Source organism: Anser brachyrhynchus (genome assembly GCF_964034855.1).
Source record: "Anser brachyrhynchus genome assembly, chromosome: Z".
NCBI classification, from domain to species: domain Eukaryota; kingdom Metazoa; phylum Chordata; class Aves; order Anseriformes; family Anatidae; genus Anser; species Anser brachyrhynchus.
Window position 1 is genome coordinate 30,026,443 of NC_137697.1, and position 127,840 is coordinate 30,154,282.

Consider the following 127,840-nt stretch of genomic DNA (forward strand, 5'->3'; position numbering starts at 1 on the left):
AAATGTTTTGCGAGCATATACAGAGATTTCCCATGGTAGAATGTTGGTTCATTTCCAGAAAGATTTGCTATTTACTCATCTAAACTGAAGATAGAGCCCAATGAGATGGAAGTGCTGTAAAACTGAATTTTTTATAACTTTTGACAAAAGAGAATCTTTTCCTCTGCAGAAGTCAGAATATGGAACTTTTACTTCCTAGCAGTTTAATCCATCATCACTTGTAGCAACATCGTTGGATATTTACGTAGACTTCCAAAATTGAAAAAGACATTTTGTCAAATAACTTTTTTTTCTTTTTAAGAGAGAGAAAGAGAGTTTTAATTTCATAAAGGTTTAGGCAGCACTTGAGGTTGCTTGGGAACAGCAGGAATTTAAATGTCACCATGTAAAGCATATCCAACTCCTCTTCACTAATGCTCAAACCTTGAACAAGGCAAGCCAACAGCCTCACCAGTGGAATTTGCTGAATTATTTTGTCTTCCAGCCAGTACATTTATTAAAGCAAACAATGCAAACAACAACAAAAACCCTAGTAAGGGTCTAGCAAAAAGTTGTCGTTTGATCCTTTTAAATCACAGACTCATGTCACGTATGTAATTACATGGAAGGGAATTACATGGAAGGTCTCTTACCTGTGGTGATGGATATGATCTTGGCTCGCAGTCTTTATAGCATACTGAGTTTCACTGCTTCAAGGCTCTTGTATTCTGCTAACTGCTCTTTTATCCTAATAGAAGGTAGAAAGAATAGTTTCTAAAAAAGTAATTAAGTAATTAAAGTAAATGAGAATGAAAGCATAACCTGAGAGGTTTGCCTTTTTCTTTTTTCTTTTTTTTTTTTTTTTTAACTGTTCTCTGTGCTCTGTATTTCCATGCTTACAATATGAGAGATTGGAGCCTGGCTGCTGTGTCAGGCGGGGAGGTGATATGTTCATAAATGAGATTTCCCCAGTTGCAGCCATTTAGATGGGGAGAAAGCTCACAGGCAAAGCTGTTATCCAAATGTGGCCTGGGCACCCTAGTCTTACTGACTGCTTGAACCAAATGCACGCATCCACAGCTCACTTGCCCCCAGCACCAACTTCAGAAGAAAGTGCCACCATTGTGTGCCATTGTCAGAAGACACCTCATGCCCTGGACGTACCCTGTTGACGGGCAGATCGCTGCTGCCAGCACAGCACTCATCTCCTGTGAACCAGCGCCGGTGACAGGCTGGCAGTCCCCACGGACGCCGTGCTGGCCATACCATGCAACAGCCGGAGGATCCTGACCGGGACTTGGCAGCACCGGCCTCGCTGCGTTACGCCCATAGTTGTGGCTGGGGTGGGGGCATGGATGAGAAAGCAGCTGGAAGCGCATTTTTCTTTTCTTCTGCCAGGCTCTTCTGCCCTCATCACTCACAACACTGCCTCAGTGCTTTTACAGGGAGTTACAGTGGCAGTTTACAGGGAGTTACAGGCAGTTACCTGGCCCTTCCAGCACTTAGGCCCTTGCGGCCCACGCACAGCCAAGCCTCATCTAAAGTTTAAGGGCAAGTTTTTAACCATGCCTTAGCGTTCAATGTAAACTAAATGCTGACTTCAGTACTTAACATGAACTGGGGCTGGCCAGAAAATCCCCCTCACTTATCGCACCTGCCTCCCACTTCGTTCTCCAGCACTATGTGGTCCACTGACAAGGCCAGACAAGAGACATTGTCCATCTGAGTGAAAATGCTAATTTTCATGTTTCTAATATGGTGCCTTTATTTCCAAGGCTGGCCTGGGTTATGTAGACGACAGCTTACACACTTAACAGGATATGTTATAGACAGGGATATAGGCAAGCTACAAAAATGCAGACCTTCTGTTCTGGTGAGGTTTTTGGGTGAGAGCCCCTCTCCACTAAATCCAGTCAGAGCTGTGACAATGGCATTAGAGATTTTACCCTTGAGGATCGGGCTTTATCCCCCCAGGATTCATAAATTTTGACTGAAACCCACTATTAAATATAGAGAAGGCAATCATATCAAATGGATCAAAGACACTATAGTGGTTTTTTAAACCATGTATAAACCAAAAGCTTCAGCCAAAACACATTTTAGATGCTTTTTCCAGAGTTTTAGTTTGAGCGGGCCAAACAGGTAGCACCAGTAACAGAAAGTCACTGTGTTTCTAGCAAACGAGTGGAAAGGTCTCATTGAAGTGTTTTTGTTTGTTTGTTTGTTCGTTTGTTTTAAATAATATCTTAACTCAAAATGATGTTCTGTCTCTTCCGTATTACCATATTCAGCTCAAGTTTTCTCATTCCTGATCTCCGTATGCATCACCAGTATAATCCTCTGGAGTCTCATTCCTGTCAATTCTGAACCCATCTCTTGCTAACTTTTAGCACCTTCCTCTTTGCAGCAGCTTCACACAGTGAATCTTCAGCTTTGTTAGCACCAGACAGGGCTATGGAACTCCCATGAGTATGAAAATTTGCAGTCCTGCATTTGGATGCCATCACAAGATACTCTGATTTGTGGAGGTGCAGAGTATCTGGCATCTCCAGTCTGCCGGTGTCAGGCATTTACGGATTTAGGTGACAATGTCATACCAACAGAGACTTGCCACCAGGACCACAGTCAGTATTTTACTTTTCTGTGCTTTTCAAGCCATTTACTGTTGCTGTGCATTATGTTTAGAAAACTTCAATTGCCTTCATTCTAAACAGTAGCCAAACAATTGCTTCTCCTGGACAGTTCATACCAAGTATCAGACCTGTAGGCCTACAATGAATTGACACTGCCTAAGTCGATCTGTGCATGGAGCCTCACTGAGGTAAATATGGCTCTCCACATTCAAAGTTTGTCGGGGGATCCAAGCCTCATTGTTTATCGACAACTCAACATAAATATTATCAACAATATCTAGTTTTGCAAACAAAGCAGAAATCCTACCAGTGCCACAAAACCTGCGAAATAAATTACTAATTGCATTAGAAAATTAGGTGCAACCACGGTGTACTGTCAAACAGAAACCTCTACTCCTGTTTTATACTGTGTGTTGAGGACCCCCCACACACAATACCCAGCATTCAGCTTGGGACCCAGCAACACTACAGTGTTTGCACTACTCACTCATTCTGCTACGCTGAGCTCAGGCAGACAGGAGCTGCAGCGTAGCTCTTTCTGAGCCTGTTTCACAACAGATGGTTACAATCAGCTTTTACCGGTAAGCAAAAATGAACAGTGATGTTTAAATTCTTAGCATCCTCTAGATAACATCTCATGTAAACAGGAGTAAATTGCATATAAGAAATGTCTTTAAATACCATTAAAGGGACCACATTCATTTCAGCACTCTTCTGCAACTGAGAGCATGACTTCTTGAATATATACAGTTCAAGGGGCCCCAAGTTTGCATCCTGCTGGATTAACCAAACAAGTTCTAGCTAAGAGCACTGCCAAATACTGGAGATGACAGGATGTGGAGCATGTATATCACCCTCCATAAACAAAGCAACTGCCAGAGCAACTATTCATGCTGGCTTTGCACAATGTATTTTGATTCTAAAATGAGAACAATCTTTCACTCCCTGTAGCAAACATAAGATTAGAGGCCTGTGTTACCATTCGTATGACTAATAAGCAAGCCAGTCTCAATCTTGCCAAAACCAGATGATATTATTCTGAAAAGTATATTTCTGAAAGTTGGGGAAAGGAGGAGGGAGGTGTTAGGATGGGCAGAGCAGGAAATTTCAGGAAACAGACTGCTAATCACTGCAAGTGTCAGCAGTGTTGACACCTGTTGCATCACTCATAATCTAACAGCAATTTTTAGGAAATCAAATTTACCTCTGCTTACTGCAAAGATACACATTTCTTTCCTAATACAGCTTCATAACTTTGCGATGTTTACACTGTTACAGCACTTGCTTACTTTGGAAAAAAAAATAGTCCATCCCCACATGAAAAGTCTTTTCCATAATTTCTGCCGTAAGCAGAAGGAGCTCTGGTCAAGAGCCAGCCTGGAATTTTTATAGAAATGCAAAAGTAATGCTTTGTTTGTTAGTTTGAGTCTTATTTTCTCTGCTTCTTTGTTCTCATCCTTCCACCCCCATTTGCTTTAGGCGGATGTGGAAAAAAAAATAGAACAGGAAGCTCAACTTTTTGGTTTTCCTTTAAAGTGATCTGCACAGATGCAAACATATAAGAGAAGCAAAAACTGGGGTTGAAGGAGAGTTTGTTGCAGCAGAAACTTCTCTTTGGTCAGAACATCAAGTCTTGGTTGCTACAAATTACTTTAAGATGTATAGGAAACTGGCAAAGTGGTTTTCTCATTAAAGTCAAGAAACAGAAAACAAGCAAAAAGGATGTTAAATTAGACTTTTGAGAATTTTTCAACTTCTTAAATTCTTTTTTTTTTTTTTTAGCAGCTTTTTATTGTGATTTGTAATAAAGGTTTGGCTAACACTTTAAAACATCTTCCTGTCAGTCAAAGAATATGAGCTGATTACATGTGTGGGTCTCCTCCTAGGCTAGGAGGTCCATCAACAAACACATAGCAGAGTAAATACTCTTGACGCGTCTTAAGAAAGAAAATGAAAGACACTCTTCTTAAAAACAGAGGGGTGGGTTGAGAAGGAGTCAACTCTTAAAAGCTCAGGAAGCTGGAAAGCAGATAAAAACATGATTTTAGGATGCCTTTATGGACTACACTTCAGTCCACCTTGAAGTAATATAATAATGATGTTATCAAAGCTTTTGTTTCATACAATTAAATGTTTACTACTCAAAGTTCACTGCATCATTTTTCTGCTCATGAATATACAACTCCTTTTATTAGAAGATAATTGTTTTGGAGCAAGAATGATGTAAGTAAGTTGATAAAGTGACATCTTGATTATGTGGCATGATAAAGTAAATGTTTATAGTTCTCCTTTGTTTTCCTGAATAGGGGATGGATCTCTCCTCCCACAAAATAGGGTGGATATGTCTGTTAATTTCATGCAGATGCACGGTTTCCTTAAGAAGAAAAAGCTCTTGTTAATACAACATTCAACTTAAGTTTCACATTAACCAAGTATCCCAACCATCCCTTATCTTTAAATATTCAACAGACTATCATCATGGTTTTGTCTCTTTTTTTCAAAATCAGTACTAGATTACATTCAGCATTGAAGAGTCACCAGATTTAATATATTATTTCTACAGTAGCCCTGGAGATTACAGCAAGGAAAGCAGGGGGACAAACCTAAATGTAGGCAAAGAAGTGTATACATTTCACTTGCAGCAACGCTATTAATCCCTGCATTTTTTCAATTGGTTTTCAGTGACCAGAACATTAGATTGCTGTTGTATGAAAGAGTCCTTCCATTATTCAAATCACACCCAGATGTTATAAAGGCCATAGGTGGTACTCTCCAGGATTGTGATCTCCACACATTGTACTGGTTGTAATATCCAGCTCCTGTCTTATTGGAAATGAAGTCTAAACATATTATATGACCTATGCTGCCACAAGTCTAAACCATGAAAAGTCACATTATCTGGTCTGAGCTAAAACACAGATCTTGGATAAGTGTAGCCAGAGACAGCCAGATTTATACGAACTGCACTAAGACCTTCTCTCATCACAGACAGCTGGTAGATTGTAACTATAGTCAGTCCCAGACTATTTCAAAGTCACAGATAACCATAAAATATCAGGTATGTCTCCCTTAGGTTGTATCTTAATATACTTCAATTGTTTTAGTAAAAGCTAACTGCTTTCTCAGGGCAACCAAACGTGCAGGTTCCCCACATATACAACTTCCCTCAGTCGTTTCTATCATGCTGCTCCTTTACCATGTTCTCCAGAGGTACGTGCAAAGGCCTGCATCAAGTGGCAGTGACAAAGAAGCAGTGTTAGGCCTTCTGGTGTGAGTCTTAGTGTACAGAGGCTTTGGAGAGGGAAAAAAAAAAAAAATTCTGTGTTTCCTCCAACAGATGCTTAAGCTCCCAAAATAGCCAGAAAAGCATTAAGAATAAAGGCCCCATTAATCATTTCCAGTGCACTGCATTTTTAATTAAAGTTCTGCCCTGGACAAGCACTTAAGTGCTTTGAATAATCCCATGTCCTGCAGGGCCTAATGGTATTTATTCTGAGCTTTGCGCACAGAATGAAGGTAAAATAAGGCCTGACAGGTACTAAAGTAAGCCACACTCCGTGCTCTTTGCAAGACATTAAGGAGGCATCTTTAATCCCATATTAATGAAATGCCAAAAGGAAAGACTACTAACACCAATTAAAATAAATAAAAGAAAATATCTGACAGATTACAGAATACACTTGGGGACACATATACATTAACACAGAACACACACCTTTGTAAACTTATCATTGAATCATAGACTGGCTTTGGTTGGAAGGGACCCTAAAGATCATTTCCCAAGTTCCAACACCCCCCTGCCATGGGCAGGGACACCTCCCACCAGACCAGGTTGCCCAAAGTCCCATCCAGCCTGGCCTTGAACACCTCCAGGGATGGGGCATCCACAACTTCTCTGGGCAACCCATGCCAGTGCCTCACCACCCCCATAGGAAAAAATTTCTTCCTTATATCTAATCTAAGTCCCCCCTCTTTTAGTTTTAAACCATTCCTCCTTGTCCTGTCAGTACAATCCATGACAACAAGTCCCTCCCCAGCTTTCCTGTAGGCCCCTGTTTAGGAACTGGAAGGCTGTTACAGGATGGGGCCCTGGGCAACCTGATCTAGTGGGTGGCATCCCTCCCCATGGCGGGGGGTTGGAACTAGATGATCTTTAAGGTTCCTTCCAAACGAAGTCATTCAGTGATACTGTCACCTTATGGAAGCCTTCCATTACCTAAATGAGTCCTGCAAGGAAGCTGGAGAGGGACTTTTTGCAAGGGCATATAACGATAAGACAAGGGGTAATGGTTTAAAACCAAAAGAGGGTAGATATAGATTAGATATAAGGAAGAAATTCTTCACTCAGAGGGTGGTGAGGCACTGGCACAGGTTGCCCAGAGAAGCTGTGGATGCCCCATCTCTGGAAATGTTAAAGGCCAGGCTGGATGGGGCTTTGGGCAGTCAGGTCTGGGGGGAGGTGTCCTGGGCCATGGCAGGGTGGTTGGAATTAAATGATCTTTAAGGTCTCTTCCAACCCAAACCTCTATGATTCTCTGATTCTATGATTTTGAAACATTACCATTTTTAGCATAAAGACATTCTGATTCTTAGGACTTTGTTTTCATGGAAATTGCAGACACACAGTGACAGGCCCAAGTCATGGGGTCCAGATTCTGAGCCAGAACTCCTGGAGAACATTTTTCCCCAGCATTCTCTACATTTCAGGCTCCTGCAAGATCATACACACATCAGAAAATGAATCAGGGGCTCTCCTCTCCTTCAGAGCTTTCTGTCAATTCCAGAGGCTATAGCTGCTTTCCAATGGAGAAGTCCATTCACATGCAAACAATTTACTTCTACCTCCACACATTGAATTTTTAGTCCACTAAAGCTTAAAAGACCTTCATGCCTTGAAGAGACCACCATTCAAGATCAAGCATAGGTGCTGTGTTGCTCCACTAGAAGCTGCTGAAGTAATCCATTCACATGGGGTCTCGTTGTCTTCAGTGGAGATCCGGTCCATGGGTTTTATGTAGTACTACAGGTAGTTTTTGTCAAATGGTTAGGGAAGGTGAGAATAACTGGCCTGTACAGAAATGTAATTCTTCTTGAACCAAACCAGTTCAATATTTTCAGGGAGTTTTTGTAACCCAGTTTACTCTGACCCAGACTTATGTTCTTCTAAAAAGGGCAATAACAAATGCAACTTATTTTAATGCTGAAACCCATCACCCTTAAAAAGCTTTGAAACGGGCTTCTCAGTAACAACAACAAAAAACAAACACCTAGCATCCTGTTACACATTCTGAAGATCATGAAGATCATTAAATAAATTTGCATTTCATTTCTCCTTTTCCCAAATTTAGAAGAAATGGAATCTTAACAAAACCACAGCATGCATCTGATCTAGTGGTGGTAAAATACCTTAAAGGGTTATCTTTTCTTCCCCATTCAGACAAATCTATATATGTACTCAAGAGATTTCATGAACTATGCAAGGGCATATCAGGTTCCCTTTGCTGCCCACTGCCTGTCCAGTACAATCATAAGGTAATTTGTTCTGTGTCAGTAACGGCATTCATGAGGCTGTGCTGATAAGGAGGCCCTGGATGTGATTTACTCCCAGAGCAGCTGAACATGAAATTCCAGCTGCATTATGTCCTCTTTGTGGAAACAGCTGTGAGTTATAGCCAGGTCCCTGCAAAAGGCAGGGAGATACAGAAAAGATTAAAAAGGAAAACATCTCCAGGGACACAGCACCTCAAAATCTCCAGGACATTTGGCTTGGCTAACAGTCCTCTGTGTGACAGGGAACATATGGCTTTCACAATTAAAAAAGTTCTTGGAAAAACTTATCATACAGGGAACATTAAAACTCAGGTAAATTCATCTGGTGAAGGGCAAAGGGCAGTATCTTAACTGGAAAGCACTAAAACAACCCCAGACATTCCTACTGGATCTGGGATCTGAAAAATACAGCTTATGAAAAAGATGTTCTAGTAATGAGCCATATATTCCCTTCCATGGAGATATTTTTCTAGATTCATGATTGTTCACAGAAAAAACAACAGCAACAACAAAAACAACAACAAGTCCTCCTTCAGGTTTCTCTTTATGCCTTTCCCTTTCAGAATATTTTGTATCATCACAGGGAAGAAAGACACGAGCATCACCTCAGAGCCAAAGAGATATGGAGTGCAACTACACAAATTCTGGAGCAATGGTGATTTTGTCATCCAAGGGACCAATCATCCTAACAATCTTTCCAAAATGCTCAAAAGCTGCCAAGCTGGGGTTAAACCTTCTTGCTCCTTTTTATACCCCCTGAGGGCATAGTGGAACGTTTTACTGTTAGTATGAGAAAGGGATGTTACTTTACAAAGTAAAGTACTTTACAAAGTAGCTCTCTAAGAAAGAGAGCTACTCCACGCAGGACGTGTTACCATTGAGCACCCTGTCCCGTCCCCATGTCCAGTGCCAGGACCAGGTATGGCCATGGCCCCTTTTCCATGGGGTCAACAAGGTGGCCCAGAGTGGAACTGGGAGAAGAGGAGGGTGGGACAGAGGCAGCTCACTACCTAAATGAAGGCCATTGCACAGGTGGAGAGGGGGAAGGAGGAAGCTCCAGAGATGTCTGTGATTTACCAGAGCATTTGTTTGACCAAGCAGAAAGCTCTACTGTCAGCACCACCCCAGCCTTTCAGTATGCCAATGGAAAGTGTCAGCCCTGAGGAGCTTGCAACCTGAAGATGAAGGATGGGACAAAAGAAGGCTGAAGTCCATATCTACAAGCACACACTTACTACCTACTATGAGATTTAGGTGAAACTGTATAAAATGCAAATTGCAGTCCAGAAGTTCCTGCCTAGCCCACTGAGGTTTATAAACCTTCATCAGCTTCTCCATGTTGGTAGATGTGGTAGCACATCCACACATCCTGGTTCATCCTGGTTTTCCCTTCTTCTTCCCTTCCCCTCACCACATGCAAACTCCATTGCAGAACCAGAGTCAGCTGGCTTCTCACTATCTGCTCATCCACCTCTCTCCACAGCCCTTCAGCACATTTGCATGCTTCCCCCGCCTGCTAAATCTGGGAAAATCTCTGGGCATACACTAGTCTGTTTAGCAAGCAGCACATAGCTGCAATGTGTTTGGGAGCTTCAATTCACAGTTGTTTTTAATTGTCCACTTATAGCCTGCAAACAGACTCAGGTAGGAACCAGTCTCCATCTCTTCTCTGATCTTAGAGAGAAGCAGTATAGGTAATAAGGATCTTTTATTTGAAACATAAGCATCAACCCCAAGAAAACCGACTACTGTAAAGTAACTCCATAACCAGAGATTGCACACACTAAAAATTCCCCTCTTCTATGTTTTTTTGCTCAAAGGACAGAGCAACCAGACCTTTGCAAAGCAAGATGCATTGTTAAAACAATTCACAGTGCGCTAAACTCAGACCTATTACATTTTTGCAATCTTTTGCAAACTATTTTTTTAAGGTGAAAATCAGAAGAAAAGGTAGCTCAATATAAAACCATGAACAAAAGGTTTTAGTTCCGTTTATATTAGTGCCAGTGTTTTCTTTAGAGTAGGAAAAAACAGCTTTCCCTGTCTTTTTGTTTGTTTGTTTGTTGAATAAATCTTTTCATTTTTACATAGACATTTTATATCTGGAGATAATATAAAATATATATATATATATATATCATTGTCCAGTTGCAGGAAGGCTCCACCACAGCAATCACAAGCCTTCTGTAATCTTTGGAATTAAATGGTTTAAAAAAAAAAAAAAAAGTAAAAATAAATAAATTGCATTTTGGATTAGAACAGAAAAAAAAGAAAAAAAAATCTGCCCTTAGCAATGTTCATCTGGTTGCCCCCATTTTCAAATTATGTTTAGAGAAAAACATTTTCTTTCCCCAGTTTTTCTTAATCTGCTTGCCTTCATACTCCAGCTCCTACTTAGTATCAAAAGATAGCTATCAAAGACAGCCATAAGCAAAAGCAAACTGACAGGTAAATATTGCAGATAAAATAGTTACAAAAAGCGTGCTTTTGCATACAACCCAGACAATCATATATTTTCTCTTTCCATCAGATGACATTTCTGAGGACATGTGTGTCTGGCAGAGCCATGGGCATTGTACCAACATTTGTCTAAAACATGAAAGATGCAGATGGCAAATGCTAGAGAAGATTCCTGGAACGTTAACTCCACACCACTGCTGTCCTTTGTTTTGCGGGCAGGTCCAAGCTTGGCTTTAAAAAGAACTCAGTACTAGTTAAGGATGATATTTTTCCCGTAATAGATCCAAACTACACCAACTTTTGAAATAAGAAGAAATGCCAATGCCTTAAATATTTCTGAGCTTTTCCAGATGGTCATCATAGTTCAAACTGTGAGTAAAAGGTAGTGCTAAAATACCTCTAAAAGTCCGAACTCATATTTGTTTAGAGACAAGTAAGAAATTATCACTGGAAATGCTTTTCTCCTGGAAGTTTCTGTGTAAAAACTCCCTTGTCATATTTTTTTCTTAAGTCATTAATGTGCAATATCTGTCATGGAACAGGCACCTATTCGTGACAGACTTTGAAACTGATGCATTTTACTTTGCTTACAAAAAGTATGAATTTTGACAGGCCCACAGACAATTTCTGTAAATATGACTGTGTTGGATGGCTAGGCTGCACTGCACAGAGTCCATCAGCTGAAGAGTGAATCCAAAGGAGATTACAGTGCAGCTGCAGTGAATCCTAGAAACATGCAACGAACAAAGTGAGAAATCCCACAGAGGGTGTAGCAATTCCCATCTAACACTGGAATTGGGAAAATGTGAGAGGGGATGTTAAACTAACATGCTCTAATGAAAGAACAACACTGATGTGACCTCCTCCTCCACTCTGCATGCCAGAAGGTATTTTATTAGCTAACCAGTAAGACCATCAGGCAGTGGGAGCAGAGGGAGTGAATGCTGCAAGATGATGTTTCCAGTCTTCCTGAAAGACTGAGCTATGACTGCTCAATAGAAAACACAATTCCGACAAGAAGAAACTGAAGACTGATGGACCAGACAAATCCTGGCTAAACACAGGCCTTGTGGCCTGTAAATTCTGGCTTTCATATCAGATCCCAGGAAGTGTCAAAGCAGTACGATGGATGGAGGTCACAAAACTATAAGCAATCAAGAATTACAAAGTCTTAATCCTGCATTTACTCTGTGATAACTGGGTGCATGTTTTTTCTCCATGGCAAGCACACAGTAAAATATGCTGGCCAAAATCAAGATGACGACTAGTATGAAACATTTTACATCACTAAGCTATGATGGTTAAAACCTTCAGCACAGACCTCATCTGACAAATGGTTATTTGTGAAACTGCAATTGTGATATTGTTTTCTGCAATAACTTTCTGGAGTTGAAAGTAAAGCTGGTTCAACAAATAAATACCATTTAATGCAGGCACCAACACAAGTTTTGCAATTTCTTTCAGCAAAAGGACCTGTACAGGCCTGATTTTTAAGTAGTGCCCTCCAAATGGCTCTGTTCCTCAGGTATTTCCACAAATAAGCATATATTTTTTGTAAAACCACTAATCATAAAATAATTATTTTGAGTGTTCTAAATAATCCTAAGGATGGATATAGAAATGGTAAACAGAAGCCCTGAAAAGATAAACACCAAAGAATGCAACACAGCAGTGAAAATCTGAGTTTCTTCATATAATCTGTGCTGAGCAAAGACAGTGCAGAGAAGCTGAAATCAACGGTTAGATCATGTCTTCTCATTGGAGAAACTACTGACATTTTATGGGAATATAAAGCCTTCTAAATCTCTGTAGGATTCCTTATCCAACATTCCTTCTAGATCTCTGTAGCATTCTTGATTCCACTACAGATTTTCTGGAAAGTAACTTCGCCTAGTCTCTGGAGGAAATAATTTAGTAAGTGAGTCCCTCAGGCAGTTAAAATGTTGTTCTCTAGCCTTCTAGCTTATAAATGACTGACCTTGCATATAGCTTCATTATCTGGTAATGAAAAATGAATCACAAATGGATGAAGAACTGCCAATCAGGCCGTGCATACTAACTATAAAACACAGGGAAATTTCAGCCAGACAAACAATAGGTTGCTGGCAGTTGTTCTCTCATGTTTTAAATTCCAGTGATGTGACCAGATCAGCTATCCAACTGAGAGGAAACAGAATTGTGAAGTCCCTAGAATGCCAAAGGAAAAGACAGAAGGCACACTAAATTTTCACAAGGAAAATTGACTATCTGCCAATTGCTACTCTGAATTTGTGGAGATTCCACCACTAATACATAAATTATGAGGATTATCCATTTAAAAAGCACAAGAAGCAAAACACAACGTATCAGAATGTGTGAAAGACATCTAAAATAATAATGATACTTTGGTAGATATTCACAACTAGATCCTGGTCCAACAGCACAGTTGGTAAAAAAAAAAAAGAGTTACAGATGAACGCTAATGAGAGCATTAACCTCAGCTGATCTGCTCAGACAGTAATAAATATTGCAGAAGAGACCAATACCTGCAATACCGCTATGACATACATGAAAAAAAAGCATGCACTCTCGGTATTTGCAGGCGTGCATCACAGACAATATTCAGACACCAGATGAGGGCACACCAGAACAGGTCACTGCAGCCACCATGCACGCGTTCTGTGTGGGTTTCTCATCCCACTGCTGCCCCATGCCTATCCTCCATGCCGTGACACACTCAGGTTGCTGTTACAAAAAGATCACAGCACGGCAGCAAGTTTTGCTCGTAAAGTTTCAGATTTCACATCCGCAAGCAGATGGGGAATGTAGGCCAGAGCTGAACTCTCCGGCAATTAAGGGCTCTCCAGACCTTCCTCCATCCAGCATTCATTCTGAGGTCGCATTAGTTTTTAGGGGGCCCCGATCACGGAGGGCTTGCCCTTTAAATTGCAGTGCTCAGCTCTTTGTGTGGTCTTCTGCTAGACTCTTGATTAAAAAAGTATGGCCAGCTTTAGTTGTTAAAGAGCACGTATTTATGGAGCAGTTTTTGGCTCACAAATACTGTGGAACATATAGAGGAACACACAAAGTAACACTTCCCAACTTTTTTGCATAAAATTTGAAGTGTTAAAGGCCAGACTTTTTCATATTTTTTTTAATGAATTTGCACTTACTTGATGCTGAAACAAAGCAACTTTCAGGCAGTGAAGAAGATTTGCTAAGGATTTTAACGAAGTATGTGTAATTGCTCTCTAGTTTAGGATAAGCACTCCATTCCCCTCTCCATAGCTGAGAGAAATTTTAACAGTGGTTGAGCTCTGACTGAAGCTGGCAAGTTGTTTCTTGGGCATGAATCTGAAGGGTTGCAGAGCATGTAAATAGTACATCGCATGAAGAAGCCAAAAATCCAGAGACAACTTAGGTTTGCTCAGCTGGTCCAGCCTGGGCTCCTGAACCTTACTTCTTTCTGCTGTGACTGCCCTGTGTTCCTCTGGGTGGTGCAGACATGACGAGAAAGTAGTCCTGTGAAGCTGGCTGGTCAGTCCTAGCCTGTTCACCTCCGTCCTTGTGCTACCTCAGTTTCTCCACCTGTGAAATGGGATGACTAATATTTTTAACTGTAATGCTTTGCCATCTACAAAAGAAAGAGGAAAGCACGAAATCTGTGACCTTGCTTTCAGCACATGCCGTTCGTCGAAAGCTTGGGTACTATATTTGCCACTGGTTGTCTATTTTCATTCTAAACTAACTGGAAGTTATTTATTGAAACTGAGGGCAGGGGTGAAAGGACACTAAATCAGTCAACACTACACTCTTATTTTGTAAGTAAGTACAAACTAAAGCTGTTGTTTGCCAATCTGTCAGTTTATGAGTGACTGGCCAGGTGCCTTGCAAACAGTTTCTGCAATCAGTGAGACACAGTAAATAAAAGCAAGGCTGTTAAGAGATTGCTTTTTAGAAAACAAGATTGCATCTTATTGCACCAGTCCTTTGAAGTGGCACATTCCTATCCCTATTGTCTTATTGTCTTCCCTTTTGGTTTAAACTACTTATTAGCGAAAAGAAAAAAAAAAAAAAAAAAAGAGAGAGAGAGAGAGAAAAAAAAAGGAAGAAAAAGAAAGAAAAAAAAAAAGTAAAGTTAGCCCTGCTCTTTGGGCTCCCATGCCAAGCTTTGAAAGAAGTAAGCTGAAATCACAGCTGTGATAATCACATTTCGAGACTCCAAAGACAATATTTCCAGATTTTTAGCACTCAGGAATGGCAGCAGAATCTGTGGAAGAAGTAAACCAGAATGTGTTTCAAGACAGCAGCATTTGGGTTTATTTTTGCATGGCCTTACTTACCTCCTTGAAAGGTTTGGAGATGAGTGGATATTAAAGCGATTTCCTTTATGAAAGGAAAATATCCATGTCTGAGAGTGGGTGGTACACATCTAGGATAACCATTCAGGAGCAAATGTCAACATCATGACAGTGGAACCAGGAATTAAAAACCCATGAAATAGGCAAACTGAGTACCCCAAAGTTAGGTTAAAATGACTGGTCCTCTCAGATCCAAGCCTTAAACACACTCTGAGTTCACTAGAGCTTTTAGTCAACATGGTTCATTCTACTGAATCAGTGCAAGGCTTTGATGAACACAAGGTAATTGCAAAGGTCTTTTTTTTTTTTCCTATTGAACTAGCATCAAGAATTTAAGATACATTAAAATACGGAAAATATGATACTGTATATAAAATCACATATTACAAAAATTAGGGAAAATCTGTTTCTATTAATTGAAAATTATTATTTCCACATACATAACAAAAGAATATTTAAAGGAAATTGAACCATCATGTAGTGCTGTAGCTCATTAACAATAAAAAGACAAAGTTATCCTCAAGCAGCAAGAGCATTTTAAAGAGGAGTCAGAGTAACTGGTACTTCATAGGACTGAAGTGCTAGGCAGTCTACAAGGAAAAAATCACAGTGATGAACCAAAAAGTATAGCAAAAGATTTAAAAATATCTGGAGCATGGGAGTTTTGCTCAGGCATTCTTGATAAAGTGTTCCACAAAAAGGCATCAGCCAGATTTTTACGAGCTCTGCAGAGAGGGTATCTGAGCTTTTTTCTTCTCTAGGGAATAGAGTCCTCTTACAAAGCAGACACATAGCCTTTGTTATCAGCTACTTTAAAGCCCACAAAAGCTGAAACAGAACGGTCAGGGGTCGAGGATGAGAAGAGGGTCAAGCAAAATCTGAAAAACTACACAGCAATTCAGTAGTGAACTGTCAAAGCAGAGGAAAGCCCCTGGGATTCCCTTAATGTTTTCACTCCATTTGAATTTCTTTGTTAACTAACGAAGACAATGATATATAATGGTATTTATCAATGAGCTTTTGGAAGATGAAATGATAACTAACAATTAAAATAAGGAGGTTTTGTCTGCATAAGACTGGCATTGCTAAACATGCAGACACAATTGTATAAAAAAAAAAAAAGACGTATGAAAGAGGTACGCAGGGAAGTCAACAGGCTCTGCTCAGGGGATGATGGCATGGAGAGAAAGCAGATAGCACTGCTGGAGAGCATTAAAACTGAGGGGCACAGTTAAATTTGATGCAGTGGAGAGGAAAACTAATGAAGAAAGGAGGTTAAAAGTACAGCAATGTGATTAGGGTGAGAGGGGGTAAGAAGGCAATGTTTGCAGATGCCAGCATGGCCAAAGACAAAGCTAAAATGATTGCAGTGGTGGTGAGAGTCATGAGTGATGTTTGAGATCCAGTTAGTAGTGTGATACTCTGTGGATCAAAAAAAAGAATGCAAAGGACAAAAGAAGACAAAATCAAAGTCCTCCCTAGCCTAGCAAGACAAAAGATGGAAAAGGAGGTAGATATTATTTTCTGGGAGCAAACCAGTTCCAGCAGAGCAAGAGATGCCTGTGATATCATGGTGTATTTACAGCTGTCACTTCACTGACCAAGAAGCTACAGGCACACCAAGGGGCATGGCATTGCAAAGGACAGAACAGATGAACAATCCTCCCACCTTTGAGCCACCATCTCCTTTTCATACCTACCAGCTTCAGGGGGAGCAGGGTAGAGCCGTGATTTCTACATATTAGCTCAGTTTTAGGATCAGAAACAGACACCAGAAGATCAAACAGAGCAGACAGTGGCTTCAGTGTAAGTTCTGAAAGGGAGTGATTAGATGGGAAGAATGGGCAGTTTTCGTGAAGTACAATTCAGGGTTTAGAGGGGAGTTCTCAGCAAAGTGTGAGTGTGCACTTTCTGCTTCATGGACGCCAGGAGTCAGAGTTGTCATAAGAACAGGTAAAACATCTGCTCATTACTGCAAGCACGGAAGATTTATGTGAGGGAAAGTCCAATACAACCAAGAATAATTTCAGGAATTTGAGGAGGCAGCTAAACACCTAGACAATTCAGGGCATTTTCCCATAGACTCCTTTTCTAGTGCATTGAAGCTGGAAAGAAGTCACTAGAAAAAGATTAATTCTGGAGCTGCAACAGGGGAAAAGATGTTAAGTGGTGGAAACTGGGTTCCTAGGATGATATATTGAATTAAGACTTTCTTAAGGAACTCATTCTTATTACTCTATTACTACAGAGTAAACTGGAAACTGGGTCATCTTAAGTTAATTGTTTCACAGGAGGAGGACTCATCTGCATTCTGTATGGTGAAATTATCCCCATTTGACACACAGAGGAATAAAAATGCAAGCACTGACTTGCCCAAGTTCAAACACTAAGTAGAGAGAGGTAGAAGACTTCCAGATTCTTTTGTATCTAGGGTTTTTATTCCAGTCCCTTGAGTCCCTCTGCACTTTACTAAACCTTAACCTTTGCTCCTGTAAAACAGCAAGAAGGAAAAATTCAGTAGGCAAGGGCTATGCATTGGACAGTGTCTAAAAATATCAGTGGGACATGCTTGATCTCTGGAAAAAAAGAAAAAAAAAAAAGGAAAAAAAAAAGGAAAAAAAAAAAAAGGCTTCTGTGGCTTATGCCAGAAGCTGATTTTTGTTGTGGGAATGAGATTGTATATTCTAGTCTTCTCTGCCTCATTTCTGAGAACTGACATAAAACTATGCAGATTATCCAGGGAAAGAACTACCACAGCTGCTGTTCTACTGATGCACCAGGATGACCAAGGGAAATAATCCAAAAATTGTCATGATGGTCTGAATCAGCCCATGGAATAACTCAATGGGGGACAGCAAAGATGCAATTATGAAAACAGACCTCATGGGAAAGCTTTTGTGATGGAATAATCCGACCTGATCTCTGTGTGTTCTCACTTTAGTCTTCTCTGCATTTCATACAAATCAGAACAATGCTCAATGCTCTTTTTTTCTTCTTTTCACTTGTTTTCACACGATTTGCTGTTCCTTCCATGCTTGCATATACTGATGAGAAGAACTAATGAGCTATCACAAGTTTGCCTTCATCTCACAGAAAGGCTCTCATTAGCAATAATATTCCCTGCCTACCACTGGGATTTCAGAGTCTTTAAGAATAAAACTTTTTGCAACTTCCACTCCATTTTGCATAGCAGAGTGAGAGGTGCCTCCCTTATGGGCACTGAAAACTCAGAAATTGTCTGGAGTCTTCAAATGCCTTCCTCAAATGCATCTCCTGGACAATTCACATTCTGCACAGAAAAGCAACAGAATGCTTTGGCTTCAGCTAAGTTTCAATCTCAGCTGCGCTGTACAGAAGAACTTCAGGGATCTGATCCATCTACCTACCAGGGCAGGCTGCTTTTGTCAAAAAGCACTAGCAAGATTGTCTTGAAACCTTGAAAACCTGATTTTTCTCCCTCATTTCTTTGTAAAACTGCAGGATGAATTAATGTTTTTCCTTCTATTTTCATCTTTTCCATTTCTTTCACTTCATGTTGCACATTAAGAAGAAGGCAATTGGATAGCTGGAATATCAACTGCTTCCAGAACAATGCAGTTTAAGAAGTCAACAACTGTATGCTTTCCTGACAGAAAACTAGAAGCACAAAATGTATTGTCCCTGGATAAGTAACCATCATTATTACTAGTCACGGCTTGACTCTATTCTTACTTATTCTGTAGTTCCCTACTGTAGTGACAGCTTAATTGCACCAAAATACCAGTTGGTATTAAACCTTAAAGTTTTTTTTTTGAAGTTGCCACAGTTGACGATGAGTAATCCTGGTATGATAAATGCTACATCTTTCCCGCTAGCACTGAACCTGAAATCACTGGCGATGTTCTCCACAGCAGAGCAGCTGCACCATGCAGGCAGTCACAAGAGAAGGTAATAGCTGAAACTCCTCCTCGCCTCTCTCCGGCCCGCGGCCCTGCGCTGTGTGCACAGCCTGGTGCAGCTGCACATGACGATGGTGGCTGAGCTCATGTAGCCCTCCATAACATGGGTCACCGTGCCCCTCAAAGGGACCCTGGGCTTGGGCTGCACCAGCAAAGGGTGGAGAGGTCACCATCTCTCATCCGGGGACACGGAGAGAAACCGAGCTCTTTGGGAAGGACATCAATGGCCAGGTAAGAATATTGGAGCTAAACCCTCAGGCAAATATTTTAAGCTGTGTTCAGCCTCGCTTTCTCTCACCATCTGCTTTCACCCAGTGACTCATACTAAACTTCCCAAGATGCTCACTGCTCAGCTTCACAAGGGACACGTTTCTCCTCAGCATGTGCCCCGCAATGGATGCGCATCCTGACCTGCTCTCTGCTCTCACTTGGGCACACGCACCTCACTCTTCTTCCACCCTTCCCTGTATTTCAACCCCAACAACATCTTGTTCAGCCCTCTGGCTTTGATGACCATCTTCCTCATGCCTTTAGGTAGCTTCATCTTTTCCCCTCATAACCTGTTTGCATTTGCCATGTCAGAGGGGGATGGTTCCCCTTCTTCAATCTTCTTCCACTGCAGGCTGCAAGGGGTCACCCCAAAGGACACACTTTCCTGTCTGGCTTAGTGTCCCAGACATTTCCAGACATGACAAAACATGACATGGAAGCACCTTCTTTGCTTTCTGCTTTTCCATCAGCTAGTCAGTTATAAAATCAAGCTTTTTCTGTCTTCTTACCAGGCCAGTCAGAGGCAGAACTGGAGGACCACCATTTCAAGACCTTTTTCCACTGATGGTCTTTGAGCCTCTTATTGTGAGCCTCTTATTGATTAGGAGAGGAATATTTTCCTCCAGTGCTACCCTGGACTTTTCTTCCCACACTCAGTAATGTTTCTCTAATCAGGGTCATGCCTTTTTCCTTGCTGAAAATCTCAGCCTTAGCCTGCCGTTTTAGCCTGGGGGTCATTATGACTGTGCCCACTCAGAAAGGCTACAAGCTCATCTTTTTTTTCCCTGCTTTGTAAGGAGCCAGTTTGCCCCCAGGAAAGATGGCTGTCACATCATAAATGGGAGGCATAGGTAAAAAATTGAGGGGGGGGGAATGCATGCAGAAAACACAAGGAGAAAAAGATAAGGAAGCAACAGGGTCAGCATATGGAGAGGAAGTTTCATCTTAAACCCTGGGGACTAACGCAATTAAGAGGAACACAAATTTGGACTGGCTGAACAGGTTCTATGGGGAGCACACAGAGCAAGGTGATATGGACAGCAGAGGTGAGAAGATAGGAAACAGGGTTTTGTATTGTGAAAATGATTGAACCAAGTGACTGCATTAACACATTTACAGGGGATGCAGATGTGAAGGTGAAGAAATCCAAGGAGGTGGGTGCAAAGGAGAGTAAAGACCTGGTCCAAGGATGAGGAAAGGATTAACAGAGTTCTCCATCAGCAAGCCCATATGCTTTCAGCAGTTTATATGAGTCCTGCAGGATTGGACCCTCCAGCTCAGAAAAGCAGATGTCAGATATTAAAACAACTCCTATTATTGTTTACAGATCTCGTGGTTGGTGGTGCAAATAAAGAGAGGCACAGCGTAATGAAACGACCTGTGCCTGGATGCACAGCTTGCCATCACAACCACTCAGGAGCAAATTCCAGTTAAACCACAGGACCTTACCAGTGCAACTGGTTTCAATCTTCCCCACCAGCACACTTCATTCCTGTTAAAGAGCATGCAATCTCTCCTTCACATACCCAGAAACATTCCCCCACAGGACTTGCTAGCTGTTCAATAGAAGGGCTTTGTTCTTTGTCTAAGTTCAGTATCTTTAAAAATAAACCAAACAGCTGCAGCAACTGTTACAGCTGAATTGTCATCCCAACTACTGAAGTTCCCAAGTTCTTTTCAGATCCTCTGTTAAAACTCCCTGGTGTTCCTCATGTTTGTTTCTCCAGTTTTCTTCACTCCCTCTTCTTACTGTGAGAAGCACTACAGACCAAGCATTCATATGAAATACTTTGAAAATTAAGTACACAATATCTAATACTGTAAATGTAATATCAGATATTTCTGGGGATTCTGATCAGTGTCAGACCAACCGCCCACAGCCCCTTATGTTTCAGACTCCTTTCTTAATGCTTTGGTCTATCAGACATCCAGTTTGTTCCCTTCCAAATGCCTTCTGAAATGTAAGTTCCCCTGCAAAGCTCACCAATGCTTAGTAGAAATGCCACTGGCCCAAGGAAGAAAAAAAAAATCTGTTGGGTTCCCAAAACCAGTCCTGCTCTCTGTACCACTCAGCTACTTTTTTTCTCTACTTGAAATTAAATTATATGGTTGCTAAAACACAGGAATCATTTTAGTTATATACTGGAGGGGACTCTTAGGTTTCTTGAAGGTCACCCCTTTCTCGATAATATGCAAAGAGCTATGCCCAGACTTAATAAGTATAATAAATAAATGGCAACACCAAAGCATATTAATTATAAAGAAATTGCAGTGTTTTTTCTTATTTAAGCCAATGGTTATGTTGGAGTATCAATAAACCAGGTCTGTGTTTTATGGATGGAGTTTATATGTGTTTTTGTTGTTGTTTTTTGCTTTCAATGGCAAAAGGGGGAAAAAAAGGGGGCATTTTCCCTGTTGTTTACTCAACAATCTCAAAGAGCACTACACATAGAAAGTAAATACTCCACTGCAGTGGCTATAGCCTTTTCACAGATCAGGCCGTAAAGGAAAATGATTGAATTAGGAGCAATAATGGCTCCTTTTTGCAAGTGAAAGAAAGCAAATTTTATTTGGATGAGGTCCAAGAAAAGCTTTCCCAGTGTACGCTATTTTAATTGCATTATATAGGAGTGCAAAAAATATCCAGCGAAGTATAGCTTGTGAAGTTTGCCACCTGCTGAAGAAAGCACAGCACAGCAATGGCAAGGAAAAAGAGAGAGAGAGAAAAGGGGAAAAAAAGAAATAAAACAAAAAAAAACCACTTGTTCTGGACTTCTATGATATTGCCATATTCACTCTTGGAAACAATGCCCATAAAGACTTTTGAACACCTCTAGACAGCTGCTGCCAATGGATTGATAAACAACAGAAATGCTTCTCTCTGCATTTACACCAAAAAAAATCCTTCCAAAGTAACCCATGCCTTAGAATCTGTGTTTTAACCCAAACCAGTTCTATATTTGAAATCTGATGTCTTGCAAACCTAGAAATTACTGGGAAAAAAAATAGACTGCCAGCTTCTTCAGGGAACATATAATTCTCTTAGAGATTTAAGGTGTTGAGATGTCCAAAGTCACAAAGTACTAAATAAGAGAAAGCCTTACTGCAGACATTTCTAAAATTGTATTGGTAATTTTTATTTACCTCCAAAGTCTATAAGAAATACTGCTAAGAAACTGAGAGTCTGTCTTTATGAGTGGCATACAAGAAAATACTACCTGTTAAAGTTTAGAAATACCTGTTAACGTTTAGAAAATCTCTCTTTAGTATGCTTTTCTGTGAGCAAGGTATAGAGTCATCATATAGAGTCATCACAGGTCATGGAGACTTTACTGGCTGTGACAGAGTTGCTTTCATTTCAAATTTACCTAGGTTAAATATGTATAAAACTGAAAATGTTGTTAATAACTTTAATGAAGCCACAAAATGTAATAATAATAAGAGTAATAATAATAATAATAATAATAATAATAATATGTCAGAAAGTAAAAGCTTCATAGTCCAATGAAATGCTCCTCCGCATCCGGTCACTGAGTTTTATAAAGCACCACTACAAAAAATCTCCCCTTCTGCAGATGAGATTGCTGCCTACCACAGCAGAGAACAACATCTTTACAGCAGAGCTCATCTCCCTCCCTTTGGAGCAGAGATACTCTGCCCTGGCAACCCCAGCTGGACATCTGTTTGAGTTTCGGAAGGCCCGTGGACCCTCAGAGCTACATTTCACATGGAAGCAAATTGCACTACATCAGTAGCAGATGAGTACCTCCACTGGAGCATGCAGTCATGACTCTGTTGCCATCCGAGGTGGGGGTGCTCAGACTTGAGTCCCCAGGTCAGCTGTAGTCCCCTCCTGCAGTAACAACCCACTCTCTGCTTTAGCATGGGTGCTGCAACCTCAGCACGAGCATGAGCACCTGTTTTATGTTCCTTTCTCATTTGGTGCACCTACCTCGGATCCCCCATCAACAGATTTTCAAGGGAATTTTGCTGCAGTTGCTTCCTCTCCTGTGGGTGGTGTGGGACATCACTGTAGTGGTCCCTTCAGCACAGTCCCGGCATCAGGCTTGGCATCTGCAGTCTCACTCACCCCCTTCTGATGTTATTCAGATATCTTGTTGCCCTTCATACCTCAAATGTTCACAGAGGTTCAGCCAGCCCCACGTGGCAGCTCTGTGCTTTGGACATGCCAGGTCCCATGTCTACAGGGCTGCAGACCTCCAGGTGAGCTTCTCCCGCTAAGCTGATTTTTCAAACCTGGAAATCTGCCACTGGTATTCCCTAAATTAATGAGCATTCCCTAAAGTAATAAGGATTTTTTGTGTGTGTATGAAGGATATACTAGAACAAAAGCATCTAAAAGCTGCGTTCAGTTACTGTGGTTGTTCACAATATCCATGGCATTTTGTCTCCCAGTACAAATGCAGCTGCTCCCCAGCTTCCCTCTGTGTGAATGTCGGGCTGGTTTTCAGCTGTCCTGACACCCCCTGCCCCTGGTCCCCCACCTTCTGACCCTGCATGTTCTTGCACATCCGCAGCCAACAAGACAATGACCAGTACCCGCAAACCCACAACACAAGTATTTAAAGATGTTTCATTTTGGTGATGGCAATAGGATTTTCATTACATCTTAAGTCTCCAGATCTCAGCTTCTGCTTCAGCCTTTGAGAACTCTGTATTGTCTGTGAATAACATTTCTCTGTAACCTGCCGTCTTCTGGATTCAGTTCTCCAGCTGCCTCTTCAATTATCAGAACATTTTCCTCAATAACACGGCACGCATTTCTCAACTTCTGTTAATCGTGCTATGGTTATGGGCATTTTGTTCATATCCTGGGAAATGACTCTTACAGCCTTTTGTACTCCTAATTCCAATTATCTCCGCTAAAGAGCAGCCCCTTTCTTCTTCTCTGCAATTTCAAAATCCTTCTTTGCTGTTTGTGGTGGTAAGGGCAGAGAGAGCTCTTAGCAGCTACCACTCTCCCTGAGGTGCAGAGTTTTTACCATCTGGGAAGTGCTGACTCAGTTTACCTAGGTCCATATTTTTTCCTTACTTACTTAACCTTATTTACTAGCAACTTAATGTTTAAACATATTTATTTTTTTCTTTTTCAGGAGCTGTGTCCTATAAATCACTCACCTGTTGGGTCTTTCAGGAAACCATAGATAGTATTTACAAATGCTTCCATTTTTTGTTCGAATGGGGTTCAGCTAGAACATCTGAAAATGCATTTGTAGTAAAGTACCCCTCAACAATGCAGGGAGGGAAACCTGCAAAAGTGCTGTGATCATCCCTGCATAAGAGGACTTCAACCCTCAACAGTCAAAGACATACGGAATTAGGGATACCCCACAAAACCTGCCATAACACCTCCAGGTGAAAGCCTTCATGGTCCCCATTCTCACACCTGGACCTTTCATCTCCTTCAGCCTAAAGAGAGCAAATCAAACCACATCACTACAACAAACCACCACAAGAAGGATTTGGTTTGTATTTAATTAAAATTAAGTAAACACAATTGTATCAACGTGTGTATTCCAGGCCAATATATTTCATATGCATTTTCCATCTGGTGCCCTTCTGAAGTTATCCATGCTATCTTTACATATGCAGTTGCTTCTAAATATACCCTGTGTCTATTACACACACTTTCAAGGCTTACACTTTGTCACTAGCAATCACAGCAAAAGGACAACTTTTTACTGAGCTATAGGTATTTGAAGAGAGGTTTAAACCCTGCAACTTTGGAAATACTTTGTTTTTTATTATTGTTTGTGACAAATAGCAGGCCTAGATCAAGATGCATGTATGACTTCTCTCACTTAAAAGTTCCTATTTCCCTCCAGTCATTCATTTAGCATGAGAGAAAATTTGGAACTTGCAGGTTTGTTTGGTTATTAAATACCAACATTTAGAAATGAACAGCGGCTTCCATGAGGGATCAAAGATTTTTCACCTGGAATTATATGTAGAGTTCAAAAATTTCAAAATATACATAAATTAACAACAGTAGCAGTGAGGCCAATTATCAGGAGTTGGGAAAAAATCTTTAAAATGTAATCCAATTATTTACTTATGTGTTCCATTCATTCTTTCCTTTCTCCTCTGTATGTGCCTTTCTGGAAAGATGAAGCTTCCAGTTACCATGGTTCCTACCAAGAAAAATCACAAAAGCTGCCAGTTTTCAGTCAATACTGCACAGTAGACATGAAAAGTGAAAGCTGAATGTGCAGATGTCAATATTTGCCCCAGGCATTTGACCACAATTTACGTTCCACTACATGCAGAAATTTATCATGCCAAATCAAAAGAGCTCAGAGCTGGATTTTAAGGCAATGGACATTTACCAAGAGATGTTTTAGTGACTCAGAGACCAAGAATCAATTCCAGAATTTATTAATTACATTCTTAAATTGATGCTTAAATGGTAACAATTATTTGGTGAATTAACCAAAAATTCGCACATATAGGGATAGAAAAAATAAAAGCACAAACAGAATCCCTGCTACTTTGAAGTGATATCTACAGACGTCTATGTTATTGCTGTTTAAAAACAAGAACACTACAGAGTGAAATGTAAATAATACATACTGAAGTCCATTTTTAGCTGAAATGTTAACAATGAAAAATGAGTACATGAGAAGTAACAAAGCACTTGTTATTGCATTTTGCTCCTATACTTAGCCTGAAAGAAAAGTTATGCTGTCCTGAAATGAAACCATTGATTGGCGTGGCTAGGAAATAAACCAAGGCCTTTACTTTTATAGAAAGAATTCAGCTGCCAAATGGACTGAGTGGTCTGAGCTTCTGACACTTCATGGGTACAATATACTTGTAAAAAGACTTGTAAAAATTGTTGAAGGTTTTAGGACAACTGGCAGCTTGCACGCTGTAAAGCCACAGAAAATAAAATAAACAACTGCTTCTGCGCCCAGCAGGGAGTGTCCTCCACCCAATTTAAATGGCAGCCCTGCACGCAGCATGCGAACACGTGTTATTGCTTGCTACCGGCAACACACGTAGCTCTTGCACCAGTCCGTGAGTCTATTCACCAATGTCAGCTTGGACTTTAGCTTCCTTAAAACCCAACTTTTTTACCCAAACAGAAAAAAACAATTCCCAATTTAAAAGAATGAAAAATAATCTATAGTCATTCTTCAAGTTGTGCTGAACGCCTTTGCTTCAACAGCAAACCTGGGCAAGAATAAGGGAGGAAATAATAGTGGATTGTATATGTTCATCCTCCATGACAAGTCCTTGGTGCTTTCTATACTTTGTCTGGAGCTAGGCCTGTTCCTGAGACCATGACAACCAATTTCATCAGTTTTTAGGGAACTCAAATGTATGTATCCGAGATGGAGATCCAGTCTTTTCACGGGGCTCAGACACAACATGAAAACTGTTAGCAAACAGCTGTTTTCATATCCACCCTTAAATCATACATGTAAATTCAAGAAAATGCAAACACTAAGGAACAGAAGAGGTGCAGGGAAAAGAAAAAAAAAAAAAAGTGAAACTCTAAGATCCTGAGGCCCTGGATGACAAACAGGTACCATCTTAAACAAAGCAGATATTAAACATGAGCAAATAGAGTCGGAAATGGGGATTAAAAAAAAATAAAAGCCAAATGTGAGATGACAGAAAAAGCTGCACCGTAAGGTACATTCAGAAGAAGACAGGATCAGTGAGTTTGTTAACAAGAAATACTTTTTCTAGCAATGCTAGCTATCATTAGGCTTAAAACCTTATGTGGGATTTCAAAGGTGTTTCTTGGGTAAACACGTAACATTGATGAATGCATGAATGAGTTCGTGAGTGAATGAATGAATGAATGAATAACATAAAAGAAAATAAATGTATTAGAAGAACGAATAGGATGCTTTTTTCATAATTTAGGAAAATATTCCCTAGTTCAAGCTGCATGACCTTTCTATGAATTTTGCAGAGCTGCTGATATACTCCTATTGCTTTGAACTAGTGAGATGGGAGAAACCAACAACCCACCTAGCGTAAGCCGAGCATGTCAGCTCTGTCATGGGGACAGGGCACACTGCCAAGTGTTAAGAGATTGAACATGCCTTTCAAAAAGCCTGAAGTATAAATTTGAGCTCAGATATCCAGAGTTTGTTTGTTTGTGTTGTGGTTTAACCCTGGCGGGCAGCTCAGCCCCACACAGCTGGTCACTCACTGCCCCCAGGTGGGATGGGGGAGAGAATCAGAGAGGTGCAAGTGCGAGAACTCGTGGGCTGAGATAAGGACAGTTCACCAGGCAAAGCAAATGCTGTGTGTATAAGCAAAACGAAACCATGAATCCATTCGCCACTTCCCACAGCAGGCAGGTGTTCAGCCACTTCCAGGAAAGCAGGGCTCAGCACGTGGAATGGCTTCTTGGGAAGACAAACGCCATCACTCTGAAATGCTATGCCTTCACCCAGCTTCACCACAGCAGAAACGTCCACAGACCCTTTGTGCCTTGCAGAAACATTAGAGGTAGCAGAGACTTGGGTGAGAAGATGCCTGCGCTTATTGAACCACTGGCAGCTGGTTAAGCCATAAAAATGTCAGCCTTTTCTGGATGAAACCGCCTCTGATGTCACAGGCTGCCGGCTTCCCTGACAGCACAGTTCTCCAGAAAATTCTCAGACATGGGTTGTGTGAGAAAAAACTAGCAACAAAACCCCACCTATCCCAAGAAACCCTGCTAAATGGCATAGCCTCCAGTAAGAAAGACTCTGTGTAATTCTTGACAGCGCCAGTGCAGCACTGGAAACTCCTGGCATCTTCACTAGATGGTGCAATATCCTTCCAAAGCCTTTTCAGCAATGTAAATCACGCAAGTTTTGCAGCACTGCAGTAGTAGCTGGCCACAGAAAACAAATTAGCAAGATGAGAGTCCCATCACACCAAGTACACTGGAATTGATATGGACATGTGGGGTAGCTACACCCAAATACATTATTTGGCATTTCAAGTAGGATTTACAATGCAGGCTACTGTCAAGTGGTTTGGGTAGCAGCTGCCAATATTTGGGTAGAACAGGACAAATTAAATGTCATTTAAATGTACTCCTAGAAATAGTTGGAATACAGAGCCTAAAGCCACATTTGCCCAAGTGGCTTATTTTCTGAGACACAATGTTTTAAATTATAAATGGGAATGCAATGGATACATGCCCACAAAATGCCTGCACATGCCTGCTGTAAATGGTCAGAGACATATCAGCCCAGTCCTTGCACTTTCCAGACAGCCAGTTGTGACTTTTACCTAGCCTAGCTGTACTGCAGCAGTAAAAGAGATTAACAAAGCCTAATACTAATCTCATTAACTTCTCACTCAAAAGTGCACTGGAACATAGGAGCAACTTCTGCTTCTTCATTGGTGTGTGTGTGTGTGTTTGTGTGTGTTTGTTCTTTGTATTTATGAAAACTCACTGAACATACAAGCATAGCCAGATGTGTTACTTGACCTGTCCACAGGCAAACTGTTTAGGCAACCTATTCAAACAAGGTGCCTGAACTGCACATTTATAACAACCTCAGGCAAGGACACAAGTTACTGAGTGCAGAATGTGTGTGTGACAGGGGGAGCAAGAGGAGTATGCTGGAAACAGGCTTGCTTTGCAGTTGAACACACTTCTCTCCTCAGGTAGCTCAGGCTTTCTGCCTGCACCACAGCACTGCTTGTGGCCCAGCAGAGGTAGCAGCCCCATGTACAGAAATTGTATAGAATTATATATTAAAAAAAAAAAAAAATCCTTCACTGGTGTCCCAGCAACACTTTCCAGCCAAAATCTTGCTCCTAATCTGATGTTTCATCATTATGATTTTAACTGAATGCTTTAAATTGATCAAAACGATGTTTTTCCATCCCAAAGAAAAACCAACTTCGGACTTTGCTGAAGGTCTACTCTGCATCGCCAGCAGTAATCTTCTATTAATGTACTGCTCTTATTCAGAGCTTGTGATGGCAAGTTGAGAAGATATGAGAGTTTAAAGTTGATCGTGTAATCAAATAGTTCAAAATTTGCACCTATTGGCACAGCTGTCAGATTCAAACACCAAAAACAATCTTGTAATATGTTTCTGGTGAAAGAGCTTGACTACTTATGAAAACACCACAAACTACCATTAAAACCTAGAATAGGGTGAGGTGAATTTGCATACAATATATTCTTCATGGAAACAAATTCACAAGGCAGTAAGTTACAGCAAGACATTCAGATTTCCTCTTGCGGCATTACTATTCAGTACTATGGCTCTCTCCAGGGGTACTTGTTCACAGGTACTTTTTTTTTACCACCACATTGTGTTTTAAAATATTTCTCAGGAGGGGGCATGAATCACATTCCAACCACCTCAGAGAGGATACCATGAAAAAAAAATAATATGAGTATGAGCTTATAGGTCACCTACCAAGTGACAATTACTTCCATTAACATTTTTAACTCTGTTCCTTAAAAGTGTTTTCTTTATGGTTTTTAGAAATCTTGCAATGTAAGGCTGCCACATGGCCATTGCACTGCCACATTGCATTTTTATAGTGACTGATGCTTCATAAAGTGATCCATGAGGCTCTGTTCCTTTGAACTTGTATGTACTTTATTAGTAGCTGATTGTTTGCTAGATTGGAAAATTTATTTCAGAAATTGAAATTCAGTTAAATTATTTCATGTTGCAGATTGACTAAAGATATATATGCTTTCTTTAAATGAGAAGCAGTAACAAAGTATTCCCAGTTATTTCTGAAATTGGGTAATATCTCTGCTCATTCTAGGGTTTCTGATGCAAAGTTACCACTGTTCTTCTGTGGGTTTTGTTTGTTTGTTTTATTTCGTTTGCTTGCTTTTAATGTACACAAAAGATAGGTAAAACAAATGATATATTTCCATCCGCTGTAACTGTATTACCCCCCACTCAACAAATGACTTTCCTTACTGAACAGACAGAACCAGAGTGGAAGACCCCCAACCAACTCCCACCTCTCCCAGCACACACACACTGGTCAAACGTAGGTTCATCAGGCAGAGTAGAAAATCAGTAGTCTGCTTTCCTCTCCATTCCCCAGTGCTCCATCTGGGGACACCAGGTGGGTCTCCCTCACGCTGCCTCTGTGGGCATACTCATTCCTTCCAGGGCTGTCTGAGCCCAGCAGCACAGGGTATTGGGAGAGTCTGAACACTGAAGAATGCTGATAGCTTTCTAGTTGGACACAGAGTCTAACAATTATGCCATCTGTAATACAATTTTTATGTCAGAAATGCTTACAGAAGTCTGTCCACCCCACTCACGTTTCATTGAGGGTTTACAATCAATAAACTCAGTTGGAAAATCATCCAGGACAGCAGTGTGTTAGCATGAGAGGCTGCTGTCATGTCAATCAACTGGTAAAACATAAACATCTTTATAAAAGGAATTTGAGCTCTTTCTCAGTGGCTTACGGAAGGCATCCCGGCCTCCCTAAACTTTGACCAAGTACCCAAGTCAGGATGCAACAAGGGCTAGAACTCCTGCTCAGACTGCAAAATAGATCTCTTTGGTTGGACTGGATTAATATACTGTCCCCCTCAAAGTCCCCAAAAATCACCTCCAGAGAGCACACATTTTTTCATAGAAATTATTTATTATACACCAAAAAAATACAAATACTGCAGTCATACTAGCCTCTAGGCCAAAAAAAAACCACCCACCCAAGCAAACAAACAAAAATGACCACAAGCCACAGAAGAACAGCTTCAAAATTAAGTTAAGCTTCAAAATAGTATAGATTTCACAGGGAATTCAACAGCAATGGCTTATAGAAACATTGATAGAACTGTAACTAAAACTGACAATCAAAAATTTGGAAAATATTATTTCATCGGTGTTCTGAAAAATAGTTGTACTCTAACTTCAGCTCATTTCTAGCTTTTTCTACTAGAATTATAGGCTCTGTCCTCTACTCAGGTTGTTGCTGCTATTAATTCACTACAAGTGTTTTTTTTTGTTTGTTTTGTTTTTTTTTTTTAATGCGTGCATTTATTTTGAGGGAATAAACTGCACTATAGTGGAGACAGTTGCTGTAAGTCTGCATAAGCCCTGTTTTACAAACACTGCTCTTGGGAAAGCTGTCTTTTCTAGGAAAAGTATACACTTGGCCCTGGCTACAGATGGTGTCCGTAACACAACTAGTGTCAGCTGAGCCATCTCACAGACCATAAAGAGCATCTGTAGCTGCCAGCCAGTCATTTATACTAGGATCCTTACTACTACCTAAATGTTACTGAAGCTACAGCATCTTAAAGAGGGGTGGACAGGTGACCCCCACATATGAACCTCTGGTTTTACACAGAAGATAACACAAGCAACAACTTAACACCAACTGTTTTCACATTAATCAATTCAATTTATTTAGCCATTGTCTAACCAGTATTGATCCTCATTTGAGACACCAGCCCTAAACTTTTCTTTCTGAAAGTCCACTGAGGAAACCTACAAAAGATGCCCGAATTTCAGATGGATATATGAATCCCACTTCAAGACTGCATGTGGATAACTGTCTAGTCCTAATGCAGAATGAACACAATGAACTATTAACAAACAAATCCTTGCCAATTAAGTCAACAATACATAAAAATAAAAGCAAACTTTCTCAATGTAACTAAAACTATCAAATGTTTAAGAGTTGTCATTACAAATTTCCATGTTTTTTCCAATATATAGTATGGTTTTTAGGCATCTGTCAACCTAAGAATTTGTCCTAAGGCACAGTCCTGCAAGATTTTCAGACAGGTACAGGCTGCACTAACGACAGAGATAAAGCCTTCATACTGGAACTCAAATACCCTCTTCCCTTAATCATCAACAGGTAATTCTCAAGCTACATGAAACCTGCCACTGTCTAGATTTCGGGAGCCAGAAGGATTTAAGGACTTTGAAGCAACTACTTAAGGTCAAATTTGGTTTGCCATTTGCACATTATTTCTTTGAATACATTCCTTGGAGGAGCAGAATTCATTGTCCGTAGTCCCTTCAGTAGCTTAGCTACTTGTGCCTGATATCGTTTGATGGGATGTCTATCCTCATCACGTCTTAAGCAGAAAAAAAAAATGTTTGGTTCCGTTGTTACCTCTGGATGATATTATCTACTCTTACCCATCAACTGATAACTCATCTCCATAATTTTTCTTACATAACACCTTTCTATCACAATCATATTTGCTTTATTCCCTCACCTTACTGTTTGTTTCCACAGTCTCATGTTTCCCTATTTAATTAATGGTTGAGGTGCTATGGAAATCCCTATTGAATATATCCCTACTTCTATCCCACTCATATTCCCCACTCCCCAGTTTCTCCTGCCTTTTCAGTGTTGGACATCTCTTAATGACGTACTCTTTTTCCTACCTGAATGGGGGCAACTGCTATAGCCAGCAAGGACAAGCAGCCATCTTGGCTTTGCATTATTCCAGGAAAGCACAGAGCATGGATGCCAATAGTGGGCAAAGATTTTCCTTGGAAGGCTCCACTACCAGTTTCAGACAGTGAATTGTCACAAATTGGCATTAGACTCCAGAGTATACTGTGTGTTAGGTAGCGTCCTGTTGGACTGTTCATCTTCTATAGAGACTGTAAACCCCCCACAACAGATTAGGAAAGGGTTCTTCACCGAGAGGGCGGTCGGGCACTGGGACAGGCTTCCCAAGGCAGTGGTCATGGCACCAAGCCTGATGAAGTTCAAGAAGCGTTTGGAGAACGCTCTCAGATGTATGGTCTGATTTCTGGATGGCCCTGTGCAGAGCCAGTTGACTCGATGATCCTTGTGGATTCCTTCAAACTCGGAATAGTCTATGATTCTGTGATTTCACATTCAGACCTCTCTTATTTTCTTTCAGCTAACAAAAAAACTGATTTAACCTAGCAACTATTCAAAGATTCATTATTGAATAAACTCCAGTATTATCCATAGTATTTGTATTGACTGGAATAAATGAAATAGAATATGGGTATTCTAGCAAAATTCATGTGAAATACTGTAGGAGCATTTTCCGTTGGGTTGGGTTTGTTGTTTGGTAGGGTTTTTTTATGTTTTTTTTAATTTATTTATTTAATTTTTGTGTTTTTATGCCCATATCTCAGCATATTTAGACATATTTTAGCATATTTAGCATATTTTTGTGTTTTTCCTGGATAGAAGATCTGTCCCCTTGAGAAAAAGAGTATTTAAAAAAATAATTAAATTCATACTGCTCTTTTTTCTACATCATTTAATTCTGAAGATCTCCTAATGCTCTGAAACAAGCTAAGCCTCAACCACATAAGCTATATAAGCAGCATTAACCTATTTTTACATATCCCTCCACCCTGATTTTAGATACTGAAGCAAGAGCAGGTCATTTAAGCATGTCCAAAAAAAAAGTATATTAAGATAGTCTTACACTCATTTTACAATAAGAAAATTAAGCTTTGAGATCCACACTTGTATGCTCTAGTATAGAAGGATATTAACATCTCAATTGGGATTTCCTTGCTGCTAAGGATAACCTTACCAGTTTTTCCACACAGTGGCATGTCATCAGCACTACCTACCTATGGCTTCAGATGAGGTAGGTATTGAATGTGGCCTACACAGCTTCAGTGCTCCAACTACTGTATTTATGGTACAAAGGCATGGCACAAAAAATGGACACCTCCTACTGCTAAAGCATTTGAAGAAGTTCTCTCAAAATGAGTGACAAAATCTGGAAGGGTGTTCCTAACTGCGATTACTAGCTGGCACATGCTTCTCTGTACAGTGAAACTACCTGCTTATACTTCTACAGAAATCTTAGCATTTAATCTTGCATTCATTAAACACTGAATTTGCTATGCTAACCATAGGATCTGATTTTTTCCCAGAGGCTACTCTTCTACAAACTGCAACGCTCAGAGTTGCAATGCTTGAATTCTTTCTGAAGTTGTCCTACAAATAAAATAAAAAGTAAATGATGAGACCAGAGACTAAAAAGAAAAAAATACAAAAGCAACCAGATTGAGCTAAGGACCCGTCACCACAGATATTCTCCTAGTTGGAATACAGGAAGTCCAACTATTGAGTTGATCAGGCGACCATAAAAATGTAAAATAGCTTCTGCAAAATGCTTGCATGAATGCTGATATAGTTCCTATCTTTGGGCTCAAGTCTTCAGTGTGTTTTCTATTCCCTCTTCTACTCAGAAAACTATCTTTACTCAGTATGTTGCAAGCACTCTAATCTATCCACGAAGGCTTTATTCTGTACTATGGTATGTCTAAAAATTGAGGGTAGATTAGTGCCTTTCAGACACCAACAAATATGCAGGAGCATCTCCATTCTTTGCCTTTCTTTGGGGTAAGTCATCCACTATCTCTGTTCTGATGATAACCATAATCACAACTCTTACCATCCAAATCATGACAAAAATGTTGGCCTAACTGGTTAGAAACATCAGTTAAAATGACACACAACTGTGGAAACATTTAAATGTACCACATGAAAAAAAAATAATTTTGAACATTTACTTTTCTGAATGTTATAAAAATCAAGTCCTGCACCTACGTAAAAAAAACATATTCTCTCTGTTTTTAATGCTGGGATTTTAAAAAGCTCCTATGGGTATATTATGTCTCGTTCTCATTGAATTTAATGACATAATTGGTAACAGAATGAACTAATTATTACTCACTCCTGTAATTTAAAGGTATTATCTGGTCCCTGGTGAGAAATCAAGACTAGTTAAAGTAGCTTTTTATTGTACATTTACTACATGCATTTCAAAAGACTTTTAATTTTCTACTACACTTGGATAAATTGGAAGATAGGTATTAGAGATATATGCCTATGATAGCATATTTAAACTTAAGTATACGCTTTTTTTGTTGATATTGTGTTGATAAATCTCAGCTGGAAGTTATGTACAATAAGAATACAGTGCCAAACGTTGCATTCAGTAGCACAAGCATAAAAAGTGATTTATTCCTTTGAAGAAAGAATCTGTTCATCAAACTGAACATCTCTACATGCTCTTAAGACCAAAAACACTTCTTCATCACTCATCGTCCGTTATTCTAACCTTGTCTTTAGAAGTAACAAACATGAACATGTGCAAACCTCAACAGTTTAGAAGGAAATAAACTGCACCACCAGTGCAAATATAAACATTCTTTGTTAAACTATGCAATATAAGAACATACAGAAAAAAAGGACATTAAACACAAGGATTAGTAATAAAATAATTGCTAAGTTAAGCTGGATTTGTTACAAGAAATGGCTTCTTTAATACATTAGTTGTCAAGGTATTTTGAAAACATAGCAGGATCCAATTATTGTAAATTTTTCTTGCTCAAAACAGCTGCTACGTATGTTTTAGAACAGATATGAAATACAACCTTTTAGAACAGATATGAAACACAACCTTTAATCTTTAATCAGCTTTCTTTTAATGTGTATTTTCTTTCAATTTTTGTTAAAGCGGTGAACTAGTATTTAAAGATCATAACATAATAATCTTTCCCCATCAGATTAAGCATTTGACTGATATGCACAGACAAGGTTATTTTTGTAGTATTTTCCAAGTAGGCAATTCTTAACTGAAGAGAAGCTTTGTCTTATAGCCAAGCTGCTTTATTATTCCTCACCTTAAAAAATATATACCCATCTATCATCAGTAAGACCAGAATGACCTTTGTCATAACATTACTATGCAAGTTCAGACCTGCTTGCTTAAACTAAGGCCTTAGCTTTGTTCTTGAATATAATTCCTACTATTATCAACAGATATTACAGTGTCTCACGTAAATGCTCAACCTTGCTCGGTTTCAAGGTTTCAGCACATAATGCAAAATTACCACACAACATGAGCAAGTGAGGTGAAGATTCTGAAGCACAGTAAAACTAAATCATAGTTGTATTTAAGGCCCAGTACAGTATGCAGCAGATATTAAAAAAATAATAACATAAGACTTTCCATTGAAACTCTTATCCACAAATCACTTATCCTAACTCAGACACAATGTACTAAATATTATTGCATCGATGATGCACTAAGTAGGAGCAGATCATAGCTATGCACAGTGTTTGGAAGACAAAGCATCTCTTACAGATCTATTGAGACCTACCTTATATGAAGGGTTACAAGTCAGTCTCACACATTTATATTCCTACCATTAATAAGCTTTTAAAAAAAATACCCAGAAAAAAGCTATGAAAATCTGATTGCTCAAGATTCTAACAAACAAGTTTGGAATAGCAGCAAAGAAAGGGACATAGACTGTAAGTAGAACTTAGGCTGGGGACCTCAGGGCATCAAAGCACTACAGAGTATATTGCAGATTTTTGTGGATATGCCTCTTCTCTGCATGAGTGCAAAAAGGCGAATCCTGAAAGAGACAAAGAAAACTAACATACACAGGGTGTGATATTGACTTTGGAAGGTTGAACTGATGAAAACAAAATTCTTTTTTACCTCTGTAGTCAGTATTATTAGCAGTGAAAAAAGTACAGTGCTACATTTTTTACTAGACTTTCAAAAAATCATTTTCTAAGAAAGCTCATTTTTTACTTTTTGCTCATTTTGATTTCTATTCTGAATCACCCATAAAATACTAAATATAAGACACTACACAATGACAAGATATCAGAGACTATTTCATGCTCCATCCTGAGTCAGTAGTCCCTGTTCTAATCCTTTAGTGGAGTGAACTATTATATGAAACACAACCTATAGAAGTTCCACCAGCTATTGTTTTCACCACCTTTCAGAAGAAAATGAAGTGGTCCCGTTTGATTGTTGTAATCCAATAATCAGACTGAATCACAAATAACCCTAAAATGAACACATAAATATCCAAATAGGCCAATAAATCATTGTCTGAAAATATAACATACAGAAATTTATTTTTGCTGCCTGTCATTTATAATCAGGTATGTATAAAAGGGCTCGGAGTCAGAGAAGTCAGGTGGTGGCATATGTTAGTCTTCAGTGATGTTATTAAAAAAAATTTTAAATCTCATACTTCACCTGCATTTACATGCAACTAAATCACTCATTTATAAAATCATAAAAGACTTAAAAGAAGGCTGTGTTCTTAGTCATCTATAGCATTTACATCAGATTGACTGATTAATTAGGAACTTTACTGTCACTCATTTACTGAAGAGAGGCTTTTCACCTACTTCTTTTGTTCCATTTTCTCTGGGGTGGGAGTTGAGGACAGAGAACCATATACAGGAGCATAACGACTACGAATTTACCATGGGGAAACAAACATACTAAAGTATGGAGATTGGCAGGTTTTGCAAAAAACTTGTGCCTGAATAGTTAGTGGGATAGGATAGGATAGGATAGGATAGGATAGGATAGGATAGGATAGGATAGGATAGGATAGGATAGGACAGGACAGGACAGGACAGGACAGGACAGGTTTGGTTGGAAGGGGCCTACAAAATCCATCAAGTCCAATGGCCTGAACTCTTCAGGGCTAACCAAAAGTTAAAGCATACTTTTGAGGGCACTGTCCAAATGCCTCTTGAACACTGAGAGGCACAGGGCATCAACTACCTCTGGAAAACTTGTGAAGTGTTCAGTATATCATGCATATTCTTAGTTATAAATAAATCATGAGCAAAACCTGCGGAAGTATTAATAATGAATTGGGAAATTAAATCTGATAATGCTGTCCACATATTAACAGGAAAACAAAACTATATAGAAATGTATAAATATATGTATTTTCCTACATACTTTTTGGTAGAAAGCTATGGTTAGAAGATGCACATTTTTTTAACTCATTTAGTACATTTTAACACATTTTTTAAGTTTAAAAGTGAATTCAGTTTTGATGCACAATTTGCATTAATATCAATTATTCCTATAGATCAGGAAAATAATTAAATTTTGCACGTTGATTTGTTTATTAAAAATAATTAATAATTAAATTCTGCAAGTTTATTTGTTTTGGTTGGAAGCCAAGAAACAAGATGACCAACGTGAGAGACAGTCTTCAAATTAAAAGACTGCTTCAAAAAAGGAAAAGAACAAGCCATTCCTCAGATCCACGACAGGGAAGACAGGAAGTAGGTTTCAGTTGTGCCAAGAATTATTTGGGGTAGCCACCAGGAAAAAAATCCCAGTAGAAATAATAAAGCACTGGGAAACACTGCTTGTGTAAATTGCAAAATCCCTCTCAATGGAAGTTTTTGTTTTGTTTTTTCGTTGTTTTAGTCCGTTTGCTTTTTGGTTATTAAACGATTTAAACAAGTACCTGTGAGGAATAACATAAGGCTTGATTCTGCCTTAGGGCAGTAATACAGAATAGATGACCTTGTAATGTCCCTAGTAGCCCTGCTTCTCTGTGACTGAGACATGTCCCCTGTGACCTCTTATTTCAAGTGAAATAGAGCTGCAGAGATTTTACACCTGTAGCTCTGCTTAACATTACCTTAAAAGATACAATAAAAATATTGCACTTCGGACAAATTCATTTTGTTCCCAAAATGAAATTAAGTTAAAGATGATGATTTTTTCCTCTGGAACACAAATTTCAGAATATGGTACGCCAAATATGGGTGAAGGTTATCTGCTGCCATTGCATTGTTGTTCCAGAGGCAAAAATGTCTCAAGTGTACTGCAGAAAATCAAACCTTCACAAAAGGCTGAAATTATCACAAGTTCCACTGCATAGCCAGCATCTGTTTTCATATAAAAAAATAAAGTGTTTGAATTAAAACTTTATTGCACCATCAACTGTTTTTTAAATATCCCCCATCAAGTCAAATATTAAATTATTTTTATCAAACAAAATATAAGGTATTATTTAAAGTATCAAGTAGATATAGTATATGAGCCATACAGAAAAAGAACAGTCAAAAGGAATGACATACATCAAATCAGAGATGACAGAAAATAATCATTATTGTTTCTTTTCAAAGATTTAAAAAAGATTGCAAAAACATTGTGTAGACTATTGTATGCGTTGTGTGCATGAAAAGCATCCCTCCTCATTCAAGGTGTTGAAGCAGGCGACACTTTCAAGCTGTCAAGTGCTGCATGAATCCTGAAGTGCAACCTGGACTCCATGGAGTATTCTTTGTAGTTGTTTCTGCAAACAATAAAGTTGCTTTATCAGCTATAAAGCTCTAAGAAAAACATTTTTGACCTGGATTATTTCTATTTCATACATTCACTGAAGTACCAGAGTTAACAGTCTTTACTCATTCCACAGGAAAGAGAAGTTGATACAGAGATGAATTAAAGTCTTCTGATGGCATTTAAAGTCTTCTCCATAAACAGAGCAGAGATCTATACCAGTAATAACAATTAAATATCCTGCTAAACTACAGCCATGTCTTAATGTCTCTTTCACTTATTTTGATCCTTCAACCATCCTCTCAATTACAGAAGTCTGCTATGAAAAGACAAACTAAAAAAATACTGAAACGAATGTTAGCTGCAAATATAATCCCAACTTCAGAAAAGAACTCAGCCAGTGTAATAAAACAACAAAGAAACCAAAGCATGTGAGACAAACAAACAAAAAAAGCGAAGAGCTATTATGTTTCTAAAAAGCATTTTAGGAGGCTGTTCTTTCTAATCTACGTTTAGAAGACTACTGCATGATTGGTGTATTTCTCTATACATAAAAGGGTCAAATTACATCTCCTACTACAATGTACATGCTGCACTACAGTAAGATTTGCTCTCTACCACTCTTCTGCAACAGGATGTAAAAGGAAAAGGGGAGGTGGTCAGAACTGTACTAGCTTTTAACCTATTCTCATCAACACTTTTATTGCAGCATATACAAGCCCCACAGCTGCTCTCTGACATGCAGGTGCTATTAATCCCTTCTCTGGATCCTCCAGCTCCATCCCACACCTGCAGAGGAGCCCAGCCCTTTCCTATCATACAAAGAGCCTCAGCATTTCCAAACACTAATTTAAAAGAAAATATTTTCCTTTCATAGTCTCTGTTGTTTGATGTTGTCTATTCCACAATGCCTGAAGTAGTACCACAGACTGTAACTGTAAAACTGAACTTTTTTTTAACTTAAGAACACAGATTTATAATTAATTCTATTTTGGCAGGGGGCTGGCAGGGAAAAAAAAGTCCTCATTAATAAATTTACTCCGTTAATCTGCAGGTTGAAACAACAACAAAAAATCCACTTACTTTGCAGTTTCTATGTATCTTACTGCTTTTTCCCTCTCATCCTGTTGTTTGTACAGAAGACCCAATTCATACATGGTGAATGGCACCAAATAGCTATCATATTTTATTTGCTTCTCACTAGGAAATCATAAAAATAAAGAATGGTTAATTACAACATTTTCTCAAGTGGTCATTTAACTTTTAAATGCAATCACTACCTGTAGAAGCACATGATCACAGAAAACACTCTGGAACTTCTTTACCAGTTGACACTGTGCATATCAATTAAACTTGTAAGCAGTGAGCATAAAATAATACCAATGTGATGTTATACAAGCAAAGATTTATTCATTGCTAGTTATTACTTGTACTGTGTTGTGTTACCCAAGCTACCATGAACATACTCTCAGGACAAGAACCCTATTATGAAACTTACAGTTCAAAAAAAAGGAACAAAAAGATGACACAAGATCAAAAACATCATTAAGTCTTGCAGTGTAAAAAAATGCTTTGTTCCTGCAAACAAAATTGAGATCTTCATTCCTAAGCTTGCCTGAACAAATCAGCAAAGAAATACAGAAATTCAGTTTTTCTTCAGTGTAAGAAATCCTTAGAATCATGGTGACTGGAAGGCATCTCTGGAGATCATCTAGTCCAATACTGTCCTCAAAGCAGGGTCAACAATAGAAACCTGCTCAGGACTGTGTCCAGTTAGGTTCTGAAAATCTCCACTGTCTGAGCAAGTTGGGTCAGTGATTGACCAACTTCACAATAAAACAAGTTTCTTCTTATGTTTAAACAATATTTCCTGTATTTCAGTTCACACCTATTACCTCTCTTCCTGCCACTGTGTACCACTGAGAAAAGTTTGGTTCCTTTTTTTTTTTTTTAATAAATAAATTAAAAAAAAACACACACATTCCCTTCAGGTATTGATAATTTATTTATTTATGGTCTAGAGGCCAAGATGTATGAGGAGCAGCTGAGGTCCCTTGGTTTGCTCAGCCCAGAGCAGAGCAGGCCGAGGGGAGGCCTCATGGCGGCCTGCAGCTCCCTCACGAGGGGAGCGGAGGGGCAGGCGCTGAGCTCTGCTCTCTGGGGACAGCGACAGGACCCGAGGGAACGGCATGGAGCTGGGACAGGGGAGGGTCAGGCTGGGTGTTAGGGAAAGGTTCTGCACCCAGAGGGTGGTCGGGCACTGGGACAGGCTCCCCAGGGCAGCGTTCACAGCACTGAGCCTGCTGGAGTTCGAGAAGTGTTTGGACAACACTCTCAGACACTTGGTCTGATTTTCGGGTGGTCCTGTTTGGAGCCAGGAGTTGGACTCAATGATCCTCATGGGTCCTTTCCAATTCAGGATATTCTATGATTATGTGATTTATACAGATGACTCTTCCAAGCCCCCTGCTCCCCACCTTCTCTTCTCCAGGTTGAACAGTCTTAGCTCTCTCAACCTTTTCTCATATGACAGATGCTCCTGTCTCTTAACTGTGTTTGTAGTCCCTTGCTGGACTTGCTCTGGTATGATCATGTCTCTCTTGTACTGGGACGCCCTGAACTGGACTCAGTAATCTAGATGTGGCCTCACCAGCACTAAGTAGGGAGGAAGGATCACCTGCTGATGACACTCTTCCTAATTCAACCCATTGATAAGGCACATTGCTGGCTCACTGTCAACTTGGGGTTGACCATGATGTGCAGGCTCCCCAGGGCTTTTACTGACAAGCTGCTTTCCAGTCATGCTGCCCCCAGCTGTGTCACTGAGTTATTCCTCACCAGGGGCAGAGCTTGTCACTTCCTTTTGCTGAACTTCATGGGGTTGCTGTCAGCCCATTTCTCTAGCATGTCATAGTGTTTTCACACTGGTAGACAGCCAAGCTGGCTACATCGCTCTCTCACTCCACCTCCACAAAAGAACAGGGGGAGAAAATATGATGAAAAAAGGCTCATGGGTTGAGATAAGGAGCAGTTTAATGGAAGGGGAAAAGAAAAAAAAAAAGAAAGAAAGAAAAAAAAAGCAAAGGCAGGGCAAAAGCAAAGGGAGAAAACAGTTATTTACTAATTTCCATCAGCTAGCCGTCCATGTTCTGCCGTCCCTTGGGAAACAGTAAACATAGTGGTTGCTCAGGAGCACAAATGCTTTCACAACAAGGGCCCCATCTTCTCCTTTCCCTGCTTTTACTGCTAAGCATGATGCCATACACTATGGAATATCCCTTTGGTCATTTCACGTCAGCTGTCCTGGTGACATCCTCCCAACACCTCCAGCCTAATGTCTTTTGGTGGGGCCAGCAATGGAGAGCCAGTCTGGATGTTGTGGAGCACTGCTAAGTAACAACAAAACCATTGGTGTGGCATCAACACCGTTCTAGCTGTAAGCACAAAGCACAGCACTACATGGGCTGCTGTGGGAAAAGAAAACTCCATCCCAGCCAAACCCAGTACACCTGTCCAGGTTGCTCAGAATGGCAGCACACCCTCCTCCCACTTTTGTACCATCTACGTATTTGCAGAGGGTGCACTCTGTCCCAACATCCAGGTCCTTAAAAATATGTTAAACAGCGCTGGCACCAGTGTTGAACCGTGCAATATTCTACTGATGACTGGCCTCCAGCTGACTTCATGCTGCTCTTTGCAGCCTTCAGAATGCAACAGTTCAGCCAGTTTTCAATCCACCCTGCTGCCCCCTTATCCTGTCCAGACTTCAACAGCTTCTCTACGATGCTATTATGGGCAACTGTGTCAAAAGCCTTTCTAAACTGGAGATAACCATGCACTGCTTTCCCCTTGTCTACTGAGCCAGTAATCTCGTTGTAGAAGACTATAAGGAGGGTTAAGCATGATTCATAAACCTATGCTGACTATTCCTGATCACCTTCATGCATTTTGAAACGGTTTCCAGAATTATCTTCTCCAACTTTCCAGGGCCTGATGTGAAACTGACTGGTCTGTAGTTATCCCAAGCTTCCTCCTTCCCCTTCTTGAATATAGCGGTGGCCTTTGCTTTCTTATGGTCCTCAGGAACCTCCCCCAGTTGCCATGACTTTTCAAAGATAAATAATATTTATCTTTGAATAACATTTACCCTGCTTGAGCATTCTGGACTAGATGATGTCTGTAGGTCCCTTCTAGCCTCAACCATTCTGTGATTCTTTGAACATTGGCCAGTTCCCTCATCACTCATGAATATATACCATTAGGTCCCATTAGGTATGTTCGGTTGAGATGGTCACATGCATGCCCAGCTTGTTTATTGTTTCCTAACCTGACCTTCCTCCACCAAGAGAAAGTTTTTCTTATTCTAGACTTTCCTACAGATTTCAGGGATGTGGAATTCCTGAAGATTCATCTCGCGAGTACAGAATGAGGTGAATAAGGCACTGAGTACCTTGGCCTTTCCTATGTCCTTTACAATCAACTCTTCAATTCTTATCTAGATAAAATAATATCAAACAATTTCTCAGAACAAAAAAGTTTGCAATGAACAAGTCTCGACATTTTGAGAACAACACTTCTAGAGGTGTTTCGTCCACCAAGGCAAGCTTTGATGCGTAGAAAGCATGTCTTTAAAGCAGGGAGACTGCTTATATGACAAACAGTCTTAATGTGCTGTAGTAGCCCAACAAATGTAGAGACTGAAGCTAACCAAAACTCAGATCTTTAATTTACCAGAAAAATCCTCCTCCCCATCCAAAACATCTTCTTTTTAAAGAATTGTTGTCTGACAGTTTTTGAGGTGTCTCAACCCTAGAAGTCTCCACAGTGTCAACTGCCTTTGGAGAGAGACTTTCAGAAAACCTGTAACCATCAAAAGCCACTACAATGTAACTTGCAAAGTGTTTGACCAAACACTCTTGGGATCTATACAAATGGCAAGAGAAGGCCTGCTGGCAAGAAAGCTGCAACACCTACTAGAATCATAAGTAACATACTCCTTTGAAAGAAAGTAATTTTTTATAGATTATTATTGATTAGAAAAATGGTGTGAACATTGTAAAATAACATTTTTTCAGCCTAACTACTTTAAAAATTCCAAGAAGCTCACAATCAATATATGACTCAATGTTACAGAAAGAAAAAATATTGTAGTAGAAATTGATCTGACACCTAAAATATTTAATAAATCCATAACACAAGAAACTAAAATTTTCAACTGAAAATAGCAACAACTTCAGTAATTTCTCATCTAAAGGTAGTGTTAACTCATGAAGCACTGAATACTGAAACAACCAATAAATCCACACGAATTACCTTCACTTATATTGATAGTTCTTCAAATATAAAAATACTAATTACAAATGTATATATATAAATGCATTACCTGTCAGTCTGATTTATGTGGTCTAAAACACATCCTATGTATATAAAAGCTATATAATGTTAAATTGCTGTAGAAAAATAATGGTAAAGTTTTGTGGTCCTCCAACTACTTTCAGAACTATTTTAATTCCAGCTCCTTAGCAGGATGTTAAAGTTTAATTATTTAAAATTCTAATGTGAAGGCTTCTGCAAAAATATCAAATTTCACCCAAACCTACAAAATAAAAGTGAAAAGTTTATTTCTATTATTTTTACCTTTGAATTACTTGATTGAAACACAGTTCAGCTTGCATGAGTCTTCCCAAGTGTTTAAGGCAGAGACCCTTCAGTAGCTGCAACATGCACATGTCATCCATATAGTATTCACTGTGGTCTAAAAGTAAAAGCGAAATACATCAAACAATTTGAAGACATCATCATGAAAAGGTAAAGTTTTTCAGTAGTGAATATATACTCAGACTCAGAGGTTTGCTTCTCAGAGTTCTGTACATCGACACATAATCTACAGGCACAATTTTAAACATTGCTTACTAGAGAGGATATGTTCACAGCATTTGTATCTTTCTCTTTAAGGATAGAGACTAAGAAGAGGAAAGAAGAAATCTAAACATCCAGTTGTTCCCCAGTCTTCTAAATCAGGAAGTCAGTACAAAGTGGGCATAATCTGGCACAATTTAAAGACTTCTATACATTTAACATCTAAAACAGAAAAGAAAACCTGCATTGAGACTGAAACCTCCTTTACATCGTATTATCTTAAAAGCTTCCACTGTTCCAAAGTACTGGCAGAACTCCAGCAGCACCAGTACTGTGAAAAGCCCAAGAATACCCTGCGATTCATTCCCACATCTCTCTTAGGAAACATAATACTACAACAGAAATTCAAGAAACCATCTTTGTTAGTATTTGCATCATCTCTAACAATTACAAATGTTCACTTGGAAAATTCACGGAAGTTTTATGTTCAATAGGACTAAAAATACGAGATGAAAGGGCTTCTATAAAATAATTAAGAAATGTAGCCTTAACGAGTGTGGTCCTTTTTTGTAGCTTCAGTTTATATCTTTGCGAGGTGTAGGGAAGAAAAAGAAAGGAAACACATATGGATAGACAGATGGCTGCACATACATTAACAATTCAGGAAGCAAAACAACCTCCCTTCAGATCGTGTTGTTTACAACTAATTACCAGATCTCTAAGGTCACTTTTTTTTTTAAATAGTCTGCCAAAAAATCCTACATAAACAGTTCTGAAAGACAAAAGACTAGAGCATCTTAGGACTCCACGAAGTGCTTTCCCACTACATTCAGGCATATTCCTGTCTGTGTTTAAACCCAGAAAGTCTCTACAGATAACAACTAATAGACTGTGCTTTTAGTGACAGGTAGAACCAGAAGGGATGAGTATTTTGCATTCCTCTAGCCCACTTTACTAGATAAAGTACTAGATTTATATGGTTATCTCCTAAAGGTCTCATTCCCCAAAATGACTGGGGATAAGCATTAATGTCAGTAAAAGCTTGCCAGCCTTTACCATTTTTTTCAACTCCCTGACATGTCCCAGAGGAAGAAAAGATGGTAAGCTAAATTACTGTAACAATGACAGTAAATAAACAGGCCAATTTAAAACAGAGATCCTTGGCAATAAATGTGTAAGACACATATTCCTGCAGTACCCTGTACCGGAGGAAATATTATCATTATTATGAAACATACAAGATAACCATAGGAATAATTTTTTCTTAACATTAAAAATCCTTTTTATATTTTGGAAATGACCCAACTGTGCAAAAATACAATACACAGAAATCCTGAGGAAAAGATGATTTCTAAAGTGTTTCATCCTGCTCCTTCTGTCATCAATATTTTCAATATTCTCTACAACCATTTTCAGTCCCTGACAGATTCCTTGCTGTGCCTGTTTACATGAACCAAATGTAGTATCAACAGCTCACTCTGAGAAGTCTCAATCCCTACATGACCTCTGTGTATAATTAACCTACTTTTTTTTTTTTTTTGTAACAGCACCTTAGTAGTCCTTTAAAGCTATCTAGTACTGACAATTGTCTTTTAAAATAATATTGTATCCTTGCCTCATTTTGCCTCTGGGTCTCAATTCAGCAGCAATTCTGGTAATCAGTGCCTTTATTTTGTTTGACTCCATACCTTTAAAAGTTCATCAGGCACACAGATGGAAAGTACAGAACGAAACTGTATTTCATTGTAATTATTACAACAAAAGCACAAAAAAAACTTTGTTTCAGAATTACATTGTATCTGTAATCTGCAAGTTTCCATGAGAAAAACATAATGTATTTAAAAAGGAATATTATTTTGAAGCACTAGTGAATTATTTATTCTATCTGCTGTTAACCACAGATTTCCAAGTGCTGATTAAATATTTTATATGACAATCTAAGGCCAAAATACTACCAGTTAGTCCGAGCAGAATGAAATTCAGATTTTCATAATACTTATAATAGACACACTCATTTTCAGCTATATAAAAACATATGCTTTTTACAAGAAATTAAACCACCATCTAAATACTATAGAGACATACCTCAGCTTTATTTTTAATGCATCAGCAACTCAGAAAAGCAGCTCTGGATACACAGTCTGACTCCTTTGGACTTCTTGGTTTGTTTGGATAGTGTAACTAAGCTCATTTTGCCATGCAGGAATGTATCTCACTGACAGAACGCAACCTCATCCTGAATGACCCTTTCATTTGAGGTGTATTCATAAAAAGGATCCTCACCCATGATTCTCTACCATCTAGTTGTTTAAAAAGAAGTCGCACCAGTGATTTCAAGAATCTTAAAGTAACAAAGTAACCACAACTGAACAGACCATTCAGTTTCTCCTCTGCCTTTATGGATGTGTAGATCCTAAAACATTTTTCAGCTGCTTTCTCTTTTGAAGGAATTTATCAGTTCCTTTAGCGATAAATATCTTCTACACCTTCTCCAATCATCTACCTATTTCTATTTCAGTGCTATTGCAATTGTTTTATTCTACTCCTTTTACGTTGATATCTTGAGCATCTCTGCCTAGGAATTTGACGGTAAATTTACTTCACTGTTCTAACTGATTAGATAGTCATAACACAAACCTCTGGATAAAAGATCTCCAGATTCCCTACAGCTTCTGCCAGCATTCTTTGCACAGAATTCATGGCAGCATAATTTATTTGCAGGTGTCTTGCATTTTGCTACATCTTGGTTTTAATTCGGCAACAAAAAAAAAGAAAAACAGAGCACCTCTCCTCTCACTGCAATCCAGTTGTCATGTTTGCTTTATCTGAAAACTACATACTTAGCTATGAGACAACGGCAGCATATTTCATACCATTTTGTCATTTACTTAAAAGATGCTTCTCTTTTCTTGTATACTTTGGAATAAAATAAAACTGTAACATTTAAGATTACTATTACTATCAGTTTTCTTGCGTGCTTACTTCTCATTTTCTTTACTAGCAAGCACATTTCATTGCTTCTATTTCCTGTCTTGCACAAAACACCTCACACTGTACCAGGCCTGCAGCACTGGGGAATATTCATAATTATGCAGTTCAAAATTCAATTTCCAACTGCTTTGGCCTTACTGGAATACTATGCTTTGGGGAAAGCTATATTTTGGCAAAAATGTTTAATGGGCATTTTTATTTGCTAATAACAAACTGAATAGGTTTTGATACTCAGTCATGAATACTGTTGTTATCGATGTAAACAGGGTAAATTAATACTACATTTGGTGTTTCCAAAACTCATTACATGTTTTAATAATGTGGGTAAACTAACTTTCTAAATTATTGCTAAGTATGACTAAAATCTGGGTTCAATAGAAACTGCTCTTGTGAATTACCATTACTAAAGAGCTAGTAATTACTCATTTTAGAAGAATTCAAAGGAAAAATATGCTGAGAAGCTCACATAATAGATAACAGGAGCAACCTGACAATGCCTGATTTAAGGAACAGTAAATAATGCCATGTACTTCCACAGCACAACTTCTTTATCCCTAAAGGAAATTAAGTTCCAGTATGAAGTTATGGACTGATACACTCCATATTATGTTGAATATCTATGCTTCTTATACTTCAAGATCTAAATCCATGGTCAAAGCTTATTAATTAAAAATACATTTTATTTTACAGCTGCCAGATGTTAGATTTTGGCAGATGTTAAAAAACCAGAATCATGCATAATACTTTGTCTTCTCTTTCATACCTAGTCATATCCTGCTCAGTATGTGTCCTCTGTAGTACAGCTAAAGTATGGTATAAACTGGTTCAGCAAAAGTATTTTTCAGGCATTTAAAAAATTAGTGGGTTAGAGTCTAAGGACATTCTCTGAGACTGTAATGTCTTAGTAAGATTCAGTTAAGTTATGTAAGTAATAGTCTCAAATTCTTGAGTTTTGTATATTCTCCCCTAGCATTAATCAAGCTTGATAAAGGGCATACCGAGGAATCAGCACTAAAGTTTAAGAAGCTCCAAAATTTTCATACCAGATTTAATAGCACATTGTCCAAGTCACCAACAGAACATTTCTAAGACAGAAGCAAAGAAAAATGTCAACATTTCTTACTAGCTTATTTCCATCTTAGTCAATTACTTACTAGTTTCGTTTTGTAGAGCAGTTTCTTCTTTTTCAATTGTTACCAATAAATTTTCAGTGAGATCTGCTCTTTTGCCCACAATTGCAAAGCCATTCCAGACGTACATCATTTCCTGACAAAAAAGCAAAGACACCCATAGAATTGCATAAATATTAAACTGAAGAGTATCCCTTTGAAGTCTAAAAGAAAGTGTTATTGACACTACCAACTAACTACATTATGCTAAACTCATTTCAATTCTTTAGTCCTGTCTAATTTGCATTTATTATAGTAATATACTATGTTTTCTTTTACTTAACCCATGGTGGAAAAACTCTTATATTTAAAGATACTAGATTTGACAGCAAGACCAAAAATACATATTCACACCTGAACAGCACTGTGCTGTAGAAGCCCAGGACAACTTTATTACTTAGGTCTTTAAATATAACTGAGTAAACAAAATCAAATACATGAACCACGAAATTTTAAACTGTTGGATGAACTTTCTTTGGACTTCTCTTCCTATATTAATGAGCTTTAACATAAGAAAATCCTTCTCAAATTATTTTTTTCCACTTCCAGTAGTTGCTATATTACCTATATAGCAAAATCTCAGCATAAATATATATGAAGTATCATTATGGTGTACATACAAACAGGTTGTACACTACTAATGCCTTCTGGAGTTAAAAGCATGTGAAAGTAGAACAGGATTTGTACAGTATCAATTCCTATACATTTTACTCAGATTCAACACAAAAAAAAAATGCTTTTCATTTTCACCAGAAGAACAGATGATTCAGAAAAAAATGAAGTTGTTGTCAATTTCCTAATGAGCCTGTGGGATACTGACTGAGAACCTGTCACAGTAAATAACGTGTTTACACATGACAAAAACCAATGTAGATCCGAAGCTGACTTTCAGCCCCATGTAGTAACAAGTTATGATCTGTGTTTGAACTTTCACATGGAAAATTTGGCCTTGGTTTTGGACTCCTAGTTGATAGCATTACTCAGCCCCTACTACATTTTACAAAAATCCCAAGGCCATTCCATTTGCATGAATGCCAATAATTCTTTAAAAATAATAAATAAATAAAAATGCAACTATCGGACACACAGTACCCAATGATAATATTCTTTCCCTATGTAAGAAATCATACTAATTTTTTCCCCATTCAAAAAGAAAAAAAAGAAAGCAAGTATAAGTACCAAGGCAGGTAATATCAGCTTCACTGGTTGAGAACATGCATAGCGCCGAGCTTTCCTTACTGCAAACTTCTCAGTTGGGATAGATTTTCCCGCAATTCTCTGTTTTAGACCTTCCACTTGTCTAAAAGGAGACAAAAATGGATATGACAGTCCACTTTATGTAGTTTTTCTTCTTATTTCATTTAGTAAAATATTAAGAATTTCCTGAATACTTAATGATTGCCTAAATACATAATTTCCTTAATATTAGTAAAATATGAAATATTTGCTCTTATTTCAGTTAGTAAAATATTATGTTCTCCACACCACACAGCCTGCATATGCAGGATGTATGTTACTGATAAAAGCAGCTTTTTAAACAAAGTGATGCTAAAAAATAATGAGAAAAGCAGAAAAGGTGCTTGTTATAAGTAGGGAGCAAATGATACAAGACAAAGATATTTAAGTCAAAAACATTTGCGGGGCAAGAATGGGGATGGGACATGACAACTGCACTTCTAGTTATTTTATAAATGTTTACCTGAACAAAGACACAATGTCCTCACCAGTCCTTTTCAAATCTTCCTCTGGAAGCATACATAAAATTGCTGCTTTCTGGAATACATATATTGCCTGTTTCAAAAAGAAAAATCCACATATTACTGCATCTAATTTGTTGCGTTCAATCAATGCAATAAGGACTGAATTCTCTCACCCCAGCTGTTACAGTGAAGTGTTTCCAGTTATTTTCATGCAGGTGGAACTACTGAAGTTTAGCCACGCATCTCTTTTTTCACATAATTTATAGTTTTATTTTCAGTATATTTGCTAATATTCTTAATAAGTTAGTCAATATTAAAGGTCTTTTCTACAAAGAACATGACAATATACTATCTTCTAACTAACTGTTAAAAAAGAAATAGGTTAATAACAGATACAAGTATTCTGAAGTCCAGGAATGTCATCTGATTTGTTATATGTAGTCATAAGCTAAAAAACAAACAAACAAAACAATATATATCTGAGAATTGAATCAAGGAAAGTTCAGTAACGGGACTTTTCAGAGAAGAAAAGAAACATCCATAACTCTGTTCAAGACATTTACACTTCACATGAATATACTATTCTCTTCCTCTTTTTTCAAAAACTGGCCATATCCCCTTTTCCACTAAGCATAAAAGAACAACCTAGAAAAGAACAGACAAAGGATGTACATTTGTACGTTGTGCTGGGGTCACAGTGTAAGAACAGTTTTTACAAGGAAAAGGTAGATTACCCTGCATGAGATCTCGTCTCCAGCAGCCTTTTATTTCATGTCACAAAGCATCTGCTGACTATGCCTTCTTTTGTCTTTTTATAATTAACAAACACACACAGTTTCTTCTGCCAAGTTTTATTAGCAAATATTAGAAGTTACAATTGCAAGTTAACAGCTTTCCTCTCCCTATTCTTTCTCTTAATTCTGATAAGCACCCCAAGACTGAAGCATTTCTAGTAATGGTACCGTAAGAAAAATTCCCCCTTATCCACACAACTTTACGTACCATTTGGTTCCACAGTCCCTTTTTGAGTTCATAAGAAAGGAAAAATTACACTGATTCTGCACACCGAAATGCATATTTAACTGTGGAGCAGCTACTGGTATAACACAGTAATATCTGCCTGCTCGTTTACCTTAGACCACCTGTTCTCTTTGCTGAGCAGGTCTGCATACTGATACGCTTGAAGCCAGTTCTGCTGGAATGTGTAGCACCACATCAGTTCCCAGTAACAGAGATGATGAATCTGCTTCCATTCTTGCTGGGCTGCTATGCATTCCTGGAACGTTAACTGTGCCTAGGATTTAGATAAGTAAGAATAATGAAAATTGGTTCAATTACAGGTTCAATCTCCATGACAGAGCCACATTTAATTACAGAGCAAATTCGTTTGTAGCACCCAAGCAGAGAATACTCTTGACTAGAAAAATGAAATAGTCTTCTCTCTCAGCCTATCTTAGAATAAGAGCTGGAATCAATATTAACAGTAAACACAAACAGGAAAATGAGCATAATTATCAGTCCAACTAAAATAGTTACCGAGATGAATCATACATATTTTTTCACCCCAAGCTGAACACTGTACAAATAAAAATCTTAAAAAGAAAACAATTTATTTACCTTTTCAAAATTTCCTTTCAGTATATCTATTCTGGCAGCATAAAAGAGAATAATGGAACCCTTGAAAGGAAAGGAGAAAAATACTTAGTTACTACTTTAAGCTTAAGGAAATATATTACTATTACAAAATTTATTGAGAATACACACATTTGGAAACTTCTGGAGGTAGGGTTCAAGGAGACTGTCCGCTTCCTCAAGGCTGGTGTCCCCTGTACCTAGAAATCACAACAAACCAACCTTAGTCTACTTAAAAAAAAAAAAAAGTGTAACAGATTAAGATTGTGGTTTCAAAATCCTATTTATGGCTTGAATAAATTAAAGAATGACCACCTCTACTCAAAAGCAGAAATATTATTTGATCATGTTTCTATAAAAATCAGTTCTTGTCCTACTAGAAATAATAGCATTTAAGATAACAAATGCCTGTAACTAGACAAAGGTTAAAATATATGAATATTCTTTAAACCGTTCCATTATAAATTCCTTTTCCATTTTCAAGTCCCTGTAATTGCTCTAGCAAGTTATGAAAACATTCTTCAGCTGCCCACTTTACTAATTTTGAGCTCAGTTACAAAGTACGGGTGAACCTGAAAGAAATGAAGTTATCCCTAATTTCCTGATGAGCCTAAGGGACAAGGACTGAAATACTTCGAAACTAAAGAACATAAACATGTATGTCAAAGATGCATACAGAATTAATAGTAATGTTCATGTGGCAAAAGCAATTATTTCCTCACGTTTGAGCCTCCAAGTAGATTATTCAGGAGTACAGACCTCTTTGTGGAGATAGCCTTCTCTGTATCTGTCTCTGTATCTGATGTAAATTTATAAGGACTTATCTGAACTGAGAAGTGTTTTCTGATATTTTGCAGTTGCATGTTAGGACCGCCCTTCAAATGGAGTAAGTTGTCAATATAACAATATCTACCTTGCTGTTTTTGTAATTATAGCTTTGTTAGGGGCTTGACTTTCAGATCGTAACTAAGTACACAGCAAACTCCTCTTACAAAACTAATAGCCACAGTTTCTAAATTCAGTTCAAAAAACAAAATATCTATCATAATGTGTAGCATGACTGAACACAGTGGGACTCACCAAGGATTAAGGAGACGTAAGTATGATAAACCAGCAGGGTGAAAGTACACAGAATGGCCCTCAAACTGCTGCCAGATGCACCTTCCTGTAGTTGATGGAGGCCTAACTCCTAAGAAAAAATACAAACACATGAAGAATTAGTTATCAGTATAGTACTATAGTACTTTTAATCATTTCTAGCTCACCTGAATTGTTTATCCTTTTAAATACAAATATTTCATAATTCAGCATTTCATTATCTCAGATCCAACACAATATTCTACCAAAACAGTTTTGACAGCTGACAGCACTCAGCAAGGAGTAGATTAAGTCAATGCTGAATAAAATTACCCATGCATTTAACTGCTTTGGTGAAGTATCAATGTCATAGACCATGCAGACACACAAGTCTAAATCTTTTCTCCACTGCTTTCTGGATATAAGCCTTTTAGAATAATGTCTTTATGTTTGGTAGGAAACTCTCTCAGTTTCTTCAGTGCTACTTCTACGCAAGAGTCTTCCTTCGGAGAAATCCCTGGTTATCCTTAATTTTCTCCTGTCAAGTCAGCCACTATTTTGAGGTTCTGGTCAAAATATTAGCTCTACTAACACACCAACTTCTACACAGTGTTTTCGTAAACTACAATACAATTTCTGAGTATTGAAAAAGATTCATGGAGATTTATTCAGTTCTTACATATGAAACATTTTCCTATCCATTCCAGTTTATTCCCATTAAATGACCGCTTGACTGTTTGGGGATTGAAAAGATGAGCTCAGAGGTTCCCTTCTTAAGACCAGTTGCTCTTCAGAAACAGATTGTAACAGTTTTGATTTAAAAAAAAAAAAAGTTTTACTGTATAGCAACTTGTTCAGTTATAGGAGAATTCAAGCACCATACAAAAAATGTTGTGTTACTACAAAATTGTTCACCTTTCCTTTCAGCTTTTATCACCTTTTCAGTAAGGGCACTAATGTGTATTGTCGAAGAGCTTCGTTATGAAGCTCAGTGAACTAGAATTTTTACAGGAATAAACAGAATGAAAAGGTCTCTACTGAAGTCTAATTTTATATAAACAAAGTGTACTTGTGGACAAGCTAAGAGCAGTAAGACCATAAGGTGACTCTTTGATTCATGAATAACTCAAAATTCAGTTATGTGTAGTTCTGTGTTTTGCTTTTTTTTTCTTTTTTTGTAGGTGGCAAAAGGAGTTGCAAAGGGCTGCAAAATACACTTATAGAACAATGGGAAAGGGGACAGGGGAAAGGAGAAGGGGAGGGGAAGAAATGGGAAGGGGGAAATGGGAAGGGAACCGTCTCTGAAGCAAACTGGCCATCTCCCCTGCTTGCTCAAGAGTCATATATCACCATATGCACTTTCCTGCCTGCATAATCTAGCCTACTTATCTTTTTAATAACACTAAAATATTAATCAACTATGTAGATCATTATACATCTAGTGTGAAATGTATAATAATAAACACACCCAATCGTTACCTGAGAAAAGTCTAATTTGAAAAATCAAATAAAATTCCAAATCCCATACCCTATTGCCAGAAAATCCAATAAATTCTAAAAGTCGGAGGATCCTTCCTGGTAAAAGTGACAGCATCTGTAATACATTGCAAACAAAATAAGTTATATAAAAAATACATGCATTCAAAAAAAAGTGTAAAACCACTATAAGCTTCAACCAAAAATGCTAACTACTGTATCAAATGCCATTGCATGTCAGTGAAAAAGTAAAACACAAAAGAACTCAAAAATAGACATGCATGATCAACAACATGCACTCAGTTTGCAGCTTAAGGAAAACTCAAACTCTTTATGATCAGCCAGCATAGAAACAGCAAGACAGAGTCCATCTGTGGTTTTTCAGATAATGATCCTTCTGTCTTCAGTTGATCAGAATTACTCAAAAAATTTGAGCCATATGGAATCAGAAGGAAGTATTATCTATTTTGGTAGCACTTACAATCTATTGTTATTTTCCTTGATTCCCAGTTGAATGATACAATGGTATACAAAATTCTACTTGTTCCTAGCATGGAATTAGCAGACCAGAAAGCTATTCTTTTAGAAGTATTAGCTGTTGTTACCCTCCTTTACATGCACTTTTTGCTCCTCTTGTAGCTGCAATCTCCACATTCAACACAACAGAAAGCTTTTAAATATCACAACCATCTTTTCAGAAAACATTACTGGAAGGTCTATTTGAAGGTTAGTTTTTGTGAGCTCCAGTCACTCTAGTCACTGCCCAGAACAGACTTTTTCTGTTAAGCTTCCTGCTGAGGAAACTTCATGAAGAATAGGATAGGTCTGAGCACTTGTGTACAGAGACATCTACCAGTTGCTTGGGTTTTAAAGACTGACAGGTGTAGATAAAAACCTGAGTTCCTCTGACCATACACAGAAATGGCCAGCTCCAGTCTGGAATGACACAGAAATTAAAATACCAGCAAAAATCAACTCTCATTGCTGTCATGACGTATGTGAAAAGACAATGTAGTAAACTGTAAATAAAAACACTAGCAGATGTATCCAGTTGTCTCTTGTACAAATCCAGCAACTTACTGCTTGTTCTCCCAAATTTGCTCATGATCTACATTAATTCACAGTGCCAATCTACAGTATGCCATTGAAGCCACAGAATGGTATACATGAGAGAATTACCATAAAAACATTCATTCGAGGATCCTGTAACCAACTGTAGAAGCATCTTAAAAAGTCCTGCTATACATAGATAGATAGACGTAGCTGCTTTTCCTCTTAAAAAATACATAAATAAATTAGTCAAATAAAATTAAACACTATTTAAAATAAATTAGTAGAAAGACCCTAGAAGGCATGCATGCAAAAAGCCACTACACTTTTCATGTTGCATAAAAGCTACAAAACATGCACCTCTGTTTTTAAAACATTTTATAAACATTTTTAAAATAGGATTACAGTACCCTATTTGCAAAGAATCCTACAGAATTACTACAATGGACTTTATACAGTCTGAAAGAGTCATACCAAATTGAATGCTCCGATTCCAAGTTTTACTCCTCCTTCAAATTGGTGATAAGTTTCATTTTTGCTTTTGTTCCCCTGAGTCATCTGTAGCACCTGATGACATTCTCTTTTGATACAGGAAAAAAGGGGGGAGATGGGAAACATGACTTAGAAACTATATGAAGTATAATCATTATAATTTATATATATATATATATATATATTAATTTGGAGGCATTAATGCACCTCCTTATACCGACATTGAACCTCAGTGTTTTCTAAGGACTTACTTGTATATTTGATAACTTGTCCTAATTTTGAGGCCGCCTTTGATAAAGTTGATCATATTTTCATCCTGAAACAAAAAATATTAATTATACAAAATATGTTTTTAGTTATTACATATACACAGACATAATCTTCAAGCTACATTTTAATTGATTTAGGATTTAAAATGCATTGAAATTTTAAAAATGTATTTCAGTTATTAGAATAATCTCTAAGACTAAAGTTAGCAAATGCATTAAGTTGTTAGGGAAACATTTTTCTGTTGTATGTGACAAGTTTTACACCCTAAAAAGAAGCAGAGTGATCAGAGCTACTATTAACTAAATTTCTAATGCATCTAAGTGAAAAAAAAAAACTCTCCACCAGATGGTGCTGTAGGAATCTTTACAAAAAATTTGGAAAGCCGTTTCTGACACACACAAGCAAGCCCAAGACCTGGCAGAAGATAAACCAAAAACTCCCCTAAACAGATTAATTCCCATTGCTAATAACAGTAACTACACGTACTACCCAACACGTGTTTATTCACCTCTAGAAAATCAAAGCCACAATCTATTAGCCATCAAAAATAAGTTCCTGAATAGCAAGATGGTTAACAATTAAGCAGGAGAGATTTTTTCTCTTAGAAATAACACAGAAGGGGAATGCGTGCAGGCATTTAAAGAGTCCCATTTAAATACCCAAGTACAGCATGTACGACATGAAAAATAAAAAGAAGTATTAGAAGAGCATCAGAATCAGGAACTGAAGGAAATGTTGGCTTCCATAAACGGATCATCATTTTGAAAAACCTCAACTGTTCTGTCTAAAAGACTGGACGACCAAATGCAGATGTTTTAGTACAAGCATTCTTGCTACCTCTTTCTGACTGACTACATTTTCATTATCATCATCATCCTCAGATGAATCAAGGTCAGTCAAGGATGAAAAATATGGGGTATAGCAGCAATCAGCAGAGTAGGGTATTACAGCAAACTGCAATGGAACTGAAATGATGGACAGGCAGATGTTGCTTAAGAGAAAGGATACACTTCCCTTAAAGGTGTTTCATTTCATACAGTCCCAAAGTTGAAGACACATATTTAAAAATTCTTTCATGCTTAAAAACAAAATCAAGAAGCAAACAAACAACCAAAAAGTGGTTTGCTCTTGTTTGATTAGGAAAAGAGAAAGGCAGTTATAAGACTGGCATTCCACTACTAACATTTCCTGACACTTCTGGCCTAAGTATTGTATTAAGTGGTTTATAAAGCTGAGCTAAATTAACCTTTTAGACCCATCTGATCTTAATATGTCTCTGTGCTTCACTGCTTTCTCATAATTTATATCTGAAGGAATTATCTAAAATACGTTAATTAAACATTTGTTGAACATCCACACAAGCAAGGAAAGTATGAGGAAACAACTCCTGTTTTCTAACCAATTTTTAGATCACTAACATTAAGTCTCTGAAACACAAGCTAAACAAGAAGCGTAAGACAGCAGCAAAGTGCAGATCCTTCTGTGAACCATAAGATTACCTCAGCAATGCTAAGGCATGCCCATTTTATAATGATTCATTACTATATTGTTCCTGACAATATTTCAAAGGGGCAGAGAGAGTGATACTGAATTAAAGACAAGCACACATCAGGTGTAATATTTTAAGTTGGTAACATTCCATCTTTTTTGTGGAAAAAAAAAAAAACAAAAAAAAACACTGCACTTTAAAACAACACTTCCTCATATGTTTCCTCATATTTGAATGTCTTTTTGAAGAACTCGTAGACTATTTTAGAAGTGATGGCATTATAATTTAAATCTACCATCTGTATAGTACCTTCAGTTTTTCATTCCTGGGTAACAATAATATCTTTGGTTATTCATAGAAGCAAAACAAAAAGCAAGAGTTTTGCTGGATAGCACAGCATTTGCTGTACTTTCAATCACTGTCATGACGTAACATTCATTCAAATAGGAAGAAGTTTGTTTTTTTAATAACTTATCTACTGTGGGGATTATGTTCTACAAGCATGAACATCCTTCCATTAAACTATTACACAGAGATACAAAATGAACAGTTGATTTTACCTGTACAAAGGTGAGAGCTGCTTTCTGCAGTAAACATTCAGCATAGCAGATTTCAGCATGCATTTCCTCTATACAAGAAAGAAAAGTTATCTACTGTCAACATAGCTGTTGTCAATATTCTCATCTCGAGGTCAATGGAACAAATAAAATGCTGCCAAGAAGAAGTAGGATTCTGCCATTGCTCTTTTGATAACTGCTGGATAGCAGCTGTAACAAAGAGATCCCATCAGAACTAGTAATTCAGAAGCTAGCTAAAAATAGTTTTCTGTTTCACCTCTCCTCAGACAAAAACCTTGATCTTGCCAGAGCTGTCTTCCGCCTTTGGCAAAAGCTACTTACCATTCTGGTGGATGATCTGCACTGTGCATTGATACTACGTTTAAAAATCAGCCTAAAGAAACTAGTTCCTCAAACACTCCTTCCATGTCTTAGAAAACTTCTGCAGACGAACAGTAACATTCACAATAGCTCAGCTGTTTCCTAAGTCCAGTAGGATGTTACAAACAGGTTTTTACTGAGTCATGCTAAGCAATCTGAAAGCCCCAGGCAGACTTTCTGTCCTCATGCACCACTAAAGAACATTTGACTTAACACACGACACAAGTTACTCTGCAGTGAGAGTAACTGCATGCTGCAAGACCAGCCACATGCATAAGGCTGCTGTATGTACAATGCACACATGGTGAGTTTGACGTGTCCAGTATTTAAGAGGGTTCTTTTGTGTCAGGTTAGAAAAAAATGCATACTTGATTCTGCCTGAATCGGAAATAGTAGATCAGCATTTTCAGAGCCATGAACAATGTACTGATACCATTTCCCAAAACACCTTAAGGCAAAACAGACAAGCACAAAACTTGTTAATATATTCAGATTCAAATACAACTAAGGATAAGGACTTATTCCACAGCACCAATGATTCTTAAACCTTTTGGCAATCGTCTTAAGTTAAAAAAAAAAAAAAGAAAATAAAAAAAACAACACAAAACCTCTCCTCAGTCCTGCAACTGGTTGTCAAAAGCATTGCTCTCTTACTTCATCATGCATGCTCAGACTAATAAATAGGCCTGTATACACCATTTCATGAAACTATGCATTGAAAAGGACACATAAGTGATTGGTCTGCATTAAGCAGCATTGCTCCCAAAGGACTTTGCAATATTTGAAGATGGAACATGCAGGGTTTTGAGGGGGGGAGGGGGTTGTTTCTCGTTTTTTAACTGTAAGACACTGAAGTCAAATTAAAGAGTTAAGCATATTAGTGTGCGTTGGCTGGGTGTTCTTGAGCTTTTTTCATTTTGTTATTTTAATTGTATTATAAACCACTTACCTTCACTCAACTGATCCACTGACTGTTTAGAAACTAGATTGGACAAGGACTCTACCACTGTGTTTCTTTTCCTGAATCTGAATCAGTCATACATGGAAGAAAAGAAACCCATGTAGCATAAGTGACATTTCAACAAGAACTTGAACTTATTTATAATTCTTAACTATTTCCAACCACAAATTGTAGACATTCTTAGGAAGGTCAATAGCTACAATTTTTTTAGTCTAATCATGGCCGCTGACAGGCCCAGAAGCCTATGCAACCTTAAATTACCTTTCAAGTATGCATTTAATCTATGCTAAGTATACAAGAGCATACCATTCCCTGGTTCCAACCACGGGGTTCCCGCCTAACTCAGCTCACATGCAAGAACACTGCTGGGGAATGAATCACATGTATCACATGCTAAACAGTTTCTCACTGGACCTCTAGCTTTTAAAACAAGACTTTTGAGAAAAAGTCACACAAGGTAATTAACAAAACTGCTGCAGAGTTCTTTATAATGCTGGGCAAGACACTTAAAAAAATCATAAAAATTTGAAGTTATTCTTCCATTTGTTCTCAAACCTGATCTCAGAACTACAATGAAAATCAAGGAGCTACGTTTTCAACAAAAATGAGAACATAAAAGGTCATAAAATACTGACATATTTATGTCAGATATGGAATTTTACACTGGACATCCCGTATCAGTCACACATCTTTGTTTTAACAGACCTCAATTATTCATATTATAAGGTGATGGTTTATCTTAAGGTATGCCATTACAAAAACGCATTCACTGCTATTTACAAATACCTCAGCCTTATGCAGAAGCCAAATACACAACTATACATTCAGAAAAGGACTGCCTTTTACAAGCCAGAAAGTAAGTCACTACAAATATTAAGCATTTGCTTATCATCTGTTTACACTCTTCTGCATACTGAAAAGGGCAGGGCCCCATCAATGAAATTACGACATTACAATTTAACATGATGCATAGCAAAAAAAAAAAAAAATCATAAATGAGGAACCTCAAAAAAAAGTACCTCATAAATGTAAATTTCTCAAGTTTACCTTTGGCAGGTTTGCAAAGCTTCTTTCATTGTAGAAATTCCCATTTGTATATCCTGTTGTTCAAAGGTCATAGCAGCTTGCATAACTAAAATAGTGCTGTATCCGAGGGCATGGTACATACTATCTTTAGACCTACGGCAAACATACAAGTCTTGTGCATTTTAACCAAAATTTAAATTAAAAGACAAAATTAAATGCTGTCTGAGACACCTACATGAGTTTGTGTAAAGACAGAAGAATAAAGCAAGAAAATAGAGTTAGGGACAACCAAGTAAATACAATCTTCCCCACAGTGCTACTTGTCTACCTCTACAAGGGACTTGCAGCAAGTCCCAGAAAATATTCAAACTGGGTTACACAAACATTTGCACTTAATTATACTCCCATTTATAGTCCACTGGCGTATCTGTTTAATTTAGCTAATTAAGCCTTGACATAAATACTCCTTCAGCTCTGCTTTCACTTAACATAAGAGGTAGGGACATCCTTATAAAATTAGTAACTGATCCAGAGATACAACGATCTGTATCTGTGAAAGGCCAGTACCCATGTGCTCAGTCCTGCATAAAAGGCTACTGTGAATCAGTCTGGCTTTCATAACATCCAAAAAAATTTATCACACAATCAAAGCAACTGTTGGCAAGGGGAAACTGGAGTGAAACCTACCAGCTGCGTTTTGAAAGCTTCAGGAAAATGAAATCTGCCCATTCCTCTGGTGCTGTACTAGTCATTCGACGTACTTTTTCCTAATGACCAGTTTGAACCTCCTAAGCTTCAACTTATGGCAACTGCCTCTTGTTTTACCATCTGCCACTATGGATAAGACTATCTCTATCTTTGCAACTTCCCCTCAATAGCTACAAACCACTATTAGATTAATCCCCTAAGTCTTTTTTGCCAAACTGAAACAAGCTCAGCTTACAATCTCAGGAGTCATATGTATTAGTTTTCTAGCTATCCTGCTAGCCCTTTGCTAGATCCTCTCCAGTTTCCTCAACGTTTTTTCAATCAACGAGCCACACCACAAGCACAGTTTTGAAGACAGAAGACTTTGGCAGATGAAAGGAAGACAGATCCTTGGGATGTTTATTTTTTAAAGATGTCAACTCTTTTCCTTATTTTTATTTAGGTATTTTAAAGACTCAAGTCTAACTTTAATTAAAAGGCTATTTTTCTGTAAAACAATTGGGCTTTTACTTTTTGAAAGGTGGCTTTTTGTTTCTTTGCTGGGCTAAGTCCTCCTTTGCAGATTAGCTGAATATACTGTATAAGAGGCTCAGAGTCTATTAGCTGCCAGGGAATCAAAGTACTGAAACCATGGAGTTTATAATATTATTTTTCTTCATAGCATACATCAACTGAAACAAACACTTCACTATATGTAAAAAAACTGCAGTATAAAATGGGGTATGAATTACAGTGCTTTTTTATTTTATAAGGCAAAATAATATATATAAGGAAATATATATTAAAATTTTGGAAATATATGTATGTGCATTCATTAATACATACATGCACAAACCTTGTGTGTGGTACTAAGTATTTTGCAATAATACCCCAAAACAAAGTTTTAGCATACAGAAGTGCAGCTGGGAGTTCTCAAAATGTTGCTCTACTACATGTAATCTTGTAGTCTACCTTCTTAAAATCACCAACACATCATTTTTACTCCAACTTACTATTACCAAGCAACAGAGCAAGAACTTTATGCCACTCTACCTACATGTGCTACAGGAACCCCTCACTGAAATACCCACTACATGCATCTTCAGGAGGCAGACAGGAAAAGGACCATGAATTTGAGTTTGATCCCAGCTGCCTGTATTCCTTTTCCCCACAGTCACAGGCCAGCTACCCTCACCCAACCAACCTTTCAGTATCCTCTAGCTACCTACACTTGTAATGGATGCGGATATGGAAAGAGACCCAGCAGATGATTTGGCGTGACTATTAGCAACACCTTCCAGAACAAATTAGCTTGTACTATTTCTTATAGGCTTCAGCACTACTCCTAAGGGATCTGCCCCCTCTGTATCTTATCTCAGTGAAGTGGTAAGAGAGTACTTTCAAAAACTTGAAAGTCAGAACAACTAACAGAGCAAGCAGATAAACCATTGATATTGTTTATTTCCAAGTTTATCAACACTGTTCTTATTACAGTGATAGTATGAAAGCAAAAGCACACACACTCTCTAGAACATGCTACATAACTGTTTCCATCAATTTATGAAGACTTAGTTATACTGAGCAAATGCAACAGGGCAGAAGATAGACAGTCATTAAACTGAAAGATTTGATTTAAAAGTAAACACTACTGTCACACAGATGTAATTTATTTTAAAAAGCATTAGAAAGAGAATTCAGAGTTTTCCTAATTAGCTTTACTAATCTGCTCAAAAAGCAGCTCCGTTGCACAAATTCTCTGATCAAAGATACATTGGATAAGGTCTTGTTCTTCCATTTTTTCATTATGCACTAGAAAAGACAACTTGAATGATAAACTGTAACAAACCAATTAAGTGCTTCATTAACAGGTCTGTGATGGACTTAAGGAGAAATATGTGCACTGCTACAGGCCCAGAATACTGAGAAATGATTCTGGACGAGAGGGAATAAATGAAAGCTATTATTTTCAGAGCTATAAATTAATCTTCAGCTACCACTTATCACATTTCACACTATCTGTTTACAGTAACATAAGCAAATAACATGATCTCACCATGGACGAAGTAATTCCAGGGCTTCAGAGAACTTATTGTTTAGAAATAAATTCAGTGCCATTGAACATTCTTCCAGAGCTGTCTTGAGATCCATTTTGGATGCCCTAAAAAAAGAATCTTAGTTTAGTCAATCTGTAAATGTATTTTATATATTTATATATATATTTCTTATATAACTCCACAGGTCTTACATAGCAATTTTATTGTTCATTTTCAAAATCTGACTTTACAAAACCAGGTCAGATTCTTATCACTTTATCCATGCTACACAGGAATACTCTCTTTTCTTACTAAAGTGATGTTTATGGCTTTGTCATCCTCTGTTTACCAGTCAGTATGCAATGGAGTCATTTTTACTACTACTTGTATAACAAATACACAGGTTATTGTGCCTAAGCTCTCACATCTCAGTATTAACACAAATGTAATGTCAGATTTTGTATTCAGATCTAAGTCTGGAGAGAGATGACACAGTAATACTCTTATTCAAGAAAGCTAGTAAACAGACATTCACTCTAAACAGCTACGTCCAAAACTAGACCTGTCTAGTGGCTTGCAGCCATGCAAAAAGCTTTTGTTCTTCCCGATTCACTTCAAGCAAAGTCACTTGCACTTGCTTAAGAGCAAGGCATCTAACAAGTGTTACCTCAGCCAGTTTTGTTGGACATTGGGAGCGCTCACAAATTGCTCCATGAGTGGAACAGGTAGCACACTGGGCATTCTTGGTAGTAAAGAACAGCTAGCAGCTACATAGCGTTTAATCAGAACAGCTGGATCTGGGAAAGATAATCTGTCTACAGCTTTAAAACAACAGGTTTAGGCTCTATAATGGGCTTTATTCAAGAAAGGTTAAGCAGTGGTAAGCAACAGATCATGGCCATGAGATGAATATTTAAGTGCTGACCAGAAGAGAAGAATCCTGAAGGAGGAATTTATGAAAGACAAACAACAGTGAACGCATCTGTTCTAAATCTGAACATAAAACGCACACATGAAAAAAAAGGGGGGGGAGGGGGGATATTAGAATATGATTGGACAGGTTTTCACACAGAATAATCAATTTCCCCTCCCCTCTAGCACTCTCCATCACCAAAATAAAGCTTTAAATTATTAGTTATGCTTTTTGTATTTCTTCTGGGGCAGAAAATTAGGATAAGACTAAATGACCTCCAAAAACACTTTTTCAGCTTTCTTCTCTTTTTTTTAGAGCAGTACTTGAAAAATTCATCCTTCTGTAGAGATACAAAATCTGTAACTGAGTACTTTGAAACTACTAAAGATCTATTTACTGAGCCTACCAAGAGGCAGATTTTGCACTTCATATCTGTGAATTGCCCAACAGTTCACTTCCTTCCCAATCTGTCTTCAAGATACTGTTTAAAAACAAACAAAAACAAACAAAAAAGTGTCACACATCCTGGGCCTTGAGCCATGGCATAGTTTGGCCAAAAAAGAGTAGAAATCTACAGACTAGATATTATTTAGGGACAGATTTTTTGTTGTTCTTATTTGATGGTGCTCTGCTGATTATAATATTGAAGCAATCCCTACAAAAATAATATAGAAGGTTTTGGCCAACTGACAATAGAAATCACATATGCATGATCACATACTACCATGATTTTACAGTAGCTTTTGTCAACAAAGGAAAAGTAACCCTTGTTCAAATATTTTAATAATTTTACAGTTTATTTTACTTTTTGTCTTCTATAAATCTCTTGAATTAACAAAATACTACAGAACAGTAAAAGCAAGTAACAAGGCCTTGATGAACTAATACCACTTTAGCCATTTGTCTAAGAACATATGCTTTCATGACCCTCAAAAGCCCTTTTTTTTATTTAAGTGATGAGATAAAGGTACAGGTCCTCTTTACATCCTGGCTCTAACTCTCTTCCTAATGCAATTATTTCAAGAATAATTTCTAGAAATTAAAGTCCAGTAGAAAGCTCATCAAAGGCAAAGTTTCTATTTCCTTGGAAGTCTTTGATTATGCATGACAACTTGGTTGTTGGGGATACCTATGGTTGTGATATGTTACCAGTCCTTGCACTCTATTGCTGGTCATCTAGAGGCTTCTCCTCACCTGAAAATTTAAAATATTTATTAGACATCTCACTGATTCTGATATTCCTAGTATCTTCTGACAACACTACAACTTGCCAGCATGTCTGCTTTATGAAAGAAGGTATAACACAGTTAAGCTACACAAGTCCTGACAAAAGGGCACAAAATATAATACTGATTCTCGAGATGTATTTTTGTAACCCTTACTTTGCTACTTGCACCATACAGCAAAGTCTAGATTTCAACAAACTCCTCATGATCCAGTCTTTTCACTGCTCTTCATCTCGCTGAGCTTTACTGAACTTCCTGTACAGATTTTCTCCTTGGGGCATGCTGGGGATACAGGCAAACAGAGTAAGAGTCTTCTCAGCACAGCAGCCTTCTCCTTCCCCAGGTGCTTAAGATTCACTGCCAGAGGATTGCGCTCCCAGATTTCACCCAGTATCTTGTCCTAAGTGAATGCCTGGGGAACTAGGACTGTAATGTGGCTCATGACTGCCCTGCTGTATAGGTACAGGTAACTGAAGTCTTTACTAGCCAGTACTAATTAGTAACGTATGGAGAGCAAATCTAACCCATTTGTGTTCTTTTGATCTCTAGCCTACACAACCCAGTGTCCCATTGCCTGTATTCATTTATGTTCTCTCACTTAGCTATCTTTAAGCTAGACATGCAACCTGCCTTCTACTTTTTTAAAAAAATACATCAGTAAAGTTGTTGCATGGAAACTTTATTTAGGTCTACATAAAAATACATAAATAATAATAACAAAATGCAGATGAAAAAGAGTCAGCATTTTGTTGTTGTTTGCATGCTGCTCTTCACACAGAATATAAGATACAATATAAATACAGAATATAAGGGTACAATTCACAACTCATACTATGCTGGCTAATTGTACCCAATCTGTTATCTAGACATTCATTTTTTACATGTTAGTTACGTTAATTAAATGAATATATTATGATATTTTATCTTTATTCAGAAAGTTTACAGTGTGCATTTAAATGTAAATTCTTTGGTTTTATTATAAGCCATAGCTTTGGGACTACTTCGGTTGAAGTTTTGCAAATGAACTGTAAAAAAAAAAAAGAGTGATGGTTGTTTTCCCTTCTTTCTTCTTCATTTTCCAAGTCCTAAATCTTTCAGTATATAGGTTTGTATGAATTATCTTCACTGGACTGTTGATAATAAAGGCTACTCAATGATAGCAGTGTATTTGAGTAAATCCATACATTTATTTTTCAGTTTCCCCCCTGCTACATATATTATGACAAATCTCTGAATCTCACCTCTCAATGAAAAGTGGGGGGGGGGGGGGGGGGGGGAAGCCGACATAGTAGCGTTATTCCAAGATGGCTACAAAACTAGACACCATTTTCTTTACAACTTCAACAGATCACATACAATTTCTGTTTTTCCCTTTTAATAAGGTTTGCTTAATCTCTTTGATTTCGGACTCTCTCCTCTAAGTGTTTAACAACCTGATTAATCCTTCCTACCAGCTCCTCCTTGATGAGGGGAAAATGGAAAGTGGTATATTAAGCATTCAGGTTTGTTTGTTTGTTTTTAACCAGAAAACAGCTATTTGCTATTGGTGACACAGGGCTTAAGAACTTCCTTCTTCTAGTTTCAGTGCACACAGGCTTCTTTATCTTTGTGAGGCTACTTGCACTGATATTAACAGGAGACTTTGACTTCTCAGACCTAAACTTGAAAAAAAAAAAACTGTGAAAAATTAGAACATCAAATACAAAATCTTAAATGTAAATCTCTTTGCCTTACAATTCTTATACTGAAGACACTTTCCACCATTCATTTCTGAAGGAAAAAAAAAAAAAAAAAACAAACCACAGACCAAGAAACCCTTGTGGGGGACATACAGAGTATTTCTCTCTTCACATCACACATTCACTCTTTCTGTATCTTTAGTTTAAGGGAAAAAAAAGTTTCAAAGCCAGTATGGAAGCTGGCAAATGTTGTGCCAATTTTCAAGAAGGGTAAGAAAGAAGACCCTAGCAATTACAGGCCTGTCAGTCTCACGTCAGTGCCTGGTAAAATTATGGAGAGGATGATCCTTGAAGTTATTGAAGTGCACCTGGGGGACAGTGCAATCACTGGTCCCAGCCAACGTGGGTTCATGAGGGGTAGGTCCTGCCTAACAAATTTGATTTCCTTTTATGATAAGATCACCCATCTAGTCGATCAAGGGAAACCAGCTGATGTGATCTTTTTGGACTTCAGCAAAGCTTATGACACAGTTTCCCACAGGATCCTACTGGACAAAATGTCCAGCATACAGCTAAACAAAACCATCATACGATGGGTGAGCAATTGGCTGACGGGCAGGGCTCAAAGGGTTGTGGTAAATGGGGCCACATCTGGCTGGCGGATGGTCACTAGTGGGGTCCCTCAAGGCTCCATTTTAGGGCCAGTCCTCTTCAATGTCTTTATAAATGATTTGGATGTAGAACTAGAAGGTGTTCAGAGCAAATTTGCCGACAACACCAAACTTGGAGGAGTTGTGGGCTCGGATCAGGGTGGAAAGGCCTTGCAGAGAGATCTGGACAGATTGGAGAGCTGGGCGATCACCAACCACATGAAGTTTAACAAAAGCAAGTGCCGGGTCCTGCACCTGGGACGGGGCAACCCTGGCTATACGTACAGACTGGGCGATGAGACGCTGGAGAGCAGCCCCGCAGAGAGGGATCTGGGGGTAGTGGTTGACAGCAAGTTGAATATGAGCCAGCAGTGTGCCCTGGCGGCCAGGAGGGCCAACCGTATCCTGGGGTGCATCAAGCACGGCATTGCTAGTCGGTCGAGGGAAGTGATTGTCCCGCTCTACTCTGCGCTGGTGCGGCCTCACCTCGAGTACTGTGTGCAGTTCTGGGCACCACAGTACAAAAAGGACATTAAACTGTTGGAGAGTGTCCAGAGGAGGGCAACGAAGAGGGTGAAGCACCTAGAGGGGAAGACGTATGAGGAGCGGCTGAGGTCACTGGGCCTGTTCAGCCTGGAGAAGAGGAGGCTGAGGGGGACCTCATCGCAGTCTACAACTTCCTCGCGAGAGGGAGTGGAGAGGCAGGTGACCTATTCTCCGTTATCACCAGTGATAGGACCCGTGGGAACAGTGTTAAGCTGAGGCAGGGGAAGTTTAGGCTGGACATCAGGAAGAGGTTCTTCACCAAGAGGGTGGTTGCACACTGGAACAGGCTCCCCAGGGAAGTGGTCGCTGCACCGAGCCTGTCTGAATTTAAGAAGAGATTGGACTGTGCACTTAGTCACGTGGTCTAAACTTTTGGGCAGACCTGTGTGGTGCCAGGAGTTGAACTTGATGATCCTTATGGGTCCCTTCCAACTCAGGATATTCTATGATTCTATGAACCACAAACTTGTTTTGTATTTTTGCATACTGTAGCTTTTAATCCAGAAAAAATAACCCATCCGAGTATTTAGTTTGGACACCTGCCAAGGCCTGAGATCTTAACAACTGTTCATACTCCTGAAGTAAAATTCTTTCCAGAGTCTGGATGGAGAAAACCACTGAATCTAGGCTATGAAGCACCCTGACTATTTGGCAAAACAGTGGACTTTAAACTTCATTTACATCTGTTCAACTGGTTAAATGTTTCCCATTAACAAAGATCATCAGAAATAAGTATGCATGTGATCCTATCCTTGTTACTCAATATTGTCCTGATAAGCGTTTTAATTTACTAAATATAAGCAAAGAAAATGTATATTAGTGTATTTAGACTGTGTATGAATATATGAATAAAATTGTTTAAATTAAAGTATTTGTATGAGTAATAAAGAAATGTACATGTGTTTACATGTCTCCTTTAAAAATCTTAAGCATCAAGCTCTCAAAAAGAATAGCATCAAGACATAAGAGTAATTCCTAATGAAAGTTTTGCAGAATACTCGATTTTATTAGCTAATTCCAAAAATAGCATCTGTAAATAGATTGCTGTCAAAAATTCACTTTTACTTGCCTACATTAGTAGGCTCGGTTTTGTTTCTGATATATGAGGAAGGAAAAGACTTAGTCCCTCAGTAACAAACCATGGGTACCACTGTGTACCAATGCTTCTCTGTTCATGCTTCACACTTGTTTTTTTTAGGAAACTAATTTCATTCAGTATATGCCTGGTTAGACCATACATTCTATTTGCTCTGTCTTACCAGCAAGTGGAAACGGCTGGTTAATTTCAAAGATTTCAAATAAGTTACTTTTCTAAAAAAAATTAAAAAAACAAAATCCTACATTTGCACTGATTGCCATCATTCCTGCCTCAGAACATGATTTCTTAACAGTAAATTGCAGACGAGCCTCGCTTGAATCTGTTCAGTTGTTCCATTTTCTTGGCTAGCAAGCTCACGGTCCTTTTGAACACTGCTTTATTTTAAATGTATTCATGCTCTGTAATGTCCAAGATCAGTGGTGATTCTGACACCTTTAGCTGATAGGAACCCTCTTCCCCTCCCTCCTTTGCAGGATTACCATGCAGAGCGCTTCCTCCATGAGGTACAGATTTCTGTGCTGGTGTGCACTACTATACACACTTCATAAAGTAAACTCAAGCCTTCCCGTCTCAGGGTGTTGGAATCCACTGTCTCCCTGGAAGACTTTCTCCCAGACAAGATCAAAAGCTGTACTCACATTACAACATCAAATGTCACAGTTCATACAGAGATGATAAAATCGTCATTTCATGTTCACATCTCACATGTGTTCCCCAAGGCTCAATTCTTTTTCTCCAGGTCTCACATCTACAGCCAGTTTTGTTCAGCATTTTTATCAGCTATCTGAATGTAGGGTTGGAGTGCATCCTTAGCAAGTTTGCTGATGCTATTTAACTGGGAGCTGCTGTTGGCTCACAGCAGGAACAAGAGGCCTTGCAGAGGCATCAAGATATGTATTGGAGCATTGAGCAATCATCAAAGACATGAAATTCAACAAGGGTAAATGCCAGGTACCCCACCTGGTACGGAGTAATGCTGTTCACAGGCACAGTTTTGGAGACCAGTGGCTGGAGAGCAGCCCTGCAGAAAGGGACCTGGGGGTGCTGGTCAACAGCAGGTTTAACATGAGCCAGCTGTGTGCCCTGGCAGCCAGGAGGGCAAACTGCATTTTGGGGTGCATTAACACAGCATAGCACATGGAGGTGATTTAGCATTGATGTGGCCTCACCTTGACTATTGTGTCCAGGTCTGTGCAGGAAGGTGCCGGTCTCTGCTCCCGGTCACCCATGGCAGGGCACAGGGGCACGGCACGGAGCTGCGCCAGGGGAGGGCCAGGCTGGGCATTAGGAAACATTTCTGTGCCGTGAGGGTGGTCAGGCACTGGGACAGGCTTCCTAGCCGGGTGGTTGGTGCCCCGTGCCTCTTGGTGTTCACGGCGTTTGGACAATGCCCTCAGTAACATGCTTTGGCTTTCAGAGAGCCCTGAGGAGGTCAGGAAGTTGGACTCCATGGTCTTTTTAAGTTCCTCTCAACTGAACTTCTCTATTTTACATATTAACACTCCAGAACATTCCTGACAGTCTCTCTGCTGGTCTTAGTATTTAGCAATACACTTAAAAACTGCCACATCACCCATCACTTATTTAACTCAAATGACCCTGGTACTTTGTGTTACTGCAGCAGGAAGGCTTTCTGTCCCTGGCATCCTCTTTGATACATTTTTAATTCTGAGCTATGCCTCAGATCAGCAGTAAATTACAGGACTGCATTTGGCCTTCATTTCATGGATGCAGCTAGCAACTATAAAGATTTCCAATCTGCTGTGGTAATTGCTTTCGCATTAACAGTAACATACATCCATGTGTGTCCATTATATCCGAAGAAGCATTCCAATAACTCAGTTATTGCTTTTGCAATCTGAAGATCTTTCTTCTGTTATTTTCCTTCACATTTTGAAGTTGACCTCACCATTAAGAGAGCGATTGAGAAGAAAAATCTGTTTCACCTTATCCCTCTCATTCATCACTTACATATGAGCCAATAGTAATACTCTGCTCTTCTGGCTAGAGGTGTGCCAAAATCTATTTTGGGTAATTTCCTAATAGGCAATGTTATTTGCTGACACTTACCAATACCTCAAATGAAGGTTATCATAAAATCATCTTACTGCCTACAAAAGAGTTTGGGCATTTACCTTGTCTTCTTTAAAAAAAAAACCATTGTGTTAGGTCTACATTTTAAGTCACAGATTGTTCTGTTAAGCGTAGTTGAAGGTTTGCAGTCTCCTTGGTAAGTACAGTTTAGATTCACATACTGTGAACATTAGAAAACGTTCATAAAAGCAAAGACTAGCTTTCTTGTAACGAAAGCAAAAGCAAAGCTTTCTAGTTATGTTGGATTTTTCTTCTTATTCCAAGAGAGTACTCCTAAACACTCATAAGTGGGGGATTGGTTTTGTTTTGTTTTTTCAAAAAAAAAAAAAAAAAGCACAGATACTTCAAAGAATATTTTGGGCATCATGCTTGAGCATATTAAGAGCATGCAACTCCCTCACTGAGAACCACTTATTCCTCCATAAGAAACCACACACAGCCCTCACCACCCCAAACTTTGCTAGTGCTGGTAAACCTCTTTCAGCATCTGAAAAAGCATAGTTTATCAGGCAAACCTCCATATGGCTGGATTTTCTCTTTCTACGTATGCTAAGTATTATTCACATTTGGAGAACAATGCACAAACGTGGAATCAAATTGTGTCAGCTTTCTCACATTTAGATGTTTCTTGCAGCTAACAAATGAAAGTAGCTTAAATCATTTACATTGTAAGAGATCTGAACATTTTTAAGTTGTCAATCACTTCCAATTCACAAACAAAAAGGACTCTTAACCCAATGTGTTAATTTAAAAAAATCAGCAAGGAAGGATGTAAGACCATATGAAAAACAGTTCTTTCTACAGTAAACAAAAAGCTTCTTGAAAACTGTTTTAAAATTTCCTCTGAAATCCAAACTGCACACCACTTACAATCACACACCAGAAAAAGGCAAGATACTTGAAATGATTTCCAATTAACATAATTCACTTCCTATTCTAGGCTATTATCACTATTAATATAAAAATTCTGCAAACTGCAACTATCTGACCAGTATAGCAAGGACACAAACTTCTTTTTTAGCCTATAAAATAAAACTACTATCGAGTTTATCTCCAGAGCAAATTCTACATTCATTCTGCACACATCCTTTTTATGAGAAGCATGAATTTTGCATACATAAAATGTGTGCAGTTTACATATTCAACGGAAATGTTATCAGCTTATGGGAAACATTCACAAACATTTCATTCTGATGCAAGACAGACTTGATAACGTAATTTCTTTGAAGGCGTAGTGTATTCACTGTTTCAAAACTTCACCAACGCATGCTCGTAGTCTGTATGCTAAACATTCATTTAAGGAAACCCCACTGGCAGCAAAACTACCCAGTGCTGTTTTAACCAACAAACAGACAAGTTACTCTGAATGCTTACTATACTATGATCTATTCTACTACCCATGGTTTTCTGAAACAAACACAAAGAAAAGAAAAAAGACCACACAATGCACACACTACAAACACATTAACCCCAGATGTCTGCTGGGAATACTGAACAGCCTGCTGTAAGCAATCCAGGAGATTCCTCGAGTACATTGAGGATAACTACCAGGTCCAGGTATTGGACAAACCAACGAGAGAAGAAACATTACTCGACCTGGTGCTCACCAACACAGATGAGCTCATTAAAGAGGTGAAGACTGGAGGCAGTCTGGGCTGCAGTGACCATGCCCTGGTTGAGTTTGTGATCTTGAGGAATATGAGCCTGGCAAAGAGCAAGTCAGGACCCCGAACTTCCAAAGAGCAATCTTCAAGCTATTTAAAGACCTAGTGGACAAGATCCCCTGGAACACTGTCCTTAGGGACAACAGAGCTAAGAAGAACTGGCAGCTCTTTAAAGATGTTTTCCTTAGAGCACAAGAACTCTCCATCCCCTTGTGTAAAAAAGTGGGCAGGGAGGGCAGACAACCAGGATGGCTGAGCAAGGACCTGCTGGTCAAACTGAGGCACAAGAAGGAAATTCGCAAGCAGCAGAAGCAGGGACATGTGGCCTGGGAAGAGTACAGGGATGCAGTCCAGATGTGCAGAGATGGGATCAGGAAAGCCAAGGCACAGATGGAACTGAGCTTGGCAAGGGATGCAAAGAACAGGAAGGGATTCTATAGATACATTACTCAGAAAAGAAAGTCCAAGGAGAGTGTACCCCCTCTGACGGATGAGAAGGATGAACTGGTAACAACAGAAATGGAGAAGGCTGAGGTACTCAACAACTTCTTCACCTCAGTCTTCACTGCCAGTCAGGCTTCCCAAGTCTTCTGTTTCCCTGAACCCATAGATGGAGACTGGGGCAGCAAAGTCCCACCCACTGTAAGAGAAGAGCAGGTTTGAGACCACCTGATGAAACTAAACACATACAAGTCCATGGGGACTGATGACATACACCCCAGGGGCCTGAGGGAACTGGCTGATGTAGTCGCCTCTCTTCATCATATTTGAAAAGTCCTGGCAGTCAGGTGAAGTCCCTGGTGACTGGAATAAGGGAAGCATCACTCCCATTTTTAAAAGGGGTAGGAAGGAAGACACAAGGAACTACAAACCTGTGAGCCTCACTTCTGTGTCTGGCAAGATCATGGAACAGATCCTCCTGAAAGCAATGTCAAGGCACATGCAAGACAAAGAGGTGATCCAACACAGCCAGGATGGCTTCACCAAGGGCAAATTGCGCCTGACCAATCTGGTGGCCTTCTATGATGGAGTGACTGCATCAGTTAACAAGGGAAAACCAACCAATGTCATCTACTTGGACTTCTGTAAGGCCTTTGACACAGTCCCACATGACATCCTGGTCTCCACATTGAAGAGATACGGATTTGAAGAGCGGACCATTCAGTGGATAAGGAAATGGCTGGATGATTGCACCCAGAGAGTGACAGTCAATGGCTCTATGTCTAAGTGGAGGACAGTGATGAGTGGTGTACCTCAGGGTCTGTCCTGAGACCAGTATTGTTTAGTATCTTTATCAGTGACAGACAGTGGGATTGAGTGCACACTCAGCAAGTCTGCAGAGGACACTAAGCTGAGCGGTGGTGTTGATACAACAGAAGGGACGGGATGCCATCCAAAGTGACCTGGACAAGCTTGAGAACAGGGACCATGTGAACCGCATGAGGTTCAACAAGTCCAAGTGCAAGGTGCTGCACCTGGGTCAGGCCAGCCCCAGGCATGAGCACAGACTGGGAGAAGAGCTCACTGAGAGCATACCTGCTGAGAAGGACTTGGGGGTTCTGGTGGATGAGAAGCTCCAACATGAGCCAGCAGTGCACCTGCAGCCCTGAAGGCCAACTGCATCCTGGGCTGCATCAACAGAGGGGTGGGCAGCAGGTGGAGGGAGGTGATTGTGCCCCTCTGCTCTGTCCTCGTGAGGCCCCACCTGTAGCACTACATCCAGGTCCAGCACAAGAAGGATGTGGATGTTCAGTCTACAGAAGAGAAGGCTCCAGGGGGACCCTATCGCAACCTTCCAGTACTTAAAGGGGACTTAAAAAAAAAAAAATAGATGGAGAGCAACTCTTTGCTCAATCAGTTAACAACAGGAAAAAGGGGGAATGGTTTTTAACTAAAAGAGGGGAGATTTAGATTATACGTCAGGAGAAAATTTGGCTGGCAGCAAAGGACCTGGGGGTGCTGGTCAACAGCTGGCTGAAATGAGAGCATCAGAGACAGTGGGGCTAGCAGGACAAGGAGTGTGACTGTCCCCTTGGCACTGGTAAGACCAGACCTCAAATACTGGTCTCAGGTTTGAGACCTTCACTACAAGAAGGGTACAGAGTTGCTGGAACACGTTCAGAGAAGAGCAGCAAAGCTGGTGAAGGGACTAGGAAACAAACGAGTTCAAATGAGTTCTCTCAAACATCCCTCTCCTGAAGTGTTTAAAACTCATCAGTTTCAATAAAGTTCAACAGAGTTCAACTTTGTTGTGAAAATGGGACTTAGGGAGAGAAAAGAGATCCAGAAGAGTATTCTTGCAAGCAAAGCTGCAGTTTCACTAAATTGTTTTATTTAGACACTGGAGAATTTGTACAAATGAGATCATTAGCTATGTAAAAAATTACAAAAAGTTTTCATTAAACTTCACACCTTATCAGATACATATGATCAAACAATGAGATACATGGAAGCCAGAAAAGGCTTTATTCCTCACAGACCAGAAGTTAGGGGGAAGTGGCAGCATTTTAAGAGGATGTTCACCCTCCATTCCTTTTTAAAAGAGGAAGTTCTGTGAAGTTCTGGAAAGATAAAATTAGATACACGCTACAGGAGAAAACTGCTTTATTTTAGGAATTACTACTGTTCACCTCGGTTGAAATATTTTTAATACTGTCTTACGAATGAAGTGTGTTCAAACATCCAAATAAAACAAAAAATGTGAAATAAAAATTCCTTCTCAGAATTCTCATCTGACATCAAATTTTAGGTGTCAGACCACCACCTTTCAGAAGACCATTAACGTGCCTTTGCTTTATATTCTTCAACTGAGTCTTATTTGTCAGATTTGAAAAAGCAGGTGCTGCTCTTGTGACTTTTCCAAAACAAACAATGGTTGTTTAACAGATGACCAGACGTTAACTAAACTAGGAGGCTTTTTCCCTTTTCTTCTCTGAAAATTGTAAGCAATTCTACTAAAATTTACAACAGGATATTAATGCTACCTTGAAGACCTAATACTTAAGAATTGTCCCCTGCTTTATACGTACATTATATCTCAAGTGATCCCCACCTCCACCCACCCAGAATCTCAAGTAACATTTAGACCATGCTGCTATTTAACCTTCTCAATAGTAATAGATGAATAGATTTAAATTAGTATTTCATCAATAAAATTTTGCTGCTCTTTGAAGAGAGGCAGGGAGAAGGACAGATAGCATGAGGCCATCCGGCAGCCAGGTTTGGGCAAGTGCATTCACTGAAAACAATCAAGGAATTGTCATTTTCTTACAGCAAAAATATGGAAAACATGCAAACTGTAGGTGTGATGTTTACTATTTGCATTGAAACAATGCAAATATTTGAGGATATGACTAGAACTGTGTTTGTTCTAGTTAAAAAAAACTCAGTGCCTACAGCATTGCTTCATGAGAACCTGGTAACGAAATGCAATAAAGCTGTCAAAAGATTTTGCATGCAAGTATTTGCTCTATTTTACCTCCAAAACTTGAAGGGGTGGGGAAGGCAGATAAAAAGTTATCTGATGGTGTTTCATATCAGAAACACTGCATTAATAATAAATATCTAGACAGATACTGCATCTGTACAGCACAAGAAAATACCAGTTGCTCTGTCCTCACGTATGCTCTACAGATGCAACAAAACAACTGGGTAGGCACAAAGAAAACTGAGGTAAAATTCTTCATCCCCCTAAGTCTCAAACAGCACAGAAAATAAAAGGGGCAACACTAAACTCATCTTATTGGCTGATCAGCATCCACCACTGCCAATGTCACCAGTTCACCCTTCTGAAAAAAAAAAGGCTACTGTTGTAGTCAGCCACTTTTTTTTTTTTTTTTTTTTTGAAAATGAGAAGGTCATATTTAGATTCACCATTAACCAAATTCAGTATCCCAATAATCAATTTATTTTCAGGTGTTTTTACAGCTTAAAAAGGAAATGAACATCAGCAGCTTTATCTGACACCAAGTTCTTTACTTGTTCAAGTTCAACTGCAAATGGTACTGCACATGCACAGTAAGCAAGATTCATTACAGAAAATTTGCATCAGCCATATTGTGGTAACAAGACACACTGCAACTACCTGAGCTTCTACCTATCTGAATATGCACATATAATTTATCAAGAGAATAACTGAGAAATAATCCTAGTCAAGCAAATCAAGCTCCTACAGCATGACTTTGACACAGCCTTGAAAAACATGTAATCCTAAATGCCATGAGTAAAACAGTTAGATCACAGGTATTTAAAAGTGACCAGTTTGACTGAGGGGAAAGAAAAAAAAAAGCATCATGATGGTCTGCAGGTTAAAAAAAACTGCTTTACGCTGTTCTGTTGGACACTATGGGAAATATATACCACTATAAAAGGTTAATTGTTATCAGATTTATTAACAGAATTCAGTGACTCAACAGTATTTTCAGATGTATATTTTAATATGCAATCTTTGCAGGCAAACTGAGGATTTCCTATGTTTGAAAACCCCATATCAGACTAACAGTTTTTATGAATTACTCTATCTGAGGTAAATATAGGCTATACTGAGTATAAAAATGAGCATCTGAATGTGCTGGAGAACAATGCAGTCGAAACTTAATGTACAACATGTATGCAGAAATAAAATGATTTTTTGTTTGTATTCCAAATTTCTGATTGTTTAACGTTTCTCATAAGGTGTAGGGCATAGGACACACTGACAAGGAATTATGTTGAAAGAGATCCTCCTGAACTGAGCTAGCATATATAAGTAATAACGACAGCTTACTGACAGTTTTACACAAAATGAATAAAAATTCCACGTATCTTGCTACAGAAAGGACAAGAAATAAATCATTCCGCAAGTAGGACACCAGATCAGGCCAGATGTTTATGGGACTTGCACTGCGTCACACAAATATTGGCTCTGATCCAAAACAGAAAATTAGGACAGGACAGAGTAGTTCTGCTAATAAGAGTGCTCTACCTAACTTCACAATAATTTATTGGAATTTATCACACAGTGAACTTATAGCTAAAGTTGGAGACCTTAAATTGCTAAAAATCTCTAGCAACACACTGCATTATACCTAGCATTTTGTACTTAAAAAGCACAGAACTGCATTACATTAAATAAAGTCAAAAATCATATAACCTCAAATGGTTAATTAGAGTATATCTTCTCTTGGTAGGTGTATTATAAATGCAGGAAATGATTACAAGTCAGATACTATCCTTAAATTACCACATTTTAAAAAACAGCATCCAAAACACACACCTTGCGGTGTTCTACAACCTACAGCATCCTAGCTGATTAAGCACTGACATCAGCAGAGAAGCTGCTGCTTGCTAGAAGCATTGTTCACCACTGCAAAGTGCAGAGCAGAAAAAATTATTTCTTAAATCCACTCCAAATACAATTTTTTTCCCTCCTCTCCAAAGAACTCCATCTAAACTACAAAATGTTTTTTTTTTTTTAAATATTCAGCATACCTGCCAAAGTACATTTCCACAGATAAAACTCCATAAATCTGACTAACACAATCACAGTTTCAGTGACTAATAGGCAGAGATAATATACTCACAGGGTTAATTTGGTTAACTTCAGGTAAGTAAATATATTCCTTATACAAAAATAATTGCTTCTTCTTTCACTCTTCTTTTTCCACCGCACAACAAAAAGACAGAAGAAAAGCATACAGAGAAAACAGACTATTTCACTTCTCAGCATCCATGAGGTTTCATTAATGAGTTATCAAGCAAAAAGAATAAGAGAATAAAAGTTCACAAGCCAGCAGCTGGCATCGCAGGCACTCTCCATTGCTGAATTTGAAAGAAATGTCAGAGTGGCAGCAGCTACAGTCAACGCTGGAAGCTGATGCCTCTGCAGGAAGAGGATGCTGGGAGATTTTCCCAATCTGTGCTGCAGCCTAATTCTAATCCATCACTCCTAACTGCAAGGAGAAAATGGAGACAGGAGGAACACAAAGTGATTTATATTTAAAGACAAAAAGGGAGTTGCCACAGCATTCCCTGAGTAATTTTACCATCTTTTCTTTTAAGTCAGACAGAAACAGACAAGTATACTAATGCAAACCGCAGTAAAAATAGAACAAACACACAGGAATTGATAGCAAAGAGCACTGAAGAAAAGTAACTGTCTCATGTTTGATTTTCATTATTTATGTAGTCCTCAAGCAAATCAACATGGTTTTATTAACCCTTTGAAACTTTTTCCCTGGAAATTCAAATTTTTACTTAAAATCCCATGAGCAAAATAAAATAGCCCAGAGAGGCAGCTAACATATATCAGTTATCTTCATGAATATCAGTACCAATGGGAGAAAGTAAGAGTCAGAAGCAAAACAGCTGCAACAGGAATAGTTTCATCCCCTTGGTCTAATCTCTCCAGATAAGAGAGAAAGGGAAAGCTTAGCACATGGGAGCTAAGCGGCAGTAAATTAAACTCTGTCCTCTGTTGTTACCTTCTAAAATTGTTCTTTAAAGCTAAAGCAACTAGGCTAAAGGTATGTGTTCATAATTATGTCTACTGTCATGAATTGAGCTTTACTCACAAAAAATCATCAGGAAAAACCTTTAAAACAATGCAGGAAACCATAGGTTTGCATTTACTAAAGTTTACCATTTCAGATGGGTGCTAATTTTAAGTGATACTTCAAGGCTATCTATTTAAACAATTTACTTTTCAAAATACAAATAAGAATGCATTTTGCATCACACAAATATTGGCACACAAATACACATGTGCATCACAGACATAGAGGTGCACAGTATTTTCTAAAACACTGGAGGCGACCAAGGGATCTGATCAGACAAATCAGACAACACAAAGGACTTTAGTAATATGTGTAAGTAATAGGGCTTTCTCAACCAGAAAAATGAAAAAAAACAGGAGTTTTGGCTCAGTGAAGCATAGGCAGTGAATGAAGTCACTCATGCCAAGCATCCATAATGAAGAAAATAGAAATTATTGTTTTAATACCTACCACTCTGACATTAACTTCCAAGCCAGCAATGGCTAGTTTATAGATTCTTCTGATCACCTGATCCCACCACAGTTATGAGCAATTCCAGAAGCTCACCATAAAGCTACCCTAAAACACCCAGAGGGTCACAACATCCCATTGCCAGCCTAACTAACCCACGGTGTAACCATGTGCTAATTGAACTGTTTCACTTAGCAGGTCAGGATCTCCAACCAAATACAATTCTGTTGCCAGCCCCGTTTCACATCTCTGCTGTTCTACAGATCTGAATGACACAATGCAATACCAGTTCTCTGTGCTCCCTAGTTACACAATGCAACAGTAGAGGGAATGTGGTGTTTTGTTTCTCATGTAAACACAAATTAAACTAGAGTAATCTTATACGTTGTGGCTGATTCAGCACTTTCACACCTGAAACTTCCATGCAAACCCGATTTCTTAAAATAAGTTAAATTTCCAAAAGCTTGAAGACTGAAACCATTTAGAGTTCAAAGACTTCTTCCCTGCATAACAGTATCGTGAAGATGTCAAACTGTTCATTGGGCTGCACCAAAACAGACACAACTACTTGTACGTACATGTGCTACTCCAGGGTTTGCAAGGCAGAGATGAAACTGACAGCTGCCTTGACTAATACAATTTACTGACAACAGCACCCTTGAAATCAGGATGTTTCCACCTTCTCCCTGAAGTTTTTCCTGACAGCATTAAAGACCAAGGATCTCTGAGCTCTCCACCACACAACTTGGAAATAGCATTTATGTGTATTGTCACTAATTCCATTACCATTATTTGAGGCAGGGAGAGAGGACGTGGCAGGAATTCTCTCACCTCGACTGCACGTTAGAGATAAGACAGTCTTGAATCAATGTTGAGTAGCCACATAAAAATCTACCCAGTTCACACAGAATATGAACCATGTCCTGTCTTAAATTTAGGCCATGTTTGACACCTCAGAAAACACCTCCCTGTAAAGCTGGGAGAGACAGGAGCCAGTTTCCACAAAAATGCAGCAACTTCCTTTAACTGATAACAACAAGCCTTCCACCTGCAAATATCAAAAAATGTTTTCCTGGGATTACCTAACAAAAAAAGCACAGACACACATGAGCTGCTCACACAAGCCACCTTCACAACTGCTTCCCAAAATTTTCTAAGACAGTTTTCAATTATCTGTCAAAAGAAGAAAAACACTATTAAAGATCAGAGAGCGGTTTTTAATAGCTTAAAATAAAGCATGTGGCAGATCTGGTTTTCAGTTCTCATTTCCTAAGAAGAAACATCCTTCTCAATATTTGAAGAAGTTATAACCTACAAGTTTTTATTTTTTCATTTGTTTATGAGTCAGAGCTCATCTTTTCATTTCTTTATTCAAAGTAGTCATGATTCAAAAATTGACACTAGTTTGTGAACACAACTAAGTACTCTGAGATCACAGATTGATCACATAACTGTAGAAAATGAGGAAAGAATATTCACATAACTCAGTCCAGCAAAATATAAAAAAATACACACAAAAATTTCAGTATAAATCCTTTACCACAGAACTGCCTGTGGTAGTTACATCCCTTTCAAAGTCCCTGAAATATTCAAAGAAGGCAACTCTTGAACTGGATGACTGCAGATTATCACTGCAGTCTTCATTAAAGCACAGGATAAGATAAACGCTGATTTCCCAAAAGCAATTTAAAGAGATAACATATGGATGTGATCAGCAGATCACACATTCTAACTCTCTAACATCAAAACTAACACAATAGGCTCCAGAAGTCTATTATCATCCAGAAGTCACCAGGAACCCCTGACCTAAACATAGTATGTGGGTTTACTACTGTGGTGTTAATTTGTTTTTCATGGAAGAGCTAACCACAAGCAGCTACCCAAACATTTAGTCTCAGTGAAGACAAGCTTCTTTTGGCCAGCACTCGGTCATATAAAATAGGCTGTCCTGTCCTTCTGCATGGGAACCTTTCAGTGAAGGCTTGCAAGGAAGAATGGCATGGGAGAGAAGCAGAGCTTTGGGAAGTTCTGTGCAGAATGTCCCAGAGTGCTCCAGCATCATGCTTCCCCTTCAAGCCGTTGACAGTTCAGATTGCAGAGTTCGGTTTGAGGGATTTTTTTGTTGTTGTTCGTTTGTTCCTGGTTTCCCCCACACGCTTTTTAAGAAACTATGGACACACGGAATTGCACGGTTCAAAGCCACCAGAAGACACCAAAACAAAAATTTGTAAAATGTGCTCTGAAAGCATCTACTGAAATACAACAAACAAGTCTTACACAAGAGGCAAAAGGTTTAGTTGCAATAAACACAGAAGAATTAACAATATAATTATTGACCACTCAAAACTCCTCAAACTTACAGAACTGTTGGGGGTAGAGGATTAGTCAGATTAGGCTGTTTTCTTGACTACTGCTGTTCAAAATTTTGATACTGACAACTTAAAGTAGTTAGTGTATCATATTTGCACAGCTATGAAAATATTATTTACTGGATACAAAAATCACCTTTACAGGACTACTTTTTTCCTTGCCTTGAGGACCAAGCATAAGAAAATACAACTTTGATAACAAGTTGTCATCGCTGTTTCTCACCATCTTAAGACAACGTGAGAATATGAATTCAAGCATATGGAGGTAAAGATTGTTCTTACAAGTTTTTGGCTCCCAGAACTCAAATTTGAAATTAGGGTCACTTCCTCAGCTGTTCAGTTTCCTAAACTGACAACACACACACATGTGCAGGTATAACCGAAATCTTAACTACACTTCTGAGATTACAAGGATAACCTGCTCTAACTTCCTTAAACACTTCTGGCCCTTAATCTATCACCCCAGTAATACCACACAGAGCTGCTTTGGTAGGATCAAGGATTAACAGAATCCAGCTTTGGGTAGGAAAAGGAAATGCAGAAGAGAAACGGTAATACAGCAGTAAAATATCAGCATTTCTGCTGAAAAAAATACAGAAGATCCTATGAATTCCATTATTCATCAAAACTCGTTTGTCTGCTTCTCTTTGGAATCGTAGCTTAGATCTCTCCCCTGTTTCATTTTTGAACTGTATTCACAGAAGATTTCACTATCTTTCCAGCTCTCCCACCAATGCCACAACTGGAGGTCTGGTGTCAGAATTTTCTGTACAAATAGAGCAACATGAAGGTGGCCACTTTATATGTATGAACTGTTTTCATCAGCCAGGCAGACAACTACATTTCTTCCCAAAGACAACTACCAGTAATCCTCTATAGCACATACCCAGCCAGTTACCATAGTATAGTTACTGTAAACGTTATTCACAGAATCATTAAGGTTGGAAAAGACGTTCAAGATCATCTGGTCCAACCATCCCGCTACCACCAATGTCACCCGCTAAACCATGTCCCTAAGCACCCAGTCCAACCTTCCTTGAATACCCCCAGGGACGGCAATGCCACCACTAATTAATGTAAAGGCAAGATGGTGTTTTCAAAGAAAAGGACTGCACACCAACTAGACTACAGGAAAGTATGATAATTTGATGGTAACCTATTCCTGTCACATACTAATGAAATTTTAAGGAAAAATTAGTAAAATGAAACAGGAGAAAATTAAAATATAATTGGCAGAGCATTTAAGTTCCTAACAAGTGTAAAACTTCAGAGAAGACATACAAAAAAACGGCAATGACAAGGTTAATACAAGATTAAGCATAATATGGTTAAAAACTAGAAAGAGCACATACCTTCTAGTCATCTTGTAAAAACAAAGATGAAATAACTTCCCAAATAATAATCTGACAACAGAAAACATGGATCTCCGTATTCAATAGAAGGAATTTCTGAATAATTCAGGGGAAAATTAATGTAGCAGAAATACATAAGAAAAAAATTGCAGAATTTGGTAATTACCTTGTTCACTAAGGTTAGAATTGTGATTGAGTTTTTACATAATAAAATTCAGATACTAATGAAACATTTTAGGAAGAAAAAAGGATAAAACAAATCTTTTCTATCTATACATCTTTTTGAGCCCGTAGATCCTTGCCAGGTAATGGAATTAAGTTACCTTATAAAACAGACTTGTACAACACTTGAACTAAGCCAACACTCAGGTGGAAACATGCTGATACATTTGGTTAAGTACCAGTTTAGCACCACAAAACTTAATTATTGGAAAAGGCTTGAACTTCAAAAACAGAAAAATCTATTTTTCTCAAGTTATTGAGTTATTTTACCACAGGGGATGCCAGTACAGAAGTAGTGCAGAATTAACACTACCACATACTGGCAAAATTTAGTTTCACACTGATCCCAGCTATCCTCTTCGTAAGGTTGAACATGCTACATCAAAAATTATGGCCAAGACAAAGTACTGACAAAAACTTAATAGCTAGATTTGACAGAGTGAATAATAAGTGAAATTCTACGGCTTGTTTTAAGCAAAATGGCAGACTGTCTGTAACAGCCTTACTTTGACTTTAGCACCAGTGAGTAAAGAATTATATTTACACTTAATGATCCCTCCACAGTTCTAATAAAACCAAGAAATTTGTGATCATTCCAAAAATTGTCAGAGTTACTGAGTATACATACAGTACCTAATACAAGTAAAAGATCACAAAGGAGTCCAGATAAATCTAATCCATTTAGACAATCGGAGCAAAGACTGATTGCCTCCTGGACTGGTCCTCAGTTACAGCAGCCAGCACTAGAGATTTAGGGAAGGATTTTAACCTCTTAAGATAACTCATCAGTCTTTTAGCATCTAACCTACACAACCTACCTGTATTAAGCAATAATAATAATAATAATAATAATAATAATATGGAAAGACAGCCAGTTGAAGAGAAGTTAAATTAGTAAAATTGTGTGTTATTATTTACTGGAGCAACATACAGAGTACTGTTCCTTTATAAATATTTTATGTGACTGGTGTACAAAATATCATGATGACAGGTCCCACTTGTTGATTTAGAGAATTCCAAAAGAGTTAAGTTGATCTGATATAATTCGAATAAGCTCCTTCCTTGTAAGTAAACATAAAAAGCCCTTATATATAAAAGAATCTACCAAAAAAAAAAAAGGTTAATTTCAGCTAAATTCAACTGGGTATAATCAAACTGCAATAAGCCACTCAAACAAACGCCAGATATATTGTCACAGAGCTGTAACAATTTAACTTTCTTATCTGATTAAAAGAGATTGATACATTGATACATTAGAAAAATCTGAAAGGAATTTTATCAACAGCAAAATCAAAAAAACTAGATGCAGCTTCCCAAAATGTTCAGCCTCCAGTACAATGAAGTGAACAAGCATTCACTGTTTCAATGCAGTAATGCTTTCAAATTTCTATTACTGTATTAGTAACAGAAAGAAATACCATTAATTCTAGACAGATTAAGGTGAAAAATAACAAGTATAGCACTAGATTTGGGAAAAGCCTACAACAACTTACTTTAGGCAACCTATCAGTATCATCTGAAAACTAAAACCAAACAATTTCAAGGAAAACAAGATTACAAACTTTCACGAAAAGTCCCAAACGGAAGAGTCTGAAGGCTTACTTTTTGTAGGTCTTATGCACATTGTTTAAATAGCAGTACCTTTTGAAGAATTTGAGAAAGCAAAGAGTCTAAGTGATGAATGCTGCCCAGATACAGAATATACGTATTTCTACATAATCCCCAGAACTGCAAAGCAGCTAATTATCTAAACACCGAGAAGGTCATCAGCAGCAAATATTTCAAATGAGATTGTCCTATTCTTATTGCTTAAATCCTCACAAACAGAGCAGTCTTCTCAACGAGCCTCATTTTCTGCAGAAATAATGTACACGGTTATGTCAACTGTCTGGTCATGCTCTTAATATCTTAGCCTATTGGACAGTTTCAATCCACTATATTTGACAAATAAGCTGTAAATCCGATAATTAAAATCAACATCTAGATAGTACAAAAATGCCTGAAATATGTACCTACTGACAGAAAAGCTACAGAACCATAATTGACTGTATATGATAATATAATAATTGACTGTTTTGTTGGCCTGCTGAAGAATGTAACTACTACCCAGAAGCAAGGAAGATTCAGATGTGGGTGGGGGAAGGAGAGATATGTAGGACGTGTGCAGGGAAAGCTTGAGTCATCTGATAGGGGCAGGTGTAGGTTCGTAGGACATAAGGACGTAAGGCTCAGTTCAGCAGAACTGGGCATGAGCACTATCACCTACAATGAAAACAGAATCCAGAAGAAAGTAACAACAGAAATGCTGAAGACTTACTGTGGCCATTAGCAACCAACAGAACATTTAAGTGTAAAATAAAAGCTGACATTCAAAGTCATTTTAATGACTTGCTAATGACTTACTAAATACTTACTAAAGCTAATGCTTTTCAAAAATCTTGCAAAGCTTTAATCAGTTTCCTTTTCCTTCTTCTACGTATTATGGTTAAGAATTTACAGGCCTTTTACACTATTGACTGACCAAAGCCTACAACAACTTCCCTACCTGCAAAAATTTGATGAAAGCAACTCAAAGTCAGTAATATTGTGTGAAAGTAACAAAAGCTCTTCCATATCACAGGTCTCTACAGTCCTCTGATACAGAAACACTTCAAATTCTGTTTTCCATTAATATTACAGCAGTTGAATTAAAATTTCTAAGCCAGACTGAAAAAAATAATAGTCTTAGTAGTTTGGAAGGACAGTGCTGTTCAGACATATATTCTTGACATCCTCTGTCAGTTAACCATTAACAAATGGAACAAACTGCAGATCGAAACTACTAAAATGGAGCTCCAAATTTTTCTTCCAAAGAGGAAGAATTAAAAATTAAAACAAAAAAAAGCACTACAGGATTTCGTATCAATTTTAAAACACAAATTGTAAAAGTTGGAATAATCATAAAGAATTTAGAAAAAAGCACAGAAAACTAGAAATATTTATTCTCTCAAACATTACTAGCACTTTCACTTATACTATCTGTCAGTTTAAAAATGCACTCGAAAAATAAAGGCATTCAGAATCTGATGCTGGAAACTCAAGTAATTGTTTGTTAACCTAAACGTCCTGTTGGGTTTCTGAGTCCTATTGCTTCTTTCCTTTCAATCAACTAATATGAAAGCACATGCCTCTTCTACAGTATTATTTAAAAGCTGTCTGTTTGGGGACACACCTGAGCAGCATTTATGAGTCTTAACATTCAACATAAGATTAAAGCACAGTGCATTTTAGTAGGTATCTTTTTCAACATTTACAGAAAGTGAGGTCTTTACTGGTTCAGTAGCCTGCCAATCAGTGAGACAGGTTAATCCCTGCAGTATTTCAAGGTCGAAGTTGGTGACTTTAACAGACGTTAATCAACCAACCAAAGAAATAGAAGACATTCCATGAAGAACATTTAGCTCACAAATGCATATCTCACAACAGGTCAACGAGCTAGGCTTCCAAAGGGTGACATATACTGCCCTTATCATCTATGGAAGTTTTACTACATCTAGTTCAGCTTATTTTAACAACCTATGCAATCAACTCAAATCCTGCAGGATACTTTCAGAGTCTGTTCAAATGCCACTCTTACAGAGCCTATGTAACCCAAGTTTTTTGATGTAGCTGTTCCCTAAATTGAAACAGTTCCTGAGATGTGAAGATGAATTTATGGATTTATTTTCTACAAAAACAATACTAAAATAATCAGATTCATTATAATGACATTATCTTTTAGAAAAATGAGTAAGAGCTCAGTGAATGCAGTTAGTCACACTGTGCTTTCTCCTAGGGTTGAAAAATAAGAGCTGTTTTAATACAACACAGACTTGCCAGCTCTTTTCCTTTCCTAATAACCCATTTAAGATAGATAATAAGTCTCATTTTGTGATCTCTCTAATGCTACCCAACAAGAACTGCAGGTGGTCCTATGCTACTGAAACAGAGTGAACTAAAGGCTGTGAAATCTGAACAAATGCAAAAATTGTTTTAGAATACACATCCACCAGAATCAATTAACAATGTAACAGCACAGGGATAGTACTTTTGGCCAGTAGAAGACAGCAGCCACAGACTGCTTCTGTCCTACTAATATCCTCTCTACCACCCTATAGGAGGACAAGACATTTACTCTTTTACATAATGGTTTAATACAGGCAGAAGTAATACTAGCAAGAAGAAACTAACATCAGTCTAACTTCTATAGCTATAATAAGTCTCTCTATATGGCAGCTATGAGCATTGAAGACATACAAAAAAATTATCAGAGTTCTGCATATCAATAATAAATATCCATGCCCAGGTCTAACATCAACAAAAACAATGAAATAACCTTGTCATGGAATTGAGTGAGTGCTGGATAAATATGCTCAAAGTAAATATTAGATTCACTTTCTCCCCTCTCCCTGGGGAAGCAAGGGCCAAAGAAAGAAGGTATCTAATCATACAGCACCTGGCAGTGAGCCAAAGGAAGAAAAAGTGATCATTAACATGAAAAAGTTCTTGACACTAATGTATAAGATTCTTCTTCATTTCCTTCTGATTCCAGGAAGGTAAACATTACATTTTTCATACAGAGGGCATACCTTACTACTCTAGGTATTATACAAATGCTTCATCATTAAATCTAATGCCCGAGAAGTGACTATACCTAACTTCACCAGGAAAAAAATACCTGTGCAGCAGTTGGTGTAGCAATCTACATTCAAAAGTCTTGCTTTGATGGTCCTATCATCTGAAGTTTTTCCACTAATGCTAAGTTATGATTTTTCACCATACAAAAATTTGCCTATAGCTGTCAGTATGCAACCAAGTTACTAAATTTATTTTTTTTTTAATATTCTTTACAACTTTCACATTTGTTGACAAGTACTTTATCATATCCGTCAACCTAATTACACTCCCCTTTCCCAACTCTTGGGACTTTAACTGCTCTGGAAAACATGAATGCAGTCAGTGCATAAAAAGCTATACTGCCCTGAGAAATGTGTGTATAGAACTTTATTGCTGTACAAATAGTTTTAAAAATATTTGTTTTTATTAAAAATGTTACTTACACAGGGATGTTTTCAAAGGCATCTTCAAAATTTTCCTGGAAAAGAAAAAAACTGTTTTAATTAAATGTGTATGCGTATTTTGGGACTCTTTCTGGAAGATCTCAAAAAGTTACCTTTACCAGGCAGCGTTTATTATGCAACATACAGTAATACTCGGAATATTCATAGCCTACTGGCTTTCCCTTATGGTTTCGCTACAAATCATCACCCAAACAGATATATTTCTTATGGGCCTACTGTATCACATTACAGTCGAAAGTTAAACACAGACGATGACTTCTTCAGACTCACAAACTTCCACCATGTAAACTTCTAAGAGGAATACGGGCTTACGCCTCCATAATTTCTGCAGCACATCTAATGCATTCAGGATGCACTAGCTTACCTGCACAGAAAAAACAGCGTATAAAGTGTTCTGAGCATATAACTGATATGCAGGTTGACCAGAGTATACATGTCAAGTCCAAAATGCATAACAGATAGTGTGCATACACAGTCAACTCAAGCATTAGTAGGGCTTATGCGAACTACTTGGTGCAGGCATCAGGATGATGTCTCTTCCTCTTTCAGTTCAAATTAAAACAGAGGAAGAGATACATGAACATAAAATGGTCAGAATGATTCAGATCAAAGGACATCTACTTCTATATCCAGTTTCCAAAATTAGTCTGCAGAGTTGTGTAGCAAGCAAAGAACAGAGTAAACATCTACATCCTTCCATCCACTATGCATTTTCCAGCCATTAGCAGCTTGGGCAATTTCCTGACCTTGTTGTAGTTTGTCCATCTGGTAATTTTCAGGATCTCTCTGTTCCATATACTGATCCAGTCTTCCCTCGTTCATTTTAAATTAGTTATGCCATAACCTCATTAAGGAATTCCACATCCTTGTGTGATATTTACCTTAGAATCATAGACGAAACAACCTCCAAGATCAGCTGCTCCAACCACCAGTATCACCCACTAAACCATGTCTCTAAGCACCAGCTCCAACCCTTCCTTAAACAGGGCACACTGATGTGGCCAAAGTGCAGGTCCTGGCACTTAGCCACATTGAACCTCATCCCACTGGCCCCTGCCCATTGACCCATCCTGTCCAGGTCCCTCTGCAGAGCCTTCCCACCCTCCAGCAGATCGACACTTCCCCCCAGCTTGGTGTCGTCTGCAAACTTCCTGAGGGAGCACTCAATTCCCTCATCCAAGTCATCAATAAAGATATTAAAGAGGATGGGCCCCAGCACCGACCCCTGGGGAACACTACTGGTGACCTGTCACCAGCTGGATTTCACTCCATTCACCACCACTCTCTGGGCCTGGCCGTCCAGACAGTTTTTAACCCAGCAAAGAGCGTCTCTGTCCAAGCCATGGGCTGCCAGCTTCTCCAGGAGAATACTGTGGGAGACCGTGTCAAAGGCCTTGCTGAAGTCTAGGTATGCTACAGCAACAGCCTTTCCCTCATCCGCCAGGCGGGACACCTGGTGATAGAAGGAGATGAGGTTGGTCAGGCAAGACTTGCCTTTCATGAACCCATGCTGACTGGGCCTGACCCCCCGGTGGCCCCGCATACGCTACGTGACTGCATTCAAGATGACCTGATCCATCACCTTTCCTGGCACCAAGGTCAGGCTGACAGGCCTGTAGTTCCCCAGGTCCTCCTTACGACCTTTCTTATAGATGGACATCCTATCAGCATGTCTCCAGTCATCCAGGACCTCTCCAGATGATCATGACCGCTGATAGATGATGGAAAGCAACTTGGCAATCCCATTCACCAGCTCCCTCAGCACCCTTGGGTGAATCCCATCTGGCCCCATGGACTTGTGATGGTCCAGGTGGAGAAGCAGATCTCTTAGTGTTTCCACCTGAGCTGTGGGGGGTTTCTTCTGCTCCCCATCCCAGACTTCCAGTTTGGGAGGCTGAATACCCCAAGTATAACTGGTCTGATTATTAAAGACAGATATAAAGATGGCATTAAGAACCTCAGCCTTTTCCTTACCCTCATGTTCCCCCGAGTCCAGAAAAGAATGGAGATTCTCCTTGGCCCTCCTCTTACCGTTAATATATTTGTAAAAATATGTTTTGTTATCCTTAACCATAGTGGCCAGGTTGAACTCGTGCTGAGCTTTAGCCTTCCTGACTTTCTCTGCATATGCTGGCAACTTCCTGGTACTCTCCTCGAGCTGCCTGTCCCTTCTTCCATCAGACATTTTCTCCCAGACACTCAGCAAGAGAACTCACCTTAAACACAACACGAGATTGAATCTAACATTCAGTAAATACTTCAGAAGACACACCAACGCTCCATGAATTTTGTATTTCTAGGCAAACTTACCGGCAGAAAACAGCTACTAAATAATCAAACATTTTAACAATTTCTCTGCTAATTCAGCAATATACTGCAATACTGTGATCTACCTTCCTGAAAACTTTACTTGTTTTATCTAACGAATTTTCTAATAGAAATTATCTAAATTTCTATTCATAATAACTGTTGCAAAAGGACATGACTTTTTTCATTCTTTACAGGTAGAACATGCAATCGCAGTAGTTTGAAAGAGTGTAATAGCATATTCTTTATTGTCTGCAGCTGCCACTGCCAAGGAGTGCCATAAATATATTCAAAGATATGTTATTAACAGACTGCCCAAATGCTCTCTTTCAAGCTAAATTTTCTGGCTGACAATAGTACACTAGACAGGATAAGGACTACTCTGAAGAGTACAGTAGTCAACTCAGAAGACAAAAAAATGATGTGTGATCTGAGGAAAGATGAACTGAGTTTCCAAAAGCTGATGAGATGCCAACAGAACAAACATCTTAAATAAAAACCGTGTTACCCATGTCTCACCCACACACTGATAAAAGTCATCAGCCTTCTAATAAAGTGCCTCTCTGAAGACTGTTTGCCTCCCTGAGCTATTTCCAGAAACAAGAGGAGAAATTCAGCAAAATAAATAAAACATACTGACAGTTTTTGAGCATGTTTCCGTTTTTCCTATGAGGACAACTTTACATGCAAAAATCACATTCAACTGTCAGATATTTACAAATAATAGTAACAACCAGAAGTTTATACTGACATGGAAAAATCTCTCTGATGTCAACCTCTTGCCTGCTCCTAGCACTTAAAGCTCTTTTAAACCTGAGAGCAGCAGCTACATACAAGCAGAAAGAGATAACTCACACATTGTATCTAGGTGGACCTTCTCTGTCCAGCTCCTGCTCATTTTTGTTCCTTGCTATTCATACCGGTTAAATGCATGTCTAAACATTTAGAAGGTGAAGAACAACAACAACATCTGTTCCCAGTTCCAAAGTACAGGTCACAGCCATGGCCCCTCAAGATTCCTCACAAGGGTTAAAACCATTGCAGAAGCAGTGACTTCTATGATTAAAAAACAAGCACTTTTTTTTTCTGAAGTTCTATGCACCCTCACAGTCCCACTGCACACAAAAGGGGAATTAAAAGGCATTCAGTAAGACATCTTGTTTTGTCTTTAACAGTCTCACGCAAACTTGTAGTTGACTTCATAGGATCTCAATGATTCTGTATATAACGAGGAAAGTTGAAGGCATTAAGTGAGAAATGTGGCCATTTTCTACTCCATTCCATGCCTCCTACAGGGAGGAAAAAAAAAGTCATCCTAAAGTGTAAAGGAAAGGACTGCAACTGAACTACCCAAAACAGCTCCTCCCAGATCAAGTTATGAGATTCATCATGTTCCTATAAAAATATAAAAGATTTCAGAAGTATTCAGAACGCAATCACTTTTCTCCAAGTAGCCTGTTACAATTAACTTGTGAATTAAACCTGTTCAACAAAAGAAAACATCAAGTTGTTACATCAAGAACATTTTGAACATGTAAAGTTATATTAGTATATTATATGCATACCTACATGTATGTCAAAAAAAAATCAAGTGGTTTGTAATGTTTGTCAATCCCTCAAAATACAGAAGCAGCCCAAAGACAAGGACAGACATTCTTGCACGTTTGGTTAAAGCCTAGTAAAGATTCCACCTTCAGTTGCTCATCACAACACCGCAGCCTACTGATGATAGGTACAATTGAAATGCCATAACTAACTTCAAGAGGTGCTTGTTCAAGTCAGTCTACAGTAAAGAAGATTACTTACTTCAAGCTAGATGATTTTACTAAGCACAGGTGACAGTCTGCAAACAAGTTCCTTCAAACTTAATGCCATGTGTAACTAAACCAGCCTTATTTGTGACCTCTACGTTTTAAGAGTGTTAATGGATGAATATAATTTCCTTTATTTACATGGCTAGAGAGACTTGCCAAAGACTTAGGATAATACAGTCCCTCATCCATTTCCTTCTGCTGACTTGGGTCCATCCTGCAGCAAGTCCTAAAGTATGTCCTTATTACAACAGCCACAAACACTCAGCATAAATATTCAGGAAATAGAATCTGCAGATGGGTCCACAATAAAAAAAATAAAATCTTTTCTTCTGATATTCTACTCAGGAAAAAAATACATTAACACTTTATTCAGTACTAAGTGGAACAGTTAGTAATGTTTCTCAGTACATAACGCTGGGTAACAATTTTTATTGCACCTTTTTGAGAAAACCTAGTAACTTAATATGAATGTAAATTAAAGTGCCACTAGATGGCATGACATAAACTGATTTAGATTTTCCCACAAATCTGGAAAAGAAATTGGCACAACACTTCAAAAAATAAAGCTGTCTGAGAAAGACTTTTATTGAATCACAGTCATTTTTTCTCAGAGACAGACAAATGAGACAACATAAGATAGTGGTGAAATAATACTAGCCAGCATTAAAAGCTGTTGATGTACGACACTTAGTTGCCTATTTACAGCTTTATTTTTAGGTATTAATTGGAGGACTGTTTTAAGTCAAGCTGTGGAAAACCACAGTAGTAACTCCCCTCCCCGGAAAGTCCACAGTAATGGCAATCAATGAAAAGTGGTATACTTAGCAAGCACGTACACTTCAAGATTCTTTTTGTTCTGATTTTTTTTTCCAAACTTTTATTCAAGTATGGGTACATCTAATTATTTTTTTCTTCTTCTACTTCCTGTAATTCACCTCAGCGCTGCTCCTCCCCTCAAGATCAGGGCTGAGGGGAAAGGATGCACAGAGAATCAGGCCTCTGTCAAAAGCCATGATGACCAGAACACTTCATGCCTCTACTTGTCCATAGGAATTTGCCTTTTTGGATGTCAGTTGCTGGATTCCCCATAAACAAAGATAGAGGTCTAAACTTTGAGAGGTCTAAAATTTCACACCCCAACAGGAAGAACAACATAGCTTGCACTGCAATTCTGTAACAATTATCATTCTGTATAGGAATTTGTCTTACATGACTCTAGGGAGTTTAAACAAGATTTAGTTGACACACTCAGCAGTCATTTTCTAAAATCCAGAGAGATCCACCCTATTCCCTCTACCTAAAATGGTGTAGACCAAGCTGAAAGGGTACTAACATGCACATAGCATGTGGGGGTAACCACTGTCTTGGTGGAACATGGGCTGTATCATTTTTTCTTTTTAGATACAGGAGAAAAGTGTGACTATGAGAAGAGTAGGGAAGTTACAGGGAAAAGAAGCTGATCTGCAATATCCACACTATGGACTGGGACTATCAAAGAGAAGCCTTCCCGATAATCTTAATTTCGAACCAAATCCAGTTTCTAGAAAACAGTAGTCATCACACAGTTTTATTAGCAAATGGAATAGAATATTAAAAATGTACTTTGAACAGAATCCAAGTAAATACAGAAAATATACATTTTTATTATTATTTTATGTGACTTTGTATGTATTCATTACTTTTTAGCCCGAGTCAGGAGTCCATTCATAATAAATTCAAAGAAACAGGTGGCTACACATTTCAAATTCCATACCCCCAGGAATGACCCCTTAAAATGAGCAGACAGTGGAGCTTGCACCTTGCTCAAGGATACAAGAGGGCAACATACATCCATTCAGTTGACTTGAATGGCTTGTATCAGGAATAGTGTAGCCAGCAGGACCAGGGAGGCGATCATCCCCCTGTACTCTGCTCTGGTGAGGACAAACCTCGAGTACTGTGTTCAGTTTGGGGCCCCTCACTACAAGAAGGACATCGAGGCCCTGGAGCATGTCCAGAGAAGGGCTACGAAGCTGGTGAAGGGCCTGGAACACAAGTCCTGTGAGGAGCAGCTGAGGGAACTGGGGTTGTTTAGTCTGGAGAAGAGGAGGCTCAGGGGAGACCACATTGCTCTCTGCAACTACCTGAAAGGAAGCTGGGGGTCAGCCTCTTCTCACAGGTAACTAGTGATAGGACTGGAGGGAATGGCCTCAAGTTGTGCCAGCGGAGGTTTAGGATGGAAATTAGGAGACATTTCTTCTCAGAAAGAGTGGTTAGGCATTGGGACGGGTTGCCCAGGGAGGTGGTAGAGCCACTGTCCCTGGGGATGTTTAAGGAAAGGATGGACCTGGTGCTTAGGGACATGGTTTAGTGGGTGACATTGGTGGTAGGGGATGGTTGGACAAGATGATTTGGAGGTCTTTTCCAATCTTAACGATTCTATGATTATGTGATTCTGTTCTATGACTAAGCTGAGAACTATGAAGAGAGCTCTGATGAGAAACGTCAGTGAAACTGGGAACATTCTGAGACATGCAGCGCAGGAGCATGACTGACCCCAAAGCAAGAAAATAACTGGGACAATCCCATTTCAGTGGGATTGCACCTTCCAATCTCAGCAATACACTGCTTCTTGTTTTAGGCTTGTTTTTCTGTTTGTTGTTGATGATGTTTTATTTGGTTTTGTTTGTTTTTAACGCTAAAGACAGGACATTTCAGAGACATTTTTCTGCAAGCTTTTTTCTTTCCATTTATCATGATCTGTACTTTGGAGTTCTCCTTCAGGGAGGCAACAGTGTACTCAGCATTTAATGAAATACAAATACTGCATAATCCACTGCCAGTTCTCTACTCACTTATTTTGCATTTACGTAAGAATATTGAGGTGTTCTTACTCTGCCAAGTAGACTGAAATAATTTTAGCCAAAGAACTGCTACAATACCCCCCCAGCTACTGTCACAGCAAGCAACTGAAAAGACTTAAGTCACTGTAAGCTGCTTAACATGAAACCAATCTCAGGTTTTAAAAAAAAAAACACACAGAAGTTACAATTAATAAAGAATTAAAGCATAGTTATGAAAGTCAACTTGTGTTTTTTTTTTATATAAAAAATGATTTGAGACTACTAAACATTTCTTGTATAAAAACAGACACTTTGGATTTGACAAACCTTCTTTCATATTCTAGGCTGATCTAGTTTAAGTGGTCTCCCGTAAAGCATACTTTATATCAATAATTAGCGAACTAAACATAAGGAAATACAGTTGTCAGGGGAATACCATCATTAAATTGTTTCTAATAAAATACCCCCAAGGCTTCATTCAAAACAATTTTTAATCAATACCCTAGAAGTGAACGAAATCTTCAGCTGCGAAGAATTATATTGGAGTTAGTGGAACACAAATCGTAATAAGAAAATGCTGCCTTTAAGAGACTGGCATCAATGAATAATGCAGTCTCAAGTGAAGAGCTGTAAATGTAAAAACAATGAAAGAAATCATACACGCCGGCTGAGGTTGTATTACGGAAAGCAACAATCTGGAATAAGGCTAGAAGGTCATTTTGACAAGTAATTCAATATGAATTCCTATTGTTATTGAGATCCTTAAACTTATCTGCAAACAGTTGAAAAAAGTTTTAGCATGCAACACTGAGAGGATGAAAACAGTAAAACTTTTTACTTCCTTAGAGTTCAGCCTTCCTGAAGGTTGGTTAATATGTACAGATACTGAAGAGATTCCCCAAAATAGTCCAAGAGCTAGAACACGACTTAATGTAAAAGCTATTTAAAAGTTTAATCACTTTGATTTACCAAGCAGAAATATTTAATATCTCATTGAAAAAGTTTCAAAAAAATCACACACAAACACAATATCACACAAGCACAAAATCAGTACAAAGTAAAATCTCTTTGGTTTCTTGTAAAGATTGGTTTTCATCATGTCTTTTTTCCTGCTGAGTCAAATTCACATTTCTTCAGGCAGAGTGTTAAGTAAGAATAACTATGGACCCTGTCTTTCATGAGTCCAGATTAAGAGTCTGAAAAGTACACAACGTTATGGCTCAGCTAAGCACAAATTACTAGGTTCAACATCAGCCAAGTTTCATAAGAACTGATTGCTTTTGTTACACAAGGAGCAATTATCTGTAGTTCTGACAATACTTTACAAAGAACTTGTTCAAATTAACTCATAGCCTGCAATTTGAGCCATAGACAGTATTCCGCTACAGAATTTACTGTCAGAATTCCACTGCATAGAATCAAACGGATATTTATATTTCATTTTAGGTAGTTTCTGAATACTGCTCTTTCTCCTCTTTCCCAGAAGTGTGCTTATTCTCCACACAACATAGAATATCTTCATAATGGATTATATGGATATTATTTTGCTGCTTCTCCTCCCCTCAAAAATTACTCCCAAAGAATTAAAAAACAGAAATGACTACTTCACAAAAAAAGAATGATGGAGATGAACAATACTGTAAGCTTACTGATTTAAAGTTGTGAAAATTCACTTTATAATACTGCTCAGCTAAAAATAAATTCACCTAAGCAAACTCATTTGATTCATCTAGAGCAAGAGAAGTCTAACATGTCTACGCGCACTTCAAAACCTTAGGTAGAAGCTGTATAAACTAGAAAAAAGTAACCGAGAACTTTACCTATAAAACAATCTGTTGTGGACACCGTTCTTGCATGCTAATAATCAGATGATGGTGTCACCTAAGGACGGAATTCAATTTTCACTTAAGTGGGCTGTAGCATTAGAAAGCAAGAGCTGAACCGAAACACACAAATTCTGTTTCTACTCAGTGCAACTATTTTTTTTACATGAAAATAACTCCTCCTCAGAAGGAAAAAACGATGCATTTTTGTGCTTACGCAGTATTTCAAGTTCATTGGCTTGAGCTCTAAATATGATCCATCTGCTTCTTCAAAGTTACTCTTAAAAATACTTGGAATAAATAAGTCTGAACTACTGAGCTTGATCTTTGGCTTCTGAGAGCTCAAGTTTTTCATCTGCTGTGGAAAACTTTTAGGATAACACAGCTCCTCCAAAACAGACACCAAACCCTCCACTCGCCTCTCTGGAAAAACACTGGTATTTTATGCAGTCTCACCCACATGGAACACCATGTCATATTCAAGACCTTTACTAATGTGGGTGATTTGATCAGGGGTCACGTGCTAAGAAAAAACAAAAAACACAACATCCCACACACAAAGAGAAAACAGGAGTTGATAAGGTAGAACCCAGCTCTACTGTAAATTTGGCTAAATAAACTGTAGCTAAATACAAAAGCCAGTGTCATTTAGCTCAATCATTAGATGTCAGTACCCACAAGAACAAAGGTGTCTCCATTACAGCCTAGAAAGCAGTGACCTTTCCATGCAAAGCCGGTTACCTCAAAATTACCAAAATACATATGAAAATTGAGTCATAAAAGTTCCATACTCAATTTTAACAGAAAACAGATGCTTTCAATGAAAGCACCTGCTGTAGTTAAGTGTTAATTATTAACATGTTCTAAAAAGCAGACAACTCTTGATTTGCACTCAGCTGCATGTAAGCAGGACATTTCTAAAGCAGCATACCAGCCACTTTATATAAACGAGGTCAGGACTGGGAACGATTATATTCAGCGATGTCAGTCGTTGTGGGTCAGAATATCTACATACTAGAGCGAGCATCAAGATGAAGCCTTTTCTGAATCTACTTCTAAACGCCAGGCTTAAGGCAGTCTCACATCAGTACACTAGCATCAGTCTCGCCTGTTCTGACTGCAGCTGGCTGAGCTTGCGCTGTTTTAAGCAACAGCTCTCCCCTGTTAAACTGAGAAGTGGAAATAGGCAGACTCGGTTACACCATCAGCAAGGATCACAAAACACTTCATTATAATTGACATGCAAATGGCTGCTGTCAACAGTTATTTGTGTTCGCATTCATATCTGACGTTTTGCGCATAAAAGTGAGAATGTAACTTCAGTTAAAGTTGGCTGAACACCAGTCTGGATTCTCTTACAGTTTACACTGGCACATTCCTGCTATTTGACCTGTATTTGTCAGTTTGACCTGCAGTTGCTTTTGCACAAAAAGCACGTTTAAGAGTCAAAGGAATAGGGTAGCAACACAGAACATCATTGCTATAATAAAGTTTATATATACATATATAAACAGTTAGCCATCTTTCCTCTCATATATCCCAACAAACAGCCCCAAGTTCAAAGAAATATCAGTTAGGCATATGTTTGTTAACAGCACCAGGGAAAAAAAACATTGGGAGTTGCTAGTCCAGTACAAACGCATCAGAGTATGCTCCTAAAGGGATTTTCAAATATGTCACTATTCTTAGTCATTTTTATTGGACAAAACTGATTGCCAAGCAATTCTACAGACAAAGATAAATAAACATACGTAGATGCACTTTGACTGGATACATCTGCCTTTCAATACCATCAGAAAAGTGACTTGAGAAGAATGGGAAGGTGACTAAACAGACTGAGAAAGTAGGGACTACACAAAAACGTTCTCCTCAAAGGAGATACTCCAGAAGACACCATAAGCTTGTCCTCTCTATCAGTAAGAATGATTGTTCTATCAGCTTAGTTCTTCTTTAATTAGACATGCCTGAGAGTCTTGCAAACCTTTGTGCCAAGCTCATCAAGATTTGTTACAAACTTTTGTATCATGTCATTTCTATGAAATGATTGAATGAAGCCCTATTAAAGTCAAAAGGAAACATAGGGTGCTATTTATCACGTCTGTAAGCTGGTAAGACCATCTTCACGTTTTTCCAGACCTAATTCTTCTGATGCATAGCCATATGCATTAATAATTAGGTATATCTACATCTTCCAGGACACAGCTGGTGGAGACTTTTCTACTGTCAGTCCAACCAGCCTTCTACAATCCATTTCCAAAGACTGTATAGAGGTCATTCTTGAATTCATTAGAAGATGGAAAACACAGTGAGATGTTTTACAGAAAGAAAAGCACAGGGAAAAACTAACTGGAAGCAAGTCTTCAGCTGGTGCTTAACAGACATAACAAGCGTTTATGCTCTTGATTTGTTTGCATGCAGTCAAGGTATCAGCAAAGTCACAGATCTCTGACACAAATAATGAAGCTGGCAAAGTTAAAATTTCACAGCTAGGGAAATTTCACCCACTGTAGTTCAGAATTGTCTATCCCTCATGAAGTTTAGCTTTCCATAACTGGCAAAACTTCACAGAAACTTTAGCTCAGTCTAAACAAAGGATCATTAGATAATCTGCTGCTAACAAAACAGCATTACTTCAAAACATACAATTTTAGTGCACAAGAAGTTAAGGTTGTAATCACTTGACTCAACAAAACCCACCAAATAAGATAAAAGCTATCAAAGCTATCATGAAAAGGGAAGTTGGAAGACCCATCTGACAAACACCAGATGACACATCCGTACTCACTTTGAAATTGCACAATCTCAATTCTTCCTCTCTCACAAGGGTAGATCTGCCCAGCTGCCTCACATAACCTTCCTACTTTTATTTCCATATTTCAGTATGCTTGATGCAGATAGTGAAGCAAAACCTAACAGTTCTCACCATGTTATCACAGGATGCTCAAAGTAAAATTTAAAAAGCATAGAAAAATTGGAAGTAACAGCAGCCAACGTAACAAGGCGTTTATTTCACTTTTAGAAGATTTTCATTTTGCTGACCAAAATGATTCCTCATCAGCTGAAAAAGCAAGGAAGAGAATGAGAAAGGAAAATTCCTTAAATCACTTGTTTCAAACTGCCTTGATGGGAAAGAAAGGCTATAGTTAACTTGAACCTCTTCTGTTTCTACTTGAGATTTATTCCCACCATGATCTTTTACCAAAACATTTGAAAAAGTAAGTTATTTTATGATGAATAAAAATTTCTTTCATTGCTGTTTCATAATTTGAGTGCTACATCTATTTTTGTGCTGCTAAGTTGTGTAACTATTTGCTAGTAAAACAACTTCTCAAAAACCTGAAATCCACTGTTGTCAAGAACAGGTTTCTTCAGACCAAAGAAAAATAAAATGTCTCCCCTTCCTCCAAATTACTTGTTTTTAGTGGGACTGCTATTAGCTGCAACTGAACCTAGCTGTTGACTCATATGATCAACATTAAAGACAGTAAAAACCCATCACCAACTAGTAGTATTCAAGAACAGGAATAAAGAACAAAGGTAAAACAAGAAGCACTGATAGAGTAGTAAAGACATATCTAACTCTAAAATGGATTACAAATCAAGACTCTTTTGAAGTTCTTAAGCTATCAGTCAAAATACATAGTAGGAAAGAGCTGTACCCTTCACGCAATACAAAAACATGCACAATTCCTGATATACAGGGCTTAATCTTGAACTAAACTGCATGGGCAATCAAAAAGACTCAAAATATATATTTATGTGGTACCTCTTGTTTTGTGAAAGCCATGAACCAGCTGGAGAATTATCCTGAATTGAAAACCATCTTCCCAAACTATCTGGCTATCACAGCAAGGAATTAATCACTCATTTTCTCCCATTATCAGTGCTCAGAAGTTGAATCGAATGCCGTCACCTTCACTAGATGCAACAGGATCAGACATTCTTTGATTGTGTAATGCTTGATGCCACAGCTATATGCTCGGGAACACTTCCAGAATAATTTTTTCCAGGACAACTGGTGTATTGCCTACCACAAAGAATTTCATAGCCTATGCAAGGAAGCTTTCCAAAGACCTCATTTAAATGCATCCTCAGGTTTCATAATTCTACAGACTTCCTCACCTCCGTCACATAGCAATTCATTTTATGGTTTAAACACACACACAGATAAATAAGAACAACTCAAGTCACAGCTAAATTACAATCCATTGCAAAAAAGGACTGTGTGGTAATCATAAGAAAGTTTTGTTGCTAGAGTTCACATGCTTCAGAGATGTAATCTATTATCATTGCTTGGCATTTGGTACAACTGGAAGCAGTTTAAAGAATAGAGCTCAAATAATTTCTTTTTAAATAATAATAATGGTAAACCTGCAGTTTTATCTTAGCACCATGAGACTACAACCGCATGTCTGAATAAAATGCAAGGCGTCTCAAATATAACATCAACTGTGCTTGTAACATAAAGAGAAATAACTATCTCTGAAAGTGCAAGCAAGAGGATTATCAGTGCTTTCCAGCAGTCTGTCATTAAAAGAAACTCGAAAAGTGAATCAGAGCTACTAATAATAGTGTATGTTCTCATTAAGACATCCAGATCTGTTAGTCCTGGATATAAGAGGTTTGCCCCTTGCATGTTTGGGGTTTGTTTTTAATCTATGCTAAGTATTCATGGCTGAGATTTTAATTGCACTTACTAAATTTCCCAGCCCTTCTCCGGTAAAGATCTTGTTATGTCACAAGTTACCAAACTCTGGCGAGGTCTCTACTTGTATAATATAGTTCATGTTAACCATGGGTGGCTTAGAGCAGGAAGGAGCAGAACTGCAATTCCAGTGTCTCTGTCCTTACCCTACAACATCTGTCTTCAGAAACGACAAATAGTCACAAAAAAAAATAAAAACAAAAATCTCATATATTTCTGGAAGCATAAAACAAAGGCAAAGTATAAGTCAAGCCGCAATTATACATTAAAAAAAATCTGTCTTGATTTAGGATACAAAAGAAGTAGACGCAGTGGAGACTACATCGTAGTAAAGAAAAAAGGGTAAGATAGAAATAGCTAAGAAAAAGAGTACATCATGTTGCCCTGAAGTTTACTAGGCAATTTCAAATAAAGGTCCTCACTGCTTTTTTGGCTTTCTAAAGATTCAAAGAAAAATCCTAGTTATGTAGCAGGGTCACCGTGTACTTATTACAGACTTACAGAGACAAAAGTATCACATCTTTCCAATTACATTTCCCCTGGAAGAATATCTTTATAGCATTCCAGAACGCTTATCAATTTCAATGCAGTCAACAATCCTCAATAAGTCTCATTATAGAGACACTGCTTTGGAACTGCTAATACTAATACTTTTCAGAGATGATGCCAAGCTGGAGAACAAACATGTTTACTCTGTATTAAAGATGACTCAGTGCCCGCTTTGCCTATCTTTCTTTATTTCATTAGTTATATGAACGGGAAACTAGTACAAGCATCTTCGACATTAACCTCCCCACTTCCCTCAGGCTAGGTGTTTCCTGGACTACATGGCTGAACACTCCTTTGTATAGAACGCAACAGTAGCTGCTGCACAGGTAGCACCAAAGAGCTGTATTTTATAGTGTAAAGCTACTTAAGTGATTTTACTTGTTTCATTTCCTTTAAAAGAAGGCCTTGCTGCAGTAACAGTAATTGCAACAACCTATTTGTGATAATGTTTTTCTCATTAGAGAACTTGACAGTCTCTGTGGATATCCTCTAATCCACCAGCAGCATTAAGTGCAGTAACAAAACAGCAGAGCTTTAGAAACCAACATTATCCACAGTTGAAGACATCTGTACAGGATTATAGCAATGCCTTTTGTCCAGAGCACAACCTGTACCCTGGTGCTAGAGAGGCAACCTTCCATCTCCCCTAGAATAAATTTTTTTTCATTTGAGTAGAAAAGCATCCTCTTCAATGAGCAGTCACTTGATGTCCTGATTAGTATAAAATTAACAAATTATTAGCTGATTTATAAATATGTTCTGAAGAGTTGTGTTTCTACCAGAATCAGAGTGAGACAGACAAAAGCCTAACAAAAATATAGTGTCACAACCAGAACAAGTGTCACATTACATTACACTGAGCAGAATCAGATCTTGACTTAACTTGACAGTAAGCTAAAGTGTTAGTTCTTTCTAGGCTACTTAAAGGCAAGTACAAACAAAACACGTTCTCTTCTGAAGTTATGAGGACAACTCTTTGCCAACAAATATCACGAGTAACGTGCACCTTCAAATTTCATTAACATGAAGTTAGAGTTGACCTACTAAGGTCTCCCATTAAGTTTTCCTCATGTCTCTCGAGGCTACTACCTTGCTTCTTCAGTAAAGATTCCCTCTACTTTAACTATTCATCCACTATGTCCCCAACCAGAGCTTGCTGTTTCCTCAAGCATTGACTGAAAGCTGCAGGATCCAGAAAAGATGCACTGAATTCAGCATGTATTTCCCCACAGAGAAGTCACATCATCTATTTGTGCACTGAGGCTTGTCAAAAAGGTAGAGATGTGCAGTTTCCCTCCTCACACACAGATGCCACGCAGCTTACTGATGCATGAGCAATCAATAGCCTTTGGACATTTCACCAGGAATATAATAATGACAGAAAAAATATACAGTTGTTGCTGGATTTGTCACTTCTGCCCAAAGGATCATTAACATTTCACTGTAAGTGTAAGGTTACGTTTATAGTATGTCGGTGTGTCTAGGTCACTGTTCATAGTCCCTCCTTCGGAGCTATTACGTTGAATTTCACTGTAGCATGGAGAGCATACTCACAGGCAATCAAAACGCCAGCTCCTTTGCACCACGTTCACACTGCGAATCGGCTGGTGAACTGGCTATGATGACTCATACTACGGAAAAGGAAATCCCACATGACTGCACTGTTAAACCTAAAACACTGAACCTCTCTAAATGTCACTTCCTACCTTCAGCACCCAGGGGTATAAAAACAGAAAAGACAGACCCAGTACTCAAGGTGTAGTATACTTCTTTCAACTATGAAAGGAGAGGTAGCAGCCAAACAATAAAAGACTGGCAGTGAACTACTTACGTCGCTCTGATCTCCACCCATTGCCGATATCCATATTCATTTTCACTTTAGCCCGTGGTCATTATATACACGAGAGTTTCTATTGATTTGTGGAGACTTTTACAACATTTCTTTAAATCTCTTGCGACATTTTAGTTAACTCACCTGCACAATTTAAAGAGACCAACTTATAAAGTAAGGTATGATCTGAACAGATAAATGGCAAAACTCAACTGGTATTACCTGGATAGCATACAGCTGTGTGCTCTATTGCCACTATAGCACCAAACAACGCTACATATAACTTTGTGTTCACTTATGATGGCTGGGCAATGAGTCAATTGAGAGCAGCCCTGAGGATGCTGGCTGATGAGAAGCTCAACATGAGCCTGCAGTGTGAGCTTGTGGCCCAGAAAGCCAAACATACCCTGGGATACATAAAAAGCAGCAGGACCAGCAGTGCTAGAGAGGTGAGTGTCCGCCTCTGCTCTGCTCTCGTGAAAACCCACCTGGAGCCCTGCGTTCAGCTCTGGGGCCCCCAGCACAAGAAGGACACGGACCTGTTGGAGCGAGTCCAGAGGAGGGCTACGAGGACAATCAGAGGGCTGGAGCACCTCTCCTATGAAGACAGGCTGAGGGAGTCGGGGTTGTTCAGGCTGGAGAAGGGAAGGCTCTGGGGAGACCCCACTGCAGCTTTCCAGTGTCTAAAGGGGGCTTATAAAACAGATGAAGAACAACTTTTTACTTGGGCAGATACTGACAAGACAAGGGGGATTGGCTTTAAACTAAAAGAGGGGATATTGAGATTAGACATAAGGAGGAAATTCTTCACCCAGAGGGTGGTGAGGCACTGGCACAGGTTGCCCAGAGAAGCTGTGGATGCCCCATCCCTGGGGGTGCTCAAGGCCAGGCTGGATGGGGCTTTGGGCAGTCTGGTCTGGTGGGAGGTGTCCTGGGCCATGGCAGGGGGGATGGAATGGGGTGGTCTGTAAGGTTCCTTCCAACCTACAATAATCTGCATGCCATACTTGCAACTCTTTAGCCATTCAGAGGAAAATAAATAAGCTCCTTCCTACTCTTCAACCTCTACACCTCATCCCTGTACTTTTTTTTTTTTTTAATACAATCTATCCCCTTTGAAGACTATGTAAATGTAAAAGACAAAGTAAAATGGTCTAATATAGTGGATGGCAGCAAGCCTTTAACTACAGTAACCAAGACAGCTGTACCTGTTAAGGACAGTAACTTCCACTGCTCAATGTAAAGTCTTCATTAAAAGATCTCAGATGTTGTTTCCCATAACAGTATAGCCACAGTTCAATATATGAAGAAAAGTCTTCAGAAAAAGCTGTTTCTTTTTTCAACTTTTTTTCCATCTCTATAGGTAAATATTATACCATTAAAAAAAAATTGGACAGATGTAAAAGCAAATCATAACAGATTGAAACAGATTGGCTTCATAGGTACTTATCTATTCCAGGAGTTCCTCTGTCAGCTCTGCCTTTGCAAGACGCATCTCGTGCTTCCCATATCCTGGCAGCCTTTATATGTTTTCATTAGTGTTCTCACTGAAGAAGTCTTCGGCTTTCAAAATAACCACAGCTTTCAGTAATCTCATGTTTCATCACGTCTGCTCCCTCACTGGACCTTACCACTTCTAGAATGTGTGCACACACAATAAGCCATAAACCAGGCTTTACTTTAGTTTGCACCATCTTGTAATTCATTAACCGCAATAACCCCACCGTTTCCTGTACCCCCATGTCTTTCTTCCCTCTCTTTGAAGAGGGAACCAAGCTGACCAACCAAAGGGAGCATTAAATAAGAACATTTAATTACATACACTTTCTTTGCCTCTCCAGGAAATTAACAAAGACTTAAGTCATTCTTTTTCAAATTTGTTCACAGTTAACAAAGGAGCTTGAACAGATGAATGAAACAAACTTCAGGAAGGCAGCTAAGAAATGGAAAATCACAAACAATAAAAATTCACCATTTCAGAACAATACAGGTAATACAAAATTGGAGTATGCATCCTCATCTTGACATGACAGTCAGAAGAAAAAAATAATACCTCTCACAGGAAAAAGTGCTCTCACTGCCCCTTCCCAACACCATCTGCACCAAGTGTTCATTTTTAAGGTTTAAAAGAAAAAAAAAAAAAAAAACAGGTGCTGATCAGCTTGTTTCAGCTTCCCGAAGTCCCCAGGGGGAGCACAACGACAACAGTTTCTCCCCATTGACATTTTTCTGCATTAGAAATACCAGCCAAAACCAGTGGAAAGAAAGTCCTCAGAGTAAACATTAAAGGAGCCTGCATTACTGGCCATTTTCTCTCTAATATAGTCTAAAGCGCATTATGATATTGTTACTGGTGAAAACTAGCACTCTAGTAGGTTCTTTGATTTTAAGCGCAGTAGCTGCAGCAGCAGTGAATAAAGAGCTCTGAGTACTTTAACAGAATACTAAGCAGCACTAAACAGTTCTTGAATTAAAGAACGTCCGTCCTGAAGACACTGGTTTCATACTGAAATTAGTTCAGAAGATAAACTGCTCAGGCTCGTAAAGCCACCCTACATACCATTTGTCCTTGCCTGGGCAGTTCAAAGGAGTACAGCGTGCATCATCAGATCATTAAACAAATTTTCCTTAACAGGTTAGTTTAGAGCTGAGGCACAGATTAGCTGAATCGGCCAACCTGCCCTTAATACAAGACTTAGAGTTAACCACAGCAAGGGCATGAAATCACTTTCGGATCTCTATATAATCCTTAGCCTAGCCGGCTATGGGCAAACAAGACATTTTTATAGCATGTAGATACTTCTAGACCATGATCCTTTTTGTCTGGCCACAACCCTCACAGGCACAAAGGCCAAGGTTGGGTTTGTTGTTTTTGTTTTTGTTTTTTTTTTAATGGATAGGGAATCCCCAAGTAACCAATTAAGCTGGCTTTAAGACTTTGAAAAACCAGGGCAGCACAGAGTGAACTTAATGGGAAGCAGATCTGGCCCACTATTTTAAGTAATCTTTAGACAGTAGAGGGGGGAGAAGGGGAAGGCTTAAAGTTTTGCTTGAAGACTGCAGTGGCTGGGAATGTCATTTTGCCCCTAAACCTATCTGTCCTATATTTACAACTTGTTCCAAAAGAATACTAACATGAGCACTTTCAGTATAGAAATTCAATGCTATATAGGTATTTAAGGGCTTAAGAGATATCATGTTCTAAGTTCACAGGTAGACACTCTCACTCTGATCACTTAACAGCCAGCAAACTTCCCCCAAGTACAGGATAACAACGCACGCTTTAACACCCAGGAAGCAATATCAAATGGAAAAATCCTGATTTTAATAACCATTTTTTTTTTCCTTATGAACATCCTCACACTGTTATCTCCTTAATACAGACTCTTAGGCTTAGGTCTCCACTTCCAGTTGGTGTTCATTAAAAAACACCCAAACTACTACACTTGCATCAGCTGGGGAACAAAACAAAGACTTACACTTCATATTACTTCCTTGAAATGCCCACTTCAAATCCACAGCTGTAGGACAAGACAAAAAAAAAACAGCAAAAAAAGATGAATATGCTATCTTGTACTTCCTTGAGCTACAAGGAAGCATAAGGGAAACCACACATTTTCTTCATCATGGACTACAGCAGAGAGCTGCTGCCTGCATCATCAGCAAGAACTGCAGAAGTCTTCTTGCTAGTTAAGATCCCATCAAGTAGAAAATGACTTCAAGGTTTTGCTTAACACGTCTTTTTTCAAAGCTTCAGGGATGAACAAGTCCCTACAAAGCAAAATCCTATGCTAAAAGCTATATTCATACGGTGCTAAGGATGTACACTTAAACAAGGAAGTAAACAGCTCGTATCTTTCACATTACGTGTAAACGTTACTTGGAAGCACACAGCTCTTAAGAAGAAAACTAACAGCAACGTTCCCCAGCTTAAACACTTAAATAACAGTTAAGGCACTTCAAAACAACTAGTTCATGTCTGAAGTGCTGAAATCACATCAAGATCAGTAAAGACTGCGATGAACTTGTAGGCAAAGGATGCCAGCGGTCGGGACAACTTCTGATACAGAAGCAGTCACTTTCTCCAGGATCAAGCCAGCATCTGCCGTTCCTCTCTGAACTCTCAGTTCTTATCAGGAAAAATTCGACTGCTCGCGCTATTACCTATTCTGGTCCATTCAAAACCCACACTCTAGAGAATCAAGTACAAGTCTCTACACAGACTATGAGCTCTTTAGAGCTCATGGGAAAAAAGCTTGTTTGCTTTTGGCATGCTGTTGCTTAGGTAAAACCTTTTCCAGGTGCTTTTATGTCCACCTGTCCATTTGCATGGAATCATCTTTTCCTGTAAGAGATATAACACTGACACTTGACAGAAAACAACCTTTATGTGTTTGTGTTTTTTTGTTGTTGTTTGTTTGTTTTAAATGGGACAGCCGGACTACAGCTAGGTTGCTAAATACCTGTTTTACCAATTGTGAATTCGAACTACTCGCTTACCGAGAGCAGCAGGAGTTCATTAATAACTTGTTCCCCCTGGTATTTACTCACTCCCTGTGTCGGAAACAAACCTTAGCCCCACAGAGATCACTGCCCCTACCTGGTGCGCTAAGCTTTTGCAGCAACTCACTCAAATACACAAAGCGATATAGCTTTTCACATCCTCTTCGCATTATGCCTCTACACTACAGCCTTAGGAAGTAGCAACTTTTTCAGCATGCCCTGAAATACAGGGTAGTGTATCCCCACCTTCCAAGTGAGAAGATTTTTTTTTTTTAAATCATCTCATCCAAAAGCAACTTCTGCAACTGCCAAATACAAAACATGAGTATTCAAGAGAACCGTGCAGCATCCCCATCCTATATAGATGTTTGTCAGCTGCTCTGTTATACACAACACTAGCTCACCTCAGAAACAGGGCACTGGCTGCATGTCTGTTTCTAAAATTCACACCAGCAATATCTTTGGAAAGAAAAGAAGGAAGACAAAAACTATTATGCAATGATGTGATTCACAAATGTTGTTCAGCAAAGTTCTGCTGGAACTACGCCTTGCAAACCTTTTTGAAAAAGCTGCTGAGTGTTAAGCAACACTGAAGGCACTGCTCTTACAGCGCGCAGTCAGGAGCCAGGTGGGTATTCCAATCCGAGCCCACCAGGACTTTGAGCTCCTGCTTTTAGAAGCACCCTCCATTTACGACTGCCTTGTTTTTGTGGTCCTGCTTCTGAAAAGACAGCCTGGGACATCCATTTCACCCACGACCTTCCTCATAGGAGCTAGCAGCGATTCTGCTATCGCACCTGTCTGGACCCGGGAGCGTACTACGAAAGCACGAAGAGTTGAGGCGAGGGGATTCGTGTCCGGACCTCTAACCGAGGCAGCAGGCCAGCCGCAGGACCTGCCGCAGCGTGCGGCAGCCCCCTGCCCTGCTGCCCAGACCCCTGGCAGGCTGCGCAGCCCCACGGCGGAGCCCCCCCGACACGGGGCCTACAGGGAGCGCACCGCACCCGCCGCGATGGGCTAAAAGGGAAAAAGATAGGGAAGGAAAGGAAACTAAGGAAGGGCAATAAAAGGAAGGGAAAGGACAGGAAAGAAAATGAAAAGAAGGGAAAGAAAATGAATGGAAATAATAAGAAAAAAAGAATAAAAGGCAATAAAGAAATTAGGAAGAGGGGAAGGCGGGCCGGCGGCAGCAGGGTGCGCGGAAGGGGCAGGGGCCGCCCCCGGCACAACTTTCCCCAACTCGCCGCTCGCCCTCTCCCCGCCGGCCGGGCCGGGCCGGGCCGTCCCCGGGACGCGGCTCCGCCGCTCTCCCCGCCGCAGCCCGGGGCAGGCGGGACGCCGCCGGGGCGGGCCCCGCACCGCGACACCCCCCGCCGGCAGCGGCCGCCCCCCGCCCGCCGCCCGCCGCCCGCTGCCCCGCACTCGCCTCCTCGCCGCCGTTCTCCTCCGTGCCGTTGCCGACGCTCGCCATGTTCCCGCTCCACTGCCCGCCGCGCTGACGGCGGCCGCCGGTCCCGCTCCCCGCCGCCGGTGCACGCCTCCCGGCCGCCCCCGCTCCGCTCGGCCCGGCCCGGCCCGGCCCCGCCGCCCCCCGCCGGCCGCCCTGCAGCTCCGCTGTCCGCGCCCCCTCCTTTGCATCGCAGGCCCCGCCCCGGCCCCGGGGGCTCAGGACGTGCCGTGCCGGGCCGCGGTGTGCCTTCGGCCGCGCCGAGCCCTCCCGCAGCCGCCGGGCGAGCCCCGAGGCACCGGCAGCGGCGTCCCGGCACCGGCCCTCCAGCGAGAGCCGCCCGGGCGCGGCTGGGCGCTGGGGCGGGCCGGCGGTGCGACATGGAGGCGCTCTCGGGAGCCGCGCCGGGCCGGCGTTTACCGCGCCGCACACCGCAGGCACCGTGAGCTGGCCAGGGACCCGGCCGGCTGCCGCACGGCGGGGACAGCGAGGCCTCCGCTGCTTTGTGTGCTTCGGGTCTTGTCCCGGGGCGTTTCTTCGGGCAGCGCTGTGGGTCTGCAGAGCTGTGGGTCAGCACGCTTTCCTCATGCGGGCCGCCAAATGGGGCAGTTGTCAGCCGGCTCCGAGTGCCCACCGCCTGAGGTCGTGTAGGACCCTACAGTCGGTCCTTCAGCACCCTGTGACCAGGCTCTGTGGAAGAGCTGTTTTATCACCACGATGGCTTGCGGTAGAGGCGAGAGTTTGCAAAGCAGCTGGCTTTCAGCTGCTGGAACGCTCTCCCATTCCCTCGCTCTGCCTTCTCCTGAAGCATGGATGTAGTTCACAGTACTGTAATGTTCTCTAAAAATCTGCCAATTTCCACTTCTACCTATTCAGTAAGCTGTTGTCAAGTTCTACTAAAAGTCAGTAGGTTGCATGCCACCATTTCCTACAAGTTAGATCTCTGCCACAGCCCCTGTTAAAAAAACAAACACTTTTGATAGAACCAGAGTCAGATGAAGAGGGAAAGGGAGCTTAGCAGATTCAGCTAACCAGGAGGTAGATGCAGTGTAAGGGCTTTCCACGACATTGAGGATTACAGTCTAGAGATAGGCAAGGTTCCTGAGCCTGAGGCCAAAGTACAAGCTTTCAGTATAGGCTTGCAACTTAAATGTTCCTCAGGTCTTATCTAGACTGCTCTGTTTTATCTGCACTACTATTTTTACCCAGCTTAGCAGGAAGGAAACCTGACTTAAATGCATTCCTCTGTACTGCAAGACAGCGTCCTTGTCAAGCAAGCTGTTGCAGACACTCTGTTCTCTCATACTCCTATTGCACTGGAGTTTGCACTAAGTTTCTTCAGTGGCAACTTCCTGGAAGATACTTTAGGGATGTTATATACTTCTCCAGGACTGATCTGAAACACATGAAACATGCTCGTAGTGCAAATGCAGTTGACAGGCCCACACATGCCTTGTATTTAATTCAGGACAGCCCACACAGCTCTACCTGAAATTCATATTAGCATTACATCATAATCTTATGCTGTTCACCAGAATCACAATCACAGACTCACAGAATGGCTGAGGTTGGAAGGGACCTCTGAAGATCAGCTGGTCCGACCCCCTCTGCCGAGCAGGGTCACCCAGAGCACATCGTGCAGGATGGCATCCAGGCAGGTTTTGAATATCCCCAGAGAAGAAGACTCCACAACCTCTTCGGGCAACCTGTTCCAGCACTCCGTCACCCTCACAGTAAAGTGTTTTCTCAAGTTCAGATGGGACCTCCCATGTTTCACTTTGTTTGCCTCTTGTCCTGTCACTGGGCACCACTGAAAAGAGTCTGGCCCATCCTCTTGACACCCTCCCTTCAGGTATCTATACACACTGGTAAGATCTTCTCACTATCAGTCTTTTCTCCTCCAAGCTAAACAGGCCTAGCTCTCTCAGCCTCTCCTCGTATGAGAGGTGCTTCAATCCCCTAATCATCCAAGCCCTCTGCTAGACTTGCTCCAGTAGCTCCATTACACAGGTTATCATCTTTTGTTGAAGACACGACTCTATTTTTATCTTCCAGCTGCAAAAGCAATCCCTTCAAGACATTTTTTTGCTTGGAGTAGCGGACTACCTCCATTTCAAAACTAATTTTCAGCTAGTATTACTCTATAAAAGAATACTATGTGTTACATAATGTATGAGTAAGATAGCTTATATGTAAGTTCTCCAAGTTCTGGGAATGTGGTCCTTGAAGATGAGAACCAGATATACCACTCTGTAGCACCTGCTCACATAGGCAATTACTCACTGACAGTTCTATCTGGAACAAATAAAAACTTAGCTTGGTCCCTTATGCTCTTGTAGAAACTGGTAAAGGACTAGAGCACCAACACTCATGAAATTAGGTTGGAGAAATTACACTAATTACGGAGTTTATAGTCATAAGTAGTACTCTATGTGCAGGAGACAACTGCATTTGAGTCAGCGTTTTTAAAATAATATACTCTGCAAGTTCAAGGCTAAGGTTTAGGCCAGCATCACTTTGTCATGATTAGCTCTTGATAAGTTGCAGCTATATTGTTGCATTCATTCCTCCCCACCAAGTCCTTTAGTTCATTTATACCCTTTTGGACAAATTAAAGCTATATCTCTTAGTGGCCTTTCCCTGGTCAGAACAAAGATGTATGCTAAAATGATCACGGTAGATGAGAACTGCGTCATATCATTCCTGACCCAGGTAGCAAAAGCACAAAAAATACTACTGAAGTCTGAACACAGGCCCTGTGAAAGGCAGAGCCGTGACTGAGTTTTACTTGTTTTTTGACAGGCTGTCACAGGCCATATTCCCATTTAGGTCACTGTAATAGTAGTCAAAAGGGTATCTCAAAGCCCTCCAATTGTCTTTAATCAGTTTAATCATCCTTCTCCTTGTCCCTTGAAATGTAGTCATTGAAGACCTCACAGATTCCTCTTCCTTGTAGTTTTCCATTTGTAAATAAATAAATAAATAACACTTCTGAAGCAGTGTGTACAACAACTAACAGGTCTGAATCTCCTGAGATGAGAAGCCTGTGGCAGTTCCCAGACAGCTTGGGTTTCCATCCATTTGAATGTAGATACCTCTGCAGCAAGAATTAGGAAGATTATGAGCTGATTACTAATCTTCCATAGAGCATTCCAGTGGATCAGTTGAAAGGATTTAGCTGAGATATGAGAGAGGAGGTGAGTCCTTGAGACACCATTCCCCTCTGCATAGCACAGCTGTATACAATTCCCACCCAACAAAAACCTGCGTGTATTTTCCCTCATCTTCTGATTTAGCACCTGCATGCTGCTGTGTTAACATCATTCAGATATTTGATAGCTCTGCTAGTCTTTCCTTCTGCGGTATACCTATTCACTGGAAATTTGCATGATTATAAGAATTCACAGGACAATGGGGGGAGGGGGGAGGGAAGGAAGAGATTTTTTTAAGCTTCTGTAATCAAATACTAAGGTTCAACACGGATGAAAAGTCCTATTCTGCTTCTCATGATCAGATAGCGAACATAGAAGGGTAAAACCAATTTCAGTATAAACACTTGGTACTGATCTAGTTTTCTTGAGGTCTGTGCTTGAGAACAGGCCTGCCAAAAAAGAAGCCTAGGAAGTTGCTTTAGTACTTCTGAGGCTGCTTTCCAGCAGGATTAGACTGTCTCAGACTCTCTCAAGTAGAAGAACTGTAGGTACCAATCATTAAACAATTAGCTGTTTCCCTGATGGAGGTGGGGCAGGTGAGCAAGACAGAAACTAAGTCCCACCTAGTTCCAGAAGAATTATTTCATAAACTACCAATTAAAGCAGTGAGTACTCTTAGCAGTACAAACTGCATGTGAGTCTACTCATATAAACATGCCGCGAAAGACTTGCTGACAGGAGTAAGAATCACCAAGTTTGAGGAATACCTTTCAAGATCAAGAGACTACATTTCTGTACTGCGGCATGGTGTTAGAAGCCAGCTGAGCAAGTATATATAAATATACTTGCCATATATTTTTTTAATATATATTTGCAGTAACTTAGCAGACGTGCCAACTCATAAAGACCTTCAGCAAAAGCAAGAAGGAATAGCCAGGACAGAAAAATAGATGATGGTGGAGTTTCCTGTGGACTGTAACAGCTATGCTGTAACCTCTAGGCAATTTTATTTTTAAATCGTCATAGTTATGTCAATTAAGATGAAGATCTCCTCCAGATTCAAAACATTGTTTATTTCCACAAGCTGAACTAGTCTGTGGCTTGCAAATAGTATTTCAGAGATTACTGTAGCAGCAGTAGTGATCTCTTTAGAGTTAAGACACATGAGAGTGCATTGGTGCGTACATATAGTTGTATGAGAAGGCTGAGATTGATAATCAGGTTGTTTTCTTGTGTCCTCCCCCTCCTCCCCCTCCCAACCACACACACTGTTACCAGCCAGTCCTGGAACAAGAAGTCTCAGGTTTTAGCTTAGTCTCCAGAAAGAATATCGATTCCAGTCCCTGCAGCTGCTTTCCCACAGGCAGCTGCAGGGAAAGCTTAGCAAGCCATGGAGTAGCCCACCTTGTCAATGCAGTAATTATAATCACCAGGAAAGCCGGTGTCCTCAGAATATGTTCTCTGGTGTCAAGCCCCAACAGAATGGCATAAGGAGATGAACCAACCAAACCAGCATATACTTTTCTAAATGATGTCAAAGATAGCAGGCTCTCCAAGACACCTTTTGGCTTGGAGGCAGCACTATGTCGTATAGTATTCAAGTACTGCAAAGACTACATACACAGTCATCAAATAAAGCTTAAAGTATAGGGCTGTTATAGTTAAATGTTTTCTATCCTTAATTAGTTGCTTCTTCTCAATCCTTTTTCCTAGACTCGTCAAGAATTTTCTCTGGAAGATAAGCATCTTGGCATTACTTCTTTCATTAATATATCAATGCAGTGGCTTTGGTTTTGGTTTTGGTTTTGCTTTTAAATACTTAGAGTTTCATCTTCCATTAGGCACTTTTAAAGATCCGCAATCATTTCAAACTCCCACATTATATTTCGATAATTAAAAGTGGTAACCATATTAAAGCCAAAGCACAGCCACCAGGTCTTTCGATCTGACAGCCATATTTCCCTCCACCCACTGTACTAGCATGTCGCAATGAAGCATGTGATGAGAAGACATACAGAACTCCTCGTTCACATGCCCACGATTAGAAGGGGGGTGGTCAGGTAGTTACCAGAAAATCCAGCATAAACACGGTCTGGAACAATATCCAAAAGAAAGTTTTCTCTGCTAAGGGAAGCCCTGCCTCTTTCCCAAAACCAGGGCAAGGACAATAATGTGCTTTGGATAAAGCTCAGTGTTTTTTCTCAGTTACCATGCTTTGTTTCTGTGAACATGAAGCAGGTTGTATAAGCTATCCTCAGTGAAAGCATAGTACAATCAATGCACCTAGCTCTCAGCCAGCCTCTAACACTCTTACCAATGTATCTACACAAACACTCTTTGCATGCTAGTTTCTAGCAACACTCCTACAGGTGCCACCTGCGACTTATGGGCCATGGCATTATTTTGTGCATCCCCTTACTGTATCTCTAGGGAAGAACCACAAAACTGCATGGTCCTTATTCTATCTGAGGAGGTTTAAAATCACCCCCAATTTCTGTGATTCTAGACAGCAAAGCCACAGATATTCCTGATAATCCATTCCATCTGGAAGACCAGGTCAGCGTCCCATCACCAGAACTCTTTCTCCTGATGATGTCTTCACTGATCAGCATTCTCTCTTCAAACCTTATGTATCCCATCACACTTTTATGACATTTCCTCCCCCTTTTCATTTTCCCTTATTTCTTTCCCCTTCCCCCTTTCCTCCCCTCTAAACAAGCCAAAGTTACAGAATCACAGAATGGTTTGGGTTGGAAGGGCCCTTAAAGATCCTCTAATTCCAACCCCACTGCCATGGTCAGGGACAGGTCAACAGGACCTACTGCTTTCCAAACATCCTTATTTCATCTCCTCCACTAGAGTAATTTCAGGCAAAGTACTAGAATCCACATGCCAACACCTTTTCCCCCCTCTTCTTATTTTTGATAAATATAAATGTAGAATAAATGTATATTAAAAAAAAAAAAGGAATAAATAGAGCAAGCCTGTGCAAACTCCTTACAACCCCTTCCTCAGACACTTCAGGAATGTTAATGTTATTTCCCACCAAAAGCAGAATAATAGGCATATTGGTTTAAATCCAATGAAACACTAATAACCCTAATAATCTATGAGAATCAATAGGAAATTAGGAGCTTCAATACTTTTTTTTCTGTCTTAGTCATTCACATTCATCCTTCAGACAGACCAACACAAATCCAATATATAAATAGGCATCCTGATCTAGAATGGCTAAAAAACTGACAGACCTGGAATTTTCTGGGTTAAAACAAACAGAGCTTGGTTCTGACTCAACAAACGTGGTGTTCCTCAACATTTTTTTTTCTTTGTTAAAATTCCAACCTACTCAGATACCTAGAAAACCAAGAGTAAGAATCACACCCAAGCAAAATCCAGTATTACTGTCTAAGACTTAACAGACTTAGAGAACAACAACGTTACTGGGGACTAAGGATAATTCTATTTAATATTTAAAAGTAGCCATCTGCCCCATAAGAATAAATATGCTTTCTCTCATCTGTTTCAGACTCAAGTCAAGTGAATGCCATCTTATTATCGAGACTTAATTTTCTCAGGTTGGATAGTGAAAATCAAATCAAAACGGCAACTTCAATGAGGGGGAAAGAAAAAAAGTGGCAAGAAAAGCATGGGAGGAAATGCTGTAGTCTGCTATACTTTCCCATTAAAGTTAGGTCACAACAGACACTGAGAAGAGCTTGCTTTACAACAACTTTAGCAGAGGAAGAACTGTAGTGCTTTTGTGCCTATTGAGAAGTAAATGTAATAATAACTCCTGCAATTGTGTCCTGGAGAACCATAAAACTGACTTCTTCCAAAGAGAGCAATTTACAGGAGAAAAGAGAACACACTGACCATGAGAAAGGAAAAAGGTGACCTGGAACAGCATTTGGCACAGTTTAAACTCAGAAAGCAGCAAAGAAACTATAATTCTGAAGATGACATGGAAGTAAATTGTACGTTCTAGTCTAAACACTTTCAACACGTGGGAAAATCTTCATCAAACTACAAGCCACAGAAACATATGTTTTGATTTAGTTTATTTTGCAGCACACAAATATGAAAGACCATTGCCTGTATTTTCCCTAAAGTATTTTCTGGGGAAAAGGAGTGCTGTTTATAGTATTTCTGCTAAATCAGAAGTTGTTTTTTTTTTTTTAATATATTTTTATGTTTTATTTTAATGTGTATTCCCTTCTCTGCTCACTCATCCAAGCTAGAGCATTTTCCAGGAGGTGTTCAAGGGACCCACCTATAACTTCTGTCAGCAGGCCAAGTGATTAGCCCTTTCCTGTCCTACAGCAAGCGGTACGTTTGTGTCTCTTGGTATGTTCTGTCTCATCTCTTTGCAGGTTTGTATGTTTCTCTCCACTCCTTTACAGCTAAGTAGTTTACTGCTATTTCAGCAAGATATTTTATCTCTGTTTCTCCCAGTCTTATCTCCATGCTTCTCTGTGTTTAACTTTCATCCCACTTATTTTCATTGGAAGGATACCAAAGTTCCTTTTCCCAACCTCTTGTGGAATTGATTTTTTTTCAGAGAATTATGGAGTAATGGGGGTGTAAAAGACCTCTGGAAGTGTTCTAGTCAACCCTCCATTTTATTTATGATGTAAAAAGCCAGATTAAATCATGATAATTATTTATAAAATAAAATAAATGAATGTGTCCTCACTTTCATTGCTACTAGTGTGATGTTTATTGTTTGCATGGTATATTGTGAATGACTGATCATCTCTTGCTAAATAAACCCTTAAAGATGTTGGTGAATTGTTGCAATTTAATAGGGTTGATTTTTAATTGGTTTATTTTGAAACCTTATGAAATCGTTGGTTCCATTAAAGATTCAAACTGTATTTTGTCATGTCGGCCTTTTATTAGCTTCAAGAAATTGAGCTTCAAACAGTTTGCTCATAAGTTCTTCAGTGATTAGAGTAAACAACATCTTTGAAATTGTATATGTATTCAGCTTAATCTTGTTCATGTGCCTTTTCTTCACATCCTGTAGTATTTTTACAAGAAAAGGCAAAGCAAAAAGTCCAACTTCACCTTACAGAAATTCTCTTTGCCTTACTAGCAAAAGTTCTTAAAGTTATATTTGCCAGAAAACATCTACTACATCTTTTGTCTATTCATTTTTTTATTCTTTCACTGCTCTCAAAACAACATGTTCTGGTTTGAACCATCTGAACAGATGGTTGTAATGTGTCCAAGTCACCAGAGAATAAAGATGCCTGAATGCAACCCTGTCCTTCCCCCACCAAAAAAATCCCCCAAACCAAAGCCGAAATGTCATGTGTACACAAACATGTTCTTCTTCCCACAAGGAAGCAATAATTTTATCTCTGAGTACAGATCATATGATTTAACAGCAGGACAGCAATTTATAGTTGGTAAATTGTATCCAAAATACTTCACATTGCAGGAAAATACATGGCTTTAGTTTTTGTTTGTTTATTTACTTGTCTTTAAGCTCCTTTAATGCTTGACACATTTATCCACATCGAGGGTAAAAGTTTTTAAACAAATTAAAGATCTGCAAAACAGACTTATGGGCTTCCTTTCTCTGGAAGCTACCGTATTCAGAAGCTCCTACTGTAATGGCAGGTCTGTGCCCCTCTTATTCAGAAAAGAGGTTTTGCTGCGGATTGGGCAGAGACTGTGTCTGCTTTGCAGCCTCTGACTGAATTCCAGTCATACACGTGGCTGAGAAAAGGCTGTCTCATTTGGGAACATTAACCCCGTTTGATGCATTATGACTCCGTGACATTTGGCATGTGTGCCAAATGACCTGAGATTATCTTGATTATTTAGACCTCTTGAGGCCTGAATGTGACTCTTCATAAAATTCCATGCTATGGAAGGATATTTATCAAGAACAGTAAGAGCTGTTATGCTCTCCTACTAGTATTTTTTAGAGCAAACAGTACTGATTATTAACTTGTTAAGTACAACTACTGTAAGTCTCAAGTACTATTTCTAGAATTAACTCTGAACCTTAGCTGTATTTATGATTTAATTTGTTCGTTCAAGCCATCTGTTATTTAAGAAGTCCTAAAACCACAGGATTTAAACAACCAATTTCGCTAAAATGTTTCTATTTATTATTCAAAATGTAATAAATAAATCTAGAGGAAGGGCAGGTGTAGATAAACCCAAGCTTGACTTGTCCATACTTTACATTGGTTATATCTAAACTAGCTCTTAATCAAAACCCCAGCAGGCATGTTAGCTTGAAGTGGTGCCCAAAGTAATACACTTCCATACCAGATTGTTCTGCAGCAGTTTTCAAATGTTCCCCCACTAGAACTGGAAGTATGCGTTCTGTACCAAAAACTTCACATTGTACTTTGTGGCAGCTAATTTGGCCAATGATTTGCAGACTGAAGGAACTGAGAAACAAAGATAACAACTTCCAAAAGGGATCTGAGGGTGAGTGGATTTGTGGAGGACTATGCAAAAAAAGCATCTGGTGAATTTACCAGATGCTAATCTGTAAATTGTAGCTAATTTGGGCTGCCTAGTGAGTGGAGCTAGTAGAAGACTGTCCTATAGACAAATTGTGAAAATATTTGTGTCAGCCTTAACCTGACTATAGGCCAAATTCAGAGCCTGACAGGGAAAGCAGTGTATTAATGGCATGCATTTGATTTGATTTAAACCAGTAATAAAACAAGTAAAAATTATATTGGATGGGTGGATTTCAGATAGATTCTTCTGTATGCAATAAAAATAAATTCTCAGAAGTAATCCTGGCTTGATTAGTGTACTCAGTACTGTGTGGCTAAAGTTCAGGAGATGTTAAAACATCAAACTAAGAGTAGATATTTGCTGAGTAACAATTTCCTTTATTGCTTACGTATAACCAAAAGGAAATATCTGTTTGTGTACATGCAAAATACCACATGTTGAAGTCAGTAAGAAAAAAACAAACAACTTTTTACTTCACTTTATTTTCTGCTCTCAAATGCTTCAAGGTTAAGATTAGAAATATTTTCCATTTTTGTATGTGCTATTCCATTCTCATTTCCCATCAAAAAAAAAAAATCCCAATTTAAATTTTGGATTTTTAAAAACCAGTATATCTTCAGTATGCTCACTCAAAGAAACACTTCAGCATCACATGACAAAAACAGATTGAGCCTTTGCAGCTCCAGCACATGAAGTGCCAACTGCATTTTCATAATATGGGTACATGAACAAGATACCAGGAGATGTGAATGCACACTGAATTAACTACTACACATGACTACCATCTAAATACCATCTTGTGACAACTGCAAGATAATTTTCCTGTGAAGGGCATTGGAATAAACTCGTTCTCATTCAGCATTGCCCAAATTATTGTTAGCTAAAGTGTTGTAAATTGTCATCATTTTCTTTACCATAATTTACTCACATTGGTGTGTCTAATGCACACCCCTTCCCTTCCCTTCCCTTCCCTTCCCTTCCCTTCCCTTCCCTTCCCTTCCCTTCCCTTCCCTTCCCTTCCCTTCCCTTCCCTTCCCTTCCCTTCCCTTCCCTTCCCTTCCCTTCCCTTCCCTTCCCTTCCCTTCCCTTCCCTTCCCTTCCCTTCCCTTCCCTTCCCTTCCCTTCCCTTCCCTTCCCTTCCCTTCCCTTCCCTTCCCTTCCCTTCCCTTCCCTTCCCTTCCCTTCCCTTCCCTTCCCTTCCCTTCCCTTCCCTTCCCTTCCCTTCCCTTCCCCTCCCTTCCCTTTCCCTTCCCCTTCCCTTCCCCTTCCCTTCCCCTTCCCTTCCCTTCCCCTTCCCTTCCCCTTCCCTTCCCCTCCCCTCCCTTCCCCTCCCTTCCCTTCCCTTCCCTTCCAGTACCCCCGCATCTGCCCAAAACTTGTTACACAGTTTGCTTTATTTAACCAAGCACTGCAGGTAATTTCTGAGCATTTATCATATTTCATTAGGTTCATAAAGCTTTATTCTCAGTACACCTCGAGGACAAGAAATATACAAAGCTTAAGTAGAAAAATTACATTATATTTGTTTGTGTAGGACGCAAAGGAAATATGTGGCAAAGTGGGCAACAGAATCCAAGTACTGTCCATATATTTGATCTTTTGAATCAGATCAGTAAATACTTGGAAGTCATGAAAGACATCATAAAAAAAAATGGAAAAGACAGGCTGACAACAGCCAAGGTAGCACTTTCCGTGCTAGCATGCATTTCCAAATGTTTGAGTTGCATTTCATTTGGGCTCCTTGGCACCAAATTCTGCAGCTGCCATTACAGCAGCACTTCACATTCTCAGCTTTCTGGCAATATAAATGGTTGTGCTATGACTAGGAGTTGAAGACAATCCCATGGCTGCTTCAGAAGTTGCAAGCTGTCTTCTATTACACAAGGATCTGCAGGGATTTCTTTATCTTTGCAACAACCACATAACTTATCCTATGTTGAGTCAGTTTACCTTTGTTAGACACAGGCGTCATGTATTTTCTGAACACAGATATACGTAAGAGGATTTTATTGTCCCAGAAATCATAAGATGATAAGAACAGCTGTGCTTTACATGTTCCACTAGTGTGTTCCTGCTTGTTACTTGAAATGCAAGTGTACTTTTCAGTAACACATTATAAAAACTGTTATTAGTCCTAATCTGATCTTGAAAATGCTAAAAAGTAGTCCTAGTCTGATCTTAATTCTGCTATCCATCAACGACATTTATGTGAAACTTTGGGTTTTAAGTCTTTTTCCCTAATCACATTCACAGCTATATTCGTAGAAAAAATATTATAGGGTGGCAAAATAAATTTTGTGGCAATTACTGACTCCAGCTCTGGTCTTCTGAAGTCAGCTAACATGGAGAAATGGAGAGTTTCCAAATGGCAAACTAACATATCCCCAACAATCCCATGCATTGGGGAAATTCATGGTTCTAGCTTTCGCTAGTTACAATTTGACCATCTATTCAATATGCAGTGATTATCTGAATACAAAACCATTGCTAAAGGATCAGGAAGGATTTGAATCAGCTAATAAATGCTCCCTCACTACTGACAGCAACAGTGCAGTAATCTTTTCAACTACCAATAGTGAAAAAGCAAATGTTAAGCACTGGCTCAGAAAACTGTTAAGTTGTTTACATTTATAATGAAAACTGTGCAGACACTTATATCTAGAGGTGAACACCCTGTGATTGCAATAGATGGAGACTGAAAGAGGAAAAAAAAATCTTTGGTTTTTTTTTGATATAGTTTACAGACTAATGCATGTGGGCGATCTCTTCCTGTAAATACAGATGGCTGTGAGCCACAGTAGGTCATGTTGAGAAGCCAGACATTTATTTGTGGGTTTCCTATTTCCCACTGAAAGAAGGATTACTTGATAGAAATCATATATTTGTAGTTCTTAAAATAAAATTTTTTGAATTGGACAGATTTGATTTAAAATGCATTATAGGTGCATCAAGTAGAAGCTTAAAAATGGTGTGTCTGAATGCAAATAGGGCTGCAGATTTAGGTTTTGAAATTTTCTTATAAAGATGGAATAGATACATTGTCACAGTACATATCACAAGATTTTAAACCTGTTTGAGACAACATGCAAGGTCATCAATCGTGGAAAATAAGACAGAGCACTGGGATGCAGCCACGTGCAAAGACATAAATAGATAGGAAGAACAAGACAGTAGTTAGAAAACAAGTCTGGAGCTTGAGTAACTTGTTCTACTGTCTGCCCTGATACATACTGGCTAGATGACACTGTGCTAGACACCTTGTCTTTCCATGCCACAGTCCTATAACAATACTGCCTTCCATCAGTAGGGTGTCACTGAGATTAGTACTCTAATAGATATTTGTATAACCCTCTTGACTATATAATTACCTAAATGCTGCCTACCTATAAGAGATCTGTATGCCAACAGCCCAACCTATAATGGTCAATGTGCTTATCTTGGCTTACAAATACATATTCCTCTCACTGGGAGCTGTGGGTTGGGAGGTGAGGAGAATCACAGTAACTGGCTTGTTTGATCCACAGTCAGTCAAGGCACACCAGTAGCACTAGTAGTAAGTAGTAACCAAAAGGAGTCTAAAAAGATCAACTCGTCTCCTAGGGTGCAGTAGAAGTACTTAAACCTGTGTCCCCATGCCAAAAATGCCTAGTACACCTGAGATGACATCAGTTTATTTACTTTGTAGGAATCACCCCATACACTAGCAACCCAAGATAAGGAGACATCACCTGAGCTTTCCTGCAGCATGAAGTTATTTTCATAGAAACACAGGATATCCTGAATTGGAAGGGATGAACAAGGATCATTGAGTCCAACTCCTGCCTCCACTCAGGACCACCCAAAAATCAGACCAAGTGTCTGAGAGCGTTGTCCAAACGCTTCTTGAACTCCAGCAGGCTCGTTGCCTTGACCACCGCCCTGGGGAGCCTGTCCCAGTGCCTGACCACCCTCTGGGTGCAGAACCTTTCCCTAACCCCCAGCCTGACCCTCCCCTGTCCCAGCTCCATGCCGTTCCCTCGGGTCCTGTCGCTGTCCCCAGAGAGCAGAGCTCAGCGCCTGCCCCTCCGCTCCCCTCGTGAGGGAGCTGCAGGCCGCCATGAGGCCTCCCCTCAGCTGGGAGCAAACCAAGGGCAAAACGCTGGGCTGAGCAAACCAAGGGACCTCAGCCACTCCTCATACATCTTGCCCTCTAGGCCCTTCACCGTCTTTGTTGCCCTCCTTTGGACACCCTCTAATAGCTTTATGTCCTTCTCATATTGTGGTGCCCAAAACTGCACACAGTACTTGAGGTGAGACTGCACCAGCACAGAGCAGAGCTGAACAATCCCTTCCCTCGGCCAGCTAGTGATGCCGTGCCCGATGCACCCCAGGGCATGGTTGGACCTCCTGGCTGCCAGGGCACACTATTGACTTGCCATCAACCAGAATGCCCAGATCTCCTTCCATGGGTCTGCTCTCCAGCAGTGTTTTTTCATAATGAGAAACAAAGGAGAATGCAGGGTGTCAAACGACGAGATAGTGGTAGTTTAATAGTTCCTTCCCCCTATATTGCTGCATTGGTCAATAGCTTAGAGGAGGATGTGGAGACCATCTTCAGATAAGATAAGAAGTCCCACAGGACATAGAACCAGGCTCAGCCAGCTGCTGTACAGAGGACACATTGCCGCTGGGAACACAGAGAGAGCAGACAGCCTGGGGTCCGCAGAAGAAGGAACAAAATTTCGTCCAGGGAGAATAATATTTTGAAGGCCAAATGGGAACCATTCTCTGAGGGAACAAACCATCTGCAACCATGTACATTTTCGTACCATTCAGATTAACCAGGAAATCTAACTATATATAGTAATTCTCTAAAAATTCAGATCAGCTGAAAATGTTTATGTAACAGAATGCTGATTAATTAACACAATATTAATAGATACTACATAAATTTTATTAAAAAGGATGTCATGAATTTAAGTATCATAGGTATTTATAATCCCATTTGTAAAAAAAAAAAAAAAAAAGGAAAGAAAAGAAAGAAACGAATTTTCAACACAGCATTTAAATGCTCAAAATTTTCTATTACACTTACAAAATCTACCTGCATGATCAGTGAAAGGAGGGACACAGAGGATGCTTTCCTTGAGTCTTTTACTAGGTTCTTGAGGACTTATGGTCACCTAAAACTGCAGTGCCCCTCATCAAGTACTTCTCTCTCCCTTTCATGGACACTGCTGCTGATCTGGTCATGCAGTGAATTAGATCAGTTCTTTGTTCCAGGCAAAAAGAAGGCAGCAAAAACTGCAACAAATCACACAAGAAAACAGTTTTCAAATGGTTCACATGAGCTGCTTTTTCAGACTCTGGATAAATGCTCTTCTCTTTCAGTACTGGAAAATCAATTTATAAGATTTAGATGAATGCCTAAAACCCCTACAGAGAGAGGACTAGGGAGTTGTGGATTAGGCAGTCTTTTTCAAAAGAGGTTTGGGAGATCTACTGCACACATGCAGTATTGTTCTGTAGTTAGCTGTAAGTTTGCTACATCTTTGTTGTCAGTTAATGAATGCTCTGTGTGCTTGAAAGCTTGTCATCTTTCTCCAGCTGTACCATCTGGTCTCACAAAAGATCTGATTTCTTCCGACAAATCTCATGCAGGATAGTTTCCAGGGTGCAAATGAACTATAACAACCTCCATTTTTCCTTTGACCTAGTCTATCTCTTTTCTACTAGAAAGACGATTTCATCTTTCATCTGATATCCTTTATTTTAACAAGCTTTAGGCACTATGTCCTCCTCTGTTTCCTAGCGTTCGATTTATTTTCAAATGGAAATATTATGTCTGTAATGTAAGTCTGTAACCCTATGAAGCTTAGTACAGATTTCAGCATGTGAATATTAGTTTTTTCTTACTGGGATTTATTGTTAGGCATTAAAAATAAAAAATTGATCCTGAATATGTACCAACATGAAAAACTGCCAGGCTTTCCCTATTTTGGAATGTCTAAATCTAGGCTGCATTAGCAATCGGTGAATAATCACTAGTAATTATCATCACTGGCATTCAACAGATTTGTTTAGAGGAAGAGCTTCCAATTTCTAAGTGTAGTGTTCCTCCCTTAATTATGCCTGCAGAATAAGAAATGTGTGTTATTCTTGTCACTCTTGTCACTGACAGATGGGCTTTATTTAGAAGATTGAAGACTATTCTTTTGGTGACAGAGTGGGAAGCCCAGGCTGAAGGAGGTTACCATATATTTTGTTCTGAAGACATCAAGGTGTGCTTTTATCCTAATCTGAAACTGCAAATTATCTTGCTTGTCAGCATGAACAGTCTATTTGACTCATGTAGATGATATTGTTACTAATGAAGTGGAATGTCGCTGTCATACCATAATGAGATGAAGTGAGGTAATCTCT

At 39.1% G+C, this 127,840-nt stretch overlaps 1 protein-coding gene across 4 annotated transcripts; it reads right to left on the reverse strand.

Moving 5' to 3' along the window:
• Positions 1-35,112: 35,112 nt before the first annotated feature.
• TTC39B (tetratricopeptide repeat domain 39B) lies at positions 35,113-112,003 on the reverse strand. 4 transcript variants are annotated; one of them, XM_080573886.1, is made up of 19 exons: positions 111,777-111,923; positions 89,976-90,010; positions 64,121-64,225; positions 61,402-61,533; positions 60,343-60,419; positions 59,016-59,083; positions 56,948-57,012; positions 56,679-56,784; positions 55,207-55,272; positions 53,682-53,790; positions 52,734-52,801; positions 52,587-52,646; positions 52,102-52,263; positions 50,969-51,060; positions 50,449-50,569; positions 49,255-49,366; positions 44,888-45,005; positions 40,334-40,450; positions 35,113-39,263 (listed from the first exon to the last, which is right to left on the reverse strand). In XM_080573886.1, exons 1-19 carry the CDS (start codon positions 111,819-111,821, stop codon positions 39,167-39,169), a joined length of 1,755 nt encoding a protein of 584 aa, XP_080430012.1. In that variant the 5' UTR covers positions 111,822-111,923; the 3' UTR covers positions 35,113-39,166. The 4 variants fall into 4 exon arrangements, with proteins under 4 accessions (XP_080430012.1, XP_080430011.1, XP_080430010.1 ...); XM_080573885.1 differs by lacking the exon at positions 111,777-111,923 and adding an exon at positions 79,533-84,089 and having other exon boundaries at positions 89,976-89,991; XM_080573884.1 differs by lacking the exon at positions 89,976-90,010 and having other exon boundaries at positions 111,777-112,003.
• Between the last annotated feature and the right edge of the window lie 15,837 nt (positions 112,004-127,840).

What these genes read in the sequence shown, in the direction of transcription:
- TTC39B (XM_080573884.1), bottom strand. Translation starts at nt 111,988, where the DNA reads ATGCAAAGGAGGGGGCGCGGACAGCGGAGCTGCAGGGCGGCCGGCGGG. An exon ending in TTGGATTTTCTGGCAATAGG is followed by an intron (nt 53,791 to 55,206) that starts GTATGGGATTTG and finishes ATTTTTTCTTAG; the next exon opens with GAGTTAGGCCTCCATCAACT. An exon ending in GACATTGTGTCTTTGTTCAG is followed by an intron (nt 50,570 to 50,968) that starts GTAAACATTTAT and finishes GTCTCCTTTTAG; the next exon opens with ACAAGTGGAAGGTCTAAAAC.